Source organism: Stegostoma tigrinum, chromosome 9 (genome assembly GCF_030684315.1).
Source record: "Stegostoma tigrinum isolate sSteTig4 chromosome 9, sSteTig4.hap1, whole genome shotgun sequence".
Lineage (NCBI taxonomy): Eukaryota > Metazoa > Chordata > Chondrichthyes > Orectolobiformes > Stegostomatidae > Stegostoma > Stegostoma tigrinum.
In genome coordinates, this window is record NC_081362.1 from 19,405,210 (window position 1) to 19,527,105 (window position 121,896).

At 42.6% G+C, this 121,896-nt stretch overlaps 2 protein-coding genes across 7 annotated transcripts; one reads left to right on the plus strand and one right to left on the minus strand.

Moving 5' to 3' along the window:
- The first annotated feature begins 24,366 nt into the window (after positions 1 to 24,366).
- On the plus strand, positions 24,367 to 47,713 carry LOC125455052 (cystatin-F-like). Of its 4 annotated transcripts, none has more exons than XM_048536568.2 (5): positions 24,452 to 24,477; positions 25,384 to 25,473; positions 28,317 to 28,486; positions 37,539 to 37,655; positions 46,296 to 47,713. In XM_048536568.2, the coding sequence occupies exons 2-5, from the start codon at positions 25,458 to 25,460 to the stop codon at positions 46,374 to 46,376; spliced, it is 384 nt and encodes a 127-aa protein (XP_048392525.2). In that variant the 5' UTR covers positions 24,452 to 24,477; positions 25,384 to 25,457; the 3' UTR covers positions 46,377 to 47,713. The 4 variants fall into 4 exon arrangements, with proteins under 4 accessions (XP_048392522.2, XP_048392525.2, XP_048392526.2 ...); XM_048536569.2 differs by lacking the exon at positions 24,452 to 24,477 and adding an exon at positions 25,005 to 25,065; XM_048536565.2 differs by lacking the exon at positions 25,384 to 25,473 and having other exon boundaries at positions 24,367 to 24,477; positions 46,296 to 47,712.
- Positions 47,714 to 63,085: 15,372 nt separating this feature from the next.
- apmap (adipocyte plasma membrane associated protein) lies at positions 63,086 to 121,581 on the minus strand. 3 transcript variants are annotated; one of them, XM_048536380.1, is made up of 9 exons: positions 121,397 to 121,581; positions 104,972 to 105,088; positions 102,032 to 102,147; positions 91,720 to 91,812; positions 90,770 to 90,886; positions 78,412 to 78,586; positions 76,155 to 76,289; positions 67,866 to 68,058; positions 63,086 to 64,952 (listed from the first exon to the last, which is right to left on the minus strand). In XM_048536380.1, the coding sequence occupies exons 1-9, from the start codon at positions 121,486 to 121,488 to the stop codon at positions 64,743 to 64,745; spliced, it is 1,248 nt and encodes a 415-aa protein (XP_048392337.1). In that variant the 5' UTR covers positions 121,489 to 121,581; the 3' UTR covers positions 63,086 to 64,742. The 3 variants fall into 3 exon arrangements, with proteins under 3 accessions (XP_048392337.1, XP_048392338.1, XP_059504370.1); XM_048536381.1 differs by lacking the exon at positions 91,720 to 91,812; XM_059648387.1 differs by lacking the exons at positions 90,770 to 90,886; positions 91,720 to 91,812.
- Positions 121,582 to 121,896: the final 315 nt, after the last annotated feature.

Below are 121,896 nucleotides of genomic sequence, written 5' to 3' on the forward strand. Positions count from 1 at the left end.
TGATAACAGATAAATAATCCCACAGGCTTTTCTTTTAACTCTTCATCCAAATGGCAAATGGTTTAACATGTCTAAAATATAGCATCTCCAAGAGTGCTGCACCCTCAATAATGCTCTTGAAGTGGCAACCACAAGTCACTGAAAACAGTCTTGAACCCATGACTTTTCACATACAAGAGGTAAAAATGTAACATTAAGCAACAGCTGAGAGCACAGCAACAGCAAGGAATCAGAAGACCACAATACCGAGGGTACAATTCCCCACGACACTCTCATTGCCAAATAAACAGTCTTAACCATGAGTTATAAAGAAACTAACCCAGTATCTCTATGATCTACTACAGTTGTGTACTTGCCATGAGACAAATGTCTTTCAACACTCTCTGATTTTTCTTTTGGACAAAAGTCATAAATAAAATATAATTTACCTTCAGCTGCAATTTGCTGAGAAAGCAGCTGTAATATCAAGAGAAGACAGATGGTCATGAAATTAACAAAATAAGTTGCCTGCTGACTCATTTTATCTCAATTTATAACAACTAACAAATAATTAATATGAAATGTTATGGAAGAGCTAATGAGAGTCTCAAAGGGAAGTTCAATTTTAGAAATGAGCGAGAATTATTTCAAACTATTCTTATCCCATCTATGAGAGTTTCTGCTTCTTTCAGTGCAGGCATGAGTTGAATGCTAATGTTACTGATAACTTCAGCCTCAGTCAGTTGTGAGTCAGTGGAGATGGACACAAGTCCCATTCCACAATCCTGGGTGAGTAATTCTCCCAGTGTAGAATCAATGGGCTGCCACACTGTTTCAGGTAGTGCCTGTCAGAACTAGAAATTGAGGTTAGGTGTACCCTCGCAGGTGAATGTAAAAGATCTCACTATTATTTTAGCAAAAAAGAAATGAGTTATCTCCCAGCATGAAGCTCAATATCCATCCCCTTAATAATATCCCCACACCAAGAATTTTGGATATTTTCACATTGTTGTTTATGAGGCCTTGCTGCAAGTCAATCTCTCCTCATACATCAGGCTCCGCATCCCCCAAATCCCACTGCTCATGTATCATAACATAAAACAAAAATACCTTTCCCAGTTGTCAAAATAGGCAACCAAACATCTTATCTGGACTAGGTTTTAAATAAAAATAGGTTGATCAACGAGGTTTCTTAAAAGAGCAATTATTAGTGTGACAATATTTGATTAACATACAGAGTCAGTAAGAGTATTTATCCCTCTAAATTTCCCCACAGCTGTCATGTAATCATAGCACTCACTTTGGGAAAATTATTTATCTGTTGAAATTAGCTTTCAGAAGAAATCACACACTTCGGCCAATGGGTTATTTTTGAATACAAAGGAATAAAGCATAGATCATTCTGAAATCTACCACACAACCACTCTCATGTTCTGGCATATATGGTCAAACCATTCATTCATGTGCATGTTTAGAATTTTAACACCCCTACACTTCAGAAAGAGGCCATTCGGCCCATCAAGTCCGCACCGATCCTCTGTAAAGCATCCCACCCAGGCCCCATAACCCCACACCTACCATGGCTAATGCACCTAACCTGCACAGCCCTAGTTACAAGGGGCAATTTAGCATGGCCAATCCACCTAACCTATACATTTTTGGACTCTGGGATGAAACTGGAACACCCAGCAGAAACCCACACCAACAGAGGGAGATTGTGCGAACTCCACCCAGTTACCCAAGGCTGGGATTGAACCTGGGTCCCTGGTGCTGTGAGACTGTAGTGCTAAGCACTGTGTCACCATTACTTGCCTCAGGAGTCTTGCAGACATTGTTAGCTCAGGAACGACAATATTGAGCAGTTTTTCCAATTGCTCCTCCAGAAGAAAAAAATAGGTCTCATTCTGAACTCAAAAAGAGGGTGCTCTTTTCAGCAATAGGACAGGTCAGTTAGACATGCTTTCCTACAGGCTTCTTTTTTCTCCCAGCGAATTCCAGATGGCAAAGTATGTTTTCCAAGCCAGTCACTATTCAAAACAGCCCAGGTAGCAGTGAACAACTAAGAAAGCAGTGATCATTAGTCATGTGTTTTCTAGAGAGCCATGTTAAAAAGCATCTGCAATGACTAGATATTTTATTTAGAGAAAGTGAGAGGACCCAAAAGGAAATCTCATTCAAAGAACAACATGAAACAAGTACATTCATGCCAGGTGAGCGTGGGACTGATTCAGCCTCCATTGAAGGAATAAGTCGAAGGTCCACAGGCTGAGCTAATGGAGTGAAAATGTGTATGGACTACACATCAACAGTAAATGGAAACAGTGCCAGGAAATGGGTAACTACTAAAGTGGGGGAGATCATCAGAAGAAATATTGATGTAGATGTGAAGAGACCGGACAAGGAGAGAACAAAATTGAGTCAGAGCAGGAAGAAGTAGGTGCTGTGAAATATACACAGCTCAGGTTTCTCTGAATCAGGGATTCAGCGACGTTGTCTTCTTCCAGAGTTCCATTCATAACTCCTCAACTGTAGTAACACTGCAGGTCAGTTTTGAGGGAGTATCGGATCAAAGAACTGCCCAGTCATTGGAATGAGGTATTAAACCTGAGGTGCCACTGCACATTTTGATAGGGTGTAAGTACTTCCACAATGCTGGTGGAATGGCAAGTGGCTCATATAACCTTGCAGCAGAAGTAGAGGCCATTCAACCCATTGCACGTGTACTGTCGCTGTGAAAGAGCTAATTAGTCCCATTCCCCCTAGGCACCCTTCACAAATTCATTATCCCAGCATTACTGTGATAAACAGATTAAATTGTCACTATGTTGTTGCTGTGTGTGGGATGGTGCTGAGTGATATTACCTGGCATGTCCTCCTGACAGAGGCTATATGCCAAAAGTAATTCATCGGTTGCAAAGTGCTTTCAGATATACTGAGGCTCCACAAGGTCTTACCTAAATGCAGGTTTGCTTTTTTAAATATACATTAATTACATGGTAATTACAGGTTCAACTCATACTTTTCCCATCTCTTTAATTATATAGTGATAGTATATATTAACATACTAATGATAATTTAATTTGGGTACACAAAGCTGCATTTAAAGAGTAGTTGGATGTTAATTTAAAGTGTTGTGACCTCCTAAATCTACAAGCCAAGAGTTGGAAAGTGGAATTAAGCTGCACAGCTATCTTTTTCCATCATCACAGGCTCAATTCAAATGCTTTCTGTCTATAACTTCCATAATTCTACTGCTCCCATTTCCTAATTACCAACCCATAAGTTAAAAGAAATAAAATACAGCAGGACAAGCTGTTCTGTGACGACTTGTTTACTATTATTTGTTCACAGGATTTGGTTATTCGGTTCACATCATTGGTTCGGCCATCACTCATTACCCCAGAGAAGCTGATTGTGAGGTTCCTACTTGAACCACAACTAATTTTGGCATCCAGAGTGCTCTTCCAGGTTTTGATTCGGTGAAAGGGAAGGGGCATCTATATAACTAACATTGGAAACAAATTGTTGGTGCTAGTTGGAAAATGACATATTAATCAATTTGTGTTGCTTCCTGGATGTCTACATTAATAATCAAAATGTCACCAATAGATGTTCAAAGATCACAGGCTCTCTTCAGCTCACCTCAACGCAGCCTTAACACATACAGGATGGCTCCATGCCACTTTAGTATGCAGACAATCAAAATGAAATCTGATATTACCACAGAGATAGTAGGAACTGCAGATGCTGCAGAATCTGAGATAACAAGGTGTAGAGCTGGATGAGCACAGCAGGCCAAGCAGCATCAGAGGAGCAGAAAGCTGACATTTCGGGCCTAGACCCTTCGTCAGAAAATTTTCTGGAAAAGGGTCCAGACCCAAGAGGTCAGCTTTCCTGCTCCTCTGATACTGTTTGGCCTGCTGTGTTCATCCAGCTCTACACCTTGTTATCTCTGATATTACCACGCTCCCTAAGTCTCATTTGATTATTTCACCCAAATCTACATTATTTCATGTTCAAGTAACTGTGGCAGATTAGCGATTCACACTGGATTGGTGGATTCCGTAGAATATAAGGGTCATGATAACCAAATGTACATCTCCATTTCCGACAGGTCTTGTTGAAGGGCATCCACCCCATGAGGGGGTTTTACACTTGGCGTCATTTGAGAACTCTCTGCCAATTCTCCAACCTGGGGAAACAATGGCCCAGTTGTGATGCTCTGGGGACCAGGGTTCAAATCCTATCATGACAGATGGTGGAATTTGATTCAATGAAAATGTGGAATTAATGGGCAATTAGGATGGGCAAAAAGTGCTGGGCTAGCCAGCAATGCTCCCAAGAAAAGCTGCTTGTCTTCCCAGACAGACTTTTCACAGGCTTTTAAGTGGCAGATTGTTTCTACTAGGCAGATCGTTTGCAGAACTTTATTCTCTTGAAGGAATATTTTGTGGTGTGTGAGCAAGTCTATGAAAGTTTGTGTGTGTACAAGTGTATGAGAGTCTCTATTTGAGTGTGTGTGAGCATGTCTGTCAGTATGTCAGTTGTGTGTGTGTGTGTGTATTTGTATGTGAGAGACAGAGAGAGAGAGAGTGTGTGTGTGTGTGTGTGTGTGTATTTGTGTGTGAGACAGAGAGAGTGAGTGCGCATGTGTGTGCGCGCGCGTGTGTTTGTGTATTTGTGTGTGAGAGACAGAGAGGGTGAGTGCACGTGTGTGTGTGTGCGCGCGCGCGTGTGTGCACACGTGTGTGCGTGTCTGTGTGTATTTGTGTGTGAGAGACAGAGACAGAGAGAGTGAGTGTGTCTGTGTGAATGAGTGTGTGTATTTGTGTGAGAGAAAGTGAGACAGAGAGAGTGTGTGTGTGTGTTTGTGTTTTGGGGGTGCATGGAGAGGATGAGTAACAACAGGATTCCTTCAGAAATCCAGTCAAAGCACTGTCCCTGGGACAGGCAGTGGGGAGTTTATGCAGACAGAGAAAGATGTGATCAGATATCTGTGGGCATTTAAATACTCACAGTATTGTCATTGGGTTGGATTTCAGCCAGACGTGTCCAGAGGCAAATGAGGAACTCAGCCGTCCATCTGTCAGGTCTCTAGTTAAAATAAATTGAATTAAAGCCAATTAAATGTCTTTAATCCTGCAGATAATTTTTAATCAGCTACTTCCGACATGTTATGACCCAACTTCAGAGCAGGTGGAGCTTTGCCCTCACTTTAATGCTGCATTCTGACATTACTAGCTGGAACACACATTTCACAGCCTTCCTACATCTCCCTGGGCTCCACAAGCTGTGATTATAGCACGGCCTGAAAGATTGCTGAAACCAATGAGTGGAAAGGTTTTGTAAACTGAAATCGACTCACTTATGATCAGCCACATTGCGAGGATGGTGCTGACTGGGCAAAAAAAGGGCAAGGTTCAGCAGCAATTGCAACTTTTTGGGGTTAATTTAAAGCACCTTCCTTTGAGCTACCATTCATTGCAGTGTAGGTGTAATCTGTACAACAGTGACCTGGCCCTCCAAGAGGAGCAATAGGAATAGCCTCACCAGCTACAGTAGCTGCGCCCTCCACACTCACTGTTTCCATGGGACAAAGCGCCCAGACAGACAGCATCAGCAGGGTTACCAACCCTCGAAGACTTAATGAAGGGGTGTTTTGGCATCCAGTCAAGGACAACTGAGCGACTGGATGCTGTGGACATGACCAATATGTGAGAATATCACAGTGAGGAACCTGGAGGACAGTACAATGCTCATCCATGAGGCTCTTCAATGGGGAACAAACAGTCTCCAGTTCATAGATAACAGGGGCAGGTGGATCAGATTCAGAGCCATCCAAATGTGGGGCAATTGATCATCCCAACACTCAGCTTTTACGATGTAATACACCCCCAAAATAGGATATAATATCTGAGGGTGAGTTTACTGAGCACATCAGAGCAGCAGTGGAGAATCAGTCTTTCACAACAGATCCCTGCAGACTTCTAACATCCCTAACATCTTCCCAAGCTATCCACACTTGTTGCCATTGGGTTATCAAGGTCACTGTGGCCCTGAATATCTTTACCTCTGGCTCCTTCCAGGGAGATGGTGACGTCTCCAGGATGTTGCAGTCAGGTGTCCACCTCACCTCAATCTTCGGTGCCTTGTTTATCAAAGTTGTCTATCAAGCCAACATTGCCATAGGATGAGGCCTCTCCAACAGAGATAACTTCACCTCTCCAGCCGGATTTCTACTAGTCCGGAGGCTGACTGATTGTACACATTGATCAAACCAGGCCTCTCCAGGGATTGAGATGACTTTCAACTCCCACAATGTCTCCTCCATCCAGTTTGTGACCACTGCCACAAGTAATGGTCTACATTGGGTATCCAGGGAGCTGCCACATTCAGTCCAGCCCACAGGCTCAGTGCTGACCCCTAACAATCAAGAATCGCCCACTGATATGCCACTGACTCTCACGAGGAACCTCACCCATTAAGGCAGAAGGGAGGCTCAGCAGAGTGATCACAAGGGTGGTGAGAGAGTAGGAGACTGGCCTGTACAAGTAGTGGCTCAGCTACTGGGACAGAGCTGGAGACACTCAACAAGAATCTTCAGCAAATACAAGTTGGAGTTGAAAGTGAAGAAAGGAACCCACTCACGGTACAGTGTATAGCACGACAATTCATGCACTGCTAGCATTAATACAACATGAGTGACAGTTCAGTGCCTAGTGCCTGCATTCCATCAGAAATTGTCACCTTGTGCCTGGGCAATTCCTGTCTTTCTATCATTGATGTGCTACCCCACTGATCGCCGGATCAACCTTCTCCAATCCAGCCTGTATCTCCAGACCAACTCTCTGTTCTTTACCACCCCCTGGATTTGAGGACCTTATTGTACTGCAGCGAGAAGAGGCAGAGAGTTTGGAGCATGAGAAGTGATTTGGATGCTGATGATGGAAGGTGAACTTTTGAGGAAAGTGGCTGTACAAAATGAATGTAAGAAACCAGGAAAATGACGGTGAGGTGGGTAGGGCCCTGTTAAGATGGAGATTGAAGTAAAAACCTGGATGGAAAGGAATGGGTGGAACTGGGAGAGTGTGTCAGTCAGAGGGGTGTTATGTAGGAGAATGGTAGGGGGATGTTAGAATCGTGGCTGCCATCTCACAATAATGATGCTTACCTTGCTGGTCCTAATGTGGTTGTTAAATCTGTTATGGCCCTGAATCTGGGTGCTGCACACCACAGAGTAAAAGCAAAATACTTCGGATGACGGAAATTCTGAAACAAACGCAAAGAATGTTGGAGAAACTCAATGGGTCTCGCAGCATCTACAGAGAGAGAAACAAAAGCAACAAGCAAGGGGAGGTGATGGCCTCGTGAGGTTATCATGAGGCAGTTAATCTGGAGACCCAGGGTATGTTCTAAGGAGCTGCGATCAAATCCTATGTTGGTAGGTGATAGAATTTGAAGTCGATTAAATCTGGAATCAGAAGTCTAATGTCCATTGATAATTGTTAGGTTGTCTGGTTCACTAATGTCTGCTTGGGATGGAAACTATACTGCTACATGTGAGTCCACACTTTGGTTAACTCTCAGCTGCACTCTGGGCAATGAATGCTGGCTTTGCTGGTGATGTCCACATCCTACAGCTGCATAAATAAAAACAAATTAAAGTTTTGAGTCCGATATGACTCTTCTTCAGATTGAAAAGCCACTTGAGACTCGAAACATTAATTGTTTCTCTCTCCACATATGCCGCCAGACTCACTGAGTTCCTCTGTGTTTGCTCCTGCACACCACAAGATGTGTTTTCAGTCTCTATTACGTCGTTGCTGGTTCCCTCAGTGAAGCGGACATCTGTCCTAACCCGCACTATATCCAACAAGATCCCAGCTGAGTTAAACAGCCAGGAAAGGAGCCTGCTCCTTCTGCATACTGGTACACCACCTGCCACAGCTTCCATCATTTTAGCTGGGATCATCAGTGAAAAACTTCGCTGAAAGCAACAGGTATAGGTTAAATATTTAATTCACAGTCAGGTAGCATACAGAAATGAAATAAAGAGCTGGAAATAAAGATGGAAATAAGATAATGAAAGAAGAAATGGGAGGGAAAGTTAAAAATAGAATTACATCTCCAACTGTAGCTCAATTCTAAAAGGATGCAATTAGAATAAAATGGTCTGCGGAAGCAGGGTTGTATAGCCGTAATTAAGATTTGCCAAGCTGTAAAAATTTTAGCTGCTCATAAACGCACCACATGGTGGCTCAGTGGTTAGCACTGCTGCCTCACAACACTAGTAACCTGGGTTCAATTCCACTTTTGGGTGACGGTCTGTGTGGAGTTTGCACATTCTTACACCATCTGCGTGGGCTTCCTCCCACAGTCCAAAGATGTGCAGGTTAGGTGGATGGGCCATCCTAAATTGCCCACAGTGTTCAGTGGTGTGTAAATTTAGTGGGGGGAGGGGGTTGGTGTAGACTTGTTGGGCTGAAGGGCCTGTTTCCACGCTGTAGTGATTCTATTATAAATTTTTAGGGTCTACTTAGTGGTATCTAGTGGATAAGTACCATAATGTTACACCTATCTACAATTTCAATGCTAATTTTATCACAATGATGTCAATGTAGTGAAACCAGTAACATTCATGGGCCTAGATTTCCTCAACAGCAGTAATGATCACCAGATTGCTAGTATGCTCATAGCATCCTCAATACAGCTGCTACATGATTCTTCCAGAGTCTTCTGAATCCATCTTTCCCAAAAATGCGTCGCACTGCGTCCGTCAGAAATGCAGAGGAGTGGGGTGGGGGTGGGGAATCAGGAAATGCCTTTCTACAACACTAGCTGTCGTATCAATGTCTGGTCATTCAACAGGAGAGAACGGATGGTGAAGTGGGGAGGTGGATGAAACACGGAGGTGTGTGAGGTGAGTAAGTGGATGAGATGTGTGAGGTACATATGCAAGTGGGTCAGAAGGAGAAACTAGTAAAGAAAAGTATAATACTTGGAAATGAACGTACCAGGCTGCTGTTCTGAGGTATATAATACGTGTTGGACCAGTAAGCACCATTCACAACTTTTACTGGCTTTTCCTTCTGGGGATAGAAGGGGCAGGGCTGGACACGATTTGAGTGGGCACCAGTTATATAGCTTAGGGTGGGTGAGTGGATAGGGCAGTGCATCAAGGGTGCTCTGGTCACTGAGGTATTCATGTTGGATTGAGGGTGTTAGTCAGGTCAGGGGCAATTATGTGGTCAGGTGTATAGTTTCTAAAGAAGTAGTCAGGACTGGTCAGGATGGGTGATTGGATACTCTGGAGGTCATGCTGGAGGTCAGAGGTAATCTAGGGGTCATGGTGCGAGGAATCAGGATGTAGTCAGGAGACTACTGAGGGGCAACAAGATTTAGTTGGGGAGGACATTGAAGTTCAATGTGAGAGATTGAGAGGTCAAGCTACCCAGGAGTTCAATGAGCTTTTTCTAACAAGCATTTCCTGTGTAGTTATCGAGGTAAGTATACAGGAACTGTTCTAAATTTCCAGCTCTAACTCAGAGTCGCAATATTCAAAGGAATGGAGAAAGAGTGAAATTTTCGATGGCAGATTCTTAAAAGTGAGAAGTTTTATATAGGATGGGCTGAAGCGTTAAAAGTGTTGATGATATTCGACAGCTGCATGATCTTGAATGAATCCTATGAACGTTCCTATACATGCCAAAGATGGCACAACTGACATGTTTTTCTGCAGTTGTTTTTCTGTGCCTTGCTGTTTGTTACGCTGCATAAGAGAGAGAGTTTTGTACCACGTTGTCGGACTTCAGCTTGGACCAGGATCACAAACAGTGCCAGAAACTACCTCAGCCTCCAGGCCAGACGTTGGTCGAGGGGTCCCCAATGGGCAGAAGGGAGTCGGGCTTATTGTCTTTTTCCTCTTTTTGTCATTCTTTCTATTTACTGAAGAAGTGTTACTTTTTTGTCTTTTATTGTTGCTTAATAAATGTTCATAGTTAAGCAAATTGCCGTTGTCGAGCCTTCTCTTAACTACATTTAACTGAATCTGAAAATAAAACACTAGGATGTTCCAAGACAGCTTTGTAGAAATGGCCATGCAAAAAACAAGTGAGATCTGCTAGTTAGGCTCAAACTGGATCATTGCTTTACAGTTTTGGATATGCCATTGTGGCAAGCTTTACAAAGTAAGCAATCAGGATTGTTCAGAATCAAGTCAAAGACAACAGCTTACATTTATATAGGACCTTCAATATAGTAAGCTGTTGCACAACGAAATAAAATTTGACCTTGAACCAAATGAGAAAGTGTTATGACAGGAAACCAAAAGTTTGATTGGAAGGTCAGCTTTAAAGAGTTTCTTAAAGGAAGATAAAGAGATGGAGAGGTTTAGGGAAGGAATTTCAAGAAGTGGTGCTGGACAGCTAGAGACAGGATCACCCTTTGTAGCCAGAATTGAAAGAGCAAAGAGATTTCAGAGGATAGTAGAACTGGAGGAGGCCACAGAGGTTAAGTTGGGCGGGTGGGGTTGCGAAATGTTGAAGAAATTCAAAAACAAAGATAGGAATTTTAAAACTTAGGCATTGTTGGTTTTGGGAGCTGAATTAGATCAGAGAGATAAGAAGCAGCAGGACCTTGTGGAATCTAGGATGTCAGCAGCAAAGCTGAAGGTTGCAGCAACTGGAAGGCAGGACATCGGTAGGAAAGCTTGGTCTCCAGATCACGAAAATATGAAGCTATTTCAACAGCCGAGACAGTTTGACATGGTTCAGTGTCAGGAGGGTGAAAGTAATTGGTCTTGCTGGATGAATGAGCAATGTGTCAAAAGCTCACCTCAGAGTTAAGTAGAAAACCAAATCTGTGGATCATCTGAGATAACACAGTGAAAAGCTGGATGAACGCAGCAGGCCAAGCAGCATCAGAGGAGCAGGAAAGCTGACGTTTCGGGTCGGGACCCTTCTTCTTTATTTTCTGAAGAAGCATCCCAACCCGAAACGTCAAGCTTTCCTGCTCCTCTGATTCTGCTTGGCCTGCTGTGTTCATCCAGCTCTACACCTTTTTATCTCAGATTCTCCAGCATCGGCAGTTCCTATTATCTCTGTTAATAGTCTGACTGAATCTCCGATGTTTGCTTGGATGTGGATGGAGTTTGGTGTCTGGGCAATAAAGTTTGTGGTGGGAATGAAGACGATGAGGGGGGTGGGACAGGGAGGAGAGGGGATGGGGAGGGAGAGGAGACGGGAGGGAGAGGGGAAAACCTATCTGCTCAAGTAAAAATGGATATTGAATAAACAGCGTGGCAAATTCTAGACAAGAAAGTAGCTGGTGAAGAAAGTTGCTTGTCAATAGTGTATGTGAAGAAATTGAAATACTTTCAGAAGATAATGTCAACAGCAGAATATAGAATGTGAAATGAAGGGAATGGATCCAAAGGAGGCCCCAGAGGAGAGGAAAGAGAAGATATTCGACATGATCCTCTAACTGGATAACAAGGAGTTGAAACCAATCCCCTCCAGCTGGTCAATCCAGGAGATTTTGCGGACGACAACACAGATAATCATTTTAAAAGCTGCTAACAGGTCAAAACGGTTGAGGGGTAATAGTTCAGAATGGTCACTGTTATGCAGTAAGTAATTTGAGAATTTCATGAGAAGTCACGCAATAGTTTGCAAAGTAGGTCTTTGACCCAAAATGTTGACTCAATTTCTCTCTCCACAATGCTGCCAGACTGGATGAGCATTTCCAGTATCTTCTGTTTTCATTTAAGATTTCAGCATTCCAAGTATTTTGCTCTTATGTTAAAATATCAGGAATAAGTACAGAAACTAACCCAAAAGCCTAATTGAATATTGAGACAACTAAAGCAAAAAGGGTAAAACTCAGCTTCAGTTGTACTTCGGGAACTCTCTTCTACAAATGAAGCCAGATCAGTTGTTAGTTTTAAACCTGAGATCATGTTTTCTTGGCCAGAGATGTTCAAGGGTGTTGGAAAAATGGTGAGTGTGTGGAACTATTAAATTGCAAAACAGGCTCAAGTGCCCCTACTCCCATGTTCCTATCAGCTGACATAAGGAGTAGGAAGGGAAGGGAATAGGGTCAGGTGAGCAGGACATTGGTCTCACAGACTCGTGAGTGGCTTACAAATGTTAAATTGTACTTTACCCGAGCAGGAGGGGTTAAGATGGAATTAACTAGGAATATTGAAAATCACAAACAAAAGAGTGAATCAAAGGACTCTACAACCCGGAGGGAGATTGGGGGCATTTGTTCAATTGTGCTTGAAAGAATTTTTCGAAAGAGTTATTAAATTAGTTCCCTGGTGTTTTCCTAGAGACTTGCAAATTGTTCCCATTATTGTACACATCTACTCCCTTTTGAAAATTACAATTGAGCCTACCCTTACAGACAGTACATTCCAGATCAGCACTACAGAATAATGCAAGCTTATTTCCACCTTTAGTAAATTTGTGGGAAGAAGTGTACAGTGTTGACCCATAAAAAGGGTAAAGGGTAAGTAAGACTTGCAATTATAGGGCATTTTTCGGAGGCCCTTGTCATATCGAAGTGCTTTAGAGTCAAGTATTTCTTTTTGACGCCCAGTCACTGTTATACAGTGGGATGTTTAATAAATAAACTGAAGGAAAGGATCAGAATGTAAAGAAGTTACTGCAAATGACCTTTAAGGCAGAATTACTTAGGGAGTTCAAGAAATAATTAAATATCTGAGGAGGAAAAATATTAAAGCTGGAAGAGAGCTGGAAAATGCAATTAGAATAGAGTAGCTCCAATATGATGCAGTTTTGTTCCATAAAGACTTCCTAATGCGCTGAATGTCTGTGATAAATCAGCACAAAGCTGGAAACCTCCTTCAAAGAAGGCATAAAAATTGCTCACATGGGGAATGAAATAATTCAGAATGCTTCTCAGTTGGAGAGGACTAGACAAAGTATTCCTGGATGTGCTGTGTTTGGCATTTGATGCTGACACTGTGCTGAAGGTATTCCATTAGCCAGCAGTGACTCATTACACCTCAATCTTCACAAAATTTCACCATAAAAGTTAAATGAGAAATAAACACAGTGTGACAAATATCCTCTCCTCTTAATCAGACAGGTTTTTGCCAGCTGTCAGTTCAACTGCAGGGCTTCTTAGATCCTCAGTGTCGCAACTGAAGATGGCAATCCAAAAGGAAGAGACAGAAATCGAGTGAGAAATCAAAAGGAGGAAAATCAAAACCAAACACTAATGCAGCAGGCTTTGTAGAGGGGATCTGAAAAGAGAGAGTTATTGAATAAATACAGGTCTATGCCTGACAGGAGAGGAGCACAGGAATCAGACTACAACCAAAAAACAATTCTGAAGGTACTCCGCAGATTTTTCAGTACCTGCAAATAGAAGCAAGATTATTGTTCCATTAACTTCCATTCAAATCATTTGATGTGAATTATATTCTTAGCACTGAGAAGAAATTAACCAAGAAAGATTGAACTGCCAATGCTTGCGAGCCCACATGAATTGTCATACTGTGGGAGCTCTTTCATTGCTCGGTTCTCAAGCTGTTTAAGAAACATTAAAGCCATGCACACCCATTCCCCGGAACAATCCTCAAAGCAAAAGTGATCAATGCAAAACATGGCTCAAATCAGCAATATTTCAGTGGGATGCAAATACAAAAAAGCTCAAAAAAGGGAGCAATTCAGCATGATGAGGAGTCGAAGAATGTTGGACTATTGAATTAAGTTGGGGAATCAATCAGCTGTAGGGAGTAATCAAACATTTAAAGGTGAACACTGAGATTATCTGAATATAAAATAAACTGATAAGAAATGCTGGGCAGGTGTCCGATGAGATCATTTTCCTTTCAATTTCCTTATAGAAATTACAGTACATTGCAGTCTATTCATATTCTACAGTTACACCCGTGAGCTAGTTGCACTACTGCAACTGCACAGTTGCAGATATTCTCAGCTCTTGAGCACGTTCTGCAAAGAAACTCCGGTTTTACTATTAACTCTTCTGCTCTGTTATCACTGCACCGGCCACATTGCCAGAAGATTTATCTGGAATAATGATTACCAATACAACGTTGAGGTCAAGGAGAGGAGACTATTAGAAATGTAGGCTTTCAGATATGTGGAGAGGTTAGATCAATGGAAACTGTTCCCCATAGAGGATAGAATATGAAGAGGAGGTTTAGTTGAAAGTTATGAAAGGCTTTGGTAAGGTAGATAGACGGAAATATTTTCACTATTAGAAAGGTAGACGTGATATTGCTGAATGACTAGTATTGGAAATTAAAATTTCAGGTGACAGACTTCATCTTAACTGTCAGCTTTACAGGGTCAGAAGGTAAAAGCACAGGTAAAAGAAGCATTTACGCAACAAGATTTCAGTTTTAATTCATAAAATTTTACTGCAGAGAAATTAGCTAATAGGGCCATCATAGTTTTGTGTGGTTAGACTTAGCTTCATTACACTATAAAAAAGATTGGTTAAACAGTTATTTTTGCACTGAAGAGAAATAAATCAGCTACAACTGGTCCTGAAACATGGATTTAAGTTATTCAAGCATTAATTAAGTTACAGTACAGCGTAATCAGTTTTAATAATGCAGAAGTTTAAGCACTCAATTTTATTATTTACATAGAACTGTCTTGAAACCATCTGTCTTAGTACATTATGAACTCCAGTAACGCCTGCAAGTCTAAAGTTAGAGACTGTGATGCAGCTAATACTAATCAGATTATTTAAAAATTCATACAGGGGAGGCGGGTGTAGCTGCCTGAGCTAGTATGTCCATCCCTAATTGCCCCTTGAGAAGGTGATGGTAAACTAGCTTTTTGAACTGCCACAGTAGGTGCATCTACAGTGCTGTTAGGGAGAGTTTCCAGGACTCAGCCACAGTGAAAGAATGGCAATATAGTTCCAAATCAGGGTGGCAAATGGCTTGGAGATGAACTTGAAGGTGGAGATCTCCCAAGCGTCTGCTGCCCTTGTCCTTCTAGCTGCTGGAATCTATGGGTGTAGAAGGAGCTTTGGTGAATTGCTGCAAAGAATATTGTATACTGTAAACACGGCTGCCCCTGTGTACTGGTGCAGGAGCAAGCGAATGTTTAGGTTAGTGAATGGAGTTGCCAACTAAAGGAGCTGCTTTGTCCTATGTTCATATTGCTGTTTCAGTTCAGATTCTGGTCAATGATAATCCTCAGGATGTTAATAGTAGGATATTCAGCAACAAGCATATAATTGAATGTCGTGGGAGATGGTTAGATTCTCTTTTGTTAGAAATAGTCATTGCCTAGCACATGTGAGCAGTGATTGGAGAGAGCAACAGAGTAAATGTTTAGATCGTCAGAACGAGGGAAGTAGAGAAGTTACGTGAGTGGTAAAGGATAGAAGAATTCACTCATGATGAGAAGAAATGAAGTAGGAGGAAATTTATGTGGAAAGCAAAGACTAAAATAGACCCCTTAGCCAAATGATAATAAAATGTGAGGCTGGATGAACACAGCAGGCCAAGCAGCATCTCAGGAGCACAAAAGCTGATGTTTCGGGCCTAGACCCTTCCTGAGATGCTGCTTGGCCTGCTGTGTTCATCCAGCCTCACATTTTATTATCTTGGATTCTCCAGCATCTGCAGTTCCCATTATCTCTCCCTTAGCCAAATGACCTCTTTTTGGTATGCAACTACAATGGCCTAAAACCTCTGCTAACAACAGTGGTGCATATCCACCCTGAGAATATTCTGGTCCATGCACATGTTGCATCAGGAAGAGCTAAAATTTAATTTGAAACTAAAATTGAACACAATTACCTACCACCCTATCCTCATCCCTCCCCCCAAGACTTGGAAGATCAGGTCAATTTTTTAATTCAATATACTTACTATCTTCTGAATTGGCTCTTCATCAAATCAAATTTAATTATTATATTACAGACCCTGAATTAACTGTATGGACAAGCAAGTGGAGAACTACAGGTCAGCAACAAGTGATGAAAGTTTTGCAACGTTATCGCAATGACTCCTCACACTTGATCTATCTCTTGATTTACTGTCCCCAAACTATACCTATTAGAAAGACTTCCAACACTGTTTTACATTAAACAGGGATAACTAGTTATTACCATTGAAAAGTACTTGACAAAATTCTCAGAATAGCAATGACACAAACTCTGAAAAATCTCTAACTAACTATCCAGACAATTACCTAAAATCCCCCCTTTTCCCAAGCCAGCACTTAAACCTGACAAACAAGACAAAAGGTTAGTGATGAACATTAGATATTTGGCTAAAGATTGAAAGAGAGAAAGGTGGTAAGCCATGTGGCTGGACTCAGTGTATTTGAATCTCAAGCTAGCAGCTCTGACCTCCGAATGTGCCAAACCCTCTGAGCAGCTGTATGACAGTTTGGTGAGCAATGAGCTGAAACCTTTGATAGAGGTACTGAATTGGTTTGGTTCTTTCTTCTGGGTGATCTCCTCAAGGTACCCTACCAATCAGACACTGATAATATGGCTCCTCACCAAAAATAGTCTTTTGGTTTGACCTTTACTGCCGCAGTTACCATTGATCTGCTCTTCACTTCAAGCAGTGTTCCTATGGTTTCCCACCTCACCAGCACTCACTGTGTCCCCTCTCTGGGAGCAATCCTTTCCCTAGCCTCACTGCTCAAGCTGTAGCCATCAACTCCTCACACAGGGCTTTACAGCTCCTCAGTTTCCCCTCCAAGTTGTAATTTTCTTACAGGTCCTTTTTTTCATCTGTTACAAAGCCATGGGGTTAAACTTGCTCTTGACTTTAGTTGGTTTTGCTGCAGAATGTGTGTAACCAATCAGCAACTTATCCTGATCCATGCTGAGCACTGCTTTCTCTCCAAAGCTGATTCCCTATTGGTTGGTTAGTTGGGGGTTGGGGTGGCTGACCGAATCACGCAGAGTCCCAGTCTTTCCTGACAAAAACCTTTAATAAAAGATAATGTAGTAAGTTAGTTCTGGAAGGAAAAGTTAGGAAGAACAGCTAGAGTTATAACATTTTATGTTAAACGTCTTTCCAATTCCACTATGGGTACCTTTAGCTGGAGATGGTTCTCTGGAAAAAATTGACGAGACTATATCATTAGTTGAAGGGATAGCACCCACTTTGCATAGGAATAGATACATAATGGCCTGGATGTTATAACGGAGGTGATTAAATAGAACCAAAGTTCGCTGAACAGTTATGGAAATCACTAAAAGAGACCTGAAAGCATTCTGTTTAAATCATGCCATTGACTTGGGAATGGAAACGAGAAAGAAATGTTTGCATTAGAACATAGAGCAATATAGCGCAGAACAGGCCCTTCGGCCCTTGAAGTTGCGCAGACCTGTGAACTAATCTCAGCCCCTCCCCCTACACTATCCCATCATTATCCATATGCTTATCCAAGGACTGTTTAAATGCCGCTAATGTGGCTGAGTTAATTACATTGGCAGGCGGGGCGTTCCACACCCTCACCACTCTCTGAGTAAAGAACCTGCCTCTGACATCTGTCTTAAATCTATCACCCCTCAATTTGTAGCTATGCCCCCTTGTACAAGCTGAAGTCATCATCCTCAGAAAAAGACTCTCACTGTCCACCCTTTCTATCTGTCCATTCATCTTGTGTCTTTGGGCATGGCAAAGGACTTTGTTATAATGCGTTAATGCAGGAGCCAATTTACACATTGTCAGCTCCCAGTAACATCAATGAGATAAAGGGCCAGTTCATCGGTTTTACTATTTGGTGGCTGAGGAATCAACATTGGTCAGGATGCCCCTGCTCTATTCTGTTATGATACCATAATGACAAGATGAGCATTAATGCCCATTTAGGAGGCTGAAAGGGGCTAACTTTTACATCTCACCCACAAGGATAGACTTGCCAGCCTTAACGTTGAGCTGAATCTTGGGATTTCCCCAGATTCATGAGCAGAAGCTTTGGATGGGTCGGACGGGACCTGTCTCCACGGCAACTCAGAACTCACTTCCACATGAAAACTTTACTGCTAATTAGTTTGCCCCACAGGCAGGTTTCTGACATGGAAACAGACCCCAGCACCTATTTCCAGCTTCTCTGGTGAAACTTCAGCTCTTTCTGTTCAAATTTCCAGAAGGGCACATAAATCGTCTGCCTCTAAGGTGAGAGTATTATCACTGAAACACAGCAGATATTCTGGGAGAAAATCAAGGGTACAAGAAGAAATTTTTGTTGGTGTAAAGACAGTTTGAGCAAAGACGTGATGGTAAAGTCTCGTTTAGTGCCAGTTTCGCTTGTTCAGCCTAGGCAATGGCTTTGCATAGAAAGGACAGAGCAGGCTTATGTCAGTTTCACACTTGCTCCTGAGAAATCTGGAGAACACTGACAATGTACCAAAGCCATTGAAACAATTACTTGGCAAGATCTAAATCAGTTTCATTCATCAATCACACTTCCTCTGCTAATACCAGGAAGGGAGGGCGGACTCGGGAAGGGGTCTGTTTTATTTCCTTCCTCCGTTACACCTGGAATAATGGGAAGCTGTTGAAAGACATTGAGAAAAATCAACAATGTGTAACTCTCCTCACAAGATCCTGAGAATCAGAGACATGTTTTGAAAGTCAAGTTGAGGTTGCATTTCTATCTTATCACTCATAATACTAGCTTTGACCCAGGCTATAAGCATAGTTTTGGGCAAAGGGCATCTCTGCTTCGAGAAGATCAGTCAGGATCCCCTTCCCAAATCTGCGGTGTTGACTTGAACTCTTAAGTTCAGCCTTGGCTCATCAGTCAATCATTTCTACCTCAGAACATCCAGGACAGAGACTCCAGCCTATAATCCGTACAGATACTCACACACGATGTTACGCTGGTAGAACTGCTATCTTTCAAATCAAGTGTCCAACCAAAATGCCATCTTCACTCTCAGCTGGGGCATGAAAATTCTCATTGCATTATTTCAAAGAAGAAATACAATGGAAGATCTTCCTGTACCCAGGTCATTGAGTTTGTGAAAGGCAAGTTCTTTCATTCTAGGTATTATCACACTAGAAACAGCATTTCAATCTACAACCATTGTGACCATAGGAGGTGGTCAAAGTCAATAAAATCAAAGGTACAGTTTCCAGGAGTCTAGTGATAACTGTGTGATTTCAGCAAGCACTTGTAAGGCATTCCTGCATTGGCAATCCCAATAAGTGCTCGTAATAAACAAGTTCACATCGGTGTTTTAAAAGAAGCAGGAATGGATTGTGCAAAAGAGCTTGCAAGTTGATGCTACCGTAGCAATTTCTAGATTAGTATTTTCACATAACTGATCTTCCCACTGAATGGCAATTGCAAAATCATGTGAAACATTACTGCCAGATCATGCTCTTCCAGACACTGCATTTAGACAACTTCCAAAGCAGTTCTGGCTCCAGAACAGTTAATCTTTTGCATTCAGAAAATTATTTGGAAGTCATTGAGCCTTAGTCCCAAGCAGCACCTCAATGTGGCTGCTTTACCAATGCAGAGGAACATTACTGTCTTCCTATGCATTTTTTTTTCACCTTCAGGTTTCAGTATTCCAGTGCTTTCCTCATTGATTTCCCATTTCAAATCTCTGTAAACTTGAGCTTCTCCAAAGATCTGTTGCCCATTTATTCACTTCTTTAAAACTCTCACCCTCACATTTAACTGTCTGCATGGCCTCACACGCTCTAAGCTCGAGAATATCTCTGTCACATCCTCAAGCCCTACAGTTTGTCATTGGAGATAGTTTTCACACTCTTCATTGGTGCTGTTGGCATTGCAAACTAAACATTAATGAATATCTGCCACTATTCTGCCAATCCATGCCCAAGTTATGGATCCACTATTGGCAATCAAGCTATCAACTCCCCAGGTTCTAAACTCTAGAATTACCTTTATAAACTCTTTATCTCTCTGTACTTCTAGCCACTCTTTCAAACCAAAATTTGATCACCTCTCTGAGCGTCTCCTCAATCAGCTTGCTGTAAATTCTCTTATTTCATTACATTGCTGTCTAGTGCCTTCAGGCAAGTTATCTTGCTGAAGATGCAATATTAATGCAAGTCAATGTTGTAGACCCAGAGAACAAAATGCAAATACAACAGTGTAGAATATCACTTATCTAAGCAGGGTCAATCCATTTTAAACAGGTGATTAATTTGGACAACGATTCATGCCAATGCCATGCAAAACTGAACCATTTTATTGCAGCCAATAATAATGTGATCATATATTCCTATGGAAAAGGGGGATCAGGAAGGTGTAGGAATTTGACCAATTTTGATAAGATGTGCAACATATTAGATTTTTAATGTGACTCGAGAAGATCAAATTCTACCAGAATATCGCAACAGTGGTTGTCATCTTGGGGTTGGATTGTTACCATATTCACGGAGGGTCACAGGTAGCAGGGCGCAGAGTGTATGGAGGGTCAAATTCTCCAGCCTCTTACATATCATGTCAATCCTGAACAGTGTTGAACGCAGAGGGTCGGTGCGGTCATTGCCATCTGCTGTTCATAAGCAGTGGAGTGCAGATGGGCCAAGCGGTTGTGAAAGAAATGACTGAGGCAACGGGAAACTCTCCTCGAAATGCCCCAGACTTTCACAGCAGGCCTCTGATTGTGATACAAATGCTGCTTCCCACAATGATGACCCAGACCTCCATTGTACAGCTATAGCTGGTGCTGGGCCCTCTAGGGCTACTGAACACTGGCACCAAAGCATAGAGGCCAGTAATCTCCTTTAAGTTTGTTTTTTGTTTCATGTCATTAATTAAACAATTAGCACTTTACCAGCATTGACCACTAGTAGAAGAATAATATAAATAGGGGAAGTAATAAGAGACGGAGGGTACTAAATTAAAATGCTTACAATTTTACTTCTTCTTTTCTATTATGAGATGCTTTTATGCACCTCTGAACTTTTCCTTCCCAACAGCGAGTCACCTGTGACAAATCTTTTAAACTTCTTTTGTGCAGGTTATTTCCTCATTTCTTTCTTTACACCCAGCCACACTTACACGCAGCTGAATTTTTCCTCCATCACCAAATCACCAACTTATTTTTAATGCCTTTTATAGTATATAATTTATAAAACCAATTGTGAATTGCAAAAACCTGCTACAATTAGTCAAGATGCGTAATTTTGTAAAATAAAACACTCAAGCCTTCCCACGTTCCATATTGTTTCTGCTTACACAATCTATCACTGCACACATAGCCGTGTTTGCTGCAAACAGTAATAATTGAACAAAGCTCATGGTCAACATGATGACACTTGAATCTTGATTTTCTATTAGATTTTGTTTTAACTGGAAAGAGAATAAATTCAAGCTTTTCTTTCCTGGGTAATAGATCAGCTACTAGTAGGATGAGAGCAAAATTTAAAATGCAAGGAATGGGATTGCGGAAGGGTTTCGCAAGAAAGTGACTATTGTCACATGCCAGGCTGAAAGAACAGCACTTGTGACCCAAACTGAATTGCAGTTGACACTCAGAGCTCTAATGGAGGCTTAACCTTATTGCTGCCATATGTGCTAACTGACCTATGACCCACAAGTCAGGTGACCCATACGTAGCATAGTCTATTTTGTTTGAGTACCATAAAACATGTAATACTCAAGTCCACACACAATAGCGTTTATTCAGTCAGCAAAATCAGCAAAGAGTTTAGAGTGGAATCTTACATGTTTTGGCCAAGTCCGAGTTGCGTTGGGTGACTTGGAGGTTGTTCACCATGAGGCCAACTGAGTTCTGTCTCCGTATCTTAATCATCAATTAGCTATCAGCCACTATGTCTGAATGCCACCCCACCTTGACACATGCCGCTCACATGACAACACAGCACTCAGCAGATATCAGCCAAAACATCAACATTCTTCACAGCCTCACCATCTTTAAAAGGCCACAGTGTGGCCAGGCAAGGACTGGCATTCTGCAGCTGCCCTGCTCGCTCAAGGGCAGAGTTGGAACATGAGCAGAGAAGGAGAAGAGGGCATCACAATTCTCCAACAGGGTCCCAGAGGTCACTACCCAGGCCTGTGCCATCTCCAGGGTGAGGAGAAAGGGCCAGCAATGTAGAATGAAGGTCAATCAACTTCTCCCTCAGAGTAAGAGCCATACTCTTCTCTCTGCCACTCTCACTACTGTATGTCCCATCTTCCCTCGCCCACACCCAAACCCTGCACTCCATCTGCGCTGCTTCCTCAGAATAGCTCACCATGTTTCCTCCATTTCTGTCAGCTCTAATAGCTGTGTCAACCGCCATTCTTTAACTCATCTGCTACCCCTCCCTTCTAATGTTACTGGTAAAGACAGCCCATAACTGGAGACAACCCGTGAAGGGTAGGTATCTGGGCCTAGGAGCTTCCAAATTCTCAATGATTGATGCCCTCACATAACCAAGCTGATACCATTCCTGTAGGGCTGCAGGAACATACATGTTGCTCCAAACAAGTAAATCTCACTCTGCCTGCCTCTGCCATTCTCTCACTAACCATGCTGTCAGTTTCAGTAATTGCACACCATTTCTAATCACTGGCTATGATTCCTTCTCTTTCATGCATGTATCAGCAGCATCTCTATTATCTCCACAACTGGGCCAAGAGTAACAGGTTTCAGAGGAAGCATCAACAAGCTGGCTACACCCCACCACCAGCAGTCAGATACTGACACCTCGGAGGGGATCCCTAGAAATAGACAGCGCAGGACCACCATCTGCAGAACACCTCGCTGTGACAGTTCTGCAGCTGGGTGGGGAAGAAATGCCCAAGGCAGCCCACACTTGGAGGACTGCCAGAGGCCAGGCACCTGCTCAGCTCAGCTCCAAGACATTTCTGCAGGAGTTCCTCAGCGTAGTGTCCTAGGCCCAACCATCATCAGCTGCTTCATCAATGACCTTCCCTCCATCATAAGGTCAGAGTTGGGGATGTTCGCCAATGATTGCACAATATTCAGCACCATTTGCAAATCCTCAGATACAGAAGCAATGCATGTTCAAATGCAACAAGATCTGGACCATATCCAGGCTTGAGCTGGCAAGTGGAAAGTAACATTCACGCCACACAAATGCCAGACCATCTCCAATAGGAGACAACTGAATCACCATTCATTGACATTTAATAGTGTTACCATTACTGAAGCCCCCATTATCAACAGCTTTGGACTTTCCATTGACCAGAAATTCAACTGGACTCGCCAAATAAAAAAAATGGCTATATGAGCTGAGGACAATCAGCGCAGAATCTTGCAATTTTGACCTGAATATGTGGCTCGTTTTGCTGGTGAATTCAGATTCAGCCAAATAGTGTGAAGTGAATTTAAGCCACACAAAAAAAAACACAATAAACACATAAGTAAGTGATTCTGGGGAACACTCATTGACAACTTAACCTTCCTGATCGTTTGTTCATTCTGCTTATGATTGTATAAATAGCGTCTGTCTTTTCTCCCATCCTCATTTCAGAAGGTCAGGCCATAGATTTCCACTGGTTGGTCCATGCTGACAGGTGATGTATTTCAATGGTTTACCATTGCCTTCTGCAGAACAGCTGACTGTGAATTCTCCCAGTCTTACCACCTGCCATCTTCACTAGTGCAAACAAATGTAGATAGCCCGCTCTATTGTCTTAAGATAGCCATTGTCCTTAGGGCTTTTATGTAGTTCAAGTGAAGAAGTTACTACACAATTCCTTATTGTACTTGCAGGACAATTATTGTCATTCAAATGTTATAAGCTTTAGTCAGGAACAAAAACAAAGTTGCTGGAAAAGCTCAGCAGGAATGGCGGCATCTGTGAAGGAGAAATCAGAGTTAGCGTTTCGGGTCCGATGACCCTTCATCAGAACTTAAGCTTTTAGTCCGAGCTGGTTTGGAGAATTGTGTCAGGTTTTTGAAGCTGTTGGTTATTTTTGCCTAGTTTCCTAATTTGGTGTGGTAATGCTAATTTAAAGTAATTATGATTTCCAATTCAGGCTGAACAGCAGTAAAGCAGATATCCTTCCTGTTCAAAGCTATGCCCACTCCACTGTTTGGTTTTGGGGTTAACATATCACTTCAGGAAATGTCTAACTGTCCTTTCAAATCCTTTAATCATCTTAGCCTCCCCAATTTGATCACCCTCAATCTTCTGTACTCGAGGGAGTACAAGCCTAGTCTATGCAAAACACTGGGCCCAATTTTAACTCCGTGCATGCCAGTAGGTTTTGAGTTATTTCATGTCACCACTATGATTTCTGAAATTTCGTCGCAGAAACTCACCAATAAGGGAGCCATAATTTCAAAGCAAAGCCCTAATTGGACAAAGGCTAAGATTGTAATCAGGAAACTTCAAATGAGGGAAAAGATGTGCGTGACACCCCCCTGACTTAAAAGGGAAGTTCCAAGTGCAGAGGCAGAAGGGTGTAAGAAGCAAGATTGACTAATAATTGGACACAATGCTGCAAGTGCTTCTCTCTATGTTGTTTGCTGTTGGTTTGGCCCATTCTGATGGCAAGTAATCAATATCTCTTGTTGTATCTTTAAATATTGGGTGTGATTAGTTAATTGGGATGTGTTGTGATCTGTGCAATCATTGAATTTGGTGGAGAACATGGAGGTGGTAGCAGACCTAGACGTGTCACAGCAAGATTAAATGTGGTATTTGCATTGAATTGGAGAGGATGTGGCTTCTGCTGCAGCTCATTAAAACTTGTGTTGTTAGGGAAGCTTGTAACCAAAGGTTTTGTCAGCGATGTCTGCTCTAGTTCCAGCAGCCTGAGTTCATTGGTTTTGTCAGCCCCATTAATCACTATTAGCAGAGCAGCAAGTTTATGTCCAGTTTAGTTAAAGTATTTGAAAGTGCTCAACTAGCCACTTTTTAAAATGATACTTCACTCAGTGCTATTCTGTTTAGTTTTTCCCTTAGCCCCCTCTCCTCCAACTAGCTGTGTGCTGAACTCATGGTAAAATGTGCTACTGGTCTGCAGTATCTTGTCAGCTTTCCATTACATGTGTCTTCTCCTTGGGCATTTAAATGTTGGTTAAAAATGCTAACCCTTTGAAGTATGGAAACAAGATTAAAGCTCCACCCAGAACAAGGTAATACTGGAAGAAAAGTCAACTAAGTGCAATGCTTCAAGATAATGGAAAAAAGTTGAATTATATGTAATGACTTTCTCTTGATGTGATTGTATCTCTGCAAAGCAAAGCCCAGAAGCCTCATGTATTCTAATAATCTATGATAATGTTTGGGAATGATCCATAGTCAAATAATGATTTTCATGCAAAGGTGAATGGAGTTAAAATTGATGAATGTGAAGGCTATATCTGCATTTGTGGGTGAATCCAAAATAAAGGAATATAAATGTTTCAAACCAGCCAGATAAAGAATTTAAGAAGAACTCTTTCATATCTTAGATGGCAAGAGTGTGGCACTCACGGCTATGTGGAACAGTTGAAGCTCTAGCACTCCTGTCTGTAAGGGGAATACAATGATGCAGAGACAAGGTAGAGGTAGTTAAAGGAGGCTTATTTGAAGTATCAACATTGATGTTGATGGGCTGAATGGCCTGTCTGTTTCCATGCTGTGAATCTCCTGACAACAATGAACGTTGTAGATTCAATCATAACTTCAGTGACTTTTGGTTTCTATTGCTTTGTTCTAACAATCCCCTCTCCTGTCACCACCGGAGTTATTTTTAACATTGAGAATTACAAGAATACAAAACCGTGAGCGTAAACTCTTGACTATTCTGCTGAGTTCAAGATGAAAAGCTTCAGGGTTTTCTTTTAAGCACTATTCAAGTTCTGTGCTCCCCAGGCAACTACTTTAAAGATGTGGGTCCATCTTTCATTCTTATAATTCACTGGTGATGCATTTGAATAGGTTGAATTGTTTGAATAGTTACTATTTTTAATGAGAATTATTCTTTCATCAGGCTATTTGGGTCCTACAGCAGAAGTGGACTGATGCCCTATTTCCCCAAAAAAGGAAATTCTGAAAGTTGACAGTTTGCACATTAATCTATAAACAGGATGTAGAGATTTGATTAGTCTTCTTTCAAAAACACATTCTAAACTTTAATCTACACTTACAGCTGTAATATGTACCTTTATTATCTACAGCAGGGATTATAAGCCTGTAATTAACCCTCCAAAACCACTAATTGTGACTAATTCTACTGAATGTCTCTCACTATTCAGAATCTGTTTAGCCTGCTGTGCATAGCTTGCAAATTTATATCAATTATTTTAACTTGCTGTTCAGTCAATTTTTGTTTATTGTCTGCTTGGTTTTTAAACTCCTCTGCTGCTTCTACCCTCCACCTCACCCGTGTGTATTCTTACTATTCATCCAAGATTGCTTCCACTCATATTAGAGAGTATAGTGTTAAAACAGATCTTTTGGTTGAATTGATCAATGCTAGCAGACAGTTTAGTGGCGTGAATGGGATTTGGTACCAGTTAGGATATACACAGCTCCTATAATCAGAGATGGGATTGAAAACCTTTCAGGATTATTCTGCATTCTCCAGGGATTGAAGGTTACTCCTTACTGCTGCAAGCAATCTTGAGAAGAAAACGAGAGATATCAAGTTGGGCTTTTTTTCTATTATTTGAATACTGTCTCTGTTCCAAAAATATTTGGAGAGTGGGTTGAGGGTGGGAAAACTTTAATGACCTTTAATTCTACCAGTTGACAATCTTCTTGTTCTGATAGACTGTGCAAAATCAGTAGATCTAAAGAATGGAAATTTTAGGGGACAGAACAACGTGAGGCAGAAAGTTATGTAATTAAAGCAACAGATATACATTTAGAAACAGATCTCTCCAGCTTAGTTGATGAATATTCATTCTCAACAGGGCTTATTGATCTCATCAAAGCTTGGTTGAGGTAGTTTTAAGACTTCTGATTGCTAACATCTGCCAGAATCTACTTTTCACCCATTTTTTAAACAAATTAGAATTGCCAGAGACATTGGGGCCATTCATCAAGATAAATGCTGTGGGGAAGTAAGTCACCAGCAATTGCCAGAGCTTGCGCCCTCTTTTGTACAGGAATGTAACTTCAGCTCCTTAGTTAACAAGCTTGTGTCCTAGACACACAACCCGCTAAATAAAAACCAAAAGAAATGCAGAAACAAAAAAACAGAATTTGCTGGACAAGCTCAACAGGCCTGGCAGCATTCGTGAAAAGACTTCAGAGTTCTGAGGAAGGATCACCGGACCTGAGATTTTAACAGATTTCCCTTCTCAATGCTGCAAGGCCTGCTGAGCTTTACCAGCAGCTACACAGAACCCATTGTTGGCCTTGGGATATTATTTGGAGAATCTGATACATTTCTAAGTAATGAGAGTTCATATTGAAATGGGGTGGATTGATTATTACATCCAATGCCTTGTGTTCTCCTCACTGTACCTTATGTCTATTTATTTTCACAATCAGTTAAACTGCACCCTCTGTTCAGTGACCCTACTGCCATTTGAAACAGCTTTTTTCTTGCATACTCTTGTCAAAAATTCTCATTTAAACAGAATAAAGATGCTCAAACTTAAATTTCCTTAACCTACACTGCTTGGAGGAAAACCATCTCGGCAATTGTTGTTTCTGGTAGAACCAAGATCCTACGTTCTTGGTATCATTACAGTAAATCTCATCTTCACTGTTTTTTTTTGTTTCTAAAATAGAGGATTATAAGTAATCTCCTTTTTTATTTTTGTGAAGTATCTGAGCTCTGTAACCTGATAGTGATAAAACAGCATTTAATTTTGTTGCATAGCCGAAGTAAGTTGACCCATTGCTACAGGGGGAAAATGCTGTTAAACTTGAAAGTGTTCAAAAAGATTAACAAGGATGTTGCCAGGTTTGGAGGGCTTGAGCTGCAGGGAGAGGCTAAATAGGCTGGGACTATTTTCCCTGGAGCATCGGAGGCTGAGAGTTGACCTTAGAGGCTTATAAAATCATGAGGGACATGGATAGAGAGAGTGAATAGCCAAGATCTTTTCCCCAGGGTTGAGGAGCCCAAAACTAAAGGGCATAGGTTTAGGTGAGAGGGGATATATTTAAAAGGGACTTAAAGGGCAACACAGGATGGTGTGTTGTATGGCTTGAGCTGCCAGATGAAGTGGTAAAAGCTGTACAACTTCAACATTTAAAAGGAATCTGGATATGCCATGAATAGGAAGGCTTTAGAGGGATATGGGCCAAATGCTGGCAAATAGGACTAGATTAATTTAGGATGTCTAGTCAGCATGGACGAGTTGGACCACAGAATGTTTCCATTCTTTACATCTCTGGCTCTATGACTCTGTTTCCCACTTTGTTCATGACTGTTTCTTGTGTATTCTAGCTGTTGACATGATGGAAGAGACACCAGTTGGACCAGGATTTCTCAGAGATGTTAATACATCTGACTCTGATGTTCAAAATGCCACCTTAATTGCAATCTATGGTTACAACAACCAATCAAATGACATCTTCCTGTTTAAAGTTCAGAAGATACGTAAAGCACAAGTTCAGGTAAGAAGAACCATATTTAAGTGCTGTAGGGAAAGCAACCTTTAATTCCTCCATTCTTCTGAAATTGACCAAGAATACTCAGCCCAGAAGAAGAACATACAATTCAGAGATTCGCAACAGTACAACTGGATGCACTGACACAGTTTAAATAAGATTTGTGGTGAGCTTGTTAAGGAACAACAGAATCTCAAAGAAACCTATTTATGGATAAGTACCTGTAGATCCAGCATGTCGATTTCCATCGCCTGAAATATGAGTATAAGGGAAGAGTAACACTGGATATCCTTCGGGGGTCCAGTACATTCCTCTGTTCCAGAGGTCCTTGCCCCTACCCACTCGTAAACATCAAAATCACTTTGCTGAAAACAATGGGATCATCCAGAAACTACTGGAGGAAATACATCACCTCTAGAGTCTTCCTGAATGGCAAATCATCACTATTCAAGGGCAATATCTACCAAAATATCTGCAGAACTGTCCAGAGTAAGATTTGAAGGTGTCGTGGCGTAGTGGTAATGTTGCCCAATAAGTATTCCAGAGGCCAAATGTTCAAGGAACATAAGTTCATATCTCTCCATGGCAATTGGTGAAATGTAAATTCCGTTCAAACATCTAGTTTCCATCATGGTGACCATGACAACTAGCTTCTTTGGTTAGAAAAGCTCATTTCATTCAAATCTGCTATGTGGTATGGCCTATACGTGACTCAAGGGCTTCAGCACTGTGGCTGAGCCTTAGCAATTTGTGTAATACTCTAGTGAACTACTCAAACCAGGGGCAGTTATAGGATACGTGACAAATTCTGAACTTGACAGCAACCCCACATCCTGTAAAACAATTTTCAAAGCTCAGAAGCAAGACACTTGGATGAATCAGAACAGTTTAATGTCAGTCATATGCAGGCTCTGAACAGTGGGTATCAATTGATGAATGTGATTTTTATACAGGCACCAGCCTGCTGGTTCATTACTGATCCTACATGCTAACAGGTCAACACCACTTATAGAAAAAGTACAAATTCTCGGACGATAGGCAGAACTCTTTAACCACATCCTCAATTATCCTTCATCTAGCAACAAAAGCAAACAATATACTGCCGCAAGTTTCTATAAGCTGCTCTCTCGATGTCTGTCAGAGGCTATGTACGAGATCAAATTCCTGTCAAATGGCCAAGCTCCAAGAGCTGGTGCTATCTACAAAGATAGAGGTCTGCACGTGGTCAAGAGGTTCACTGAGCTTTTTCAGTCTCTGTAGCAGCAAGGAAGCATCCCACAAGAATAAAAAGATGCCTTCATTTGCCACCCTGCATAAGCAGAAAGGAACAAAAGCAAAGTTTTTTTTTGAGAAGCTCAGCAGGTCTGGCAGGATCTGTGAAGGAGAAAATAGAGTTAATGTTTTGGGTCCGGTGACCCTTTCTCAGAACTGGAGAGAGCAGAAAGGAACTTGCCAATCTTGGAGCAATCAGAGGAGTGTAACTCTAATCCATTGAGATGAGATGTGCAAACAAGAGCTCAAGAGATGACTCAAAGATTAAAGTCTCCAAGGATGCACATCATGATTTATTGTTTGCCAATGATGGCACAGTAGATGCCAGTTCAGAGCTGGACTGACTTGTTTTCCATAGCATGCAACAAATGTTGCCTTAGTATGAAGAAAACTGAAGTGATGTCCAGCCTTCCCTAGGAATGTGCTATCTCAAGCCCAAAATTTTAGTCTTTCTCCTCTCTCTTTTTTTTTTCTCTCCCCCTCCATCTGAGTTAAATTGTATATTGAGTCATGCTAAGAAACTCAACCATTTTTACTTGGGTTGCCTTCAGAGGCCTCTGAAAATTAGTTTTGTAGGCCAAAATACCAGGATCTCAGAGGTACCCACTGAACTTTTGTGTCAAGGATCTAGACTAACTCAGTCACAACACTGAGTGAGACTGTTTCTGTAACTAGAATGCCAGGCACTCACTTAGCAAAATGAATCCTCGATAAAGGTATTGATACTGGGGTGTGTACTCATGATGACCAGAGGAGATGCTACAATCTGATGTTTTGGTAATGACTTTGAGTACTGGAAGAAGCTCCCGTATGATCACTGTCTGGTGCAACAAAATTTTAAAATGAGGCCTCTCCTGAAAAAACATGCATGTCAGAAGCAGAGAGAAAATGGAAAGGAAATCCCAGGTAAATAACTCCCCAAAAATGAAGTCATCTGTGGTATCCATAAAGAACAAGAACAGGAAAAAGCTAGTCAGTACCTCCAGCCTGTTCTGCCATTCAATAGGATCATAGCTGGCCAGATATTTCTCACGTCCATGCTTCTGCATACTCCCTGTAACCCTTTATGTTTTCCCTCTGATCATGAATCTATCTATCTCTCAGTCTTAAATGTACACAAGGACTGTGCCCCCACAGGTCTCTCTGACAAGGAGATCCAAAGACTTTCAAACCTCTAAGAGAAGAAATTTCCCCCTATCTCAGTCTTAAATTGGCACGACTTTATTCTAAGGCTATGCTCTCTGGTCCTCAACTTTTCCATGAGGGAAAACATCCTCACAGCATTTACTCTGTCAAGCCCCTTAAGAATCTGATATGTTTCAATAAGATCACCTCTCATTCTTCCAAATTCCAATGAGTAGAATTCCAACCTGCTTAAATTTTACTCATAAGATAATCCCTCCATGAAAAAGATCATACAAGTGAACCTTCTCTTGAACTGCCTTCAATAAAATAATCTCCTTCTAAATAAGAGGATTGAAACTGCCCACAGTACTCCAGATGTGGACTCACCAGCACCTGGTACACCTGCAGTAAGACTTCTCTACTCTTTTATACTCCAATCCAGTTGCAATAAGGACCAACATTTCATTAACGTTCCTGATTACCTGATACCCCGTGTGCTAACTTTCTGTATATCATGCACAAGTATCCCCAAGTCCCTCTGCAGTTTTTCCTCCATTTAAATAATGCTTTGATCTCTTGTTCTCCCTTCTAAACTGAACAACATCCCTTTGATTTTTTTCATTGTACTCCATTTGCCAAATTGTTCTTGTGTATCTAGTTTCTTTTATTTGTGGAATGTGTGCATCGCTGGCTGGCCAGCATTTATTGCCCGTCCCTAGTTCCCCTTGAGGAGGTGGTGGTGAGCTGCCGCCTTGAACTGCTGCAGTCCACCTGCTGTGGGTTGACCCACAATGCCACTAGGGTGGAAATTCCAGGATTTTGACCCAGTGACTGTGATGGAACAGTGATATATCTCTAAGTCAGGATGGTGAGTGGCTTGGAGGGGAACTTGAATGTGGTGGTGTTCCCATATATCTGCTGCCCTTGTCCTTCTAGACAGAAGTGGTTGTGGGTTTGAAAGTGCTGTCTGAGGATCTCTGCTAAATTTCTGCATGCATCTTGTAGATTGTACACTCTGCTGCTACTGAGCATCAGTGGTGAAAGGATTGGATGCCTGTGGATGTGAGTTCCAGTCTAGCGGGCTGCTTTGTCCTGGATATTGTCAAGTTTCTTGAGTGTAGCTGGGGCTGCACTCATCTAGGCAACTGAGGGAGTATTCCACCACACTTGTGACTTGCACATTTGTAGATCGTGGACAGTCTTTGTGGACTCAGATGAGTTACTCGCTGCAGTATTCCTAGTTTCTGGCCTGCTCTTATAGCTACTATGTTTATGTCGTGAGCCCGGTTGAGTTTCTGGTCAATGATAACCCCCAGGATGTTGATAATGAGGGATTCAGTGACGGTAACACCATTCAATGCCAACCGGCAGTGGTTAGATTGTCTCTTACTGGTGATGGTCATAGTCTGGCATTTGTGTGGCATGAATGTTACTTTACTATTGTCAGCCCAAGCCTGGGTATTGTCCAGATCTTGTTGCATTTGAACACGGATTGCTTCAGTATCTGAGGAGTCACGAGTGATGCTGAACATTGTGCAATCATCAGCAAACATCCTCACTTCTGACCTTATGATGGAGGGAAGGTCACTGATGAAGCAGCTGAAGATGGTTGGGCTGAGGACAATGTCCTGAGGAACTCCTACAGAGATGTCCTAGAGCTGAGATGACTGACCTCTAGCAATGATAACCATCTTATGTGTCAGGTATGACTCCAACCACTATAGAGTTTGCCTCTGATACCCATTGATTCCAGTTTTTGCTAGGGTTCCTTGATGCCACACTTGGTCAAATGCAGCCTTAAGTTCAAGGGCTGTCACTCTCACCTCACCTCACCTCTGGAATTCAGCTCTTTTGTCCATGTTTGAACCAAGGCTGTAATGAGGTCAGGAGCTGAGTGGTCCTGGCGGAACCCAAACTGGGCGTCACTGAGCAGGTTATTGCGGAGCAGTGCTGATTGATAGCGCTGTTACTGTCACTTCACTGATGATTGAGAGTAGACTGATGGAATGGTAATTGGCCAGGTTGGATTTGTCCTGCTTTTTGTGTACAGGATATACTTGTGCAATCTTCCACATTGCTGGGTAGATACCAGTGTTGGAACTGCTTGGCTAGGGGAGCAGCAACTTCTGGAGCAGAAGTCTTCAGTACTATTGTTGGAATGTTGTCAAGGACTGTAGCTTTTGCAGTATCCAATGTCTCCAACTGTTTCTTGATATCACATGGGGTGAATCAAATTGGCTGAAGACTGGTATCTGTAATACGGGGGACCATTGGAGGAGGCCGAGATGGATCATCCACTTGGCACTTCTAGCTGAAGATTGCTGCCAAAGCTTCAGGCTTATCTTTTGCACTGATGTGCTGGGCTCTTCCATCACTGAGGATGGGTATATTTGTGGAGCCTTCTCCTTCAGTGAGTTGTTTAATTGTCCACCACCATTCACAACTGGATGCGGCAGGACTGCAGAGCTTAGATCTGATCCCCTGGTTGTGGGATTACTTAGCTCTGTTTATCACTTGCTGCTTTCACTGTTTGGTGTGCAAGTAGTCCTGTTTAGTGGCCTCACCAGGTTGAATGCCACCTCTTCAGGTGTGTCTGGTGCTGCTCTGGCATGCCATCCTGCACTCGTCTTTGAACCAGGGTTGATCTCCTGGCCTGATGGTAATTGGTGAGTGGGGTATATGCCAAGCTGAGGTTAGATTGTGCTGAAGCACAATTCTGCTGCTGTTGGTGGCCCACTGCACCTCATGAATGCTCAGCCTTGAGTTGCTAGATCAGTGCAAAGTCTGCCTCATTTAGCACGGTGATAGTGCCACACAACATGGTAGAGGTTGTTCTCAATATGAATGCGGGACTTTGTCTCCACAAGGACAGTGTGAAGGTCACTCTTTCCAATACTTTTATGGACAAGTGGAGCTGCAGCTGGCAGGTTGATAAGGATGAGGTCGAGTGTGTTTTTTCCCTCCTTGTTGGTTCCCTCACCACCTGCTACAGACCCAGTCTAGCAGCTGTGTCCTTTAGAGCCCGACCAGCTCAATCATCTGAGCCACTCTTGGTGGTGGACATTGAAACTCCCCACCCAGAGTACAACTTGTGTCCTTGCCATCCTCAGTGCTTCCTCAATGTTGAGCAACAGTTGGAGGGGTACTGATTGATCAGCTGAGGAAGAATGGTGCATGGTAATCAGCAGGAGATTTTCTTGGCCATGTTTAACCTTAAGCCATGAGATATCATGGGGTCCTGAGACAATGTTGAGGATTCCTAGAACATCGTTCTGACTGTATACCACTGTACCACCACCTCTACTTGGTCTGCCCTGCTGGTGGGACAGGATAGATTCAGAGAATGTGGTGGTGTCTGGGACACTGTCTGTCTGTGAGTATGACTATATCAGGCTATTGCTTCACTAGTATGTGAAGCCGAAGTGTTAGTGAGCAGGACCGACCAGGTTGTTTCTGTCCTTGTCTTTATCAATTACTAGGTCGATGTCTGGTGATCTGTCCAGTTTAATTTCTTTGAGACTTTGTAGCGATTGGCTTGCTAGGCCATTTCAGAGGCAAATGGAGAGTCAACCACATTGCTGTGGGTCTGGAGTTACATGTAGGTTGGACCAGGTGAGGATGGCAGATTTTTTTCCCCTGAAGGACATTAGTGAGCCAGAGGGGTTTTCTGACAGTTGACAATGGTTTAATGGTCACCAGTAGTTTCTTAATTCCAGAATTCTTTTTCTTGAATTCAAATTCCACCATCTGTTGTGGCAGGATTCAAACCTGGGTCCCCACGCCATTTGCTTTCCTTAGGGACTGCTCTCTCCACAACTCTCCTCACTAACCCCACCAACACCGGCATCATTCCCTGCAATTGCAGGAAGTGCTACACCTGCTCCTTCACCTCTCCTCTTACCTCCGTCTGAGGTCCCAAATAATTGTTCTGTATCTGACACAAAAAGGTCTTCTAACCTGGCCTACAGTATCTGTTACTCCCAATATGGCTTCCTCTACTTCGGAGTGACCTAGCACAGAATTGGTAACTGACTTGCGGAGCATCTATGCTCTGAATTCTCCAATCAACACCAGCTTCCCTTCCCACTCCCATGGCGATATCTCCATCCTGGGCCCCCTCCAATGTCACCAATGAGGCTACAGAAAAATTGCTGGAACAGCACCTTTTTTATATTCCACCTCAGGAGCCTCCAACCCAAAGGCCTCAACATAAAATTCATCACTTTCAAAATCTCTCCACCCCTGGCCTTGTCGCATGCCCAACCCTCCCTCTCATCCCTGCTTCCTTGACCTGACACGATCCGTCCATCTTCCTTCTCACCTATCTGTCCCACCCTTTCCACTACCAATCTCTGCAACACCCTACCAACATCCACCTATCACCATCCCACCTACTTGTTCCCAGACCCACCCTCCTCCCTCTATTTATTTCTGAGCTCCCTTCCCCTCCCCTGTCCTGGTTGAAGGGTCCTAACCCAGAACGTTGACTTTCCTGCTCCTGTGATGCTGCCTGACTGCTGTGTTCCTCCAGCTCCACACTATATTGACTCTGACTCCCAACATCTGCAGTTCTTGCTATCCCCAGAAGATTAGCTGAGTTCCTGGATTAATAGCCTATCAATATCTCCCTTAAACTGTTTGTATCCCCCTTGCAACTTGCCTTTCCACGATTGCAAAACTGGCTACAGTACATTATCCTATCCTATGTGGACCAGACCCTTCAGTTACCAAACAGCTGTTGCAGTTACTTACATAACCAGAACCCTCCCAAGCGGCCAAGGTGATGAACATGGTCAATCTCATACCAGAGGATAATCAAGATCATCTGCAGTATCTTGTTCAGGTTGCTTTCTATCTGTACTCAGGCTGGTTGCGGCAGTTGTATGTGAATATTCCAAAATTTGAACTTTATCCACTTTGAATTATGGAACAGAAATCTTATTTAATGTTCACAGATATGTTTGTGTGACACTATAAGATTTTTACATAGGGATTAAGGTCACTATTTAGACAAAGTTGAATTTGTTTAAAATTAATTAATAATAGCAAGCTAACATGATGGTTAAGCCAACAACTATCCCTTGGAAAATAAATTAACTCGCTTGTGGAATTAACTGCCTGACCAAGTGGTGGATGTGGGTACAATTATAACATTTAAAATGCATTTGGACAGGTACATGAATAGGAAAGGTTTAGAGGGATATGGGCCAAATGCAGGCAAATGGGGCTGTTTTTAGCTTGGTCAGTTGGACTGAAGGGTCTGTTCTGAAGCTGCATGGCTCTATGAACCTTTATGAATTCAGTGTTCCAAGTATTCAGTTAAGAGCAAGTTTGAGGCTGTTAAAACTTGGAGATTGAGGACTTTCATAATGGCAGTTATGTCATTACACAGGAGATAACAAGAGCTAGTAAAATGCACTTAAATGTAGGGTCAGTGAGATATTGAGAGAATTAGACAGGCAGATTTCTTACAGAACTCGGAGGCCATTTACCCAATTGAACCTGCTCTTTAGAAGAACTGCCATGAGAGGTTTACAGAGATCTGTGGAATTCTTTCAGTTTCAATTACTGTATCTGATCAAATTCTCTTGCCAGAAGTTCCATCTCCACTCATTCAGATTTTGTTTCCAGGCTCCCTATCTTGACCTGCGGAAGTAACTTGCATTTTCCCCTCTGGTTCTTTTACCAATTATCTTAATTTTGCATCCTCTGGCTGTAAACATTCAACATTAGTGGAAAGGGTTTTATTTCCTTTTTCACTCTGTCAAAATCCCTTTAATTTTGAGCATCTGTATTAAATTTCTCCTGAGATAATAGGAACTGCCATTGCTGGAGAATCTGGGATAACACATTGTGAAGCTGGATGAACACAGCAGGCCAAGCAGCATCAGAGGAGCAGGAAAGTTGACATTTCAGGTCTCGAACTTTCCTGCTCCTCTGCTGCTTGGCCTGCTGCGTTCATCCAGCTTCATACCATGTTATCTTAAATTTCTCCTTTCCCTTTTTTCTGCTCTTATAAAAACATCAGCTTCATTTGTTCCCTGCACATCAACTTGCCCTGCTACCAAACCAGCAAACTTCCACTGTATCACCTTCGAGGCCTTGAGCTCCTATTGTCAGCCATCAATAAGGGAAGAGGATTGCAGCAATGTGTGTGGGTTGACAAAAAGGGCAGTTATTTGTGAAAAGTAATTTTTTTTCTTCTTTTTTGGAGCCAGTTGGAAGATGCACAACTGAGCAGTTACTGCAGCTACACTGGTCAGTGAGTTTAATTACAGAAAAAGCATGAATGTTGTTTTTAGATCTGTGCATTTACATAGAGGAAATGTCGCATGAGCGGCTTCAAACAAAAGAAGGAAAGGTTATTTAATGCTTTCAATCAAACTGACAATGCCCTGACGATGACTTCCTTTTGTTTACCTTGGAGCCAAGTGTGACTTAGTCTTTTTGTTAAAATACATGAACATTTTGCCAATATGTTCCTGCTCATACGTTAGAGGAATCTAAGGAGTTGAAACACTTATACTTTACAGTAAGATGATCATTCTCTCTACACATTAATGTTGCACTTCAGCAGCTTTAGAATAAATCCATTTTACATAATACTTGAGCAGCTATGTTCCAAGGAGATATTTTAAAAAAACCCTATTTTCATTTAAAGGTTGTTGCTGGTCTGAAATATTTTCTCTGCGTTGATATTGGAAGAACAGTGTGTCGTAAAGGAAAACCATATAACCTCGAATACTGTTCATTTGAAACACATCCACCGCTGATTAAGGTAAAACAATTCCACACTCATTACTTGAACCTATGTTTGGAAGGCTTCTAATGTCTATACAAAAAACATGGAAGGCAAAGATATTCCCAATGAACTAGTACTCCAGGAGCCCGGGTAATGCTCCAGGCCAGAGTTAAATCTCACCACGGCCAATAAGGAATTTACTTTTTAAATTGGAATTAAAAGTCTAATGATTTCAATTGTCATAAAAACCCATTGGATTCACAAATGCCCTTTTACTGAAGAAAATCTGCCATTGTGACCTTATTTGGTCTACATGTAATTCTAGACTCCCAACTGTCCTCTGAAACTGACAAGCAAACTATTCCTTTATGTCAAACCCTGAAAACATTCTCAAAAGGAATGGGACAAAGTGAGCCACCTGACACCAATGAAGACTCCAGGAACAGGAACAGTAAATGCTGCCTTACTGATCCTGAAGTGTCCCCCCCCCCCGCCCCTACCCCGGCCAAAATCACAACCAGTGCAAAAATTGGGATAACTGCCTCATAGACTAGACAAGCAACAGCCTGGCATTGTCTGTAACATAGGATTTGGTGAGAGTTGCTACATCCCAGACAAAACCATCACCATCTGTAGACATGACTTGTCCCATCTGCAGGACAGACCCACAGAGAAGGAGGCATAATGGTAAACAGTCAGGAGGAAGCTGTCGTAGGAGTCCTCAACATTTATTTTGGACCCCATAAAGTCTTATGGTATCAGGTCAAACATGGGCAAGGAAAGCTCCTGCTGGTTATCTCTTTGCACTCTTCAACCTTATTTCAGCACAGAGAAGAATTTTCTGGACATTCCTTTAGAATATGTCAATTTTCACTCTGGACAAAATGACCTCTTCCACTCGTCAGTTCTTTTTCAACAGATTTCTTTCATGGAACTTCAGTCAGGTAGCCAAGTGAGTAAACTATAGGCCACTCTTACCACACCTTGTCAAGTTGGTCTCTTATCAGTTAAGAAAGAGCGTGCCTTTAAAATATAGATAATTATTCCGTCTTGAGAGCCATCACTTCGCCTCCCTTCTTGAACAAGAATTTGAGGCCTTGTCCACTTCCTCACAAAATGCCACAAAACACATGGGCCTGAATTCCACCATGGGCTTCAGGACCTTGAGGTGACAAGAAGAACGTAGGATAGAGGAACAAGAGTAAGCCATTCAATCTAACAAGCCTGCTCCACCATCCAACTAGATCATGGCTGAATTTTAACCTCGACGCAATTTTTCCTGATGATACTCCCTTATCCTTTGATATTTTTAATATCTAGAAAACCATTGATCTGGCTTGAATATACTCTGACTGAGCCCTATCTGCTTTTGGGGGTATAGAATACTAAAGAGTACACCCTCCAAATGAATAGATTGCTCCACATCTCACACTTACCTCTTATTTTGAGATTATCCCCCCCAGGTCTAGTCCCTAGGCAACCACATTCCTTCCAGCTAACCCGTCAGACCCTATGATAATTTTGCATCCTTAAATAAGTCCAACTCATCTAAAAGTTGATGATTGCAGGCCCTGTTTCCTCAATGTCCCCTCACAGGACAATGCCAGCATTCCAGGATCAGAGTACACAATACTCCAGGTGTGGCCACACCAAGGCTCGATACAATTGGAGTAAGAATTGGGCTGAATAGTGGCAGCATCGCCACCTCAGTAGATCACTTTTTCTCCTGACACTTTTTTTCTAATTAAAGACGATGGCGTTCAGAAAGTCCAGGGGTGGTCATCACTGAGGGCTGGGGGTGTGGCCTTAAACTGGTAACACCTTCAGACTTTTTTTAGAAGAACAGAGGCCCCATGGGAAAGAGGGGAAGTCTATCCACAGGATATAGTTAGGACTGTGGGGCTGACATTCACACCCAGGGTCACCACTGTGGATCGTGAAACCTATACATTGGATTTCCTCCTGGATGGGACAGGAAAGTGACTTCTACGATGACCTCCCAACATATTAGGTGCTGCCCCATTAGCCTCATAAACTGATTTAATTGACTCCTTGAAATGGGGTTTCTTGTGATGCAGTGGTACTGTCCCTATCTCTGAGCTGGGAGACCCAGGTTCAAGTCCCACCTACCCCAGTGGCATGTCAATAACATCTCTGAACAGGTTGATTGAAAAATACATGATCTCCACACAGTGGGTTGCCAATCTGCCTGGCAGCCTGCTGTAGGAAAAGTGTCCTGGTGGTAAGACAGCTATCCTGTCTCAGCTGCTCATCACCTCACCAGCCCCTTCCATCCTCCACAAAGGAATCTCTTGCAGCAACCACCGCAGTGGAAAAAAGCAAATGCTCCAGATAGCTCAAGGTGTAGGTATTTTCCTCACCAACCTGTTCAGAGATGTTACTGCACACCTCAGACTTGAACCTGGGTCTCCTGACTCAGAGGCAGGGACTCTAGCATCAAATTACAGGAGCCCCTTTATTTCATGGTGTAGTATGCTTTTGACGGTATAGACTTGATGGGACAAAGGGCTTCTTCTATATTGTATGATTCTATGAACATAAACTTAATTAAGAAAAGTGGAATATAAATGTTCTGTAAGGTTGACCAACATGCGAGCAACAATAGGCTAGTGAACAAGGAAGTGTTTTTAACGATAATATCCCTTAGCAAAGGAAATGTCCCATCCTTTGCAGGTCTGGCCTGCACATGAATTCATACCCATTGTTCAAGGTGATTGCACTAGTTTCTATTTTACACCCTGACACACTTTAGCTCCATCAGTGCAGAACCCATCCTTCTATTCGATTTTTATCTGGCTGATCATGACTGAAATGATTAAGTCCTTTAATGTTGAAATGTCAACTGAACTCCAGTAAACAACAAAGTAATTATTATGCAGACAACCAACGCATCACAAAGCTGTCGTTTGATATTGTTTTCTGATTGATGATTCTGCTTCTGCTTTCTAAACATTTCCCTTCATGATTTTGAACTCCTATGACACTATCAACTCCTCAGCAGTTGTAAGCTTTTATTAAATCAATTCTCTGTGCTACTAATTAAGTGAGACCATAATTTTATTTTTGTTGTAATTGTAGATTGTATTTTGGTACTGATAGCTCCATGGCCTCTCAACAAAAGAAAACAAGCATTTCCTGTCTTCCATAGCCCACCTTCAGCAACTAAACATTTCTTCAAACTGAAGGATTTCAGGTATATTGGACAGTACGTGCTCAGAAATTGAACACAGTACCTGAGACATCTCCACATTTCCTTACTTGTCCATTTATTTTTACATTTCTTTATTCCACCCCTTTTGTGTTTCTTTAGCCTTTATGGTTGAACTTGATGAAGGATTCTGAGGGACCCTAATAAAACAAAGAACTGTGGAAGCTGTAAATCAGAAACAAGTGACCATGGTTTGCATGCCCACTAGGACAGGTAGATAAAGAAGAGGTTAGGGATACTCTCCTTTACTGGTCAAGGCATTGAAATTTTTATGTGCAAGGAGATGATGCTGGGATTGTATAAAGGTTGGCTAGGTCACAGCTAGATTATTGTGCAACTCTGGAATTCATACTATAGCAGAGATGTGATTGCACTGGAGATGGTAGAGATGAGGTTTACCAAGATAACTAAGTGTGGAGCTGGAGGAACACAGCTGACCAGGCAGCACGAGGAACAGGAAAGCTGACGTTTCAAGTCAGGACCCTTCTTCCACACTTTTGTTACTTCTGGCTCCAGCAGTTCTTGCTATATCAGGTTTACAAAGATGTTGGTTAGGATGGAGAGTTTTTGTGGTGAAGTATGGGATACATGGTTTTGAATTCATGAGATATCAGCCCCTGTAGTGGGGAGGAAGGGAGTTGATCTGATGGGATGGGCTTCACCTGAATCATGCTGAGGGATAGGAGGTGGGGGGGAGGGGTTGTGTTCAGTTGCATGAAAATTTACAAAAATCAAATGTAAAGGAGAAGGTAGGACTGTAAGTTAGTGATGGGATGATTGTTACGTGAAAATAAAGAAGGGACAGTGCGTGTGACTGTCTTATTGTACCAACGAACCTTAAGTTTAGGAAAATTTGATTAACAGAACTAACTTAAAGGCTTTGTATCACAAAGCATTCAGAAGGAGGTAAATGAACTGACAACACATATCTAAGTAAATGTATATGATCTCATTGCTGTTATGGAATATCAGTTACAAGGAGATCAAGATTGGTAACTTAAAATTCAGGGGTATTTAACTCTTTGGATAGATGGGCTGATGGAAAAGGTGGTGGGATAGCACTTTAATAAGGGACAAAATGAGAACAGACTGAGACAATTTCTGATAGGGTGATATAGATTCTCTATGGAGGAAAATTTTAAAACAAAGCAAGGGAAAGAAGGCATTGCTTGTGTACAGACTCCAAATAACACCCACTCTGGAAAAAGCTGTAAATCAACAAATTTTATCTAAAAATATTATAGCAATTATGGGTGATTTAAATCTTAAAGTTGATTGGATGGATCAAACTGGAAAGGGTTGCTACAACAATGAATTCATAGAGTGCATTAGCGATAGTCTCCTTGAGCAATATGTCATGGAGCCAACCAGGGTGTCTTTGGATCTGGTAATGGGTAATGAAGCAGGTTTTAAAAAATGACCTCTGAGTAAAAGATCCCCTAGGAAGTAGTGATCATAACATAATCAAATTACATTTGTGTGAGAAATCTGTGTAAGAAACAATGATTTAAATAAAGGGCATTACAATGAAATTGGGATAACGTTATCTAAAGTTAACACTGCAGACAGATCAGCAATAATGATAGTAAGCAAGCAGTGATGGACATTTGAGGAGGTAATTAATGACTCTCATTAAAAATACATCCCAGTAGGGATGAAATATTCTGAGAAGGGATTCCAAACATGGTTAACCAAGGACTTTAAGGAGAGTGTAAATTTGAAAGAAAAAGTATGTAGGGAGCCTAAAGTCAGTGATAGAGCTAAAGTTTGAATAAATTCAAAACCCAGCAAAACAGGACTAAAAAGATATTATATACAGAATTAAACTATGAAGGCAAACTAGTGAGGAATATTAAACCTGACAATAAAAGCTTCTCTAAATACATAAAAAGGAAGAGAAAAGTCAAAGTGAACAAATGCCCCTTTAGAAAATGAATTTGGGTTGATAGGAACAGGGGGTGGCAGAGGAGCTGAACAGATACTCTGCATCAGTCTTTATGGTGAAAAATACTTGGAAAATTCTACTTATGTTGAAGAATAAGTGGTGAGAAATTAAGTACTATCACTCTCTCTAGAGAAGTAATATTCAATAAACTAATGAGGCTAAAGAAGGTAAGCTCCCTGACCCTGATGCCTTCCATCCTAGAATTTTAAAAGGGATACCTGCAGAGATAGTGATGCATTGGTTAGAATTTTCCAAATATCTTTGGATTCTGGAGAAGTGCCAGAATACTGGAAAACTGCTAAAGTGACACCTACTTAAAAGGCAGGGAGGTAGAAAGCAGGTAACTATAGGCTGATTATCTCAATATTCATTTTTGGAAAATTATTGGAATCAATTATTAAGGAAGTAATGTCACACTTGAAAAATCATAATTTAATCAAGCAAGTCAATGTGGCTTTGTAAAAGAGAAATAATGTCTGACTGATTTATTAGAATTTTTTGAGGAATTCTCAACCAGAGTGGAAGAGGAGAAGCAGTTATTTGTACTACCAGAAGGCTTTAGACAGGGTACCTCACCAAAATTTGTCATAGGAGCCCAGTGTTAAAAGTAGTATATTGGCATAGAGAACTGGCCAATGGATAAGAAACAGGGAATGAAGATATAGAGATCTTTTTCAGATTGGCGACCTGGAACCAGTGTAGTTCCACAAGGGGCAGTGCTGGCACCGCAGATGTTTACAATGTATGTATTAATGACTTGGAGGAAAGAAGCAAAAGTACGGTAATCAAACTTTTTTTGCAGATGATACAATTACATGGAAAGGCAGGTTACAATGCGGTACAAACAGTTTACAAAGAGCTGTTGACAAGTTAATCTGTTGATTGGGGCGGCATGGTGGCTCAGTGGTTAGCACGGCAACCTCACAGCACCAGGGACCCAGGCTCGATCCCAGCCTCGGACGACTGTGCCGAGTTTGCACATTCTCCTCGTGCCTGCATGGGTTTCCTCCCACAGTCCGAAATGTGCAGGCTAGGTGGATTGACCATGCTAAATTGCCCAGTGTTCAGAGGTGTGAGTTATAGGGGGGTAGGTCTGGGTGAGATATATCAAGGGGCGGTGTGGACTTGTTGGGCCAAAGGGCCTGCATCCACTCTAAAAGGAATCTAATCCTAAGTAAATGAGCAAAAAATTGGCAAATGTGGTAAAATGTAAAATTCTTTCCCCTTTCATTTAAGGAAAGGTAACATTTCACTAGAGGTAATTGAGAGAAGGTTCAGCAGGATGATCCACAGTATGGAGAGGTCATCTTGTGAGAAAAGGCTAAACAGGTTGGGACTCTACTCAGAGTTTAGAAGAATGAAAGGTGATCTGTGAGTTGCACAGGGCTTGACAGGGTAAAAACTGAGACAATGTTTCTCCATATGGGAGAGCCTAGGACCAAAGGGCATAGCCTCAGAATGAGGGTGGCAATTTAAGACTTTTATGGGGAGTAACTTCACCTCTGAAGTTTAAGTGTCATTGGAATGCCTTGCCACAGATAGTTATGGGGTCAAAACCTGTGTGTATACCTAAAAAGCTGAGTTAGATTCTTGATCAGTAGGGGAATCAAGGGTGAGGAGAAAGTGAACATGAGGACTGTCCGATCAACCATGATCCTATCGAATGGTGGAACAGCCTTGAGGACTGATTCTGTGCCACAGGCCTCTATGACTTTCTGTATCATTATTATCTAGGTTTTGCTGTTAACCAAACAAACCTGTTGATTGTTGAATTAAATAAATATCCATCCATTGTCTAGATGGAATGTCCTAGACTGTTAACATTTGTGGAGTACTGTGGTCCATCTACACTTCACTGCATTCTTCAAAACTACATTTCCTCAGGCCTCAACTCCAGGAACAGTGAGATTCACCAATTTTATGCTCTACCCTGAATTTTCACCAGATTCATTCATACTCAGTTGTATTGAACAGTCTGTCTCTCTCTCTGTCTGTGCCTTGAAATTCTAAAGAAGGTATTCAAGCATTAGAGCACAAACAGATCCTTCAGCCCATCTCTCCCGTGCCAACCAAGTTTACCAAACTAAACTAGTCCTGTTTGCCTACATTGGCCCATATCCCTCTAAACCTTTCCTAGTCACGTGCCTGTCCAAATGTCTTTTAAATGTTGTAATTGCACCTGCATCTACCATTTCCTCCGGCAGCTCATTCCATATATGAACGACCCCATGTTGCTCCCCAGGTCTCTTTTTAAATCTTTCTCCCCACGCTTTATATGTATGCCCTCTATTTTTGAACTCCCCTACCCTAGGGAAAAGCCCTTTGCAATTCACTTTATCTATAGCTCATGATTTTACAAACCTCTATATAAAGTCACCTATCGACCTCCTATGGTCTAGTGAAAAAAATCCCCACTTATCCAGCCTCTCCTTGTAACTCAAGCGCTCCAGTCCTCGTAACAACATCCTTCTAAACCTTTTCTGTACCTTCTCCAATTTGATAATATCATACTTTCTTGTGAGTACTCACAGCTCCCAGGATCTTTTCCTGGAGCCCTGACTCAAACACCTGAAATTCCTAGAGCCTCTAATAGCATAAAGCCATCCAAAAACTAGAGATTTCTCACTGAGACCCCTACTGCACAGACTCAGTATAATTCAATTGCCTTTACAGCGGTGCTGCTAAATATTCTTTTGGCATTGGGGATTGCTTCGGTGTTTTCTTCTGCAACAAACTGGCCCAAAAATAACATGTCTGACCGTTGTTCCTGGGTGTATTGAATATAACTAATATTTTGGAACTGTTAACTGTAGTAGACAGCTGTGAGATTCAAATGTAACAACCCTTTGGAACATTTCTATTCCCTGAATGTTACCATGTTCCCTGGAAGTACAAATTGAAGCAACAGAGGAAGAATTTGACACAAATACACTGGTCTTTTTCAGGTTTGAGCTTTCCATGTTAAATGCTGCTGTAACAATGCTACTGAGGCAGCACAGGAGTGAGGCAAATGGGAAAGCCCTTTCAAAACAACTAGCCCTGACATGATTGCAAAATTGTGACCTTCAGTGTTGTACAATTGTGTACTGCACAATTATGTAAGATCTATTTTTATTTGTAATTTATTTTCATTTATGATTTAATAGCAGGTGGCTCAGTGGCTAGCACTGCTGCATCACAGCACCAGGAACTCTGGCTCAAATCCAGACTTGGGTGACTATCTGTGTGGAGTTTGCATGTTCGCCTTGTTTCTGGGTGGGTCCTCACTGGGTGATCTGGATTCCTCCCACAGTCCAAAGATGTGCAGGTTAGGTGGATTGGTCCTGCTAAATTGCTTGTAATGTTCAGGGATGTGCATGGATTAGCCATGGGAAATACAAAGATAGGGTGGGTTGCTCTTTGAAGGGTTGGAATGGGCTGAATGGCCTGCTTCCACACTGTAGGGATTCTAGTACAGGTTCCTGTACTCTCCTCCAATTTAACCTTGTACCTTATTTTTTAGAAATTGACTTGTCATTTTGAACTCTGGGTTGCTTCTTCGAAACAACATGTTTGGAAAGTAATTGCAACAAGTTGCCAGTGAAACCTACAGGACTGTATTCCTTCCTTGTGCCAACAGTTGAAGCATTTCCACAGAGTGGCAAAGTTTTTATCCAATTTCACCAATTCTGCTTGCAGCCTGTAGTGTTGAAGAGAAGATTCCAGCATCCTGTATAATTCATGAAGAAGTCTTCCCCACCTAGAAATGGCCGTAATTTTACACTTTAAAAGAATACAGCTGCCGGCATAGGAAACTATACACTTTTTTTTGAACAATGGTATTCTTTGCCTTGATGTTATCAGCAAGCATATTTCAAATGAATTAATGATGATAAATAAAGAATTGTATTTTATATGTCTTTCTGAAAACACAGAATATCCTGAAGAGATTTACACAAAAGCACTCTTTAAAAAGTGTAGCTGAAATATTGGCAACCAATTTGTACAATATCTTATATCAGCAATGAAATGAAAGTCAAATCAGCTGTTGTCTGTTCTTCAAAATGATGAAATGGAATCTTTTGGAGATGAGATCCTGGCTTAGCCTCATGTCTGGAAGACAGCACTGCCAACAGTGTAGCATTTAGTCAGTACCGTACAAAAATTGTAACTTAGATTATGTTCTTTAAAAACTCTGAAGTAAGATTTGTGCCTGAAGCATTCTGACACTGAAACAGAAGTATCACCCATTGAATCACAAGGGCTGATCAATAAAAGACCATCAAATGTATGTGTAACTGCTTGTGTCAGCTGATAATAACTTGAACACAACAAAGATTTCAGCTGAAATTTATCTCCCTAAAATGCTAGAGATGCACAAGTCAAGATCTTAGAGGGGACAAAAACATTCCTGAGCATGAGGCTACTTCCCATTACCTCAAGTTGACTGGCATGTGGAGTCTCTACTTTCGCTCTTTTCTAATTGAGTTTTCAAAGCTGGGTTGAAGCCACAAAGTTGTCAACCATGACTCCGTGGTGGCACTCTCACCTCTGAATTGGAAGACTGCTCGTTCGAGACTCAACATTTATCAGAGGGACATTGCTTCAGATAAAAAGTTAAACTTAGGCTTGGCTGCCCTTTTCAATGGATGTAAAAGACTCAGTAATACTTTTTTAAAATAGAGCTAACTCTAAAGTCTGAGCATATTTATCTTTCAATCAATATGACTACACTTCAATGGCTGTGAATCGCTTTAAGGTGTCCTGAGGTCATGAAATACACCCTGAATATGTAACTTCTTACTTCACTATGAAAGCTGGAATCAATTGTCCATGTTGAATGCTTCTCTCCTGAAGAGCTAGTAGCTTGGGTCTTTCAAGAACTTTTCTCATTTTATTCCAAGAACTGAGATATTGCTTCCTCTGAATAAATGCAAGCATATTCAATCTGTTGATTGTGTATTTTACTATTATAACTGAATATATTTAATTAAAGGCTGATTGGCTGTAGTATCATTTGAAAAGAATCATTAAGCAGTAAATCAATTGTGTTGCTTAAGAGGAGATTCTCATTTCAGTGTTGCATTCTTAAATGATTACGATGCTGTACTTGCAAGAAATGCATCTTTGAAGATCATAGCACCCAGTCTTTCTTGAACTATTTGGCATAATGTTTTTGCTACATCTTATCTCATACCCCTGTACCTTCCCCATCTTTGCTATACCTCAAAATGAAAAAGTTTAAAAAGTGACTACATCCTGGCGTGCAGGAGTCAGTTTAAAAGTTTCCGGATCTTACAAAAATAAGAAGCACTGAGAACAGTGAGGAGATCAGTGTGGAACTCCAAAAGGTCAGGAAAAGTTTGATGCAGTGGGTGAATAGGTGGCACATCAGGTTTAGAACAAAGAACAAAGAAAATTACAGCACCGGAACAGGCCCTTCGGCCCTCCAAGCCTGCACCGATCCACGTCCTCTATCTAAACCTGTCGCCAATTTTCCAAGGATCTGTTTCCCTCTGCTCCCTGCCCACTTATGTACCTGTCTAGATACATCTTAAATAATGCTATCATGCCTGCCTCTACCACATCCACTGGTAACATGATCCAGGCACCCACCACCCTCTGCATAAAGAACTTTCCACACATATCTCCCTTAAGCCTTCCCCATCTCACCTTGAAATCGTGACCCCTAGTAATTGAGTCCACCCACTCCAGGGAAAAAGCTTCCTGCTATCCACCCTATTTATACACCTCATGATTTTGTAGGCCTCAATTAGGGTCCCCCCTCAACCTCTGTCTGTCAAATGTAAATAATCCTGTTCTACTCAACTTCTCTTCATAGCTACCACCGTCCATACCAGGCAACATCCTGGTGAACCTCCTCTGCACCCTCTCCAAAGCATCCACATCCTTTTGGTAATGTGGCGACCAGAACTGTACGCAATATTCCAAATGTGGTCGAATCAAAGTCCGATACAATTGCAACATGACCTGCCAACTCTCGTACTCAATACCCCGTATGATGAACGAAAGCATGCCGTATGCCTTCTTGACCACTCTATCCACCTGTGTTGCCACCTTCAGGGTACAATGGACCTAAAGACCCATATTTCTCTGTGCATCAATTTTCCCCATGGCTTTTCCATTTACTGTATAGTTCGCTCTTGAATTGGAACTTCCAAAATGCATCACCTCGCATTTGCCTGGATTGAACTCCATCTGCTATTTCTCCATCTTACTCTCCAACCTATCCATATTCTGCTGCATTCTCTGACAGTCCCCTTAACTATCTGCTACGCCACCAATCTTACTGTCATTTGCAAACTTGCTAGTCAAACCATCTATACTTTTCTCCAGATCATTTATGTATATCACAAACAATAGCGATCCAAACACGGATCCCTGTAAACACCACTGGTCACAATTCTCCATTTTGAGAAACTCCCTTCCACTACAATTATATGTCTCCCATTGCCAGCCAGTTTTCTATCCAACTAGCTAGTACACCCTGGACCCTGTGCGATTTCACTTTCTCAATTAGCCTACCACAGGGAACCTTATCAAACATCTTACTGAAGTCCTTGTGTATGGCACCCACAGCTCTTCCCTCATCAATCAACTTTGTTACTTCCTCAAAGAAATCTATCAAGTTGGTAAGACATGACCTTCCCTGCAGAAAACCATGCTGCCTATCGCTAATAAGCCCATTTTCTTCCAAATGTAAATAGATCCTATCCTTCAGTATCTTCTCAAGCAGCTTCCTCACCACTGACATCAGGCTCCACAATTACCTGGATTATCCTTGCTACCCTTCTTAAACAACAGGACAACATTTGCAATTCTCCAGTCCTCTAGGACCTCATCCGTGCTCAAGGATGCTGCAAAGATATATGTTAAGGCCCCAACTATTTCTTCTTTCACTTCCCTCAGTAACCTGGGATACATCACATCCCGATCTGGGGTCCTCCTTATGCCGACTTGACCTAGAGTAATCAAACATCTATCCGTAACCTCAACATCCATCATGTCCCTCTCCTCAGTGAATATCGACGCAAAGTACTCATTAAGAATCGCACTCATATTCTCTAACTCCTCACATAACTTCTCTCCTTCGTCCTTGAGTGAGCCAACCCTTTCTCTAGTTATCCTCTTGTTCCTTATGTACAAATAAAAGGCTTTGGGATTTTCCTTAACTCTTTTTGCTAAAGGTATTTCATGACCCCTTTTAGGTCTCTTAATTCCTCGTTTCAGATTAGTCCTACTTTCCCGATATATCTATACCCTGGGATATATAGTTGCCAATCTTGCCCTTCCCTCAGCCAAGCCTCAGTAATTGCAATAACATCATACTCCCAGGTGCTAATCCAAGCTCTAAGTTTATCTGCCTTACCTACTACACTTCCTGAATTAAAACAAATGCACCTCAGAACACCTGTCCCTTTGTGTTCATCATCTGCTCTCTGTCTACTCTTCCCCTTAGTCACACTGACTTCATTATCTAGTTCCTTACAGGCTTTAGTTACTACCTCCATACTGCCCAGTAACCTCTTCATTTGGTTCCCATCCCCCCATCGCATTAGTTTAAACCCTCCTCAACAGCGTTTGCAAAAGCACCCCCTAGGACATTGGTTCCAGTCCTGCCCAAGCCTAGACCGTCTGATTTGTAATAGTCTCACCTCCCCCAGAACCGGTCCTAATGTCCCAAAAATCTGAACCACTCCTTCCTGCACCATCTCTCAAGCCATTCATTTATCCTGCCTATTCTTTCATTTCTACTCTGACTAGCACGTGGCACTGGTTACAATCCTGAGATTACTACCTCTGAGGTCCTACTTTTTAACTTGGCTCCTAATGCAGAGAAATATGAGGTGATGCATTCTGGTAGGAAGAACGTGAACAGACAGTATAAAGGGTATAAAAGACAATAAAATTTGGATAAATTGCATACTTTCAGTCAGTAGGTGTGAACATGTAACGATTCGTTACGATAACATACTCATGGACGTTTGGATTTGATTGGATTATATAATGGTGCATAAATTTGAATATCATTGGATAATTTGGTCACATGTACTAACTTAGAATGTAAATTTGAATGAACACTGTCAGAAAGAGACAGGAATATGTAAACTTTTATTCGAAAACTGTTATCTGTAATAAACCATTGTTTAGACCATAAGACATTGGAGTGGAAGTAAGGCCATTCGGCCCATCGATTCCACTCCGCCATTTAACGATGGCTAATGGGCATTTCAACTCCACTTACCCGCATTCTCTCCATAGCCCTTAACTCCTTGCGAGATCAAGAAATTATCAATCTCTGCCTTGAAGACATTTAATGTCCCGTTTGTAGCATCTTTGATGGGTACACCTCCCACACATGCGTGAATAAACATTTAGACAAAGGAACCTAAGTCTTGTTTGGTCTTTAAGGGATCAAAGGGTTGAAAATTTTCTATTTCAGAATATTACATTTAAGGGAAGTGGGGGTTTAGGTGCAGAGGAACCTGGGTGCACATGCCTGTAGATCACTGAAGGTGGTAGGTAAAGTGGAACAATCGAAAAGTATACAGTATCCTGAACTTTTTAACAGGGGCATAAAGCACAGAAGCAAGGAGTTTAAGCTACACTTGCACAAGACAATCACTAGGCCTCAGCTGGAACATTGTGTACATTCTAGATGTCACACAGGAATGATGTAAATCATTGGAGAATACAGAAGATATTTGCACTAATGCTTCTAGAGATGAAAAAAATCCAGTTATGAGGATAGATTGGTGTTATGAAGCAGATGTTAACACGCCACCTACTGGTAACTAAAACCGAAACACCCAGAGAAGCTTGCCCTGCATTATAATCTGTTAAAGGAAGGTGGGGAAAGTGGTATAACTTGCCTTTCATTCCCCACCGAATCTGTTATAAAGGAGTAGTTAAATAAAATAAATCCCTGATACTCACTTTAGAATTAACAAGTAACTATTTATCTAAATCTAACAGTAAACAAATTAACAGAACTACTAACAAACTAAACAATTCCCCCTTAACTACTAATTGTTGCCAAATAAACATAATTCTAATGGTGTTGCAGTAAATGCAAGTCCCACTTATAGAAACCAACGTAATAAGAAAAATGAATTAAAACTTGGTCTGTCAAAATTACAGCCAGGATAAGTCTTCCAGAATTTTCTTTGCCTTCTCCACTGTTCTCCAGTCAGGAACGCCTTTCTCCATCAAATTTCTCTCTCAGGAACACCTTTCTTTGTCAAGTTCTTGTGACAGGAATATTAGCTAAGGTTGTTGTAGTACCTTCATTTAGATGGTGCTTACTCAGGGAGGTTAGAGATTTCTGTAAGAGCCATGATCTTCTCCTTCTTTAGAGCTGATGGTTGTTGACAGCTGCTCTCTTAACAGATGGCAGTTGCTTTCACACCAATTTTCAAATGCCCTTTTCTTTTAAACCCTTGACGACCTATTAATTTCTTACAATAGGATTGTTCCCAGGTTGTCAAAACCATCAGATTTTAACATAGATAATGGGAACTGCAGATGCTGGAGAATTCCAAGATAACAAACTGTGAGGCTGGATGAACACAGCAGGCCAAGCAGCATCTCAGGAGCACAAAAGCTGACGTTTCGGGCCTAGACCCTTCATCAGAGAGGGGGATGGGGAGAGGGAACTGGAATAAATCGGGAGAGAGGGGGAGGCGGACCGAAGATGGAGAGTAAAGAAGATAGGTGGAGAGAGTGTAGGTGGGGAGGTAGGGAGGGGATAGGTCAGTCCAGGGAAGACGGACAGGTCAAGGAGGTGGGATGAGGTTAGTAGGTAGCTCGGGGTGCGGCTTGGGGTGGGAGGAAGGGATGGGTGAGAGGAAGAACCGGTTAGGGAGGCAGGGACAGGTTGGACTGGTTTTGGGATGCAGTGGGTGGGGGGGAAGAGCTGGGCTGGTTGTGTGGTGCAGTGGGGGGAGGGGACGAACTGGGCTGGGTTAGGGATGCAGTGGGGGAAGGGGAGATTTTGAAACTGGTGAAGTCCACATTGATACCATATGGCTGCAGGGTTCCCAGGCGGAATATGAGTTGCTGTTCCTGCAACCTTCGGGTGGCATCATTGTGGCAGTGCAGGAGGCCCATGATGGACATGTCATCAACCCCACCACACCCGGCACCTTCCCCTGCAACCGCAGGAAATGCTACACTTGTCCCCACACCTCCTCCCTCACCCCCATCCCAGGCCCCAAGATGACATTCCACATTAAGCAGAGGTTCACCTGCACATCTGCCAATGTGGTATACTGCATCCACTGTACCCGGTGTGGCTTCCTCTACATTGGGGAAACCAAGCGGAGGCTTGGGGACCGCTTTGCAGAACACCTCCGCTCAGTTCGCAACAAACAACTGCACCTCCCAGTCGCAAACCATTTCCACTCCCCCTCCCATTCTCTTGATGACATGTCCATCATGGGCCTCCTGCACTGCCACAATGATGCCACCCGAAGGTTGCAGGAACAGCAACTCATATTCCGCCTGGGAACCCTGCAGCCATATGGTATCAATGTGGACTTCACCAGTTTCAAAATCTCCCCTTCCCCCACTGCATCCCTAAACCAGCCCAGTTCGTCCCCTCCCCCCACTGCACCACACAACCAGCCCAGCTCTTCCCCCCCACCCACTGCATCCCAAAACCAGTCCAACCTGTCCCTGCCTCCCTAACCGGTTCTTCCTCTCACCCATCCCTTCCTCCCACCCCAAGCCGCACCCCCAGCTACCTACTAACCTCATCCCACCTCCTTGACCTGTCCGTCTTCCCTGGACTGACCTATCCCCTCCCTACCTCCCCACCTACACTCTCTCCACCTATCTTCTTTACTCTCCATCTTCGGTCCGCCTCCCCCTCTCTCCCGATTTATTCCAGTTCCCTCTCCCCATCCCCCTCTCTGATGAAGGGTCTAGGCCCGAAACGTCAGCTTTTGTGCTCCTGAGATGCTGCTTGGCCTGCTGTGTTCATCCAGCCTCACAGATTTTAACATAATTGGGTTTTGGTACCTAGGACCTGGTTTAAATTAGCTAGCTAAATTCAAGAACCTGTTGTCTTAGTAAAAATGCTGCTTTGCCTGCTTATACCATAGTCTTTTGATATAATGTTTCAGTTTCAAATTCAAGAACTCTCTGTGCATCTGCTGCTGCCTGCAGACACATTTTAAAAAATCTCCAAGCCTAACAAAAATTATCTTTTAAAGGGACCACACAGTCATCCCGCTATCATTTTACAAACATCAAATTCTAACATCTTGCCTTCCAATCCATAAATACTGTACCCAACTTCACAACATTGGCAAGGTTCAGACTCAGCCTCCTTCTCTTCAAGGAGGAAAAGAGAATTTCTCAAAATGTTGAGAAATCTGGATAGATAGGGAGAAACTGCCCACTTGTAAAGGGGTTGAAAATGAGAAGGCACAGATTTAAAGTGATTTGTAAACAAAGTAAATATAAAATGGAAAAAATAAATTTCACATGAGTGGTTGGGTCTGGAATGCACTGCTTAGAAATATAGTGGAGGCAGGTTTAACTGAGGCTTAGAAGAGGGTGTTGATAAATACCTGAATAGAAATAATGTACAAGGGCTTGGAAAAAGGCAGAAGAATGGCACTAATTCATAATCCTTGTTAGACAGCTGGAGTAGATATGAAGGGCTGAATGGCTTCCTTCTGCAGTGTAACAATCCTGAGATCCTGTGAACTGAAAACAATAACAAAGATTTGGAATAGGGCTGAGAAAATTACTAAAACTAAAAGTCAAGTCCTCAAGAGCCCTAAAGATATCATCCAAGAGTCTTACAGAGATGGATATTGACATAATAGGAGCAGTACATCCAATTTTTCAAAATTCCCTAGATCCCAAAGAAAGTTCCATCAAATATTATTTTCCACTATTCAAGAAAAGACAGGCAGAAAGTGGGAAACCATTACAGCTTGACATCGGTCACTTGGAAATGCTGGAAGCTATTATTAAGGAGGTTGTTTGAGCACTTTAGAAAACCTAATGCTTTTGGGTAGAGTTAGTACGATTCCGTAAAGGGTAATATTATTTTTGCCAAATTAATGAGAATGTTTTCAAGAATTATTTGTGGATGTTGTGTATTTAGAATTCTAGACAGCATTTAACAATGTTCTACATGAAACGTTACTGCACAATAAGAGACCTCACGGTATAGATGTTATTAGTAGGGTTAGAGGATAAGTTAGGTCACAGGAAACAGAGTGTGAGAGTCAACGGGCCTTTCTTTGAGCTGGGAACATGTAACATGGATCGGTGATGGAGCCTCAGCAACTTAGAACTGATATCAATTACTCGCATGAAGGATTGAAACGACAGCTACTAAAACTGCTGATGACACAAGCCTGATTTGTGAAGAGGACATAAGGAGTCTGCAAAGGGATATGGGTAAGTTGAAAGTAGATGGTGGTTAATGTGAAAAAATGTGAAAAAATGTGAATTTATCCACTTTGAGGAAGACAAGAACAGCAGCATGTATCGAAATGGAGAGAGATTACGGAACTGAGGTACAGAGGGACCTGGTACATGAATTTCAAAAAGTTAGTACACAGTTATAGAGATGATTAAAAGAGCAAATGGAATGCTGTCATTTATTAAAGAGGAATGTGAAATAAAAGTAAGGTCATTTTATTACAGTTGTACAGGGCATTGGTGAAACCACATTCAGAGGGCTGAGTACAGATTCAGTCTCTTTTTTTTTGAAAATTGCATTTGAAGCAGCTTAAAAAGGTTTAAAAACCAAAAGAACTATGAATGTTGTAAATCAGGAACAAAAGTAAAGTTGCTGGAAAAGTTCAGCAAGTCCAGCATCTGTGAAAAAAAAACAGGTTTAACATTTCAGGTCCGGTGACCCTTCCTCAGAAGTGATGGTGGCTGGGAAAATGTCAGTGTATATGCAGAAAAAAGGGGAATGGGATGGGGTAGGGAATAAATGATAGGATTGACCCCAAAGAGAGAGAAGAACAGTTGGGCAGACAAAGAGTTGATAACGATCAGGCTGGGAGGGTGAATAGTTGTTAATGGGGTCTATTAGTGACTAATAACAGATAGTGTGTAATGGCAGGCTATGTGGTAACAAGGCCTGGTGTGTGAGGCCTGCTGGGACGTGGGAGAGTTTAGGCCCTAAAATTATTGAACTCGTTATTGAGTCTGGAGGGCTGTCCAAGCGGAAAATGAGGTACTGTTCTTCCAGCTTAAATTGAGCTTTGCTAGAACACTGCAGCAAGCCAGAGACAGACATGTTGGCCAGGGAACAGGGTGGTGCATTAAAGTGGCAGGCAACGGTTGGTTCAGCGAGCAGGACTTAGATGTTCTTGCAAAGGCTGAGCGCCAACTCTCCACCTTCCCCTGGACCATGACACCTCAGGCCATTGTATCTATTATGGTAACTGACCTAGTGATCACCCCCATTCTGCTTCCAAGCTGGTAGTCCCCTAGCTCACTTCTACCTCGTCCCAAAAATCCACCAGCAGGACTGTCCGGAGAGACCCATTGTTTCAGCCTGCTCCTGCCCCACAGAACTCATCTCTTCTTAGCTTGACTCAGTCTTCTCTCCTGGGTCTAATCCCTGCCCACATACATCTGTGATTCCTCTAATGCCTTACACCGATTTCAAAACTTCCAGTTTACCAGCTCTAGCCACCTCCTCTTTACCATGGACATGCAATCCCTTTATATGCCCATTCCCCACCAGGAAGGTCTTAGGGTTCTCTGCTTCCTGGAGCAAAGACCCAAACCATCCCCACCCACCACCACCCTCCTCTGCTTAGCCAAGCTCATTCTCACCCTCACCCTCACCAACTTCTCTTTCAACTCATCCCGCCCCCTTCACCTATCCGTCCTCCCGGACTGACCTATCTCCTCCCTACCTCCCCACCCATACTCTCCTCTCCACCTATCTTCTCCTCTATCTATCTTCAGTCAGCCTCCCCCTCTCTATTTATTTCAGAATCGTCTCCCCATCCCCCTTTTCTGATGAAGGGTCTAGGCCTGATATGTCAGCATTGCTGCTCCTGAGGTGCTGTTTGGCCTGTGTTCATCCAGCCCCACACTTTGTTATCTTGGATTCTCCAGCATCTGCAGTTCCCATTATCTCTTTCAACTCCTCTCATTTTCTTCAGGGAAGAGGGGTTGCCATGGCTACCCACATGGGGCCCTAATTATGCCCATCTCTTCAAAGGGTACATGGAACATTCCTTGTTCCAGTCCTATTCCAGCCCCCACCCACAAATCTTTCTCCGATACATTGATGCTGCTTCCCTCTCTTATTTGGAATTGGAAAACTTCAATTTTGCCTCCGATTTCCACCCTGCCTTCACTTTCACCTGGCCCATCTCTGACTCCTCCCTTCTCTTCCTTGACATTTCTGCTTCCATTTCTGGGGATAGACTGGCCATTAATATCCATTACAAACCCACTAACTCCCACAGCTACCTGGACTATACACCCTCACACCCCACTTCCTGTAAAGACTCCATCCCATCCTCTCAGTTCCTCCGTCTCCATTGTATATGTTCAGATGAGGCCAACTTTGACAAGGGAGCCTCCAAAATTTCCACCTTCTTCCTCAACCAAGGGCTCCCCAGCTCCATTGTCGACAGGGCCCTCAACCAGGTCTGGCCCATCTCCCACACTTCTGTCCTCACCCCTTCTCTTCCCTCCCGCAACAGCAACAGGGTTCCCCTTATCCTCACCTACCATCCCACCAGCATCCACATCCAGAAGATCATCAGATGCCACTTCTGCCACATCCAGCAAGATGCCACCATCAGACACATATTCTCCTCCCCTCCCTTGTCCGCCTTCCGCAGGGACCATTCCCTCCAAGACACTTCCTTCACCCCCAACACATTCCCACAGCCCTACGGCACCTTTCGCTAAAACTGCGAAGGTGCAACACCTGCCCATTTACCTCCTTCCCCCCAGTATCCAAGGGCCCAAACATACCTTCAAGGAGAAGCAACACTTCATCTACACTTCCCAGAATCTAGTATACTGCATTTGCTGCTCACAATGTGGTCTCCTCTACATTGGGGAAACAAAGTGTAGACTGGGTGACCGCTTCGCAGAACATCTACATTCTGCTTGCAAAAAGGTCTATGCCCAAAATGTCAGCTTTTGTGCTCCTGAGATGCTGCTTGGCCTGCTGTGTTCATCCAGCTTCACACTTGGTTATCCTGAACTACCTGTTGCCTGCCACTTTAACACATCACCCTACTCCCTGGCTAACATCTCTGTCTTTGGCTTGCTGCAGTGTTCTAGCGAAGCTCAACATGAGCTGGAAGAGCAACACCTCATTTTCTATTTGGGGGCCCTGTAGCCCTCCAGACTCAATATCGAGTTCAATAATTTTAGGGACTAAACTCTCCCATGTCCCAGCACCCTACCACACACACCAGGCCCTGTTACCACATAGCCTGCCATTACATACTTGTTATTCGTCACTAATAGTCCCCATTAACAACTATTCACCCTCCCACCCTGATCGTTATCAACTCTTTGTCTGCCCAACTGTTCTTCTCTCTTTGGACTCTCTCCTATCATTTACTTCCTAACCCATTCCATTCCCCTTCTTTCTGCATAAAAGCTGACATTTTCCCAGCCACCATCAGTTCTGAGGACAGGTCACTGAACCTGAAACGTTAACTCTGTCTTTGTTCACAGATGCTGCCAGACATGCTGAGCTTTTCTAGCAGTTTTGCTTTTGTTAAAAAGGTTTAGTTAGCCCCTTTGTCCTTTGAACTGGTTATCTTACAAGGAAAAGTTGGGCCTGTATTCATTACGGTTTAGAAGAATGAAATCCTGAGGAAACTCTATAGGATGGTTGCTGAAAGGATATTGTCCCTTATGGGAGAAAACAAGACTAGGGAATATAGCTTATAAAGAAGGGATCTTCCATTTAAAACAGATGTGAAACAAGACTATAAAAGAAACTGCTGAAGAAGGGTCAATGGATTGAAACATTAACTTTGATTTGTCCCTGCAGATGCTGCCAGACCTACTAAGTTTTTCCAGCAATTTCTCTTTGGGTTTTGTTTCTGATTTCCAGCATTTGCCATTGTTTCAGTTTTTGGGGGAATAATTTGTCTTTCTCGTGGAATATTGTGGAACTCCCTTCCCCAGAGAATAGTAGAGGCAGGGTCTTTGAATGTGTTTAAGATAGAGGTACTTCTTTAAAAATTATCTAGGGAGTCAAAGAGGATCAGAGTTAGGTAGGAATGTGAAGCATGCTTGAAGGGCCAAATGACCTCATCCCATAGCAGTTTATTTTCTGAATGAAAGTGGGCAGCCAGATTTGCAGAGGTCAGTTCACTTGTATGTTGCTATTAGGAAGAATGAGGTGAAAGACAAGATCCTGAGGGTCACAAGTGTATACCAGAAGGATGTTTCCCTTACAGAAAAGATTAAAATAGGGGTCACAGTTAAAAAGCAAGGAGTCTCCTATTTAAGTTGGAAATGTTACCCCCCCCCCCCCCCCCACCCCTTCCCCTCAGTGGGTTGTATCTTTTTGGAATTATCTTCCTTAAAAAGCAGCAGGAGGCAGAATTATTTAATACTTTTAAGTCAGTCAAATGTTATCAGTAGTAGGCAAGTGAAGTTTAGGTCACAATCAGAGCAGAGATGATTTAATCAAATAGCAAAAAGAGGTTTGAGGCGTCAAATTTATTTCTGCACCTAATTTGTGCTGAGGAGGGATTCCTCTTCCACAGGTCCATATAGAATCCCTACAATGTGGAAACATACCATTCAGCCCAAGACTCCAAAAAGCATCCCACCAGACTCACCTTCCTATCCTATCTGTGTGACCTTGCATTTTCCATTGCCAATCCACTTAACCTGCGCATCTTTGAACTGTGGGAGAAAACCCACACAGACATGGGGAGAATGTTCAAACTCCACAAAGACAGTCACAAGAGGGTGGAACTGAATCGGGGTTCCTGGCGCTGTGAGGCAGTCATGCTACCCACTGAGTCACCACACCATCCTGAAAGGTGAAAACACGTAAATCCTTTGTGAAATGAAATTGTGGTCCAATTCTGTCTTTTTCATTTCACTTAAGTGTTACATCTCTCTAGTATCAAATAATACTGGTACCAGCAAACAGAGAATGGATTACCCATAAATGAATCTAATAACTTTATTAACGTCCTTCAGAAAGGAAGCATGGAATCCTTACCCATTATGTTCACCGTAGGATTAGGAACATCAACACAACTTTTATCTGCTTTCATTCAGTTGTGAATCACCACATTCTTAGAGCAACTAGGGAATGGGTAATGAATAACCATTTTGTCAGAACGCCATTGTAAAGAGGTTTTTTTAAAATCAGTCTTGTAAGTTCCCAGTGCCCTTCGTAATTCCAATGGAAACAGACCACCTCTAAGTTTATTCTTGGTCTTAAAATTAGAAAGACATAAAGTCTGTCCTAATATTCCAATCCACCTAATCCAGGAATCTTTCTTGTTGCTTCTATAGTCAGAGTATGCTTCATGAGGTTAGATGCAAAGCAATAAAACTGTACACAATTACTGTGATTGAGGATGCATCAGAATTTAATTTCAATTTAGGTTGAAAAGAAATTATTCCGAGATCATATCCCCTGGGATTTGGAAATGCTCCATAGAAATTGTCTAATCCGCAGTAAGGTCTCTCTCCTTTGTTGTGCTTCCTGCAACTGGCCTACTATTTCGCATTGAATGGAGGCATGTAACACAAAAGGGGATGGCAGGTACTGGTCTAGTAATCTAAAGACTTGAACTAATCTGCTCAAAATTCTACTTCAGCAGCAGGGGGGAAAAAAAATCTGAAATTTGACTAATTAATTAACTTGGAATTAAATGATGGCACCACTAATAATAATTACATGGTAATGAAACCCATCTGGTTCACGATGGAGATTCAGGTGGTTTCTTACCTGGCCTGATCATATGGTTCCAGATCCACAGCAATGAAGTTGATTCTTAACTACAGTCAAATATCCTTGCAAACCACTTATTTCACGGCAAATTAGAAATGACCAACATGAATAATTCTCATTTCTACAGAATAAGTTTAAAAATGTTCCTATGTCAACATTGCCATTATTATGGCTCACTACAACTTGCTCTTTAAAAACTATTATTTTACCAGCTGATCCCACTTATACAACATCTTTCTTTAAAACTAATTATTGGGAATGGGAATCATGGTAAGGCTATTTATTCTTTGACTCTGGCTATCTCAAAAAATGCAATGTAAACAAGGACGGACAATTAAGAGTCAATCATACTAGAGTTGAACTAGAAACAATTATCTCTTTGCAGGAAGTGTTGTGTTCTGCAAAGTTTAACTGGAATTTCCTACATCAGTGACTGCAAGCTGCAAAGCACTTTCAAACATCCTGTGGTCATAACACATAAATAAAGATCAGATCATCTTTTAGTGATTTTGGACAAGAGATAAAATTGGCTAGGGTACCAGGGAAATCTCCACTGTTTTCTTCCAGATGTTCTAGATGTGTCATAGCCACCTGATGGTGTAGGCAGGTATTAATATTTCACCTAAAAGACAGTATTTCTGACACTGTAGCAAAGTACTGCTGATGCTGGAAAATTGATACTGGGGATGGAAGGACTGTCCCATAATGGGAGGTAGGCTCAACTGGGCCTGTATTCAAAAGTTTAGAAGGATGATGGGGGACTTCTAATTGAAGTACATAAAATTCTAACGGGACTGGGCTTTACAGCTGCAGAGATGTTTTCATTGGTTCAGGAGTCCAAAGCCAGGGTACAGAGTTTCAGAGGGGGTAGACTATTTATGACTCAGATGAGGAAAAGTTTCTTCATTCAAGGGGTAATGAACCTGTGGAATTCCCTACCACAGAAGGCTATGGATGGCAAGTCACTGAATATATTCAAGGAAGAAATAGATTTTAAAGCCAAGGGTTAATGAGAAGAAAATGGAAATATGGAATTAAGATAGAGGTTCAGCCACAACCAGATTGAATGGCCTAACAGGCTGGAAGGGCCAAATGACCTACTCCTTCTCTGTGTTTCTACAGCGTCAGCTTGGCTGATAAAGCCAGTATTTGCTGCTAATCCCTAATTAGGCTTAAATGGCTTGCTGAACCATTTCAGACAGCATTATGAATCAAACATATTGCTGTGGGCCTGGAGTCACACATACGCCAGACCATGCAAAGGCATTGGTGAACCAGATACAGTTGTACAACAATGGTTATGTGATCGCCATTAATTCCAGATTTCAAACTTTATCACCTACTACCAAATTCAAACTTCACTATCTGCCATGGCAGGATTTGAAACCATGTCCTTAGAACATTAACCTGAGGTTCTGGATTTACAGTCTGGTGACATTACCACTTTGTCGCCACTTCCCCTGTCTCAACTCCCTTAATAATTACCTCCCCTCTCCACCCCCTCATTTATTCTAACTTATCTCACTGAACTTACAGAACTCCATTCTCTCAGGTCCAACAGTAATATTCTCAAGACCTGCTGACAACGATAGTTATTTGGCAAACCAACCTCCAGAATACAAGGCCAACTCCAACATTTGCTTCTAAATGAACTATAATACCATCCCCCACAAAATATCAATCTATTACTTCCAAGATTATCACTTGTCTCTTGTGGAGATCTTTCCTATACAGCCTCCAATCCCATAAGCCCTCAAACGAAATTCTACATATAGGGCATTGATGGGCAACCCATTGTTTCACCTATTCCTGTCCTCTCCGTATGTCCATTTTCTTCCGACCTACATTGGAGTGTTCTGGTGAACAGTCAGAAGTCTAAAACATTTTACTCTTCTTTATCTCAATGGGTGCTACAAGAATATTTCCAGCCTTCACTCTGTAGTCTTAGTCAATATTTCTGGCGTATGTACTAGATTATGTACTCAAGTTTATGAAATATGGCTTAGTGTGACAGCCTTCTAACTTAGAACATGGGTATTATTAAACTATGCTTCACATAGAAATGTAAGGGCTTGAGAGAAAGTCTGACACCCCACTAGGAATATTGAGCTGAAAGGGCATTAAAATGACCCATGCATTTCTCCAGAATTTGACTGACGCCAAAAGGAGAGGGAAAACTAATTATTTCAGATCTGTTCCAAATGCCTGCTCCTTTACTGAAATTATGTCTTAATGCAAACATAACTGTGAGACTATAATCCTTACATTAGATGCGTTTCCATTCTTGGCATTCCACAAACAACTGGTGCTGCATCATTAAACAAAAACACAGAAGAATAAGCTTCTCATTTCAGCATGGTCATCTTTTTTAATGAGCAATGTAAAACAAACATGCTGCAGTCTTACAAATCTAGATGCCTAGTCTTAATGACTAGAAATACAATCTTGCAATGTCCTATCAACAGTCTCGTAAAGACAGGATAAAGAACTCAACTGAAATCATTTAGGGAATGTGTTCAGTGATCTTTTCTCTCTGTTTCAGGTTATAATTTATACATTTACAGTAACTAAACTTTAAGTTGTGACAAGTCTAACCATCTTCAGCACAGGTACTCTGCTGATTAAAAAAAAAAATTTGGATTCAATTTATAACACAGAATCGCATTATTCCATGACTTGTTTACAGCTGGACATACAACTAAAAAACATTATCAACTGTTTTCATTCGTTCTTCTATTCACATGACTAGTAGTGCTGCCTGAAGAAGAGTTTTGGAACAGTGAAGAATTTTTCAAAATCATTGCAAAGATAAGTAGTAACTAGGAATAACCTATTGTATTTGAACAAAAAAAAATGGCCAGTCTGATCCATCACCGACTATACCAGCTATAGGTATGACCTCTTACAAAGTTAAAATATTTCAGCAGCCAACTTGTAGGAACCTGAATATGACAGCTTCTGTTTTGTACCTGTACATCTTTATAAATGAGGTAGCCTTGAATGCTACAATCAAAACAGTACAGAGGCAAATTTTGATCAGGTCCATTCAATCCATCAAATCATTGTAGCATGATGTAAATTCTATCTTAAACATTACCCTCTGATTGCCATTTAAGAAGCATTAAATCTCTTTCAAAACTGTGAGCAATTTCATTTGATAGTATTTCAACTGTTTAAAGACAATGGACTGTGAATGTTCTATCTTCATTTGACAGTCTATTCCACATGCTTACATTCATGCGGCAGTTGTGGGACTGGTTCAAGAATGAAGGGGAAATACCTCTGCCAAATTTTTAATCTCTGAAACTACATTGTTGGGTAGAGAAAGTACTGAAAGGTTAACAGGTCGAGCTATCTACCAATATCTGTCTATTAATGTTCTAGTCATCATTTGACACGTAAATTAAGCTTGTTTGTTTTTTCACCTGGACAACAATTTCCTGGTGTCATTCTCCAATTAAAAATTACAAATCATGATTCATGAATCCTCCCTAACTGATCGAACACTAAAGCTCAATGAAACTGAACCTAAATCTGTCCCATTATTAAACAGAAGAATGAGAAACACCACAGACAGAATCAGCATTTTAAACTTTCAGTACCTTCCAAAGTCCATAACATCTGTTGCATCACATTACAGAAATTCACAAAATTGGTTGATATGATTGCCGTACTTTCGAAAGTAGATAGTGATAGGCTTAGTGGAATGTATTAATTTCGTGAATTTTTATTAACCCAACCTCAGACAACCAATTGGTTGATATTGAACAAAATTGCAAATACTTCCTCATTGTCTAGTTTCACAAATCATTGAGGAAACTAGCTGATATTTAAAGGACAAATAAGAAAAATTAAGTCTTGAACATTCATGTTTATGATCTTCAAAGCATGGCAACCATTTGAAATGCATTTTGATTAAATATCAGATGGCGGGATGTTTTGAATTAGCTTTTATAGATTGATCTTCGACAAAAATCCTTTCATTCTAGGCCAAACATGTTAAACCTTGTTGAGATTCAGCCGGCAGAGGAAGGAGGAATAAATGGAGCCAAGGTACAGGTAACCATCATGCTCAGCTGCCTCACTAACTGCTGGCACCACCACTCCATGGGGATCATGGAAACTCCTCCTGATGGATCCATCCTCATTTAGCTCCAATACAAGGCCATACTTGGGCACAAACTTCATGGTCATCTCCTTACTGAACAGCTAAAAGGGGTACAAATCACAAGGTCAAACACAGTGAGGACTGTCAAGCATTTACAAGAGAAAAAGTGGAAGATAACGGTCACTCCTTTCAACCTGGAAGAGCAAACTGTGAATACATTAACATGGGACACAACAACAAAAGAAATATAGAACCAATTTATAAGTATTTAATTCATCCTTGTTAAATATCTCATGAACAAGGATATGAATTAATTCAACATATTTTAGGATAGATATATCTGCCTTGGAAAGAGTGCAGGTCAGACTCATCAAAATTGTGTCGTGCATATAATGTTTAAGTATGGCTGTATTCACTTGCGTTTGGAATATTAAGTGCAAATGAACCATCAAAACAAAATAAAACACGTAATTATTTCATTTCTAACCCTAAAATTCCCCTGTAATACAGTAACACCTCCAATGGCTCCTTAGGCATGGCTTCCCAAAGTGGAGACAGGGACTCCAAGTAGGGTTGCAATCTCTCAGGCAGCAGAAGCCACCTTGGAGCTCTGATTGTGTTATGACACTTATGATACTTCACCAACAAGGCCACTCTCACAGCTTTCCCCAGCCCCACAACCTACGCTTCTCACAAAAGCTGTGACAACATCTAAGCCTTGAAACGCCTGTTTGGGGAAAAAGCTTTGGAAACACTGTCCTGAGGATCAGCAGATAGCTAACTGTAAGCAATCCAAGCTTTGTAGCTGCATCAAGTGAATATGTTGTAGGTAAATTTGCAGAAAAGCAAAAATAGGTGGAGAGGTCGGTTGTGAGGGAGATACAAACAATTTGCAGAGTGATATTGATAGAATCCCTACAGTGTGGAAGCATGCCATTCTACCTATCAGATCCATACCAACCCTTTGAACAGCATCCCAACCAGACCCAGAAAGTGGGCATGAGGAATGTTGATTCTGCTTTGATCTCACTGAAGAGTGGAGCAGCCTTGAGGGCTGAACAGACTATTCCTGTTCCTGTTTCTTTATCATTTCATGGAATGCAGTTCAGAGAAGGATCTTTAGGATCATCCCCTAGATGGATGGACTGTTTTATCAGTGAAGGCTAATTAGACTGGGACTTTACTCTCTGGAGTTTAGAAGAACAAGATCATATTCACAGGCTCAAGCTTGTAATTCAAACTGAAATTCTCACAGCAGTACTGATAAGGTGCTGCACTGAGGGGGCGGGGGTTGCTGCTTTTCAGGTAAAGCATTAAACTGAGACCCCATCTCAGATAAACGTAGTACAATTCAAAGAACAGGGAGATATTGGCCAATATTTAGCACCCAAACAATGTCACTAAAATAGACTACCTGGTCATTACCAGCTTATAATTTGTGGGACATCTATTCACATTGTTTTTTCTGATGTAGTAATATTCAAAATGCTTAATCAGCTGAAAATCTCTTTGGAACATTGAGACATTATATAACTACAACTTTGCTTTCTTTCTTTTATTTATAACTTCGCAACATATCAGAATGTACACTTGGTCACTGTGAGAAATAAGGATGATTAAACTGCCGTGAAAAGAATTACTTAGCTTTGAACAAAAAGACATCTAGTACTGAGCCAAGTGATAAGAAAAGGAGGTGAAGGCCAAGTGGTTAGAAACCAGAATGAAGCGGTCCAAAGCTGCTAGCAGATACCCAGAGGGTGAAAAGGTTAAGCTTTGCACAATAGACATAGTTGAAGCACATGCCTAATGAGAGAATGCATATTAACTTTTACGTCCATGCTTGCGAAGCTGCTTAATTAGCATAACATGCGATGTATGAAGAGGGTGGGACAAGGGAAGTAACGGGAAGACTGTGCACCTTGGAGCTCAGATTGGACGGAGCTAAAAGAGGAGGATCTGGCCGGATAAATGATGTATAAAAAGGGGAGGCTCCCTGACCAGTGGCAACGGGGGGGGGCACCTGATTCTGCAGACTCATAATGAAGCTTAGGTTACTTGTCTCCAAGACTTTGTCTCCACTGACTCTGTGACTGTGAACACGTGAATCTATATCTCACAGTCATTGAATAATTCGGGATGTAAATGTACTGCTCTATACAGCTCACCTCAGCCATAACACTGCTAAATTGCAGTACCACTCACTCTAGAAACAACACCTCCTCCCTTCACCCAAAGGATTAAATTCTGAGTTGGCCAGTTTGCTTTCTTCATACTTGTCCAGGAATACTTACTGGATAGTGCAGCAAGTTGCAAAGGACACTGATATAAATTAGTCAGTGGACAAAATAGTAGTATAACAGGCGTATAACTGGGAAATTGTGAGGTCACAATTAATATAAGGAAGAGAGAATACTTCTGAAATTGCAAGAAGCTGGCAATTGTGGTCGTACAAAGATTTATGGGCCTCTGTACAGAAGGCATTAACAGCTGACAAACTGGGGGGAAATATGATGAAGGTAATCAAGGTTGACCTTTGTTTCAATGGGTTTAGCATACAAAGGGACGGCACTAAGTTACATTTATACAAAGCTCTGATAGAATCCTATTCAGCTTTCAGTTCTGGGCAATGTATTTTAGGATGGATATATCTGTGTGGGAAAGAGTATAACCCAGATGTAACAAAATGATGCTGTGGCTATAATGTTTAAACTATGCTACATAGACAATGTATTTTCTTGCAGGGAATACTGAAGGGTGTGTTCAGAATTTCCACAGAAAAGTTCTGACATTTAAAATACTCATGGATGTTGTATTCCTGTAAGGAAACAAAGACAAGTTAGAAACCGAAACTGAAAAATTGCTCAGCTGAAAGGTTCCATAACATTGCACAAATTTCACAAAAACAGCTAAACTAGGAAGTAACATTTGGATTTCCTGTTCCTTTCTCTTATTATAGAGTTTTTGGTCCGTTGCTGGCTTGTAATGCAGAAAAGTTACAATGAAACATTTCCTACCTTGAAAATCAAATTCTTAAGCCAAGGCCTTGGAGCAAGGAAATCCATCATAGAAAAGCCAGGATTTGGGCGTAGAACTGCCATGCCAACCCAATAGCCTCCTGAACTACTTGGTCTTATATTGTCAGGAAGCCCAGGAAGATTGTCAAAGAATATATCATGTCCTCCTTTTCTTAATCCAGAGATGTGGTATCTAGCAAGGACAGAATTTGAGTGATAAATCATTATGTCTGCAGCCAATTTACATTACTTATCACTTTGTGCTTGTCCATGCTCAACTGGTGCGAATATCACCTGAGAAAAATACCTAAATAACTGTAGGTGCTAGAAATCAAAAACAAAAACAGAAATTGCTGAAAAAAATCAGCAGGTCTTGCAGCATCTATGTAGAGAAAGCAGCGTTAATGTTTCAGGTCCAGGAGAACGAACTGTTGGTGTCAAATACCAAAAAACCTCAAAAATTCTCAAGTTGATGCTAAGACATCATTAGAGAAGATTTAAAATAGTTCTCCATATGGCTTTGTGCTGTACATGACCTAGAAATACTTTGAAGCAGATGCAAAGTTGTTTTCAACAAGTAAGTTTATGGCACATTCAGACTGAACTTACAGCACAGAGACATGCCAATGTATGTACTGAAATGTGCAAGTGTTTCAAAGTACTGACGCATCTTAGGTATCCAAACTAAAGCATAATGGAATCAAACTAACACACCGAATGGCTCCTATAAATTATAAGGATAACATGGAAACACGTCAAACCAATTAAAGCCTAATTGCTCTTGTGGTTAAGCTGACTGGCAGTCTTGTCAGACAGTAGCAAACTGCAGCACTTAGTGCTTACCCCAGTTTAGGGTGTCACCTTATACCTGGTACATGTCAATTATAAGCAATTAAAAGCTTTTCATCTCATTATATCTGAAATAATTGGCAGGAAACTACTGATATTACAGATTTTGTATGCTCAACAGCAATATCAGTTTTTAAACAAAAAAATCAATTTCCTTCACAAGGAAAAGAATAGGATATCACACAGCAATGTGCTCTGTTACAAGTATGACAGACAACAGAAAATGTGCATACTGCACTCTACTGGCAAGAGTCAATACCGGTTTTAAGCAGTAGCTGTACATGACAAGTTCCACTTAATGAACAAACAAATAGTCAATGTATCTTTGTCACAGGTTGTAGTGCAGAGATTAGCTATGGAATGTAAGCTGATTAGAAATGAAAAATGTAATCAATTTCGGCAATGTGATGTGTCACAAAGTACTTAAGCACTTTACAGGGTAAACCTTTAATGTTGCTTCCTTTTCTTTCCTCCCTTCCTCGCAATATCCTGTTAATTCCTAATATTGTATTTTGTCAGGAAGATTAGATCGGTATTTTTTAAAAACTACAATGAGGTAGATATTGGCATAGATAACAAATACTCAATCTTATATATGGTTTGGATAGCCTGAAGGTGGTGAGAGGGTAACTTTCCAAAGCATTTTGCTCCACATCAGCCTAAGAACTTTCTCCAGACTTTTACTTTACCTAGGCGATCACGTAGCCATACCAGGGTTGAAGAAGTTGGAAACATGAAATCATCAGGCTTCAGCCAACCTACAGCAGGGTGGGCTTGATGAGCTGGCTGTTCTTTACTTCCTTGTCAGTTTCAAAATCAACAAAGCAGCACTGCAGGTGTGCCTAACTTCTAAGACTGCAGCAATTTAAGGGAGTAGCTCTCCACCAGCTTCTCCATGGTCGTTAGGAGTGGGCAAGAAGAAAACAACAACAAAAACAGAAGTTGCTGGAAAAGCTCAGCAGGTCTGGCAACATCTATGAAGAAAAAAAAAATCAGAGTTAACATTTCAGGTCTCATGACCCTTTTCTCAGTTAGCAAGGCTTAGCCAGTGATAGCTACCTCACATGAAGGAATAAAACAAAACCAAGAACTAGGAATTAAACTGAAGGTCAAGACCTCAAGAGTTATGACCACTGGGTCATTAATGAAATCATTGCAAATCGGTCCGTGGATAAAAGATCAGGGACATGAACACATGGCCGAAAGTGTGAAATGGAGAAAGGATGTCCATTTGGTTGGATACTGTTACCTGCACTGGGACAGAACTGAACTGTGCAGTTGAAATAAGTTCAACTTGAACCATGTCAACCTGATGACAAGAACAAATAAGGCTGCAGTGGATGCTCTAAACTTGTAAATGGGTGAAGTGTTCGTGGAGTAAAGTTAGTATAAATGATCATTCAAAATGTAACCAAAAAGGAAAAGACTGAGTAACAGTCGGAAATTGTGGTTTAGGTATTTTCAGCAAAATGCAATCAGAAGATATTAAACAATTAATCAAGCAGAGAGAAGTAAGGAAGATATCAGTAAAACATTAGAGCAAAAGGACAGGTTAATGTTTGTCTTAAAAGTGCTCTTTTTACAAGTGCATAAGGAACAAATTAAATTTCAGATGAAAATTCAGTTTTGAGGGTCAATGTGGTAGCCATTGCTGATTCATAGCTGAAACAGTCAGGGTTGGGAAATTTATACAAAGAGATTGAGTAACATCTACCATTAAGAAAGATAACAAAGGACGCGAGAGGTAACCAGTAAGGGAAGATTTGATGGGTAGGATCAATGAATACAAAAGTATACACACACTCACTTGGTAGTAAAGCGCTCCATTGTTGCTGAGAAAGAGTACGTTTGTCAAAGCCTTTTATATCACACTCGTCATGACAATTCAAAAGAAATATGAAGCACGGATAATGACAGTAGTCAGTTAACTGCCAAACTGCTTTGCAATCATTAACAGATATATTCTCCATGGCAATCTCTCTTCGAATTAGAGTCTACTTGTCAACCAATCAGAACTCTCCTCATACAGTAAAAATGTCCTTTGTTACTTCATTATTTCCTGCCAGTTGCCATGCTGGTGCAAAACTAAGAAGCTTCAACTATCTTTCGTAACAGCAATATTGAAAACAGCAATATTTAAAACTGTATCAGCAGTTGCGTATGGGTTCTTGAAGCCACTATTAAGTGGTAACTTGCTTACATTAAATGAGTTTGTTCTGTGGCACTGCATTAGTTACCCTATCTCTAAGCCAGGGGACCTGGGTTCAAATCCCACCTGCTCCAGAGATGTGCAATATTGTTTCTGAACAGATTGTTTAAAAAGTATTTCCAGCAATGGCCGGAGATAATGGGAACTGCAGATGCTGGAGAATCCGAGAATACAAAGTGTGGAGCTGGATGAACACAGCAGGCCTAGCAACATCTTAGGAGCACAAAAGCTGGCGTTTCGGGCCTAGACTCTTCATCAGAAAATCAGATGAAGGGTATAGGCCCGAAACGTCAGATTTTGTGCTCCAAAGATGTGTCTTGGCCTGCTGTGTTCATCCAGCTCCACAGTTTGTTATCCAGCAATGGCCGCATGGTTTTAATAGGCAATTTTAAAATTATTATTAGTTAATGAAAAGCAGATTAGCATATGTCAGAAAAGTAGTGAATTTCTGGAATGCATTCACAATATTAGCCTGTAACAACATGGCCTAAAATGAACAAAAGGGTACGCCATATTGATTTAGTAAAAAGCCTAATGGTGCATAAATATTTATCGAATAGTGATTACAACATCAAGCTCAAGTGTGGAAGGGTAAAATGCTCAACAGCTAATACATTCTACATTTATGGAAGAGTGAATTCTATGCAATGATAGAAGAACTGGATGCAGTGAAATGTAATCTGCTAACAGATAAAATAATGGAAAATCAGTGGGAGAGGTTCAAGAAAGAAATTACTGTGATTTAATGAATTTATACTCTTAACGCAGTTTACCTGACAAAATTACCAACAATGAAGAAGGAAGAGTCAACATAAATCCAAAAAATTAAAATTACTGATCCTGATTAATAGGAAAGATGCAGTGAATGACAAAGGGGGATAAAACAGTAAAAACAATGAAAAAGACTGTACAAGGCACATCAGAATAAACAGCACTTTTTAAAAAAAAATTCATTTCAACTCAAATCCAAAAGTAATTGAAAACGTTTAAAGTTGGAAAGAAAGCAAAATATTACAAAAAAAATCCAATTCATAAGTTCTTAAAATGCATCAAGTAAGGGTTAATGGAATTGCAGGAAGCTCATACACTTGTAATAATGTCAACGATTTTCATTGTGCAACAGTAATTTATGCAAGGTCACAGTTTAGTATAATTAGTACAAATTCTGGAAAGATCAACAATTCAGCAAATTTAAACATAAAACAGAAATACATATTAAATATTTAAAATAGCATTGACTTGATATGGGGTAGGGGAGGAGAACAGATAGGTCCCATATTGTCCGGAATTAGTGGTGATAAGATAATTATGCCACAAGTGCATTCCTAAACAAAGAGGAGCCAGAAGTGAATAAAATAGAACACATACTTATTCTGTACTACCAGAATATTAATGAAAAGAAACAGATAGGATAAAAGGAGGGAATGGTCTGGTGAGCATTATCACCAGGCTATTAATTCGGAGATACAAGCAATGTTCTGTGATCCTGGGTTTGAATCCTGTCACAGTAGATGGTGAAATTTGAATACGATAATAAAAAAAAACCTGGAATTAAGAGTCTAATGTTGACCAAGAAATCATTCTTGATTGTCAGTAAAACTGGTTTCCTAATGTCCTTTAGGGCAGGAAATCAGGCATCCCTAACTGGTGTGACCTACACATGACTCCAGATCCATAGCAATGTGGCTGATTCTTAACAGGCCTTTGACGAATTAGGTAGCAAATGCTGGGCTAGCCAGTGACACCCACATCCAGTGAATGACTAAAAGAAAGAGCCATAAAAACCCCTTGAAAACTCAACATTGATGTTGTCAGTAAAGAACAGTGAACATGTTCAATGACTTATTTGTATCAATACGTACAGCAGAGATGATTAGCTTGGTGGGCATACAAAGGAAACTAATATTGAATTCAAGAACAGCGACCAAAAGAACCATGCTAAACAACGGTAACAAAATACTGGCAATGAAGGGTGAAATAACCTAGGACCAAGTGATTTCTCACCATAGGGATTATAGAAAGTCAGTGAGGATAATAACAATGCGTTGGCTATAATCTTCTAAAATTCTATTAAAAAGCATTCCTTCAGAACATAAGAATAATGTACATCATACTGCTATTTAATAAACAGAGGAAAGCCAACTAGGCTAACATCTACTGTCAAATTACTACTGGAGTGAATAATTAAGAAGGGGTTACCTAAGATTGTGAAATCGTTCCGCTGACCAGCAGAAGCCAACAGGAGTTCATAAACATTCCACAAGATTTATATTGAGGACTCAACTGTTCAGTCTATGTTTCAACTTGAGGATGGAATAAAAAAAGTTATTTTTTAAAATTAGCCAATAACATAATGGAAGGTTGCACCGCAAACTGTGTCGGTGGACGAGTAAAAAATTACTGTACTGTGTGAGTTTCAATGTAGATCAGAGAACATAACAGCACAGTACAGGCCCTTCGGCCTTCGATGTTGCGCCAACCTGTGAAACGAATCTGAAGCCCATTTAACCTACACTATTCCATTATCATCCATATGTTTATCTAATGACAATTTAAATGCCCTTAAAGTTGCAAGTCTACTACTGTTGCAGGCAGGGCATTCCACACCCTTACTACTCTGAGTAAAGACCCTACCTCTGACATCTGTCCTATATCTATCACCCCTCAATTTAAAGCTACATCCCCTCGTGCTAGCCATCACCATATGAGGAAAAAGGATCTCACTGTCCACCCTATCTAATCGTCTGATCATCTTGCATGTCTCTATTAAGTCGCCTCTTAACCTTCTTCTCTCTGACAAAAACAGCCTCAAGTCCCTCAGCCTTTCCTCATAAGAACTTCCCTCCATACCAGGCAACATCCTGGTAAATCTCCTCTGCACCCTTTCGAATGCTTCCACATCCCTCCTATAATGCGGTGACTAGAACTGTACACAATACTCCAAGTGCGGATGCACCAGAGTTTTGCACAGCTGCAGCATGACCTTATAGCTCCAAAACTCAATCCCTCTACCAATAAAACCTAACACACCGTACAGGTTCTTAACAACCCTATCAACCTGGGTGGCAACTTTCAGGGATGTATATACATGAACACAGAGATCTCTCTGCTCATCCACACTACCAAGAATCTTACCATTAGCCCAGTACTCTGTATTCCTGTTACTCCTTCCAAAGTGAATCACCTCACACTTTTCCGCATTAAACTCCATTTGCCACCTCTCAGCCCAGCTCTGCAGCTTATCTTTGTCCCGCTGTAACCTGCAACATGCTTCTGCACTATCCATAACTCCACCGACTTTAGTGTCATCTGCAAATTTACTGACCCATCCTTCTACGTCCTCATCCAGGTCATTTATAAAAATGACAAACAGCAGAGGCCCCAAAACAGATCCTTGTGGTAAACCACTAGTAACAGAACTCCAGGATAAACATTTCCCATCAACCACCACCCTCTGTCTTCTTACAGCGAGCCAAATTCAGATCCAAACTGCTAAATCACCCTCAATCCCATGCCTCCGTATTTTCTGCAATAGCCTACCGTGAGAAACCTTATCAAATGCTTTACTGAAATCCATATACATCACATCAACTGCTTTACCCTCATCCACCTGTTTGGTCACGTTCTCAAAGGACTCAGTAAGGTTCATGAGGCACTACTTACCCTTTACAAAACCGTGTTGGCTATCCCTCATCAAATTATTCCTTCCTAGATGATTATAAATCCTGTCTCTTACAATCCTCTCCAATACTTTACACACAACTGAAGTAAGGCTCACTGGTCTATAATTACCAGGGTTGTCTCTATTCCCCTTCTTGAACAAGGGGACATTTGCTATCCTCCAGTCTTCTGGCATGATTCCTGTAGACAATGACGACACAAAGATCAAAGCCCAAGCCTCTGCAATCTCCTCCCTAGCGTCCCAGAGTGTCCCTGGATAAATCCCATCCAGCCCAGGAGATTTGCCTATTTTCACACTTTCCAGAATTGCTAATACCTCCTCATTATGAGCCTCAATCCCATCCAGTCTAATAGCCTGTATCTCAGTATTCTCGACAACACTGTCTTTCTCCTGTGTGAATACTGACGAAAAATATTCATTTAGCACCTCTCCTATCTCTTCGGATTCCACACACGACTTCTCACTACTGTCCTTGACTGGCCCTAATCTTACAATAGGCATTCTTTTATTCCTGATGTACCTATAGAAAGCTTTAGAGTTTTCCTTGATCATACCTGCCAAAGAGTTCTTATGTCCCTTCCTGGCTCTTCTTAGCTGTCTCTTTGCATCCTTCCTGGCTAACTTGTAACTCTCAAGCACCCTAACTGAGCCTTCAAGACATCTTTACATAAGCCTCCTTCTTCCTCTTGACAAGAGATTCAACTTCTTTAGTAAGCCACGGTTCCCTCGTTCAACCACTTCCTCCCTGCCTGACAGGTACATACTTATCAAGGACACTCAGTAGCTGTTCCTTGAACACGCTCTACATTTCAACTGTGCCCAGCCCCTGCAGTTTCCTTCCCCATCCTGTGCATCCCAAATCTTGCCTAATCGCCTCATAATTGCCTTTCCCCCAGCTATACCTCTCCCCTGCAATATACACCTATCTCTTTCCATCACTAAAGTAAATGTAACCGAATTATGGTCACTATCACCAAAGTGCTCACCTACCCCCAAATCTAACACCTGTCCTGCCTCATTACCCAGTACCAAATCCAATGTGGCCTCATCTCCTGTTGGCCTGTCTACATACTGCATCAGGGAATTCTCCTGCACACTTTGGAGAAAAACTGACCTATCTAAAGTACTTGAACTATAGCTTTTCCAGTCAATATTTGGAAAGTTAAAGACCCCATAACAAGCTTTCAAAGTATTAAGGGCAACAGGTAAGAGAGACAAAGTCTGCTCCTATGCTCCTATGTTCCACACAGATTACCATCCATTCAGTAGCCAATATTCTGGTTCCATAAATTTTATAGAACATTTTCTTTACTAGTTCAATAAACAAATCTTGGGACACATACAATAGATTAGGTATTGAAATTGGTTCTTTACATGACAGAGCATGTTTTACTTAATATATTTTATGTGATGCACAGAAATATGCAGAGAACATTTTAAGGGAATATGACAGATTTGCTTTTAATAGCACTATGTTGCAAATGTACCTTCAATCTAGTAATGATCTAGTTCACACAGATATTATTTATATGCAACATTTTATTCTCACCTTCTAATTCTAGCCATTGTCGTCTCAGAAACAAGTACATAGTCCTCAGCCGGAGAGAGCTGAACTCCGTTTGCAAACCTCAGGTCATCCATTAATACCTCCACTTGTTTTGTTATCATGTCATATTCCATTAATCTGCAATAAGTATCCATTAAACATAGAATTAACAACCAGGCAAGAATATCTTCAGAGATTAAAATGGTGCTTCTGGACACTCTTGTTTTCCTCACATCAAAACCAAAAGATAAACGAGGGCAGAAAGATTTGCCAATGATGTCAACTAAATTGCAATAAATCACTGTTCATATCTATTAAATTCAATTTCACAGTTGGCAGGTGCAGCACCTCAAGTGCTCAGTTTATTTCAGGCAGAAACAGTAGTGCCTACTCATCAGATCATAATTCGATAAGGTGTGCGGAATGAAAAAGGAAACTTTAGCAAAACATTTGGTTAATCTTTAGCAATCTTTTGACTTACAAACTGTTTGTCAAACCTTGATGTTACTTTTGTACTAAACATGGAGTGCATAAGTAAAATTACTGGCCAGAGGGGGCCTGGAAATAATTGAGCAAAATGGCCAGTACACACTCAGAACATTTTTATTACATATAATATTGTAATTGTGGAGGCTGGTTAGTTCAGTTGGCTGGATGGTTTAGATTAGATTAGAACCCCTACAGTGTGGAAACAGGCCCTTCAGCCCAACAAGTCAACACCGCCCCTCGAAACATCCCACCCAGACCCATTCCCATCCCCCTATAACCCACACACTACGGGCAATTTAGCATGGCCAATCCACCTAACCTGCACATCTTTGGACTGTGGGGGGAAACCGGAGCACCCGGAGGAAATCCACACAGACACAGGGAGAATGTGCAAGCTCCACAAAGACAGTTACCCAAGGCTGGAATTGAACCCGGGTCCCGGCACTGTGAGGCTGCAGTGCTAACCACTGAGCCACCGGGCCACCCCTTGAAGAATGATTCAATTCCTGCACTGGCGGGGCTGACTATGAAGGTGCCACTTTTCCAATCTTGTCCTTCACCTGAGGTGTGGTAACCCTTAGGTTAAATCACCACCTGTCATCTGATTCCAATGAGAGTGTAGCCCTGTGGTCCTGTAGGACTATGGCAATGTTACCCTTAGTAATAGTGCTACATTTGCTTTTATTGGAAGGTGCCCATCTGTGACTGACAAAATGTAGTCAAATACATTGCAGTTCATGACAATCATAATTCACTGTCCAAGTATCCTGGAAACTACATTTCTGTCGTTTACACCTTCCCCTTTTTATTGGTATAGGTTTTGAATCCTTGATAAATTTAAAGAAAGAAAGAATATTTTGAAGTTAGCTAAATCAGATTCTGGATAGATTAATAAGATATTGATGGAATGGAAAATCAAGTCCAGGAAGTGTATCAAGAAGAAGGAATGAGAAAACTCTTAGGACATAACTACAATCAAGAAAATGGTAAAGGATGATTAGAAGGGCAATAGATTTTAAAATGAGAATAGCCTGAGAAGGAGAGATGTCAGACTTTGTTCAATAGAGTGCTCCAGAGAGGAGTATTGGGTCCTTTGTTTAAGATCTAAACAAATTACTTGGATTTAGACAATGTTAACTGGCCAATATCACAGATAATAGCCAAGTGGGAGAAGTGAGCTATATGGTGCACAGGAAAACCAAACAAGTTGTTATAGATGGCCTTTGACAGTACTAGCACGTGGAAAGGACTCAAGAGAATTTCAATGCAGGTAAGAAAAAAGATTTATAAACTGGAAGATGCATGGGAACATTTTTAACATTGAAGTAGGGAGTAGGAGAAGCTCGAGTATGACTAAATTAGCTGATCAGTGAAGCATTTCATATGACATGGAATCAAACTGACCAAAGCAGTTTCAAGTTTCAATCATTGGTCTGGGTATTTCAACCAAATCTTATTATTCTAAGAAGAGACAGTAGAGAGAAATGAACTATCTTGGCTAGTCAACAATCCCTAATAGAAAGGGCACATGAGTGTAGGTCACATTTGGCTATGATGCCTTTTTAACAAATTAATTTAGAAGGTTTGTGCAACTAAGTTCAGGCTGGATAGAGGACAGCCAACAGCTGCTGATATGGAACAGCATAAGTCAGTGTATTCAGAAGGAAGAACTAAGAGGAAAAGATGTTACATGAAAATAAAATTTGTCATCTGTTAATTACACAACCGCAAACTAACAACAAAAGTAATGATAGAAATCCAAAATACTCACCTGCCATCAGCAGTGCCCTCCATCACCAGGTATTGGTTATCTCTTCTCTGCCACTTGCTGCTGGAATCAGTGAAGTAGATCTTTCTGCCATCCTGTGTGATGCTGAGGTCATTCACAAAGGCCATTCTCCTGCCTTGAATTATCTTCTGAGCAGACACTAGCATCTCCACTTCACCTAAAATTATTTATGACAGAAAAGGTAAGTGCTGTCCATGATTGTAACCATGAAGTACATATAAAGAGGCCTATTTTGTTAAAGATTTCAGACAAGAATTTAACCTCCAATGTCTAGGTGCTTAGATTGTAAACATCAAGAATTCAGCAGAGACCTTCAGCAACTGCTACAATGAAACCAGGTTCCACATTAAAACAACATTTTATAATACTGTAAAATTTGCAACAGTTCAAATTCCAAGAGATGCTCCCAGAAATGTGTGTTAAATGCAGCTCCAAGATAGCAAAGGAGGGGCTTGCACAATCTGATTTTCCCAAAAGCACACATATCAAAACAAAATTCCAGACAAAAACATAATAAGGCAAAGCTGGGAGTCAGCGCCGGAAAAACTTAAGTGATTTTCTTTGCTTAGCATGCTGCCTCTGTGATGCAGTCCACCATATTGTCAATGTAGTCAAATATGTTTCCATTGTTCTCGTGCTACAGTGCAAAATCCTGAATCATCTCTATGGCTTCTGCACCTTCAGCTAGAAAAATGGGCAATTGACTGGGTGGCCATTCATGGAACTTTTCAGGGTCATCAGCCTCAGGTACATTGCAGTACGTTCTTTAATCAATCGATCAGTGCCTCTTCTGTCAGTTCTGTGGTGCAGCATGTGTTGTGCTTGCCACACAGTGGGTTTAACTCGTACATCCCACATAAGGACTGTGAGTCAACTCTTACTAGTAATAGAAAATTATCTTTATTCACTATAACAATAATAATGATTATGTTGCAAACCAACAATTAACACTATAAATCTGACAATTAACACAGCAAATCTAAGTCAGTATCTTGTACTTTAACTTAACTTGAAATGATCAAACATCATCTTCCACACTAGATCTTGGCCTTGATCCACATGGTGGTGGTCATCTGGTCTTCCTCTACCGATGGTCCCAGAGGACTTCTTTTTACTTGGTTGGTCTTGAGTCACTGCTTGCAAGGGTGCTGTTGTGGCGATTCTTATCTTTGGAAGCTAATGCACCCCTATGGGAGGATCTTTGACTGCCAGTAATGGATCAATCAAGAATTGATCCCCTTGATTGGGTCCAGTCAATCAGACAGTGTCATGCGAATGGTGGGGTGGTCTTTAGTTCTCCACTTCTGAAAGTGTCAGGGGCACTTCACAGACAGGGAGGTCCCCAGATAAGAGTGGGAGGTGTCCCTTTGTTCTGGTAACAGCTTGATGTTTTCTATTGTCCTGGTAAATAGGATTAGTCAATCGCGCATCGTGCTGTCTGCAGCTGGCCTATCTGGGTCTGCAGTATATTTATTTCAGCGTCTTTTGTCTGGAAATTTTAGCCAATGCTTGGCTCAATTTCCCAGCATGCTTTGTTATCCACTTCTGCCATTTTGAGTGGCCCATCCAGCCACATGTGTGGGGCTGTCCACTTTAGCGTACATTTTATTGATTTCTCTGGTAGAATTTCCATGGTGGCTACCTGCAAGAATAAGGAGCCTCATAACTGGGTTGGCTGGCTTCACCCTATTCCTTTTCATTTTAAGCGTCTTGTTCAGTAATAGCCTATTTCAACCTAGCATAGCAGAAGCAATTGGTAATTGCAGCTTACATCACCATCTTCCATGCCTTCATGAACATTCCTTCAGAACAGCAGGTTTGCATGATTGCATACCTACAGCCTGGATAAGCTGAAAGATCAACTGTTGTCAGTACTGGGCTTTCAGTTTCATCCCATGATCCATTGGCAACAGCTTGGAGTTGGAAGGCACCACTAGATTTAACACTAGATGTTAATGATAATCCTTTTCTTCTATTAACGTATTTTGTCCACGTTCCTGATCCATTTCTCAAACCCCTGAAGGCAATCCAGGCAGTGCTGTTGGAGCTACACTCATCCAGACAACTCAGGCATACTCTTGACTTGTTCCTTGTAGATGGTGGACACATTTTGCAAAGTCTGTAGATGGATTACTTGCTGAAGCAATCCTAATCTCTGATCTAGTCTTGCAGTCACAGTATTTACACAACTAATCCAGTTCAGTTTCTGTCAACGATAACCCCAAGGATATTAATAGCAGGAGATTCAGAGATGAATTTACCATTAAATGTCAAGGGGCAATCTTATTCAAGATAGTCCTTATCTGGCACTTGTGTGGCATGACTGCTACTTACTCAGTCAGCCCAAGCCTGGATATTTTCCAAATCTTGCTGTGTTTAGAAATGGACCGCTTCCGTCGAGGTGATATAAATAGTGCTGAACTATGTGAAATCATCAGCTCACATCCTGATTTCCGACCTTATGATGGAGGAAGCTTCATTGCTGAAGCAGCTGAATACAGTTGGGCCTAGGATCTTCCTGAGATGTGCTGGAGCTAAAGTGACTGACATCCAACAACCACAACCATCTTCCACCTGTGCAAAGCATGACTCCAAACAGCAGAGTTTTCTCTTGTTTCCCAATGATTCCAGTTTCAAGAGGATTCCTCAATACCAATGCAGAATCTGCAAATCTGTATTTGATTACAGTGCAAGTCGAGTCAAATCTGGATCCATATATCAGGTGGTAAAAAATGATTTTTTTTTCTTTAATCCATTCCAAAGCCTCATCCCCAAATTCCTGTATCTGACACCTGACAAACAATGTTAAACACCTGACAAACAATGTTAAACATTTTGACATGCACTAAACTATTTCATTGCTTATGGACCCAAACTTGCATCAACTTCAGGCTTGCCCACCAAAAACTGACTTCGTAATTGTTATCATCCTCACAACTGCAAACTGTTGTTTTCACTTGATCTGTAAGATTTCAATCTATTACAGTTGCTATAATCCTCTCTGATGGCAATACTGCCTAAGTAAAATCCCAGAATAAATTCTGGTTTGATGGACCAGTTTTAAAATTTGAAGAAATATGGTAGCCATTCACTGACACAGCCACACGTGGCTTCAGAATTTTTTTTTTAAACAACCGAATAGAAATTTATTACACAAAGGAAAGAAATGAAATGAAACATACCAGGTTATCTAGATATTGAACACACTTAGAAAGATCTTAAAATACACAACAAAACAAAATCTCACATTCTGGCACTATCCATTACAGAGAATCCAATCCAGAGAAATTAACCCCTATTATGAGTTCGTTAAATTTGAAGTAACTGATTCTTCCCAGGTCTTTCCTGAGACCTGTGAAGTCTTCCAACATCAATATTCACAAAACAGAGCTTTGATTTTGTCACCTTTTAATAACCTGTAGATTTTGAACCAAATCTTCCTGATTTGGAGGTATAAATTAAACTTTTACACAGACATAACTTATTCCCTTAACGGTCCCACACTCCTTTCTAGATGAGAAATTACATTTGCTTCTGATTCCAGTCAGATCTAAACTGACCTAAAAACTTCCAATCTCTGAGCTTTCAAAGTTAATATCAATCTTTCATTATCCTAAACTTAAATCATACTAGTGGTTTTCAATGTTTACCCCACCTGGCATAAACCACTAGAGTAAATACAACCTTCCCTTAAACCTTCAGTCATCCCTACATTCTGACACAAAATTAACCTACGTATGTGTCACTATTTTAACATGCAAACTCTGAAAATCATATCTACACAGCAGTCACCACACAACTTAGACTTTCATATCCGTGGAGCTCTTGCTAATTTCTGTTTCATGATATTTTGCCTGGGCCGTACAACAATTGTGCACCTGACTGTGTGCTGCTTAGATGGAGGACGTGAATCAGATCCAGAAAAACAGGTTCATATCAGTTTCTCAAGAAATTTCTGCTCACTAGTAGATTCACAACTTGCCAAATTCCGTGGTCAGCAGGACCTCTACTCACTTTCAGGTAGCAGAGTAATGCAGCATGGAAACAGGCCCTTCAGAGCAAACTGGTCCATGCTGACCATGGTGCCCATTCAGCTTGTTTCAATTGCCTGCATTTGGTCCACGTCCCTTTAAACCCTTCTCATCCATGGACCTATCCAAATGATTTTTTTAAAATGTTGCTAATATACCTGTCTCAACCATTTTCTCCGGCAGCCAATTTCATATATGCAATACTCTGCGTGAAGAAGTTGCCCCTCAGGTGCTTCTTAAATCTATCCCCGCTCACCTTAAACCTAGGCACCCTAGTTTTCAATTCGCCAACCCTGGAAGAAGACTATATGCATTCATCTTGTCTATGCGCCTAATGATTTTATACACCTCAGCAAGGTCATCCCTCATTCTCCTATGTTCCAAGGAATAAACTTCTATCCAGGCCAACCTCCCCCCGTAAGACTCGGGCCTACTAGTCCTGAGAACATCCTTGTAAATCTTCTTTGCACATTTTCCTGTTTAACTATGTCTTTCTTATAACAGAGTGACCAAAACTGTACACAATACTCCAAGTGCGGTCTCATCAACGACTTATACAACTGTAACATAACATCCCAACTCCTGTACTCAATGCCTCGACCAACGAAGGTCAAAATGTTAAATGCCTTCTTCACCACCCTGTCCACTGTGATGCTGCTTGCAATGAACTATGTACTTGTAGGCCTAAGTCTCTCTATTCCACAACATTCCTCAAGGCCTTACCATTTATTGTACAAGTCCTACCTTTCCAAAGTTCAACACCTCACACTTATCTGTGTTAAGCCGCATTTGCCAATCCTCAGTCCACTTCCCCATCTGATCAAGATCCCTCAGTAATTTCTGATAACGTTTTTCCCTATCAACGATACCTCCTAATTTTGTATCATCCACAAACTTACTAATCACGCCTTTTACATTCACATCCAGATCATTTATGCAAATAACAAATAACAGAAGTCTGAGCACCGACCCCTGTGGTACCCCACTAGTCACAGGCCTCTAGTTCAAGAAATAATCTTCAACCATCACCCTCTGCTTCTTAACACTGATCCAGTTTTGGAGTTCAATTAGCTGGCTTTCCCTAGATTCCATGGTTTAATGACTAGCCTGCCTTGCGAGGCCTTGTCAAAGTTCTTACTAAAGTACATACAGACAACATCCACTGCCCTACCCTCATCCATCCTCTTAGTTACCTCTTCGAAAAACTCAAAGATTTGTCATGACTTCCCATGCACAAATCCATACTGACTATCCAAATGCTGGTTGACCCTATCCCTCAGTATCTTGTCCAATATCTTGCCTACCAGTGATGTCAGACTCACTGGCCTACAGTTTCCTGATTGTCTTTGCTACCTTGCTTAAACAATGAAACAACATTAGGCACCTTCCAGTCTTCACCAGTGGCTAAAGATGAAGCAAAAATCTCTACAAGGGCCTCTGTAATTTCTTTTCCAGCATCCCACAATGTCCAAGGATAGACTTGATCAGGCCCAGCAGATTTATCCATCTTAATGTGCTTTAAGGCAACAAACACCTCCTCTCTAGTAACGTATGTGCTGTCCAAAACATCCCACTTGTTTTCCTTATTTCCTTAGCATCCATGATTTGCTCCTCAATAAAGAGGAGAAATATTCATTAGAAATCTCCCCCATCTCCCGTGACTCCACACAGAGGGCCATGCTGATCTCCAAGGGGGCCTAATCTCTCTCTAGCCACCGTTTTACTCTTAATATAGCTATAGAACCTCTTTGGATTATCTTTAATCTAATCTGCCAGATCAACCTTATACCTTCTTTTTGCTCTTCTCATTTCCCTCAAGCATGCTCCTACACGTTTTATAGTCATCTAGGGATTCACTCGAACCCGATAGTTTAAACCCAATGTTCTTTTTCATGACTAGAGCCTCAATATTCCTCATCAGCCAGGGATCTCTAAATCTGCCAGCTTTTCCCTTCACCTTAACAGGGACAGACACTTTTAAAAGCCTCCCATTTGCGAGTCATTCCTTTTCCTTCAAACAGACTCTTGCAATCGACTTCTGCTAGATCCTGCTTAAGGCCCCAAAATTGGCCCTGGTCCAGTTTAGCACCTTAACCTGTGGACCTGTCCCATCTTTTTCCATTACACTATTAAAACTGAGAGTTATAGTCACTGGACCCAAAGCGTTCTTCAAGTGACACTTCAGTCGCTTGCCTGACCACATCTGACAAATTCTACCCCGTCCAGACCTTTCACATTCTGGGTGGCCCAGTCAATATGGGGAAAATTAAAATCTCCAACTAATGGTACTCGATTATTCCTACAGGTATCTGCAATCTCTGTACACATCTGCTCCTCTAGTACCCGCTGGCTATTTGGGGTCTATAATACAGTCCCAACAGAGTGACCTTCCTTTCTTGTTTCTAAGTTCTAACCATATGGCCTCATTTGAAGACCCCTTATGAATATCCTCTCGAAGGACTATTGTTATCCCCTCCCTTACCAAAAGGGGAAGTCCCCCTCCTCACTTACTTGCACTTCTGACACGCCTGTACCTTCAGTATCCTGGAATGTTGAGTTGCCAGTCTTGCCCTTCACTGAGCCATGTTTCTGTAATGGTTATAATATCCCAGTCCGCAGAGCCAATCCATGCTCTGAGCTCATCTGCCTTACCAGTCAAGCCTTGTGTGTTGAAATAAATGTACTTTGAACCAGAAATCTTTGCCCTCCTTCTACTGTGCCCTGGCTATCCTGAATAGTAAATTTGCTCTTGATGGCTAATATATTTTCTAAGGTTTACAGTAGATTTGTAGCTCAGGTTGTGGACATTGTGGCTGATTGGCTTGCCAAGCTGGTTCGTTATTCCACATATGTTTCATTACCCTGCGGGGTAACATCATCAGTGCAGCCTCCAGTGAAGCGCTGTCATGTTTTCCCACCAGTCATTTAAACTCTGGTGTCCGTTGAGCTGGATTACCTCCCTTCTGGTTTTCCTTTGCAATGGAGTGTATATGGAGTCAAGCTCTATGTATTTACTGATGGCTTTCTTAGTGGAGAACCAGGTAATCCAGCTCAACAGGTGGGAAAACACAACAGCACTTCATTGGAGGCTGCACTGACTATGTTACCTGCAGGGTAATGACACATCTGCAGAACAATGATCCAGAATCCCTGTCAGCCCTGATCATCTTATTCAGAGTCCCAACCCCCTGCCAAACTAGTTTAAACCCTCCCAGGTAACATTAGCAAATCTCCTCATGAGGATGTTAGATTCTCTCCAATTCAAGTGCATCCTGTCACTCTGGTACAGGTCACCTCTACCCCAGAAGAGATCACAATGATCCAAAAACCGAAAACCCGCGCCTTATACCAGCTTCTCAGACACACATTTTATCTGGCCTATCTTTCTATTTCTATCCTCACTGGCATGTGGCACTGGGAGTAATCTAGAAATCATGGCCCTTGAGGTCCTGCCTTTTACCTTCTTTACCTAACTCCCTATACTTATTTCGCAGGACCTATCCCTTCTGAGGAAGGGCCACTGGACTCGAAACGTTAACTCTGTTTTATCCTTCACAGATGCTGCCACACCCACTGAGTTTTTCTAGCAACACTGTTTTTGTCCCAACCCTTTGTGCACAATGCTATAAATGACTTAGGTAGACAATGACCTCTGGCTGTTCACCCTCCCCCTTCAGAATGTTCTGCAACCACTCAGAGACATCCTTGACCCTGGCACCTTGGTGACAACACACCTTCTGCAGCCACAGAATCTCCTGTCTGTCCCCCTCACAACCTAGTCTCCTATCAGTATTGCTCTATTTGACTACACCATTTGCTTCTGAACCTTAGCCAGTCATATTACCACTGACCTGATTGCTGCTGCTAGCCCCTAAAAAGTCATCCCCACACCCCAACAGTATTGAGGGGAATGGCCAAAAGGGAACCCTGCACTATGTGCCACACTTCAACACCAGGTTCTCTTTGGCCTGCTACACATTCGTGATGACTGTGGCAACATCTCCCAGAGTTCTACTGTGATGTCTCTCAGCCACCCCCTGATTCTGCTAAATTACGCTAAAAGGACAGCAATTAAATAGTAATAACAAGTGTACCATTTTCCTTCACTGAAGTCTCACAAGCACTGATTCCTTTTGATTCCTGTATAAAATTATCCTCACAGTTACTTGATTTCATGATGAAAGCAGAAGCCAGTTCAAAAGGAGCTTATACAAATTACACATGCTATTAAAGTAGGTGAAAGTGTTCAGGGTTTAATTTTTGCTGTTACCTACTTTTCCATCCCTTTTCTCCTATTTGCCAAGGGGCTACCGACTGCCACTTCTCTCACCACCTTTAAACATCATACATTAGTGGTAGACTGTTAAATCGCTCATTCTGTGCTTCTTCAAAGGAGAAAACAGAACAGTGGGTAATTAGAATAGTGTGGCTGCTGTGCAAGCACACAAAATCCAGCTAGTTGCATCATAAAGTATGCTGACAGTGATCCTCCTAAGTGGCACTGCTTCTGAATGAAACTCAGTTGCTTACACTTGCACCACAACATCACAGGTTCAAGTCCCACTCCAGAAACTTCAGCACAAAAGCTAGGATGTCATTCCCATGCAGTCTAAAGGAATACTTCATTGTTGAAGACTTCGCATTTTTTATTCAGCACTTGAGTCCTGTCTGCTCTCTCAAGCAGATAAAACATTTTCAAACTCAATTTTCAAAACAAGGAGACATTTTCTTCCACACCCTGGCCTACATTTAGGTATCAAGTAATGAAGCATACTAGTTATTTGTTATTGTTGTTTCTGGGACAATGCTGTATGAATAGTGGGCTTTGGCATTTCCCAAAATGCAATATTGACAAATATAAAGCATGCAATCAGCTCTAAAATATTTGGGCCATTCTAGGTTGTAACAATCCAAGATTTTGGTCAAGATTCTCCATTACACCAACTCTGAATATTAGCATGTTTCAGGAACCCACCGTAACCGAACAAACAAGTAGTGGCGATACGGCACTCCCACACTTAAACATGAAGACTACACGAGATTACTTTTTAAAAAATCTGTTCATGGGATGTGGATGTCTGTCCAGGTGAGCATTTATTGCCCATCCCTAGTTGCACAGAGCACAGTTAGGTGTCAGCTACCTTGATGTGAGTCCTGAGTCACATACAAATCAGACAAGCTAAGGATGGCAAATTTGCTTCCCTAAACGTTAGAGGACCAAATGGGTTTTTACAACAATTGACAAAGGTTACATGATCAGCATCATTTTCTTTTCAAACTTTTTTTAGATTAAATTCAAATTTTACTGTCTTCCACAGTGGGATTCAAATCCATGTCCTCAGAACATGAGGCCGGGGTTCAGGATTATGATTCAGTGATATTACCATTATGCGACCTCCCTCTCTTGACTGAGATTCAAATATTAGAAAAGCACAAGGTAGACTGCTGCCAATTCAAAATACCCTATTCTACTGAGATTCCAATTTCAACTCTCAACATGCCAATATAGAAACACAGAAAATATGAGCAAGAATAGGGCTTTTGGCTCTTTGAGCACGGTCCAACTTTTACTATGATCACGGCTGATCATTCAACTCAACAGACTGTTCCCACTTTCCTCCCATATCCCTTAATCTCTTTGGGCCCAAGTGCTTTTGCCAGCTCCTTCCTCAAATCATTCAATGTTTTGACCTCGACTGCTTTCTGTGGTAGCAAATTCCACCACACAGTGGGTGAAGGAATTTCTCCTAATCTGAGTCCTAACTGGTTTACCCCATATCTTAGGCTGTGGCCCAAGTTATGGACACCACCATCATTGGGAACTTTCCTGGTGCAACCAACCTACTAGATTGTTTTAGGCTTCTCAATCTTCTGAACTCCAACAAACTTAATCCTAACCAATTAAAAACCTCACCTTATATGCCAGCTCTGCTATCTCAGAGATCAGTCTGGTAAATGTTTGCTGCACTCCCTCTAATAGCAAGAATATTTTCCTCAGATAAGGACACCAAAACTGCATACAATATTCCAGGTGTAGTGTCACCAAGGCCCTGCACAACTGCAGCAAGACATCCCTGCTTCTCTATTCAAATAATCTCAGAATGAAGCCCAACATACCAATTGCCTTCTTGACCGCCAGCAGAACCTGCATGCTTACATTTAGTAACTGGTGTACAAGAACATGCAGGTCTCATTGTACATTCTTCTCTCTCAATTTATAGCCAGATAATAATCTGCCTTCCAGTTTTTTGCTCCCAAAATGGATAACCTCATTTATCCGCATTATGATGTATTTGCCTTGCATTTGCCCATTAACTCAAGTTCTTCAGATCCCACTGAAACATATCAACATCCTCTTCACTCTCCCACCCAGCTAAGCAATAATCTGCAGTACGATGGAAACTGGGGATGGCATAAAAGTCGTACAGTCTGTGGTCTAAGAACAGATAGCTCATTTCATTCTCCTGGATATCAACTTGTGCAGCTGGAGAGGGAAGACAGCGCATTCACTATCATTACAAAGAAATGAACTCCAGAAACATCTTAAATCTTACACACCCTTAGTGATCAATAATCCTCATGGTAACTAAAATACTCTACCATTCTAGGTTGTAACAATCCAAGATTTTGGTCAAGATTCTCCATTACACCAACTCTGAATATTAGCATGTTTCAGGAACCCACCGTAACCGAACAAACAAGTAGTGGCGATACGGCACTCCCACACTTAAACATGAAGACTACACGAGATTACTTTTTAAAAAATCTGTTCATGGGATGTGGATGTCTGTCCAGGTGAGCATTTATTGCCCATCCCTAGTTGCACAGAGCACAGTTAGGTGTCAGCTACCTTGATGTGAGTCCTGAGTCACATACAAATCAGACAAGCTAAGGATGGCAAATTTGCTTCCCTAAACGTTAGAGGACCAAATGGGTTTTTACAACAATTGACAAAGGTTACATGATCAGCATCATTTTCTTTTCAAACTTTTTTTAGATTAAATTCAAATTTTACTGTCTTCCACAGTGGGATTCAAATCCATGTCCTCAGAACATGAGGCCGGGGTTCAGGATTATGATTCAGTGATATTACCATTATGCGACCTCCCTCTCTTGACTGAGATTCAAATATTAGAAAAGCACAAGGTAGACTGCTGCCAATTCAAAATACCCTATTCTACTGAGATTCCAATTTCAACTCTCAACATGCCAATATAGAAACACAGAAAATATGAGCAAGAATAGGGCTTTTGGCTCTTTGAGCACGCTCCAACTTTTACTATGATCACGGCTGATCATTCAACTCAACAGACTGTTCCCACTTTCCTCCCATATCCCTTAATCTCTTTGGGCCCAAGTGCTTTTGCCAGCTCCTTCCTCAAATCATTCAATGTTTTGACCTCGACTGCTTTCTGTGGTAGCAAATTCCACCACACAGTGGGTGAAGGAATTTCTCCTAATCTGAGTCCTAACTGGTTTACCCCATATCTTAGGCTGTGGCCCAAGTTATGGACACCACCATCATTGGGAACTTTCCTGGTGCAACCAACCTACTAGATTGTTTTAGGCTTCTCAATCTTCTGAACTCCAACAAACTTAATCCTAACCAATTAAAAACCTCACCTTATATGCCAGCTCTGCTATCTCAGAGATCAGTCTGGTAAATGTTTGCTGCACTCCCTCTAATAGCAAGAATATTTTCCTCAGATAAGGACACCAAAACTGCATACAATATTCCAGGTGTAGTGTCACCAAGGCCCTGCACAACTGCAGCAAGACATCCCTGCTTCTCTATTCAAATAATCTCAGAATGAAGCCCAACATACCAATTGCCTTCTTGACCGCCAGCAGAACCTGCATGCTTACATTTAGTAACTGGTGTACAAGAACATGCAGGTCTCATTGTACATTCTTCTCTCTCAATTTATAGCCAGATAATAATCTGCCTTCCAGTTTTTTGCTCCCAAAATGGATAACCTCATTTATCCGCATTATGATGTATTTGCCTTGCATTTGCCCATTAACTCAAGTTCTTCAGATCCCACTGAAACATATCAACATCCTCTTCACTCTCCCACCCAGCTAAGCAATAATCTGCAGTACGATGGAAACTGGGGATGGCATAAAAGTCGTACAGTCTGTGGTCTAAGAACAGATAGCTCATTTCATTCTCCTGGATATCAACTTGTGCAGCTGGAGAGGGAAGACAGCGCATTCACTATCATTACAAAGAAATGAACTCCAGAAACATCTTAAATCTTACACACCCTTAGTGATCAATAATCCTCATGGTAACTAAAATACTCTACCTGTGACTGGATTAACTTCAAATAGCCCATAGTAAGCATCAGCCACAAACAGAGTACCATTACGGCCTACGCGAATTCCCAAAGGTCTTCCACAAGTTGGTTCATCTTCTCTTGTTCCTGGGTACAAAATAAATTTTCAGTAACAGTTGGAAGAATATCTTGGGAGAAAATGGGGTACAAAAAATAGAAAGCAAGATGATAAAGCAAGACACAAAAGAAATGAAATAGTCTCACAGAAACACAAGAATTAGGAGCAGGAATGGATCACACAGCTTTTCAAGCTTTAAGCCCCATTTGATAAGATCACAGCTGATCTGAATGTGGCTTCAAATCCTGTCCAGTCCCAAATCTCTCAACTCCCTTGTCATTCAAAAATCCAACTTACTCTGGCTTGAATCTATTCAATGGCCAGTCATTCACAGCTTTCTGGAGAACAGAATTCTAGACAACAGTCCTCAAAGTAAAGATTTCTCCTAATCTCTTAACTGGACGCCTTAGCTTTAAACTGTGGTCCCTAGTTCACACTCGTCCACAAAGGGAAAGATCGTTCCTGCATTTACCCTGTCAAGTCCCTTTAGGATCCTATGTTTTAATAAGATGAGCTCCTGTTCCTCTAAACCACCATGAGAAAAGGCTCAATCTGCTAGACTGCTGCCCTGCGAAACGTATTGTTGCAGTGCAGCCAAAGTGAAAACAGAATTAGCATGAAGATTTTTTTTTAATTTTAGACACGAGCTTTTGTTGATTTTATTCTCACCACCCAGCCAACTTTCACAAAGTAGCAAGTTTGTTGCTAAATTTAACACAGAAGTTAAAGCTAAAGAGAACAGAAAATAAAGCCATTTGCAAAAGTGACTATTACCGTAGGATCACTTAACTAAGTACAGCTTCATGTAAAAACTACTCCTAAACCGTATCAAGGAAAACAGTCAACTTTGCCCATGACTTACCACAAGGAAGTTTGCCTATCCTTGCTAGGGTATGTATTTGTCCATCACTTATTTTCAGAATCTGTCCATCAGCTGTACCAGTGAATATCACCTCTGCAGAGATCCCACACATAGAATTCAGTTACAAACAAGCTTCACTCAGCAACTTCCTAGAAAAAAAGCAAAACTAGAGATCCGGTCACTCATATCCTCAGCTGCAAGTTTAATCAGAAGTAAAAAGAAAGACTTGGATTTGAGCTTCATGACTTCAAGATGTCCTAACATTCTTTTTTGACAATAATACAAAGTCACCGTTGCAAGAAAAGACAGTTGCTAATTTTTGCACAGATACAGCAATAAACAATGCAATAGTGTCATGGCAATGTGCTTTATCTAACAATGGTCGAGAGATGAATAACAAATCAAGCTCAAGACTACTAGGAAACATCTCTTACTTTTCTCTGATTAGACTGTATCTGATCAGGACTGCACTGAAATGTCTGCTTGGATTTTGTGCTTAAGTCCTTAGAGTGGGATTGGAGTCATTTGCCTCAGAGGCAAGAGTGCTGCCAACTGATCAGAGTGGAATGAATATTCCTTTCCTCAACATCAGCTGAAAAGATTCAACTTAACAAGGATACAATTAATGCTATTTTAGCTCCTGTTAAGACAATTATGAAACAGACCCTAAACCAACATTAATAATTAATGTCATATAAAGGGTTATCATAATTCCTGGTATAACAAACACATGGTAAAAAGAAACGCTGCTAATAAAGTTGAAAAGTATTAAGATACAGTGCTTGTATCTTCCTTCCTTCCTTGTATCTGTCATGGATCAGGTGTTAGTGACCATGTCATGAAGACAGAAGATTCATGTACAAAATCAGTTCAGTACTGTACAAAGAGTGCGCTGCACTAACAGATGGTGCCTTTCGGATGGGATATTTAACCATGGCCATGTCTGTCCCTTATGTGAATATAAAAGATTCCAAATGATTCTCACAAAGATAGAAGAGTTCTCCATACCATTCTGGACAATATTCACTCCTCACCAACATAATGAAAGGAGATTACCTGGTCATTATTACATTACTACTTCTAGGGGCTTGCTTCTTATTTTAATCAGGGAACATAAATCAAAATAGTAAAATCTGTATTGGGGCATTGATTAATAAAGGAAAGTCAAGCCCATTTTTCTACTCCTTCAGGGGATGCAGGTGCCATTCATTTGGCCAGCATTTAGTACCAACCCCTGTCAGCCTTTGAGAACGTGATGCTGAGTGATCATCTTCATCTACTGCAGTCCTTGTACTGGACGTACATTAACAGTGCTGTCGGGGGTGATGCTCAGGATTTTGACTAGGCCACATTGAAATAATTGTAATGAAGTTCTATGTCACAGCACTATATGGCTTGAAGACAAACCTGCAGGTGGTGGTGTTCCCATGCAACTGCTGCCCTTATCCTGCCAGGCAGTATGGGTCACGGATTTGGCACATGCTGCCGAAGTACTCAGAATAACTTAATGTTTAACATGTCGAATAGGGTGATAATCAAGTGTTCTGCTTTGTCCTGGATATTGCTGAGCTTCTTGCATGCTACTGGAACTGTGCAATTCCAGGCAAGTGAAGTATATCCTATCACCTGCCTGACTTATGCCTTGTACACATCTGTACAGTGGACTGACTTTGGAAGTGAGTTACTCACCACAGAATACCTAGACTCTGCCATATGCTTGTAGCCACAGCATTTATATAGCTGGTGTATTCAGCTTCTGTTCAACTCAGTGATTGTAATTCTGTTGATCAAAGGGAGGTAGTTAGAATCTTGCTTATTGGAAATGGTAAATGGCTAGCAGTTGAATGGCGGAAATGCCACTTACCACTCATCAGCCCAAGCCTAGATATTGTGCTGTTCTTGCCGCATAAGGAGACAGATTACAGTGCCTGAGGAGACACAACAGGTGCTGAATATTGTGTAATAATCAGCAAACAACCCCATTTCTGACCTTACAATGGAGGAAAAGTCAATGAAGCAACTGAAGGAGGACTGGGCCACAGATACTACTAATGAGTTTTGAGAAGATTTGTAGCTCAGGTTGAGGTTCTGGATGTGAGTTTGCTCGCTGAGCTGGAAGGTTAGTTTTCAGACGTTTCGTCACTTTTTTTTTATTTGAAAAAATATACTTTATTCATAGAATGTACAAAAAATAAAACATTTATACACCTACCCAGTCATGCAAGCCACTCCAGGTTACCCAGGGGTACGTACACCAACTAAAGGGAAAAAAAAACAAAACAGAGAGAAAAAAAAAACAAAGCAAAGAAGCCGCCCCGGCAGTCGTCACCCCGCACAGTCCCAGTTGGCCCCCTGACCAGTTGGGGAAGGCGCCAGCTGGGCCCAGTTACCAGATAGGATTCTTTTCCCTTTTCTGGACGAGGGGGTTCATACGGTGGTCTTTCCCCACCGCGCCTTGGCGGCGGCTGCCCCAAGCTTTAGCGCGTCCCTCAGCACGTAGCCCTGGACCTTGGAGTGCGCCAGTCTGCAACACTCGGTCGGGGTCAGTTCTTTCAGCTGGCAGACCAGCAAGTTGCGGGCAGACCAAAGAGCGTCTTTCACCGCATTGATGGTCCTCCAGGCGCAGTTGATGTTGGTCTCGGTGTGCGTCCCCAGAAACAGCCCGTAGAGCACGGAGTCCCGCGTCACGGAGCTGCTCGGGACGAACCTCGACAAATACCACTGCATCCCCCTCCAGACCTCCTGCGCATAGGCACACTCCAGAAGGAGGTGATCAACAGTCTCGTCCCCCCCGCAGCCACCTCGAGGGCAGCGTGCGGTGGCGCAGAGATTCCGGGCATGCATAAAGGATCTCACTGGCAGAGCCCCTCTCACCGCCAGCCAAGCAATGTCCTTGTGCTTGTTTGAAAGTTCTGGCGATGAGGCATTCTGCCAAACGACTTTGGCAGTCTGCGTGGGGAACCACACGACGGGATCCACCCTCTCCTTTTCCCGAAGGGTCTCGAGGATACTACGTGCTGACCACTGCCTGACGGCCTTGTGGTCAAAGGTGTTTCCTTTCAAAAATTTCTCCACGAAGGACAGGTGGTACGGAACGGTCCAACTACTCGGAGCGTTCCGCGGCAACGAGGCCAGGCCCATCCTTCGCAACACCGGGGACAGGTAGAACCTCAGTAAGTAGTGACACTTGGTGTTTGCGTACTGAGGATCTACGCACAGCTTGATGCAGCCACACACAAAGGTAGCCGTCAGGGCGAGGGTGGCGTTCGGTACGCCCTTTCCCCCATTTCCCAGGTTTTTGTACATGGTATCTCTGCGGACCCGGTCCATCCTCGACCCCCAAATGAAGTGGAAGATGGCCCGGGTGACCGCAGCGGCGCAGGTCCAGGTAATAGGCCAGGCCTGCGCCACATACAACAGTACCGAAAGCCCCTCGCACCTGACAACCAGGTTCTTACCCGCGATGGAGAGGGACCGGAGCGTCCACCTGCCCAGCTTCTGCTTAAATTTGGAGATACGCTCCTCCCAAGTCTTAGTGCATGCCCCAGCTCCACCAAACCAAACACCCAGCACCTTCAGGTAGTCTGTCCTGACGGTGAAGGGGATGAAGGAGCGGTCGTCCCAGTTCCCGAAGAACATGACCTCGCTCTTACCCCTATTGACTTTGGCACCCGAGGCCAGTTCAAACTGGCCGCAGATGTCCAACAGCCTACTCACCGACCGACGATCGGTGCAGAAGACGGCGACATCATCCATGTACAGGGAGGTCTTGACCTGAAGGCCTCCGCTGCCTGGGATAGTCACGCCCCTCAGGCTCACGTCCTTCCTGATGGAGGCGGCAAAGGGCTCCACACAGCACACGAACAAGGCAGGAGAGAGCGGGCAGCCCTGCCTGACTCCAGATCTAACAGGAAAACTGTCTGATTCCCACCCGTTGATCGAGACTGCGCTAACGATGTTGGTGTAGAGCAGCCGGATCCAACTGCGGATGCCCTCCCCGAACCCCAATTTGGAGAGGACGTCCCTCACGTAAGCATGAGAGACCCTGTCGAAGGCCTTCTCCTGGTCCAGGCTGACGAGGCAGGTGTCCACCCGCCTGTCCTGTACGTAGGCGATCGTATCCCTGATGAGCGCGAGGCTCTCAGCGATCTTCCTGCCCGGCACAGCACAGGTTTGGTCAGGGTGAATCACCGACTCCAGGACAGACCTGACCCGGTTGGCAATGACCTTGGCCAGGATTTTGTAGTCCACGTTCAAAAGTGAAATGGGACGCCAATTCTTAATTTCTTCCCTCTCCCCCTTCCTCTTGTAAATGAGGGTGATGATGCCCTTCCTCATGGACTTGCACATTTCCCCTGCCCGAAGCGCACTATCGTACACCTCCAGCAGGTCCTGGCCGACCAGGCCCCACAGAGCAGAATACAGCTCGACCGGTAAGCCATCACTTCCGGGAGTCCTATTCCTCTGCAAGGACTTGAGGGGTCTGGCCAGCTCGTCCAGGGATATCGGCCGGTCCAGCCACTCCCTCGTGCCGTCGTCTAAGACCTCCGTGATAGATGACAGGAACGACAGGAATGACTCGGAGGCCGTGCTGTCCGTGGGCTTCGTGTCGTACAGTCCGGCATAGAAGGATCTGCTGATCCTCAAAACGTCGGGCCGAGACGACGTCACCGAGCCGTCGTCCTCCTTCAGCCGGCTAAGCACAGAGCTCTCTTTGTGCACCTTCTGAAAGAAGAAACGCGAGCACGTCTCGTCCTGCTCCACGGAGCGGACCCTGGACCGGAAGATTATCCTGGAGGCCTCCGCGGCGAAGAGCGAGGCTTGCTGGCCCCTCACCTCGCGGAGGTCCTCCGTGACATCGACCCCCATCAACCGCAGAAGGAGCAGGTTCTGCACCCTTTTCTGGAGTCGCGACAGCTTTCCCCGCCTCTCTCTTGCCTTCCGAACACCCTTGAGGACAAAGAACCTCTTGATGTTCTCCTTCACCGTCTCCCACCAGTCGCCTGGAGACTCAAAGAGGGGTTTCACGGTTCTCCAACCGGTGTACTCCCTCTTAAGCTCCTCGACGTTCTCTGGGGTCAACAGAGTCGTGTTGAGCTTCCACGTCCCCTTGCCGGCCGGCTGGTCGTCCTGTAAGTGACAGTCGGCCAACAGGAGGCAGTGGTCAGAGAAGAACACCGGCTCGACACCAGTGGATCTGACCGAGAACGTCCGTGACACAAACAGGAAGTCTATCCTTGAGCGGATAGACCCGTCTGGCCGCGACCAGGTGTACCTCTGCTGCGCACCATCTGCAGGGGTGCTGAAGACGTCGAGCAGCTTGGCGTCCTTCACCGTGCCCATCAGGAATCTGGACGTGACGTCCAGTTGAATCCCCCCACCCGCTGTCCCCACGCCGGATCTTCCATCTGCATCAATGATGCAGTTGAAGTCTCCGCCTAGGATGACCGGCCTGGACGTAGCCAGCAGGGGTGGAAGCCGCTGCAGGACGTCCATCCGCTCACTCCGTACCACTGGGGCGTACACGTTGATCAGCCTCAGGGGAGCATTCCTGTAGGTGATGTCAGCCACTAGGAGGCGCCCCCCCACCACCTCCTGAACTTGAGAGATGGTGAAGTTGTGCCCCCGCAGCAGAATAGCCAGGCCCGAGGAGCGACGGTCGTTACCCCCCGACCAGATCGAAGGCCCACAGGTCCAGGCGCCGGACCATTTCCCGTACCTGCCGAGGTGCGGTATCCCGCACTCCTGCAGAAACAGGAGGTCCGCCTTGATGGTGGTCAAGTAGGCCAACGTGGACACACATCTCGCGGTTGACTTGACGCTGCGCACATTAATGCTCGCAATTCGTACCCCCATTGTGGGCAGTGACCGCAGTACCCTCCCCAGGTCCAAGGTCCAGCCCCTCCATCTGTCCCTTCATGCCCATTGCCCGGGCTAACTGCTGGACGCTCTCTGGGCTCAGGAAACCGTCTGTGCTGCCTTCCGGGTGGCATCCCCCCGCCAGGGGTGCGGAGGCAGGAGGGTCCGGCTCCGGATCAGGCTGGGGACGTGCTGTTTCCTCCTTCCTGCCTGGAAGTTCCGGGGGGCCCTCCAGTGCTCCAGCGGCACTTGACTGGGTGTCGGAGTGAGCCTCAGGACGCCTCCCGTCACCTGGAAGCGGGGTGCTGCTTTCCTTCCCCCTCGAGACCTTTAACTTCTGCTTCGGGTGGGCCCTCTCCGAATCCTCCTCGTCAGAGGAGCTCTTATCGCCCCCCTGTAGCTGCCTCTTCCCTCCTGATTGTTGCGGTTCCTGGGCCCGTCGACGCACCTTCCTCCTCGCTTTCCGGACTGTAGTCCACTCCCCTGGGTTGCCTGCCGCCGCCTCCATTGGCTCCGGGTTGTCGGGGGGGATCGGAGCCTGCAGGGGCGCTTTGCTGGCCTCGGGCCCATCCTGCAGGGCTGGGCCCTCCTGCACGGCCTGGCCCTCCTGCACATTAGTGGGGTCCTTGCTGGGCCCTGGTGCCTTCCTCTCCTCCGGGGGTGCTGGCCCCGCATTTCCCCTGCCGGCGACCTGGGCGTAGGTGGTACCCCGCCGCGGGCATGCCCTATAGAAGTGGCCCGCTTCCCCGCAAAGGTTGCAGCTTCTCTCTCGTGGGCAATCCTTTGCAAGGTGTCCCTCCTCCCTGCAGTTCCTGCAGATGGTGACTTTGCAGTCGGCCGCCATGTGACCTGACCTACCACAGGCATGGCAGACTTTAGGTTGCCCTGCATAGGTCAGGTAGCCCCTGCTCCCGCCGATCGCGAAGCTGGACGGTGGGTGTGCGACATTCCCGTCTGCGCCCATCCTCAGCGTCACCTTGACCTGCCTCTTACTCGTCCAGATGCCAAAGGGGTCCACGATGTCAGTTAGGTCCCCTTCCACCTTCACATACCTTCCGAGGAAGGTCAGGACATCAACTGCTGGCACATGCGGGTTGTACATGTGTACAGTCACCATACGGCTCCTCTGTGCTGGCATCACAAACAGTGGGACAGCGGTCAATACAGAGAGGGGGCCCTCACCTCCTTTCTCCTTGAAAACCTCCAGGAAGCGCTCGCAAAGCTTGGCACTCCGGAAGGTCACATCGTAAAAACCCCCTCCGGGGAAATCCTGCAGGCAGTAAATGTCCGCAGCAGCGAACCCACAACAGTCCAACAGGACCCTCTTCACGAAGAAGGTGCGGTCCACAGGTGCACCTTCATCCACCTTCTTTACGGAAACACGGATGGTGTTCCGGACCCCCTGACCTGGGGCACGAGCACTTGCCGCAGCCATCGTTGCAGGTTGGCTGCTCCCCTGAACCAGCGTTAGGCCGAAGCCAGCATTAAGATCCACTGGTCGCAAGGGTGCACAGCCAACCCGACGTCCTCCTTTCACCTCCAAGACAGCACTCTCGTCCTCTCAGTCCACAAGAGAGTGGGTCTTTATTGTGTTTGAGATGTTAGCTGGTTCACTGAGCTGTAAGGTTTGTTCCCAGATGTTTTGTCACCATTCTAGGTAACATCAACAGTGAGCCTCCGACGAAGCGCTGGTGTTATGTCCCGCTTTCTATTTATCTGGTTAGGTTTCCTTGGGTTGGTGATGTCATTTCCTGCGTTGGTGATGTCATTTCCTGTTCTTTTTCTCAGGGGATGGTAGATTGGCTCCAAGTCAATGTGTTTGTTGATGGAATTCCGGTGGGAATGCCATGCTTCTAGGAATTCTCATGCATGTCTCTGCTTGGCTTGTCCTAGGATGGATGTGTTGTCCCAATCAAAGTGGTGTCCTTCCTTATCTGTATGTAAGGATACAAGTGATAGTGGGTCATGTCCCACTATCACTCGTATCCTTACATATAGATAAGGAAGGACACCACTTTGATTGGGACAAGCCAAGCAGAGACATGCACAAGAATTCCTAGAAGCATGGCATTCCCACCGGAATTCCATCAACAAACACATTGACTTGGAGCCAATCTACCAACCCCTGAGAAAAAGAACAGGAAATGACATCACCAACCCAAGGAAACCTAACCAGATAAATAGAAAGCCGGATGTAACACCAGCACTTCGTCGGAGGCTCACTGATGATGTTACCTAGAATGGTGACGAAACGTCTGAAAACTAACCTTCCATACTACTAATGCTAAAATATTTGACTTCCAACACCACACCTAGAGTTTAACTCTTTTGTCTACATTTTGTCCAAGGCTATAAAAGAGGTCAGGAGTCAAAGGCTCTAGTGGAACCCAAACTAAGATTATTACTGAGCAAGTCCTACCTAATAACTGCCAACTGCCCATGCTATAATTGCCTGAAAATGAAGAATAGACTACAGACAATCCCCAGGTCACAAGTGGGTTCTGTTCCGGAGTCCATTTCTAAATCAATTTGTAAAAAGTTGGAATACAATATGAGACAATGTAAAGCAGCCATTCATAAGTACAGGAAACGTTCATATGTCTGGTCTTGAAACTTACTCTCCTGTACAGGGCCACATTCAGAAGTTTGAATATTTGTAAGTCAGACATTTGTAAATCAGTGACTTCCTGTAATGGGGCAGTTATCGCTAGGATTGTATTTTCACCGCTTTTTTGTAAACTGTGCAGTCCTGGGCTATTTTCCACATTCTACATTGTGCAACTATTTCCGGAGCAAAGTCTTCAATAGTATGGTGAAAATATTTTGTAATCATAGCCTTTACAGTATCCAATGCTTTCAGCTACTTTTTGATATCAAATGGACAGAATTAAGATGGCTGAAAACCAGCATCTATGATGATGGGGATCTCAGAGGAGCTTGAGACCGATCATACAATTGACACTTCTGACTAAAAATTGCATCACATACATCAGCCTTGTCCTTTCACTGCCGTATTGCTCCCTCCCATCACTGAAGATGGGAACATTTGTAGAACCTTATCCTCCAGCAAGTTGCTCAACTGTCAATCACCATACATTGAATTCATAGTTTGTGCAATCACTTAGCTCTTGACTGCGATGAAAAGTTTCAGTCATAAGGAGAGACTGGATAGGCTGGACTTGCTTTTCTTGGAGCAGAGGAGGCTTTTGGGGAAGGGGGAGAGCGAGGCACAGCAAGCGTGACAGAGAGAGAGGACAACTGAGGCTTACAAAACGAACAGTGGTATAGGCAAAGTAGCTCATGAGAATGTCCCACGGCAGACACGTCTAAGACCTGAAGGCATTAGTATAAGTTGAAAAGAAAGTGGTTTAAGAGAAGACCTGATAAAAAAAAATTTCCACCCAGAGGGTAATGGAAACATGAAACATGGTGCTTGAGAGGATGGCGGAAGCGGATACTTACACAACATTTAAGCAGCACCTGGATGAGCACTACCATAGCATAGAACGCTATGGACCAAGTGCAAATAAATGGAATTAGTGCATTTTGGTGTTTGTTGGTTGGCAAACACATGGTAGGCCAAACAGCCTGCTTCTATGCTTTATGCACCATCTGCAGGTTCCCCTCCAAACCATACACCATCCTGACTTGCATCATTATTCCTTCATTTTGCTAGGTCAAAATCTTTAACACTCTTCCTAATAGCACTGAGAGTGTACGGATATTAAAAACTGACTCCAAAACTGTAATGCTCGGACTGACCTACAGTGGGCACATATAAATATAGCCTAAAATTTAAGAGAGTTTCATCAACTATGTCCAAAAATTATTCACAAAACATTTCCCTACAGTTTTTCATTTGGAATTCCTGTGATCATTACACTCTCAAAAACAATTACTATGGTGTCATATGCTACTCTAAATTACCTAGTTCTGTCTTGTCCAACACAACTTGGAGGCAGCGCGGAAATTTACTGAAACAGTACCAATAATGAGACACTTCAATTATTTGGCGAGGCCTAGGGAATAAGAATCTCCTTCTTGGAAAAAGCAGTTTTCAGGGAGATTTATTAGGTGGGTTCAAAATTATAAGTGGTTTTGTTAGAGACAAACTGTCTTAGTGGGGTTATGTTGTGTATTGCACTGCCTGAAAGAATAGTGGAAGCAGAACCAATAGAAATGCTCAAAAGAAATTTGATATCCTTGAAAAGATAGAAATCGTACGGCTACAGGAAAGAGAAGAGTGGGATGAACTGGATGATTCTTGTAAGGATTGACTCAAACACGATGAACTGAACAGCTTCCTTCTGCAGTCCAAATCTTGATTCTGTAGTAAATAGGGTTGCACTGACCAGAAGAATAGTAACTGAGAGATTTTGTTTCTTGAATTTTACAAGTCTTTTTCGATGGTAAAACCATGTTTAATATAAAAGTAGTCAAGGTGAATCCATACCTCCAAGGTGTGCAATAGATTCTGGTCCAATCAACTTGCCCTCAAACAAGCGTTCAGCTTGTCTCAGTTTAAGGTTGGGCTCTAAAGGACCCGTTAGCAGAAGAGGTTCCTTGTAACTGCAGATGAGAAATAAAACTATTACAAAAGGTTAAAAGCCTAAAGTTAGAGATACTTTAAAGACAAACAAACTTGATTTGATAAAACGAATCAACAAAAAAATATTGTGACTTTATTCGAAAGAACTGTTTAAAAAATAGAGTAAAGGTTGGAATTAGCAACGTATAACTAGCAAACACTCCTGAATATGGATTGTATTTGAGGAATTGGCAAAATTGATATGGTTTGTAATTGCAACAGCAATGACCAGAAACACCGCATATCTTCGCAAATTCAGGTTTCCAGTGCAGGTGACATCACATTTATGCAGATTACTAGTATCCTTCAATATGATGTGCTTGCAGACATCACCTTTGAATTTTCTAGTATCAACTTTAAGGTTCAAACTTTTTGTTCTGGAATCCCATCCAAGTGTAATTGTTTCACTCTATTTATCCTATCAAATCCAATCATTTTCAATATAGTGCAAACATATTTGAAGTAAAGCAATTGCTTCCTCTGTTGGTTGACAAGCATGAGTGTAGCTGTAAGCAATGACATTTTAACATTTATGATCTTATTAAGTTCTAAACAGAGTTGTTTATTCTCCTATACTGGCTTAGTGCAAAACAATGCTCAAAATTGAAAATTCTAAATTTAAAATGTTAAATGATACTTAATCACCCTGCATTTTCTGTTTTCTATTAATAAAACTATACCACACAGATTGCAAGATAACAAAGTGTGAAGCTGGATGAATACAGCAGGCCAAGCAGCATCTCAGAAGCACAAACGCTGACGTTTGTGGCCTAGATCCTTCATCAGCACTTCCAAAATAAAACTCTCCCTATTCTCACTATTCTCTCCATAAGCAGACTGTAATTTAATTTTTCTCCTTTATGAAAAAAAAGGAGGCATACTCCCTCCACTCACTGCTTGCGAGTTCTGACTTTGTTAAGAACCACACCAACATTGGTAAAGGTAAACCTGAAGTAATGTTTATTTCACATACTCTTAAGATGGCAGCTAACTGTACAACACAAGTGCATTTAAACATAAATATGCATCCAATCAAAAAGGATGAAGATATTATTTACTTAAATACAAAACTATCAAGAGATATCAATTCATTAATGCCCTGGCTTTTAAGATGGAGTCCAGAAGTTCAAATTGGAGTTGGCAGTCTGAAATTTCATTGAGTTGGAATGGGTTGATTGTCTAGCTGCCAGTTGAGGAGTTACAGGCAGTTTCTTCTCTTTAAAAAATATCTTCAAAGTCTTAAAGAAGTTTTGCAGAAACCAGAGTTCTGTTTCACTATTATAACTTTGAGATGATATTATGGCTTTAAGAGATTTACTTTGACCTGAGTTTTTTGAAGAGAGGTTTTAAAGGCAGAAATGCAATGCCAAACAGACTACTGGAAATACTTGAATAAGTAGCCTCAAGGCCTTGGATTTGTTTTTTAAAGAAAAGGTTGGTACAATAGAAGCAGCCTAAATGAGTATGGTCAAGCTCTCACAGAACCAGACTGTTTAGTTTTTCAGCAGAAGTTCCTGCTGGGTTCTCAGCAAAGTTGGAAGGCAGTGAATCTCTCATGGCTGCTCTCTGTTCCCGAGCTTTCTCTGGATGATTTTCATCTTGGCCTGCTGGAGTTGCATGTGAGACAATTTTCTGAATTTGCCTTTTGCCAAGGGTGTGTTTATGGGATGTAACTATATTGAAACAATTACTGTTAAGTAATAAAATAATCTATTTTTCCGTTAAGTTTTCCAATAGAGTTGTTATTCCACTTCTTCTTTCATTTGTTGTATTTTAAATGCAGTGGATGAATAACGCATGTTTTGCTTTAAATCTGGTAGTTTGATCAATCGAATTGCATCCAAAACACAACACCTCACATTTACCTTTAAAATAAGAAAAAGTTAGGGTCTAGACTATCTTCTGAATATTTTGAGGGGTTTTGGTTTATTTCATAACAACTTGATGTCTTCATTTGCAGAGTGCACAAATATAGGTTGGTGGCCACTTTTTACAGGCAAGAAGCAATTTTTTTTGTAGCCTGGAGTTAGCAGTGTTGATCATTGTCAATAGATGTTGCATGGCATTGCAATGGCCCCTCAACCATTTGCTATATTAAAATTGAAAAGGTAGTTCAATACTGTGGGAGTTGCGGCTAAGCCACCTACTTATAGCAGCCTTCTTTGTTGGTTTTAAGCTATTTACAGCAGTACAAAACAAATCAATAAATGTATAAATAAGTATCTACAATTGTTTTTAACTGTTCATGACAAAATATTTTTTAAGAAAAGCAAAATCACCTTCGCTGTGTCTCAACTGATTTCCTAAGTCAAATGTGTTTTGCAAGCAGGTTTAACACACATGATCCCAATCATATTCTTATAAACTTACACTCCACAAATCTATAAACTACTGATCTTTGCCTTGACCTTATTTTACAAAATACCAAATATTATGCTATTTTAGCTCCCAATTCTTTTGTATTCTACATGCTAAATTGTTTTTAAGCCAATATCCTGTCAATTCATATTTAATATTTTCCTTCATGCATCCTGTTTCCTCACTCAACTTGAGTTTTCCTCCAGGTGCAACTTTTTTCTTTTATTCCTTCTGCTTGATCCTACACTCCTGAAGTAGCTGCATCATTCTGATAATGGATCAACTAACCTGCAACCTTCCAGTAACATTTCCATATAGCTATTTTCCATACCCAAGTTTAAAATAACAAGAGTTGGTCAGCTGTTCTACTGCTCCTTCCAGCTGATATACAATTAGAGATTACTGGCTACAATATTAACATTTGATCCAGAACAAACAAACTCCTACCTGAAAGGCTCAGGATTTATTGGTGACTGCAACAGCAGAGTTGCCACCAGAAATGGGGCCAGAAGAGTCACAATGAGTGTTGTCAAGGTTATCCGGAAAACCTTCCCACTGTATGCACTAAATGAGAAACATATTCAGGAACATATTATGTTATCGTAGAAAGAAAATATTTTACATTAACTTTGTAACTTTCCAATGATTATTTTAGGAGGAATGTGTGCCTCACAAATATTTCAGAAAAATATTTAAAGTACAGGAAAGTACAGTCAAACTTTACAGTGTAACCCAAAAAAATTCTGCACAGAAGAAACTATTGTCCCATCAAGGTGCTTTTTTAATTAAATGTATGGCTAAGAGAGGTGAAAGTATATCTTAACACACAGTCTAACAATTTTAAAAAGAATGAGTCCCTTTTTGTAGGCAGCATTACTGGTAACAATTCTGTTGTTATTTGCAATTCCTCTAGATCCAACTTTTGTTTCTTCACTTGTCTCATTACCACTTCCTTCTGATCCTTGAGTGAAATGGTATCTTGGAGAAAACTGTAACAGCCAAATTTGTGGTGCCATGGTTGGCTCTGCTGCACAGGGGAGGAGCAAAATGTGTGGAAATGCAATAGTAATAGGGAACTCAATTACTGGGGGAACAGATAGATGATTCTGCAGCCACAAACGAGATTCCAGGATAACCTGTTGCCTTCCCTGGTGCCAGGGTCAAGGATGTCTCAGAGCAGAGCAGCTACATGACATCCTGGTGGGGGAGGGTTAACACCAGGTTGTTACCCACAAGGTGCAAAGACATGCATAAAAAAGGATGAGGTCCTAAAAGCAGAACATAGCGAATTCAGAAGCAAGCTAAAAAGCAGGGCCTCAAAGGTAGCGGTCTCAGGATTACTACCAGTGCCACATTCTGGTCAGCATATAAACATCAGGATTTGTTGGATAAAAGTGTGGCTACAAAAATGGTGCAAGGGGAAGGCTTTCAGATTCCTAGAGCATTGATACTGGTTCTCAACAAGGCAGTACCAGTACAAACTGGACAGACTGCACCTGGGCTGGACTGGGTCTGATGCCCTAGGGGAGTATTTGCTAGAGTGGCAGAGGGTTCGAACTAAATGGACAGGAGAATGGGGACCTTCGTAAGGATTCACAGGAAGGGTAAATCAAGGACAAGAACAAAAGACAGAAAGGGGAATCAGAGAAGTGATAGGCAGAGGAATCAATGGCCAGAATCAAACAAGGCAACATCAAACTATGAGTGAGAATGGACAAGGAATGTTTAAAAAAAGACAAGCCTTAAGGTTTTGTCTGCATGCACAGTGTCCAACATAAAATGAATGAATTAATCAAGCAAGTAGATGGAAACCAGTTATGATATAGTTGGGATTATGGAGACATACCTGCAAGGTGAAAGACAGAATAGGAAATGAACATCCGCGGTGTTCAGTATTTTGGGAGGACAGACAGAAAGAAAGATTTGTATTACTGGTTCAAGAAGATAGGAACACAAGAGTAAGATATTAACTTAGACAATATAAAATCTATGCGGGTAGAATTGAGAAATACGAAAAAAAATTGGTACAGGTGGTATATAGACCACCAGCTACAGCAATGTTAGGAATGGCAATAAACAGGACATCAGAGATGCATGTGATAAAGGAATATCCATAACCATGGATGTCTTTAGTCTGCATATAGATTGGCAAATCAAATTAATGACAATACCGTAGAGTAGGTATTCACATGCTGTACATGGGATAGTTTTCTGATCCAGTCAGTTGAGGAACCAACTGGAGAATAGACCATCTGACACTGGGTATTATGCAATGAGAAAGGAATAATTGGTAATATACTAGACTCGCCAAATTTAAGGGCATTTAAATGGTCATTGAATAAACATATGGATGGATAATGGAATAGTGTAGGTTAGATGGGCTTCAGATTGGTTTCACAGATTGGCGCAACATCGAGGGCCGAAGAGCCTGTACTGCACTGTTGTGTTCTATGTTCTATATACAACAAATTATGGGGAAACTGAGGCAAATTTGTATTGGTATTGGAGAAATTGATGGAATTGAAGGCTGATAAATCCTCAGGGTCTGATATTCTACATTTTAGAGTAATTAAGTGACCCTAGAAATAATGGTGGTCATCTTCCAAGATTCTTGAGACTCTGGAACAGTTCCTATAGATTAGCTACCTTCCAATGTTTTAAAAGGAAGGTACAGAAAATGGAACAATAGGCCAGTGAGTCAGACATCAGAAATAGGGAAGATACTAGAGTTTATTTCCAAGGATTTTATAACAGAACACTTAGAAAACAGTGGGAGAATGAGTCACAGTCAGCATGGATTTCCAAACAGGAAATCATATTTGACAAACCTACTGGAATTCTTAGAGGATGCAACTAATAGAGTTGATCCAGGCAATAAATAGATGTGGTTTACTTGGATTTTCAGAAGGCTTTCAATAAAGTCCCACATAAGAAAATTAGTGTGTAAAATTAAAGCATTTGGGATTGGAGATGGTGTATTGAGATGGTTAGAAAATTGGTGAGCAAACAGGCAACAAAGAGTAGGAATAAATGTTCTTTCTTCCTGAATAGCAAGTAGCGACTAGTCGGGTACCACAGAGATTGGCATAAAGACCCCAGTTATTCACAAAATGTGTTACTAATTTAGATGAGGAAACTAAATGCATTATCTCAAAAACTTGCAGATGATACAAAAACTGGGTGGAAGGTGAGCTGAGGAGGATGCAGAGATTAAGCGTGATGCAGACAGGCTGAATGAGAGGCCAAATGTGTGGCTGATACAATACAATGTGGATAAATATGGGGCTATCCACTTTGGTAGCAAAGAGTAGAATGCAGATGAATATTTGAATGCCTGCAAAGTGAAAAGGTGAAATGCCCAAAAAGACCTGGGTGTCCTTGTGCACTAGTCACTGAAAGTATGCGTGCAGGAGCAGTGGGTAGTAAAGAAGGTAAACCGTTTGTTGACCTTCCCAGCAAGAAGATGTGAGTACAGGAACAAGGATGTCCACTACAAGTATAGAGGGCATTGATGAAACCACACCTGGAATAATAAAATCCCAAACAGCATGAATTGTCTTAAGTATTAGCATTCCAAAAGGTTATCATTGACCAGAACAGCTGTATAAATAACACTAAAAGAGCAGAGTAAATGCTGGAAGTTTTCTGTTGACAATTAGGCGTTCTCTTCAATCTGTATAAACTCAGCGTTCCATGTTCAACACTTCCTATGCAGCGTGACAGTTCATCTAACTGTCACATTCATTACTAGCCTTCTAAAAACATGAAAAAATCTGGATATGAAAACAGAGGTGATACCAGAAGAATCACCAGAAGTTGTGACTCGCATCAAAGATGCATCAGGTGCCACCCCCTACTCTTATTAATACAATGTATCAAAGTTAAGGTTTTGATCTTAGAAAGAATAAAAACTCTCCTTCAGGTAGAGGTGGGCAAAAGAAGAAGTCATCTGACATTGCAGGGAGATGTTTCATGTCCATGGGCCAATATTAGATGCCAATTGATGGCCAATCCGCAAAATAAGGTATATCAACAGGGACAGTGGGAGAGGAAAAGGCAAGATAATTCAAGGACATGAACTATGCCATCAATTTGGCAGAAGACCAAGAGATGACACACATCAACCCAAGGAAAGAACAAAGACTGTTGGTACTGAAACTCAAAAGGCTACCAGGAACAGGACGTAGAACGACTGAAATGTGGGAGTACGCTGCCTTTACTTCTCTGCTCTCAGAATAGCCCCAGGGTCAGTAAAGCATTCTCATCTGTCAGAGGTCACTTATTTCCTTTCTTTGCCTAAATGACTAAGGCACAATATCTAAACTGCAGCTTCTCAATAAATTATCCGAAAATTGCAATAAAATCGCTGACTGCCCATACAAAGGTAACTGCAATGACAAATCCCCTAAAAATCAACAAATTCTGCCTCTCCAAATCTTGTTCACCCTCTACAAAGCACAAGTCAGAATTGTGACACAATGCTCTTTACTTGCTTCAACAAAACAACTCCAAAAACACTAAGAACCTCAACACAATCCAGGACAAAACAGCATGCATAACGGGCACTTGATTCAAACAAATGCTGGAGGCAAAAACATGCATCTTATCGAAGATGCACTACAGGAACTCACCAAGGTTCCTTCCACAGAACCTGTAAACCTGTAATCATACATCCTAGAATGACAATGGCTCAAGATGCTCAATCACCAAGCCACACACAACCAAATTTGATACTATATTGATGGTCCTTTACTGCCACCAAGTCAAAACCCTGAAACTCATTTTCTAACAACACTCTGGGTATATATACATAGACAAGATAAACTGCATTAGTTCAAATGACAGTTTACCATCACCTTTTCAAGAAGAAGTAGGAACAAGCAACAAATCTGGCGTAAGACAGTCATAATCCATAAAATAAAAAAAATTTCCCTACCTCCCCCACCCAACATGTTTCAGTGGCTAGAACCGCTCAACGTACCATAAGCACACAACCTGTCCATAGCCTTCCACTAGCAATCACGTAACATAAGTTTCCAGTGCAGGAAACCTATTAAATACATACTACCCTGTAACTGCGTAAAACATTGCAGAAAATTCACTTTCAGTTTCTAGAGGAGAAGTATGGGTCTAAGACAAGTGTTCTAAACCCAAATAAGGGTACAAAGGCAGAGTTAGCAAAAGTAAACTGAAGATCTAGGTTGAAAGATAGGACATCAGAGATGTGGTGGTAAATATTAAATAACTGTTGGCAAAAGTTTATCTCACTAAAAATAAAAGACTCTGTGAAAGATGCATCATCTTTGATAAAAAAAAAGAAATTAAAGATGCTATCAAATTGAAAGACATGACAAATTTGCAGAGATCAATGCTACGGCAGGAATATTGGTCAAATTTCAAGAGGCAAGTGATTTAAAAAAGATAATTTGCAATATAAAAGTAGATAAAATAATTTCTACAGATATTTAAATAGGAAAAGAGTAACTTAAGGTAATAAAATGTGAGGCTGGATGAACACAGCAGGCCAAGCAGCATCTCAGGAGCACAAAAGCTGACGTTTCGGGCCTAGACCCTTCATCAGAGAGGGGGATGGGGGGAGGGAACTGGAATAAATAGGGAGAGAGGGGGAGGCGGACCGAAGATGGAGAGTAAAGAAGATAGGTGGAGAGAGTGTAGGTGGGGAGGTAGGGAGGGGATAGGTCAGTCCAGGGAAGACGGACAGGTCAAGGAGGTGGGATGAGGTTAGTAGGTAGCGGGGGGTGCGGCTTGGGGTGGGAGGAAGGGATGGGTGAGAGGAAGAACCGGTTAGGGAGGCAGAGACTGGTTGGACTGGTTTTGGGATGCAGTGGGTGGGGGGGAAGAGCTGGGCTGGTTGTGTGGTGCAGTGGGGGGAGGGGACGAACTGGGCTGGTTGAGGGATGCAGTAGGGGAAGGGGAGATTTTGAAACTGGTGAAGTCCACATTGATACCATATGGCTGCAGGGTTCCCAGGCGGAATATGAGTTGCTGTTCCTGCAACCTTCGGGTGGCATCATTGTGGCAGTGCAGGAGGCCCATGATGGACATGTCATCAAGAGAATGGGAGGGGGAGTGGAAATGGTTTGCGACTGGGAGGTGCAGTTGTTTTTTGCGAACTGAGCGGAGGTGTTCTGCAAAGCGGTCCCCAAGCCTCCGCTTGGTTTCCCCAATGTAGAGGAAGCCGCACCGGGTACAGTGGATGCAGTATACCACATTGGTAGATGTGCAGGTGAACCTCTGCTTGATGTGGAATGTCATCTTGGGGCCTGGGATGGGGGTGAGGGAGGAGGTGTGGGGACAAGTGTAGCATTTCCTGCGGTTGCAGGGGAAGGTGCCGGGTGTGGTGGGGTTGGAGGGCAGTGTGGAGCGAACAAGGGAGTCGCGGAGAGAGTGGTCTCTCCGGAAAGCAGACAGGGGAGGGGATGGAAAAATGTCTTGGGTGGTGGGGTCGGATTGTAAATGGCGGAAGTGTCGGAGGATGATGCGTTGTATCCGGAGGTTGGTAGGGTGGTGTGTGAGAACGAGGGGGATCCTCTTGGGGCGGTTGTGGCGGGGGCGGGGTGTGAGGGATGTGTCGCGGGAAATGCGGGAGACGCGGTCAAGGGCGTTCTCGATCACCGTGGGGGGAAAGTTGCGGTCCTTAAAGAACTTGGACATCTGGGATGTGCGGGAGTGGAATGTCTTGTCGTGGGAGCAGATGCGGCGGAGGCGGAGGAATTGGGAATAGGGGATGGAATTTTTGCAGGAGGGTGGGTGGGAGGAGGTGTATTCTAGGTAGCTGTGGGAGTCGGTGGGCTTGAAGTGGACATCAGTTACAAGCCGGTTGCCTGAGATGGAGACTGAGAGGTCCAGGAAGGTGAGGGATGTGCTGGAGATGGCCCAGGTGAACTGAAGGTTGGGGTGGAAGGTGTTGGTGAAGTGGATGAACTGTTCGAGCTCCTCTGGGGAGCAAGAGGCGGCGCCGATACAGTCATCAATGTACCGGAGGAAGAGGTGGGGTTTGGGGCCTGTGTAGGTGCGGAAGAGGGACTGTTCCACGTAACCTACAAAGAGGCAGGCATAGCTGGGGCCCATGCGGGTGCCCATGGCCACCCCCTCAGTCTGTAGGAAGTGGGAGGAGTCAAAAGAGAAGTTGTTGAGTGTGAGGACGAGTTCAGCTAGGCGGATGAGAGTGTCGGTGGAGGGGGACTAGTCGGGCCTGCGGGACAGGAAGAAGCGGAGGGCCTTGAGGCCATCTCCATGCGGAATGCAGGTGTACAGGGACTGGACGTCCATGGTGAATATGAGGTGTTGGGGGCCAGGGAATTGGAAGTCCTGGAGGAGGTGGAGGGCGTGGGTGGTGTCACGGATGTAGGTGGGGAGTTCCTGGACCAAAGGGGAGAAAATGGAGTCCAGATAGGTGGAGATGAGTTCGGTGGGGCAGGAGCAGGCTGAGACGATGGGTCGACCAGGGCAGGCAGGTTTGTGGATTTTGGGAAGGAGATAGAAACGGGCCGTGCGGGGTTGGGGAACAATGAGGTTGGAGGCTGTGGGTGGGAGGTCCCCTGAGGTGATGAGGTCGTGAATGGTGTTGGAGATGATGGTTTGGTGCTCGGGTGTGGGGTCATGATCGAGGAGGCGGTAGGAGGTGGTGTCGGAGAGTTGGCGTCTGGCCCAACCCCGCACGGCCCGTTTCTATCTCCTTCCCAAAATCCACAAACCTGCCTGCCCTGGTCGACCCATCGTCTCAGCCTGCTCCTGCCCCACCGAACTCATCTCCACCTATCTGGACTCCATTTTCTCCCCTTTGGTCCAGGAACTCCCCACCTACGTCCGTGACACCACCCACGCCCTCCACCTCCTCCAGGACTTCCAATTCCCTGGCCCCCAACACCTCATATTCACCATGGACGTCCAGTCCCTGTACACCTGCATTCCGCATGGAGATGGCCTCAAGGCCCTCCGCTTCTTCCTGTCCCGCAGGCCCGACCAGTCCCCCTCCACCGACACTCTCATCCGCCTAGCTGAACTCGTCCTCACACTCAACAACTTCTCTTTTGACTCCTCCCACTTCCTACAGACTAAGGGGGTGGCCATGGGCACCCGCATGGGCCCCAGCTATGCCTGCCTCTTTGTAGGTTACGTGGAACAGTCCCTCTTCCGCACCTACACAGGCCCCAAACCCCACCTCTTCCTCCGGTACATTGATGACTGTATCGGCGCCGCCTCTTGCTCCCCAGAGGAGCTCGAACAGTTCATCCACTTCACCAACACCTTCCACCCCAACCTTCAGTTCACCTGGGCCATCTCCAGCACATCCCTCACCTTCCTGGACCTCTCAGTCTCCATCTCAGGCAACCAGCTTGTAACTGATGTCCACTTCAAGCCCACCGACTCCCACAGCTACCTAGAATACACCTCCTCCCACCCACCCTCCTGCAAAAATTCCATCCCCTATTCCCAATTCCTCCGCCTCCGCCGCATCTGCTCCCACGACAAGACATTCCACTCCCGCACATCCCAGATGTCCAAGTTCTTTAAGGACCGCAACTTTCCCCCCACGGTGATCGAGAACGCCCTTGACCGCGTCTCCCGCATTTCCCGTGACACATCCCTCACACCCCGCCCCCGCCACAACCGCCCCAAGAGGATCCCCCTCGTTCTCACACACCACCCTACCAACCTCCGGATACAACGCATCATCCTCCGACACTTCCGCCATTTACAATCCGACCCCACCACCCAAGACATTTTTCCATCCCCTCCCCTGTCTGCTTTCCGGAGAGACCACTCTCTCCGCGACTCCCTTGTTCGCTCCACACTGCCCTCCAACCCCACCACACCCAGCACCTTCCCCTGCAACCGCAGGAAATGCTACACTTGTCCCCACACCTCCTCCCTCACCCCCATCCCAGGCCCCAAGATGACATTCCACATCAAGCAGAGGTTCACCTGCACATCTACCAATGTGGTATACTGCATCCACTGTACCCGGTGTGGCTTCCTCTACATTGGGGAAACCAAGCGGAGGCTTGGGGACCGCTTTGCAGAACACCTCCGCTCAGTTCGCAAAAAACAACTGCACCTCCCAGTCGCAAACCATTTCCACTCCCCCTCCCATTCTCTTGATGACATGTCCATCATGGGCCTCCTGCACTGCCACAATGATGCCACCCGAAGGTTGCAGGAACAGCAACTCATATTCTGCCTGGGAACCCTGCAGCCTTATGGTATCAATGTGGACTTCACCAGTTTCAAAATCTCCCCTTCCCCTACTGCATCCCTCAACCAGCCCAGTTCGTCCCCTCCCCCCACTGCACCACACAACCAGCCCAGCTCTTCCCCCCCACCCACTGCATCCCAAAACCAGTCCAACCGGTCTCTGCCTCCCTAACCGGTTCTTCCTCTCACCCATCCCTTCCTCCCACCCCAAGCCGCACCCCCCGCTACCTACTCACCTCATCCCACCTCCTTGACCTGTCCGTCTTCCCTGGACTGACCTATCCCCTCCCTACCTCCCCACCTACACTCTCTCCACCTATCTTCTTTACTCTCCATCTTCGGTCCGCCTCCTCCTCTCTCCCTATTTATTCCAGTTCCCTCCCCCCATCCCCCTCTCTGATGAAGGGTCTAGGCCCGAAACGTCAGCTTTTGTGCTCCTGAGATGCTGCTTGGCCTGCTGTGTTCATCCAGCCTCACATTTTATTATCTTGGACTCTCCAGCATCTGCAGTCCCCATTATCTCTGATACTAACTTAAGGTAATGTCTGACATTGGGGAATTGATAATGAAAAAGAAGGAAATGGCAAAGGTGTTGAACAGGTGCTTTATGTTTGTCTTTGCTATAGAAGTTTTTAAAACTTCCCAAAGATAAGGTGAGCAAGAGGGAGCCCCTTAAACCAACCACTATCACCAGGGAAAAGCAGCTGAGAAAATTATTGAATCTATAAACAAAGCCTCCAGAATTGGATGGTCTTCATCCTAAAACCTTGAAAGAGGTGACTGCAGAGAAAACATTAGTTACAATTTTCCAAAATGCTTTGCTTCTGGTAAGGTGCCAGAAATTATAAAGTAGCAAATGCAACACAAAGAACAAAGAAAGAACAAAAAATTACAGCACAGGGACAGGCCCTTAGTCCTCCAAGCCTGTGCCAATCCACATCCTCTATCTAAACCTGTCGCCTTTTTTCCAAGAATCTGTATCCCTCTGCTCCCCGGCCATTCATGTTTCAGTCTAGATATATCTTAAATAATGCTATCGTGCCTGCCTCTACCACCTCCGCTGGCAACGCGTTCCAGTCACCCGCCACCCTCTGCGTAAAGAACTTCCCACGCACTTCTCCCTTAAACTTTTCCCCTCTCACCTTGATATTGTGATTCCTAGTAATTGAGTCCCCCACTCTGGGAAAAAGCTTCCTGCTATCCACCCTGTCTGTACCTCTCATGATTTTGTAGACCTCAGTCAGGTATCCCCCTCAACCTCCATCTTTCTAATATAAACAAACCTAATCTACTCAACCTCTCTTCATACATAGCGTCCGCCATACTAGGCAACATCTTGGTGAACCTCCTCTGCACCCTCACCAAAGCATCCACATCCTTTTGGTAATGTGGCGACCAGAACTGCACACAGTACTCCAAATGTGGTCGAACGAAAGTCCTATACAACTGTGACGTGATCCACCAACTCTTGTACTCAATGCCCTGCCGGATGATCGAATGCATGCCTTATGCCTCCTTGACCACTCTATCGACCTGCGTTGCCACCTTCAGGGTACAATGGACCTAAAGACCCAGATATCTCTGTGCATCAATTTTCCCCAGAGCTTTTCCATTTACCATATAGTTTGTTCTTGAATTGGATCTCCCAAAAGTGCATCACGTCACATTTGCCTAAATTGAACTCCATCGGCCAGTTCTCCGCCCAACTCTTCAATCTATCTACATTCTGTTGCATTCTCCAAAAGTCCCCTTAACTATCTGCTACGCCACCAATCTTAGCGTCATCTGCAAACTTGCTAGTCAGACCATCTATTCCTTCCTCCAGATCATTTATGTATATCACAAACAATAATGATCCCAGCACGGATCCCTGCAGAACACCACTGGTCACAATTCTCCATTTTGAGAAACTCCCTTCCACTACAATTATGTGTCTCCCATTGCCAGCCAGTTTTCTATCCAACTAGCTAGTACACCCTGGACCCTGTGCGATTTCACTTTCTCAATTAGCCTACCACAGGGAACCTTATCAAACGTCTTACTGAAGTCCATGTGTATGGCATCCACAGCCCTTCCCTCAATCAACTTTGTCACTTCCTCAAAGAAATCTATCAAGTTGGTAAGACATGACCTTCCCTGCAGAAAACCATGCTGCCTATCACTAATAAACCCATTTTCTTCCAAATGTAAATAGATCCTATCCCTCAGTATTTTCTCCAGCAGCTTCCCTACCACAGACATCAGACTCCACAATTACCTGGATTATCCTTGCTACCCTTCTTAAACAACGGGACGTTAGCAATTCTCCAGTCTTCCGCAACCTCACCAGTGCTCAAGGATGCGACAAACACCATTATTCAAGACCAGAGTCAGAAAACAGAAACGAGAGGCTAACTGGCCTCATAACTGTCTCAGGGAAAGAGCTTGAATCCATTATTGAGGTTGTAGCAGGAAAATCGTAATGTTGACTCTGCTTGATCACATGGCTTTATGAAAGACAAATGGCATTTAACTAAGCTACAAGAGATTTTTTTTTGCGTAATTAACGAGCAAGGTGGAAAATCTGTACTTAAAGCTCCAAAATGCATTTGATAGGGTGCAGCATCAAAAGTTACTTCAAAAAAGACAACAGCATGAATAAAAAATTGCTTCACTGACAGGAAATACGGAGTAGGGATAAATAGGCTGTCCTCAGCATGACGACCTAAAACTAGAACACTGCCTCAGGGATTAGTGCTGCCAAAAGAATTGTAGCTAAATGTGCCAATGTCACCAAGATAAAGAAGTAAGTTAGTTGTCAATAAGGAGGATAGGGAGTTTGCAGGATAGAAACAGGGTAAATGAGTTGGAAAAACAAAGTAAAGTCTCAGAACACAAAACGGTCCATTTTGGGAGAAGTGATGGAAAAGCAGCAAATTATCTATCAGAAGTACAAAGGATTCTGGGTGCCCAGTTCATAAACGCTCACAAAATGTCAATGTACAAACAAAACGATAAGGTAGGCAAATAGTCTGCTGTAATTTATTTCAAGGGGAATGGACCATAAAATAGCAATGGTTTCTTACAGTTCTACAGAGCTGTGGTGAAACTACATCTGAAGTACCATATACAGATTTGGTTAGTAAAAAATTATACAAAATTGGATTAGAAACAATTCAGAGAATGTTTACTTGACTGATAAGTCAGGGAATGATCTTATGAGGAACAGGTTGGACAGTATACAGTGTCGGCAAAGATCTGTAGCTTGGGTTGTGGATGACGTTGTTGACTTGTTCACCGAGCTGGCTTGTTTTTGTTCTGACGTTTTGTCACCATGTTAGGTGACATCAGTGGAGCCTCTGATGAAGTAACATTATTCTACTCTATTTAGAATTTATACTGTCCAGTCCGTTATGATGAGTACTGTCATTTCTGGTTTTGATCTGTATGGGTTTGTATATGGGGTCCAATTCTACATGTTTGTTGACTGAAGTATGGGTGGAGAACCATGCCTCTAGGAATTCCCGTGGTGTCTATGTTTGGCTTGGGCTACTATGGCTACTTTGTCCAGGTTAAGCTGATGGCCTTCATTGTCTGAATGTACCGATATTAAGGAGGGTTCATTGTGCCGTTTGGCTGCTAGTTGAGGTTCATGTGTTCTGATGGCTAGTTTCCTTCCTGTCCGGCCAATGTAATGTTTGTGGTAGTTGTTGCCTGGTATTTTGAAAACTACGTTGGTTCTGCATGTTGTGGGAATGGGGTCTTTAATCCTTGTAAATGCTTGTCGTCAAGTGGCTGGGGACCTCCATGATCCCTAGTGGTCTTAGGAGTCTTGTCAGTTCCAATATGTTCTTGATGTATGTCAGTGTGGCCGGTCTGTTAGGTCGTACAGCATCCTCCTGTTGGGTGTCTGTTTTGTAGGCATCTGTGGATGAAATTGTGGGGATATCCACTTAAAGCAAGGATCTTGTATAAGTGTTCTCCCTGTTCGTGGCATAATTCTGGAGTGTTGCAGTGTGTCCTAGCCCATTTAAATAGCATCCTAATGCAGCTTTGTTTGTGGACGCTGGGCTGGTCGCTGTGGAAGTTGATGGGATTTGATCTGTATGGGTTGCTTTTCTGTAACTGAAGTCTGAAACTCCCCATTTGTCAAGCGCTCTATTTTAACATTCAGAAACAGAAGTTGTTTCCCTACCAGGCACACCGTCACACAAACTGGCCAAGGACCTACAACAGAGACTGAATCACCTGGTAGACGGATCACTCCGTCTATCCACTCAACCCAAGATTTCATCGATGCCCTCAAGAAAATAAAAATCAGCAACGAGATTACGGTATCTTTTGACACCACAGCTTTACTCACATCAATCGACATCCCACCTGCCTAAGAAAGTGGCCACATAAGAAACAGCAACACAGACCAGAAGCTCCATCAGCAAGGACAACATACTTACATTACTCGACCTCAGCCTCACCACACACTTCGTCTCTAATAGTCAAATACACAAACAGATCAACAGTACACCAATGGGGTCACCCATCCTAGCACTCATCGCAAATGCAGTCATGCAAAGACGAGAACACACCACCCTCCCCCACATTCAACCTAAACTGTGGATCTGGTACATAGACTACACGTGTCATTATTAAGTGTATTAAATTAGAAGAGACCACCACCTCATCAACAGCACATTCACAGAAATTAAATTCACAAAGGAAGAAGAAAACAACATCTGTTTCCGGATGTTAAAGTGGTGCAACTGACAAACGAGGAGTTCCAAACTTCAGTGCACTGAAAAAGCAACCCATACAGATCAAATCCTCAACATCCACAGCAATCCATAAACAAAGCAGCATTAGGACACTCCTTAAACAGGCCAGGACAAACTGCAACACTCCAGAATGACACAGGAAAAAGGAATAACACTTAGGTAAGATCCTCGCTTTAAACAACATCATCCACACATGCCTACAAAACAGACAATAGGAGGACATAGCACAACCCAACACAGTGGCCACACTGTACAGACCAAGAACCTATCAGATATGACAACAAGATTCCTAAAACCATTAGGAATCATTGTGGCACACAAGTCCACAGCCAGTCTACAATAAACACTTACAAGGATCAAAAGACCCCATTACCACAACAGAAATAACGTGCTTTACAAAATACCATGCAACAACTGCCACAAACATTACATCGGACAGACAGGAAGGAAACTAGCCATCAGAATACATGAACATCAGCTAGCAGCAAAGCTGCATGATGAACTCTCCTTAATATCGGTACATTTAGACAATGAAGGCCATCAGTTTAACTGAGACAAAGTAACTATTGCAGCCCAAGCCAAACATAGACACACATGGGAATTCCTAAAGATATGGTTCTCCACCCTTACTTCAATCAACAAACATATAAAAAAACCCATATACAAACCCATACAGATCAAAACTGAGAATGACAGTACTCACCTTAATGGGCTGGGCAGTATAAATCCCAAACGGAGTAGAATAACATTGCTTCATCAGAGGGTCCACTGATGATGTCACCTAGCATGGTGATGAAACGTCCAAATAAAAACAAGCCAGCTCGGCAAGCACGTCAACAACCTGGACAGTATACAATTTGTATGGAGAGAAATTTCAGAACTCAGTATCACAAAACAGTCTTGATACCCTGGTACATGAACTTTAAAAATTTGAAGAGATTATGAAGCTAATGGAATGCTGGTGTTTATTGCGGGGAATGAAACGTATATAAAGAGCTCTATTTGGCCTTGGTGAAACCACATCTAGAACACTGTGTACAGTTTTATTTCCTTATTTGAAAAGCAACATAATTGCATTTGAAGCAGCTCAAAGAAGGGTCATTCAACTCACTTCTGGGATGAAGTATTTATCTTATGAAAGAAGACTTAACAGTCATACTACATTAGAACAGACTCTTCAGCCCACCATGTCTATGCCAACCAACAAACATCAAACTGCTAATCTAATTTACCCACACTTGGTCCACAGCCTACGACGCCCTGGTGTTAAGTGCTCGTCCAAATGCTTCTTAAATGCTGACAGAGTACCTGCCTTCACCACCTTCTCAGGCTGGTATTTCTATCATTCTCTGAGTGAGAATACTTTTTCTCAGATCTCCTCTAAACCACTGACTCCTCAACCTAAGCTTATGCCCTCTGGTCTTAGACAAGGGGAAAAGATTTTCATGATCTGCCCTGTCTATGCTTCTTATATTTAGTGTACCTCAATCAGATCCTGCATCAGCTCCTCTGCTCCAAGGAAAACAATCCAAATGAACATCAGGGTGAATTTGTTTGCATCGTCGTGAGTGCAATCACGTCCTTCTAATGGTGTAACAACCAGAAGTGCACAGAGCATTCAATCTGACAGCTAACTAATATCGTAACAAGACTTCCTCACTCCTACATTCTACACTCCTGCTAATGAAGGTAAGCATCCTTTTTCAACAGCCTTATTTAGCTACGTTGACATCTTCAAAGATCCATGGACTTATAGACCAAAGTCTCCTTGTTTCTTAGTACTCCTTAGGGAGCTAAGGTTCATTTTGTATTCTCTTTCTTTTTCAGACCTCCCAAACTGCATCACTTCAAACTTATTCAGATTAAATTCCAAATGCCATTGCTCAACGCAGTTTACCAGCTGATCAATATCAGACTGCAAACTCAGACAATCCTCCTCACAATTAACACCGCTATCAATTTTCATGTCAGCTCCAATACCTAATCATGAAGAGCAAGGGTCCCAGCACCAATCTTTGTGGTACACTACTGCTCACAGGCTTCCAATCACAAAAGTAACCCTCCACTGTCAGCCTTAACCGACTATTTGCAAGCTAACTTAGGATCCAGTTTGCCAATCTGCTTTGGATACTATGGGTTCTCTTACCTTTTGGATCTGCCTTCCATGGGTGACTTTGTGATAGACCTTATTGAGGTCCACATAAATCACATTAACCACTCTACCCTCATCAATAAATGTCATCACATTTCTCTTTCCACTTTATAAAACCAGTTGTAAAACTCCATCTCCCTTAAACAGAACATCACAAACTATACGTTACCCAATCAAACCAATACAGCACAAGGTCAAATAAAGTAAAAGCTCCAACTACGCTATCCCTGTCAAACGCTCCCGGGTCAGGGATAGAGATTGTGCCGTTACCTATTGGGAGTTTAAAAGAAAATGATAGGTGATCTTACTGAAACACAAAATCCTGAGGAGACTTTACTGGGGAAAATGCCACAACATTGTTATATATTGTATGAGGTAGAGAGACAGAAATAGGAGTCACAGTTTAACAAGAGATCTTCGTTTAGAGACAGATTTCTGCCTATCAAGGCCTTGGTATTAGGTCAAGCTATCTTTCTCAGAAAAGCTTTAAAGTCTGTGTTAATTAATCTACTCAATGCAGATATGGAGGGCAGACAGCAAAGTAAGGGAGAGGGCAAAACCAAATCAGCCATGATCTTGCTGAATAGTGGAACCGCCGACTAATTTCAATCTTCCACTTTGCTAACACTGGCCCCAAAAAAACTGGACTCGGGAAAACCCAACCTATGAGGTTAAGGAGCCCGGTAAACATGGTTACTGCCAAGGGCCGTTATATGACCATCACCCTCGGACCCCTTGCTCAGCAGGTACCTCACATGCTTCGTCTCGGCGTCCCGCGACTCATCCGAGACGACCTGCGGCTGCTGTGGCCGGCGCTGCCGCAAACCTTCCGCCTCTTTCATGATCCTGGATTCTGGGCTGCGCTCCACTGGACACCGCTGCCCGAAGACAACAGCCAAAACAAGGAGCGGCGACGCGCGCTGCCAGCAACGTCACCGCGGCGCAAGTCACAACGGGACGTCGAAGGGCGCGCGCACGGCAGGAAGCAACCGCCAAACAGAAAGGGGCGGGTTTTCTTCTCACTGTCCAACTGATTGCAAGTTTACCTGTAACTCTCTAACTGATTGCAGGTTTACTTGAAACTGCCCGATGACGGGTTTACCTGTAACTGACCCCTTGACAGTGAGTTTACCTGTAACTGTACAACTTATGGAAGTTTGCCTGTAATTGTTCCAATGAATGGAGTTTATGTGTAACTGCCCTTTTGATGGTGAGTTAACCTGTAAATGTCCATCTGATGGGGACTTGCC

Coding starts and splice junctions, on each gene's coding strand:
- LOC125455052 (XM_048536565.2), top strand. CDS start 24,423: ATGCTGCAAGTGCTTCTCTCTATGTTGTTTGCTGTTGGTTTGGCCCAT. Junction 24,478..28,316: donor TGGTTTGGCCCATTCTGATG/GCAAGTAATCAA, acceptor TGTGTATTCTAG/CTGTTGACATGATGGAAGAG. Junction 28,487..37,538: donor TACGTAAAGCACAAGTTCAG/GTAAGAAGAACC, acceptor TTTCATTTAAAG/GTTGTTGCTGGTCTGAAATA.
- apmap (XM_048536380.1), bottom strand. CDS start 121,488: ATGAAAGAGGCGGAAGGTTTGCGGCAGCGCCGGCCACAGCAGCCGCAG. Junction 105,089..121,396: donor GCCGAGACGAAGCATGTGAG/GTACCTGCTGAG, acceptor TTTCTCATTTAG/TGCATACAGTGGGAAGGTTT. Junction 90,887..91,719: donor GATAGGCAAACTTCCTTGTG/GTAAGTCATGGG, acceptor TTTTGTACCCAG/GAACAAGAGAAGATGAACCA.